General features: G+C 33.1%; 2 protein-coding genes across 2 annotated transcripts; one reads left to right on the top strand and one right to left on the bottom strand.

The window, feature by feature from the left end:
* Positions 1-43570: 43570 nt before the first annotated feature.
* On the bottom strand, positions 43571-76745 carry LOC129231684 (transmembrane protease serine 2-like). Its single transcript, XM_054866047.1, has 3 exons — positions 76703-76745; positions 60083-60289; positions 43571-45023 (listed from the first exon to the last, which is right to left on the bottom strand). The coding sequence occupies exons 1-3, from the start codon at positions 76743-76745 to the stop codon at positions 43630-43632; spliced, it is 1644 nt and encodes a 547-aa protein (XP_054722022.1). The 3' UTR covers positions 43571-43629.
* A 9164-nt stretch (positions 76746-85909) lies between these two features.
* LOC129231683 (MAM and LDL-receptor class A domain-containing protein 1-like) lies at positions 85910-138352 on the top strand. Its single transcript, XM_054866046.1, has 18 exons — positions 85910-86029; positions 88611-88644; positions 90619-90795; positions 93003-93385; positions 99301-99421; positions 104306-104449; positions 106576-106659; positions 108115-108302; positions 109482-109566; positions 110070-110099; positions 113200-113340; positions 116423-116742; positions 119748-119832; positions 119922-119951; positions 127177-127377; positions 135078-135370; positions 137445-137520; positions 138303-138352. The coding sequence occupies exons 1-18, from the start codon at positions 85910-85912 to the stop codon at positions 138350-138352; spliced, it is 2562 nt and encodes an 853-aa protein (XP_054722021.1).
* Positions 138353-144179: the final 5827 nt, after the last annotated feature.

The following is a 144179-nucleotide window of genomic DNA, read 5'->3' as shown; positions in this document are numbered from 1 at the left end:
TCTATCTTGTATAAACAAATTATACCCAGCAATACATAATCAATCTGTATTAAATTCGGTAGCCCATGTCTCTACAATGCTAATGACATCCAACTTCTCATCTATAATTATGCTTTTTAATTCTTCCATCTTGTTTTTAATACTGCGAGCATTGGTATAGAAAACTTTAAGCATATCCAAATTGCTTTTATTTAAGACCCTGAAATTTCTTAAATCTCAACTGTTAAAATTACTACTCTTATTAGAGACTCTATATCTATTTCTAGTAATATCCAAACAATTAACACCCTCTCCATACCTGATGCTTGATCCATGCCCCCCATTCAAACTTAGTTTTTTGACTCCAAAGACCCTAAAATTAAATTACATTTGAAATGGATTGTTTTTCCCTCATTCTGTAAGAACTAGTCACTAATGTATTTCTTTTTAGTTGTCCGGGCTTTGTGAACACTGGTCATATGAGATAAAAAGGCATGAATCAAACAAATTATGTTCCACTTTCTTTGAGGTTAAAAGCAGATATAAAAGCAAAGAAAAAAACTTACTGCTCCTGCAATGCTTCCAAAAATAAAATGATGAAATAATAAAATGTCCGGGCTTTGTGAACACTGGTCATATGAGATAAAAAGGCATGAATCAAACAAATTATGTTCCACTTTCTTTGAGGTTAAAAGCAGATATAAAAGCAAAGAAAAAAACTTACTGCTCCTGCAATGCTTCCAAAAATAAAATGATGATGAAATTTTGGATCTTCTCTAGTTTTCTTTAAGTGCTCATATAACATCCAGTATATAGCTATAATCATAGTTGAAATTAAAAATTAAAATAAAATGTAGTTAAGTTTCATTACTGGGAATACCAATACAAAAAAACAAACTTTCAGTTCTGTTTAAACTGCTATGATTGTTTGAATTTCATTACAACGAAATTCCCATTACTGCAAACAAAATTTGTGGTCACTTATAGTTTGTTGTAATGTCATTTTATTGTACTATAGTAAAGAAACAAATAGTGGCCAGGCAGATAGCTTATATTAGGTGAACAGCTAAAAACATGGAACAGCATAAGCAAGAAAAACTAAAGGAATTAGGCGGCTCATATGGGAGGGGGGCAATGGGAGCAGCTGCCCTCTCACTTTTAAAAGTAAAGGAACCTTACTCCTTCACTTGTTAAAAATTAATAATAGATTAAAAAATTATTTTTTTACAAGGTGGATTGATTTTTTCACCAAAATAACAACTTAAACAAATAATCTGTTTTACCATGAATCACTCTGCACCATAACAGGAAAGTGTTGCAAGTTTGCAAACGACCCCTTACAACTTGTTGCCTATCCAAGAATTATTGAAATTGGGCACAATAGATCGCTGATAATAAACAGGTGAATTCGCTCAATGAACAAACCATCTCTGGGACAAAAAGCCCCAGTGCTTTCATTCATTTTAGAACCACCAGAGAATGCAACTTTTATTATGATGGAAAAGAACATCTCTTCAGTCACTCCAAGAAGGAAAGTTACTTAATATGGCCTATCAAAAACATACTCGATAAGCAGGTAATGCTTGACAAGCCAGAAAGAGGATGTCCAAGTACATCCTCATTAAAGCTCTTCCAGGAAAGATAACCAGAGTAACAGGGTTTGCGTTTACATGCTATAGTGGGTTTTTTGCACAAATTTGTGGGAAAGGGACGCAACTTCTGCGAAAAATTAGGTCCCAGGGACCCAGAAAGCTCAAAAGATATGAAACAGAAAAAAAAAATGGAGAAAATGCTAAAGATCTATTTAGTAAATGTTTTTAATCTTCAATGACCAGGAGAATCAACAGAAAGGGATTAAAATGACCCTATCTCTTTATCAGCTATTCAAACACATCCCTATTGTTGACCAGTCAGTCATAAGACTGAAGCTTACAGTGACCTCCTAGACGGAGCTCAGGGAGCAAAATATTGCAACTTCATAAATAGCCCATTAAACTATATTCTAAGAATAAGCTCTCCCTCAACTTTTATCTTGAGGAAATTTCTGAAAACAGCAATGAAGACTAAAAGTAAGAGTGGTTTCAATGCAATCTTCAGGATTAATACAAGACAACTGTACAGTAAAAATATAGCTATTTTGCGTTCATGTAATCAGAATTACTTTTGAAAATCATTATCTTGCATTCCCAATAAAAGGAGGGGAGAAAAAAATTGCGAACATTTTCCGGATCGTGCTAAACACAAAGTTCTGAACTTCACATTTTTCTAGTTAAATTGCTTATATTTGAATTTTATACAAAAGCACTTTAACCTTGTTCTTTTTCTAGTAACTCATCTCTTTCTGATGGGCTATTTTTATTTGGACTTGCAAAAGTCAGGTATTAATTAGTGAGGTAATGATTTTAAAAATAGCACAAAAGCTAAAACAGATATTTTTAACGAGTCAAAAAAAGTCAAATATACTGATTTAAGATTGCAAATGAGCAATTTTCACACTCATATGAGAAAATGTTTCGTTTTTGTGATCGCGATTTTTGCGTTGGGTTCATTCGCTTGCGTTTTTTTAAATTATTATGTAACTGCTAATGATAATTAGGGGAAGGGGGCTGTTTGCTTTTTTTCACTAAGAAAAATTTCCAGGAAAACAAAGATTAAGGGAGTGCTTTTCGCTTGATCAATCAGAGGCACTTGTTTATTTTATGGTAAAATCCATTTTTAAAGTAAATTTTGAGTTAATCTCATTGTAACTGACCAAATAATTTCTCACATAACTAAGTCTTGCAAGTACATTATTTAAAAATAATTTTACAATGATAATCACAAAAAGTTAGAGCAAAATTAACCAATTTATTTTATTTCATGCCTTTTTTCCCCCCCAAGTATAAATATTTTTATATTATTCATATGTATGCTAAGATTTTCTGTTTAAAATTCATTTTTTCCACCAAAGGACCCAAATTTATTTCATTAATGGGTCCCTGGGACCCAGGTTACGGGCGCAAACACTGATAAGGTTTCCCTAGAATTAAACCCTTAAGCCACTCCATGCACAAAAAAGCCTCAGCTTCAATCTGCATAAAAGGGGACATAAACCTAAAAGTAATTCCAGCACAGCAGTAGGTGTGGTCCTAACACTACCAGTCATGGCTATGCAGACCATCCTCTGTAGTTTGTTGAGTTCAGTTCTAACAATATCTAGGTTGGTTCTTGACCACCAGACAATGAAACCATACGTAATGGTAAGACAAAAGACCGTCTTGTAGATCCAGTAGACACCTGGGACTATGTCCGCAGGTTTTGCCAATAGCTCTTTTGCAGGTCCAAAGGACTTTACTAGCCTTAACCAAACTATAAGTAAAGCGCTAAAACTTGAAAAAATTTTATCACGCATAAGTGAAAGGTGCATTTTAGGTTTCGCGTATAAATGAACAAGAGTTAACAATGTTTCCCTATATTGCTGGCCGGGCCCGTGAGAAAAACGCGCATAAGTAAAAAACGCGTATAACAGAGGTCGTGTATAAGCGAGGGATCACTGTATATAAATTAAATACAGTTTTGTTTTGTTTTTTTCACAGCATGCCAAATTTATCCCTTAAATTTCAATTGCAGGTATTTTGCTTTTAACATTCATGAAAGACAATCTAAAATAGCCTTTCAAGGTAAAACTTCACAGCTGAACTCTGAATTTTTATAAGTACATAAAATTATTATTCTAACTTTCTGTGCAAAGTTGCAAAGTGATTAGACTACTTAAATCTCAGCCACATTAGCTGTTTCAGTTATTTACTCTTTATCATCACACTTGTGGATACAGCACTGAGTCTGGGGACATTATGTCCACAGAATGTAGAAAAAAAAATTCTATGCCTAAAACACTAAGGCATTCAAAACGTTTTTCTGAAAATTGGAAAACAAACCATTATCACTCAAAACTATGAATATATTGATTTATTTAATAACCTCTGATCATATTATATAACTTCTATTAGCACCACAGAAATGATGTGTTGATCTCTGCACATGAAAAAAAAATTGCCAAACTTTTAAAAGTAAATATGGTAAAACAAAGTATGCACTGTAATTTTAGCTCCAAGCAAGATGGCTCATAGAGAAGAACTTCACATACTGTAACAATGTACTGCTTGTGAAAGAATTTATTGGTACTTAAATTTCTGTCCATATAGACACGACCTATCATTCTGGATACAGGCATTGATTTTGAAAATATGAGAACATCGGTTTTTTACTTTGAGTCTAATATTTTTAATACATTGGGCAATCAAAAATTTTATCTATTGAAGTTAATTAATGGCTTTTTTAAATAATTATTTGCCTGGAACTTTTGGAAACAAGAGTGAGTCTACAAATGTGACTAATCAATATGTGCAGAGAACTTTTTAACATTTTTTCTCAATTGTACATCGAGTAAGAAAAAATATTCAATTTTGATAATCAAACATTTTTTACATTACACATTAAAACTTTTGATTGATACTAATTGATAAGTAATGAAAACTGTGAGGATTTTCATAACTTACCAGAAAACAGTGTGTCTCGAAGAAGAGATGGAACATATCCATGCCACAAAGATAAATAACCTCTCTTATTTACAAGTTCTAATGTACTTTGGAAGACAGCTAAAAAAGATATAAATTATGAAGATCATAAGAGATATTTAGCAACAAATTAGAAAAAAGAAGATTAAACCTCAATGAATGTAATTACAGGACTTTATAAGAAACAGCAAAATAACTATAAGAATGAAGACATAACTTGTGCTAATCAGTAGATCTATTGTGAACATCAGTAGACCTATTGTGAGCAAGGAGTTCTTTCTGCCTTTACACAAAAGTTTAGTAAGATCTCGTTTGGACTGCACTCTTCGTCTCCTTAACTGAAAAAAGATATTTCTTTAATAGAAAGGGTTCAGAGAAAGACTACTAGTCTAGCAAGGGGACTTTTAAATTTAGATTACAGTATCAGAATTAAAAAGCCTGATATGTACAGTCTCAAACAAAGGCGAGCCTGACTTGTTCAGTTGTTTAAAAGTATCAAAACGAAGAATGTTAATGGACACATTTTTGCACGGCAGCTGGACCATACCTCATTGTTTTAAGCAATTCAAATTTTAGGCTAATCGGGAAATCGGGAAAAAATTACTTCTTCAGTAAGGTTTTAGGCAATTGGAACAGCTTAATGGTAAGAGCGCTAATGAGCAAAGAGTAGATAGCTTTAAGAGGATAATTGATCTTTGCTGGGGACTGATAAATTGACTAGGGCCAGACTGACTGGGCTCAGAGTCTATTGATGATGATCATTTTTGTGTTTCAGGATCACAGTCAAGACATTTGAAGCAGTTTTTGGAACAGTGAAAACCAAGTTTTGTAGTAGAAAAAAAAATAGCAAAAAGTTTTATGATGTTTTAAGAGCTTTCAAAAAAAGGGGAAGAAAAAAGGCATTACAAAATTGAAAGTCCCCCCCCCCCCCAAATATCTGGCCTGGGAAACAATGCTGGTTGACATAAAATCTCAAACTGACACTCAAATAAACTGAACTTTCTAATAATCATTTTCATATAAGTCCAGAAAAAAAAAAGTGTTCAAAGAGAATTATAAAGCAATTAAAACCTAGTGAGATTGAAAAAACTTAAAAAGGTGCAGAACAAACTTTCATTTGAAAGTTTGAAAAGCTACTATTTAGTTTTCCTCCATCTAATATAAAAAAATTACTTATTTTGCATGCAAAAAGCAAATTTTAACTCTTAAGAAAATAAAAGCATTATAGTAGAAAAAGATGGATAAGACAGAAATACAAGTATGCAAATTAATTCCATGATGATTAAACTCACAACTTTTTCCACAAGTTGAACATTGCCTCTAGCTAAAACGACTTTTTTCAAACAAAATACTCTAAGATATAAAAAATGACACGCCAAGAAGGAGTTATCCAAATGATATGAAATTTGGTAGGAGTAATATTCATGTGCAACAAAAGAAATGATCAAAATTTCAAACAAATTGCATGTTTTATTAATGAGCTATGGCTACATACAACAAACAATTCAGTATGGTGTTGGACCCCCTTTTGCTCTTATTCAAGTCAGTATGCGATGAGACACTGACCAGTAAAGTTCACAAATCTCCTCAACAAATTTTGCAAAATTCATCTTTTCATATGAAAGTGTGAAAGATAATTTGGCTCATAGTTTGATCTTCAAAATTTTCATTCTTCTATCTGTCTATAAGAGAACGTCCAAATATTTTCAATGAATCACAGGTGAGAGTCGTCATTCTCCAATTTTTACATATTTCATGGTAACGAATATATACATATAATATTTATTTATATGTGTTTTTGTTTGCTACACAGCTGCTACAGATAAATAGGGGCAAGGAGTTCCTTGGGGCTAGTTGTTCCTAGGAACAACTAGCCCCACAAGCACAAGTCCTTGAAAAATTAAATTATAGGTTAGATAACGAAACGTAAATCATTTAAGCGCAGTATTTTAGAATGCACAATAGGTATTTGCATAAAACACCAAAGAACTAAACTCTATCATTTAAATTTCGTGAAAAAGACCAAAAAGTTCAAAAACGAAAATATTTACAAAAATGGATCAGTAATGCACGTGCTCAGCTTTTAATATACCGGACTCCACTGGCCTGGCTAATATGGCTGCCATTTCTAAAGCAACAAAATTTTTTTCACTAACCTTAAAAAAAATTTTTAAGGAAATATATAAGCTATCACATGCACAACAAAATGTCTGTTTTCCCTGGAATGGCACTACCTTCTTTCTAAGAAAAACATTATTCAAACTAAATTCAAGTAGCATTGTGATCAGAGAAGGTTATCCAAAATATACCATTAAATATTTTAGAGTAAAATTACCATCATTTTACAGAACAAGTACGATTTTCTTCAAATAAATAATGCAAAAAGAAAAAGGAAAATAGTTTACCAGAGTAGGAAATTTTTTCTGATTGCACTTTAGTCCGCAGAAACTCTATGGGGCTTATTAGGGACACTGCTAAAACTGTAAATGAAAAACATCCCGAATGACAATGATATATGGTAAAGCAATGCAAAAATATTCTACAAACAGCAAAATTTCAAAATAATTTTACTACTTCAAAGAGATTTTTTTTTTTTTAAACATAATAGAGTTCTCTGAAAATTGTAGATCAGATGCATCTAATGTCAGCTACAATATTAGGACATTAAATAAAAAATGAGAATTTTGTAATAAAAAAAAAGATGAATTTTTAGAAAAATATTAAAGAGCTATATTCAAAGCAATGTCTATAGATATCTACTGATGTGAGAAACTTTAATTGATGCTATAAAATAATATATCACACTGCTAACATATGCATTAAATGAAAAACAATTAGCATAATTAATATCACATTAAGTAACAAACATTTGTCTTAAAAGTTACATACAGATGGGGGGACAAAATAATATGAACACCTGTGAAATAAGGAAAAATATTTATTAATAGGGGGTTGGACCACCCTTTGATTGAAGAACAGATTGAATGCGATGGGGTATAGATGCATAAAGGTCATGGACAACATTTAAAGGAATATTAAGCCATTCCTCCTGCAGAATGGTCTCTAATTCCGAAAGTCCGGATGGAGGTGGAAATCGGGAACGAAGTTTGGACTCTAAATATCCCCATAAATGTTCAATAATATTTAAGTCCGGAGACTGAGGGGGCCAGGGGAGATGTTCAACTTCACTGTCATGCTCTTCGAATCATTCTTGGACACATCTGGCAGTGTGTATGGGGGCGTTGTCGTCTTGAAAGAGCGGTCGCTCTCCAGGGAACACAGTCTGTACAAACCGATGGACATGATCCTCTAGAATGCTCAGATAGGGATTAGATTCGACACGCCCATGCAGAATAACAAGTGGCCCAAGACCACGCCAAGATATTGCACCCCATACCATAATTGAGTCACCCCCATGCTTCACAGTCAGCAAGAGGCATTCAGGATTAAAGGCTTCTGAGGGTGTTCGCCAGACATAAACGCGCATGGTAGTCTGAAATAGGGTAAACGATGATTCATCTGACCATATTACCTGTCGCCACATCTGAGGGGACCAAACTTTGTGGTCTCTGCACCATTGGCTTCTCTTGAGCAAAGAAAAGACTGAGGGGACATGATTCAGCTGTTTAAATTTATTAAAACGAAAGATGTTACGGGGCTAAAGTTTAGCACTGAAAACAGGACAAGGGGTCATTGTTTTAAGCTATTTAAATCTCAGGCTAACATGGATATTAGGAAAAATTATTTTAGCAGTGTAGTGGAACCTTGGAACAGCTTACCGGAAGAGGTGGTAATGAGCAAATTAGTAGACAGTTTTAAGAGGGCCATTGATCTTCACTGGGGGATTGTAAATTGACTAGGACCAGTCTAGCTGGGCCCAGAGCCTGTTGCTGGTCGTCACTTTTGTATTTGTATTTGAAAGCATTTGTTGCTGTCACCAAGGGTCCCCATTTGTCCGAGTCATTTTCGGCATCTAAAACTGGTAAACTGCAAACTTGGTAGGCACGGGGGGCTTCGGGATGCAATGCAATGTCACCAAGGGATTTCGAATTGCTACTCTGACATAAATGTTCGCAGCATGAAGTTCCCTTTTGACAGTTTTTGTTGAAACGGGGTCCTGGAGATGGCTGTTCATTTCAGATGTTATTTCGGATAAGGATTGCTTGCGCTTTCGTGCTACTATGCGCTTCAAAGCTCTTCTATCCATATCAGCAAGCTTTGACTTTCGTCCACTGTGGTTCTTTGAAGACGCTGTCTTACCTTCTTTCGTGTATGCTGTCATAACCTCTAACACCGTACCTCTTGCACACCCCAAAAGCTTTGCTGTTTCCGTAACTGATGCTCCACTTAAACGTGCCCCAACAATCATTCCTCTTTGGAACTCTGTAAGGTCTGACATCTCAACTTATTACAGAAATTTAGAACCAAGCACGCAACATTTGTGACTACTGTTGAGACACTGATAGGTTCCTCTTCACGCTCACCAGGTGGCAGACTTTTGTTGCAGGTGGCGTGGCTGTACTATAGTTGTGAAATACGGCATACTTTTCATAGGTGTTCATATTATTTTGTCCCCCATCTGTATTTCAAAGACAATTATACTCTGTCACAAAAAAAAAAAAAAAAAAATACATGCACCCAGAAGAAATTGAACTCCAACCAAGAAACTCAGCATGAATGTAGTCTGTTAAAAGACATGCAAATGATTTAAATTTCTTCGCCATTTGTTCCCAATATGGCACACAAGGTGTGGTAGCATGGGGAACAATTTGTTGGGTCACATAAAGAACTCGAGTCACACATTACTAAAGCATCTCAAACCTCTACAGAGGTTCAAATCATGGAAATAGATTAATAAGATGAATAAAATATAAATTAAAGGATTAGAATATTCTCATTATAGGCAGCACTCAATGTCACATGATTTTCTATGAAACAAAACTTATAACTGAAAGCAAGATGGGAAAGGCAAACCTGAGAAAGCAAAAGATAATTATATTATTGCTTATAATTCATTGTCTTAGTTGCAAACACATTTAATTGCATGTGGTTATTGATAACTGTATCAGTCAGAGATATGATTAACAACCTAAAAGCAAGTATATTTCATGCATTGAAATAGATTTACTTGTAAGAAGCTGAGAAATTGAAAATCATGAATGCGTTTAAAAAATTCAGACAAGCTTATTTTCATGCATTGTGTCTTTAATAAAAATGTAGCATTGGGGAAAATTTGTGGGGAAAAAAAGTACAATTGGAAGATTTAAAATATTACTTGAACATTTATTTTTTCCCCAAAGTATTGGGAGAAACCGTGGATGTTGTCAAACTCTCTATAATCATCTCTTGTTTGTCATTCTTCTATGACAGCCTTGCAATAAAATTAACCCGATGAAATTATCTAAGGATTGTCAGCCAGAAATAATTGAAGTTCAAGATTCTCAATTGGATCTTTTTAAAATTCCATTAACAGAGTCATCCTTAGCAATCATCCAGCAAAGTACATACAATATAAAAAATAGCAATAAAAACTCATTTAAATAACTTTTATTGGAATATATTTAGTTTTCTTTTTTTTTTTAATTTACTAAGCATTCTTAACCTGTGTGGATGTTAAAAATATTAACTAAACATAGAAACAGTAGCAGTACTTGACCTTTTATTTTTAACAAAAATAACTTGCAGTTCTTTTAAATTACTTTGTAAAGGCATTGTATTATTCATGACTTCTCAAAAAGGAAAAAAAGGCCAAGGTTTCTCTCCTTCAAAATTGAGAAAAAACAGCTTAATTAGTAATGAAGAAATTTATAAACCTCGAGCAGAAACTCCAGCAATGGCAGGGACGACTTTTTCACTTTCAGAAGACAGCTTTGTTGAAAGAAAATCTCGCAGTTGTTCATAAGTAGTAAAATAGATGGCAGTAGAAGGCACAGCGATGAGTCTACAAATGATAAACAAAGGCAATTTCAAAAAAAAAAATCAAAAATCAATTTTAAAGCATTGCTATAAGCTAGGTAAAACAAAGTTAACGAACTTGGAACAATTAACAAAACCACACTACAGCTTTTACATTGTTCTAAACAATTTTATAGGTTTGCTGGTTGCACAGAAATAAACACTCATTAAAAAAAAATAAATGCAATACGGCTACAGCACAAACTTTTATTCACATTAATTCAAAATAAAAGCAACAATTTAAAAAACCTGGATCTTAGAAATGAAAACGTTTTGTACAAGAGTATAAAAACGGGCGTTTTCGACCATAAGAAGGTTCATTACATTTTATTTTCCTTCTTTTCGATTTTCCCCGATTTTCCTCCTAAAAAATAGGATTTAAGCATCAGTATATACCGTTTTTACTTTTAAAACTTTCATTACAGTAAATTTGTTCAAAAGTTGGCTAATTTGTGTGGAGAACAACATTTGAACCTAAAGTTTTTTTTAAAAAATAAATTTCAAAAATAAAATGAGACAAATACAGAACTTTATTGTTAGTATTTTGAGTAAGCAATTTTTAAATAATGAAAATAAACACTTCCATGAAAGATATAGCACTAGGACACAAAAGTTACTGAATTGTGAAAACAACCTATTTATTAACTCTCTGTAATTTTCTATTTATTATCGATATTCATATGTAAAAGTGTTAGTAAGTTATTGATGATGCATAAAATAGATTTGGCTGAACACTTAATATTTACCAATGTACCTATATTTGTACACACAGTAGTGAGGAACTTCGGAAATTATCTTGCCAGCCAAGGATATTGCTAATGAGCCAACAAACTGTGATTCATAATTGATGATCTTTATGGAAAAATAAAATTGAAAGTGGCTATAGCCAGATAATTTCAAAATAATTTCGTAAAACAGTATTTCTATTTTCAATACATATAATTAGAGCCCAGATTTTGATAGTCTAAAAAATCCATATCTGTGCCCAAACCAAAGAATCTCAATAAGAGCTTCAATAAACAAATAAGTAAACAAAAGTAAAACAAAAACATTCCTTACAAAAAAACAAAAATTTTCATCTTGACACTATTTCATTTTTAAATTGACTTGATTGATAAAATTCCTTTAAAATATATTTGAATATGAAGAAAAATTGAGTAGAGTTAAAAGTATCTGGGTTATATTTAGAGTAGCAAATTATTAGACAAATTTTGCATAAAAAAGGACCTAATTCCGAAAATTCCTAGCTGTTGATCCCCAATTGCAGACAATACAAAATATCGAAAAACAAAAATATTAAGACACTGCAGGGTCATTCAATGTCAAATCAACCAAAAAATGGGATTTTAACACCCACCTTTGAAACTTCGATAGTTCTTTTTTTAACAGTCATAAGCAGGGTTCGCCAATATTTATCAGTCGATATATATCATGATATATATCAGATATTTATTTTAAAATATCATGATATTTTGATATTTTTGAAATTTATTTTTTCAAGTACAGTATTTTCAATATAAAAATTGTATTAATCATAGTAAAATTGTCTACTTATTATTTAAAATAATCTAAAAGTTACGTACTATATTTTTATAATGTATTAATACATCATTAATATAACAAAGTAATATAATATTCCTTTTTTATTCTATATTCATAAAAATAATTCGTAATGTAACAACTTCTATTCATATTAAAAGTGAAGAGTTAAATATTAAAAGTTGGTCGGAAAAAAAGAAAATGTCTTATGAATGTGCACTGACTAATGTATATTTTTTATTTCTGAATCACGTAACTGTGTAAAAGTAGCCAACAGAAGAAAAATAAGCAACACAGTTCATGCTAAATTAACTCTATTAAAGTTGATTAAAATATTCAATGAAATATTAGATATAAATAATGAAAGAAACTTTAATTTTAAGCCTAGATATTGTAAAAATAATATAATAAAATAAGGAGTGATTTGAGGATGCATTTACTATTTTGAAGACTTTAGTTTGTGCTGATTGAAAATATTAGATATATGTCAAAATATCCCATATATATCAAAATATCAGATATTTACGATATTTTCGAACCCTGGTGATAAGTAACCCCTTGATTTTTTTTCCTATTAATCACAACACATTTTAAATTTATAGCCTTTAGAAATTTTGCGATCTTGCAATTTTATCACTTTTGAGACACTCAAACTGAGTTGTTTGTGAAAAAATTGTTTTTAGGCGACTAATGTCTTATGAAAAATTTCACAGAAAATGTAGACTTTGAACATGTTCATAAAAATATTATAATAGTCTTAATTAAAAAAGTGAAAATTTTGAGTTTAATTTTTCAAAAGAAGGCATTGTAGAAACTCTAAATTTCAACATGAGGGTTAGCTTTTAAAAACATGTTTTTTTTTTTAATGATCATGAATATGTACTCTAACTTATCCAACGAAAACAATTCGGGGACTTTAAGAAATTCATCCCCCCCTCTCCACCTGTTCCCTCTCCTTTATTTTAGAAAAAAAAACATAAAACATCATAGACACAAGTTCCTCCATGTACAGTCAAACCTTGTCATTGCAACACACTAATGCCACGTCACTTTAAAGTCCTGTCCCTTTTATTTATTTATGGACTTTTTTTAATTTAAATTATTTGCTTTATTTTATTTTATTCTGTTTATATTTTATTATATTAATTTATTTAGTTTGTGTAGGTATGTGTATGTTATTGGCGTCAGAATTTTTCTAATAAAATAAAAATAATTAAAATAAATATATATATATATATATATAATAAAAGTGAAAAATATTGAAAAGCCCATAGATGCGCAACGCAGCAAAACTAAAAAGCCAAGTAAATATAAAATTAAGCAAACAGAATTTCAAATATTAAACAAATTATAAATAATTAATGATGATAAAAAGGAAAATTGCAAACAGCTATTAAATAGGAAAAGATAAAGTATGAATCCAGAGCTCATCAGCCGTGGAGGATTCATTAATTATGGTCATAAGACCAAAATTTTAACTATGAACTAAACGAGAATGTTTAAGCTCCAGTACATGCAATATAGAGTAACATTGGGCAAAAGCACCACTTGCTAAACTAAAAACAATAAACTAGAGCTCAAACCTAAAACTAAAAGCAGGGGGTTTCGCCTCGACTAATTAGGAAAACAAGTTCCGATAATTAGCCATCCACGGGACAGTACCTGCCTATAACAAAATTATCTTACCTTGAAATCCATATAAAAAGAGCCAATTCCATTGTTCAACCTGATAAAAATCCTTTCCAGTTGTCAACGTAAAAATAAAATAAAAATTAAACCATATCCAGAAGATCAATCCAGAGACATACCAGTCGCCTGTTTCCCCACGTGTAAAATTCATCCACCCCGGTGATTCATAAAAAATGGTTTGTCACGGTTGTATCATACATTTACACAGTTAACAGTTTCAAAAGAAGCAAAATGCTCATCGAAGGCTATACTTAAGCAAATGTTTTCAACCAGATTTTTAGGGAAGTTATTATTAAAAAGTATGTTTTTGAGTAATGAAATTTCTTGATTAAATGCAGAAATGGTGTTGCAAATTCTTTTTATTCTGATAGCTTGCGAAACAATGATGCCAATAAAAACCTTTTTACTTAAGCAGGAGGAAAAGTATGGGGAGGGGTGTTAACAAAATACATTGAACTGAAAAAACAATGCTACACATTATCATATACACTAGTAATATGCATATACATTGCAATAAAATATTTCCAAAAAAAAACAGCTTTGGAAATTAAATGTTTCTAAATTTGTGGCATTTTCTATACTACGGCTAATGTTAAATTAAGGGGTCATTGAGCACCCTCTTAAAATCTGAGTAAGAAGCTAAAACTTTTACAGCATAATACAATTAGTAAGTCTAAAAAAGATAGGAGGTGTCCTGGACTTCTAAAAAAAAGTTTTTTTGAACCACCCTACTAAACACACAACGAAAATATTTCTGAAAAAAGTTATGGCGCTTACAAAGATGGTGAAAATCCTCTCCATAAAGACAAAGCACCTTCATGTCTTGTTATTTTTAGAAATGCATCCTGAAGGATAATAAAAAAAGAACAAAATAATTAAAGCTTTTTTCACACAACATGAAAATTACAAATAAAAAATTAACTTTTTTAATCAATAGAAATAAATATACAAACAATTGTAGTATGCATGGATTTTGCATAAAAATAACATTTTTAATTAACCATTTAATGCCCTGCTTAATATGGAGTTGAAAAGTACAAAAATGAGGAAAATTCTTTCAAATTACATCTGAATCATCTAAGTTAAATAAATTATGAAGTGACATTCCAAGTCTGCTGTCAGAGTTAATCAGTCCTACAAGAGGGCACTGGATATTTGTAGAAGTTTTGGGCAAATATAGTGACACTTCAATAAGTTGAAAAGAATACGAGATATCGATAATTCAGCTTATTGAAAACCAAAACAAAATTATGGAATAAAATTAAGTAGGGGAGGGTGGGCCACAATGATACATTGCAAATTCAAAAATAAATACAATTCTGACAGCTACCACCACCTAGAAGGAGTAAACATAACCAAAACGCTTCCCAGAATTCCTAGTTCCATGCTTTTCTATGCTTTTGTTTTGTAGAAAAAAAATTAGTTAGTGCTTGGACACACTGAAAGTTATTCAGCAAGTTACCCCCCTATAGCCAGGGCTAACGCAGAAATACATGAAATACACCGCCAGCTCAGTCAATTCCAGCCGAGGACTGCAGTTTAGTGCTTATTAGCACTCATCAGCCTGGCCTACGAGTGACTGAGCTGGAGGTGGAAAACCTCTTAAGGAAGCCTAGAGTGCCAAACAAACTGTTAGCTAATACAGAATTAGCACTGACCAGACGAGTGACCGAAGCAATGGTTCGGTTCAACTCGAATTTTGAAGGCAAGGCAGGTATATTCAATAAGTTATCTCCCTATAGCCAGGGCTAAGGCAGAAATACATCGCCAGCTCAGTCAATTCCAGCCGAGGACTGCGGTTTTCGTGCTTATTAGCACTCATCAGCCCGGCATAGGAGTGACTGAGCTGTAGGTGGAAAACCTCTTAAGGAAGCCTAGAGTGCCAAACAAACTGGTAGCTAATACAGAATTAGCACTGACCAGAGGAGTGACCGAAGCAATGGTTCGGTTCAACTCGAATTTTGAAGGCAAGGCAGGTATATTCAGTAAGTTACCGCCCTATAGCCAGGGCTAAGACAGAAATACATGAAATACACCGCAAGCTCAGTCAATTTCAGCCGAGGACTGCAGTTTCATGCTTATTAGCACTCATCAGCCTGGCATAGGAGTGACTGAGCTGAAGGTGGAAAACCTCTTAAGGAAGCCTAGAGTGACAAACAAACTGGTAGCTAATACAGAATTAGCACTGACCAGATGAGTGACCGAAGCAATGCTTCAGTTCAACTCGAATTTTGAAGGCAAGGCAGGTATATTCAGTAAGTTACCGCCCTATAGCCAGGGTTAAGGCACAAATACATGAAATACACCGCCAGCCGAGGACTGCAGTTTCATGCTTATTAGCACTCATCAGCCCGGCATAGGAGTGACTGAGCTGGAGGTGGAAAACCTCTTAAGGAAGCCTAGAGTGACAAACAAACTGGTAGCTAATACAGAATTAGCACTGACCAGACGAGTGACCGAAGCAACGGTTCGGTTCAACTCGAACTTTGAAGGCAAAGCAGGTATATTCAGTAAGTTACCGCCCTATAGCCAGGGCTAAGGCAGAAATAGATGAAATACACCTCCAGCTCAGTCACTCTTATGCCGGGCTGATGAGTGCTAATAAGCACGAAACTGCAGTCCTCGGCTGGAATTGACTGAGCTGGCGGTGTATTTCATGTACACTGAAAGTTATTTGGATAATTTCTTGCATCTATCACATTCTTGAAAAACTTCAACAATTAAGCTTAGTGTTGTAGTTTATGTTGTTACTGACACTTTAATCTTCTATTATTCAGCTATAGTATTTTTAACTCATGGATTATTTTAATGATATGAAGCAAAAATCTTTACTTTGTTGTTTGGGCCACAATGAGACAAATTTTTTGGGCCACAATGAGACATGTCATTGTGGCCATAGCAGCAGTAAGCAAGTGTAAAGTACTTATCTACTTCTGGTTTTCGTTTACAAAAAGAAATTTAACAATAAAAAATAGGCTTGATTTTAAAAGATTTATATTTTAACTAAATATTACAAGTGAACTTTTTATTTTACTACACAGCTTTGTACAAAACAAAACTAGAAACTGGTTAGGTGGTAATCAATTAGCCAAACATGGTACCTATTTCAAAGTACTTTATAATTATAATATTTGTATTAAATAATTATATAAGTTAATCATCAATTAATATTTGGCAGTTATTATTTTATTCTTTTTCCATTTTTTTCTTTTTTTGCTTACTGTAATTAAAATTGTTTTGTATGTAAGAAAAAAATAGTTTTCAACATTTAAAATATGCTTTAAGCAAAAATAATATGTTCCTTTGCAACCCTGGACCTGAGTAAGAGGATAGACTTTTATTACTCTGGTTCCAGTTCAAAAATGTGTTATGGAAAAAGTATGAGAGATTTAAGAGAATTAGCAGATGAGATGGCAATATTTTAGGTACAAATACAGTAATTATTCAGCTGTCCCAGTATGGCCCTACTTAATGTCTCACAGTGGCCCATAACTGGGCCACAATGAGACACTTTTCATCAAATTTATAAAGCCTCATAACTTTTTTTCTAATATTAAATGGGCTAAATTTGGTGCAATATACTACAATTTGATACTTTTAATATAATCAAATATGTGTCTCTGCTTTAGAACTCACCAATATATGAAAAATATGTGTTTTTTGTCTCATTGTGGCCCACCCTCCCCTACAATGAAACTCATTAAATTCATACTCTGAGCAAAAATTGTATGTATCAAGAAAATTATACATATGTATATTACGGTGGTTCAAAAATACACGTAAGAAAAAGAAGTTTCTCCTACATAATGGGACACCCCTCAATATTTTTAGACTTGTGTATAGTAATTATTCATATAATGAATGGCAAATATCATTTATCCACATTTTGTTATCATAGAATTTTCTTGAAAGTTCTAAATATCAGGTTGTAACTTGGGGGAAAAGTGTACCTCAGGTCAGTTTTAATTATCCATTTGTTTTCTTGCTTTTGACATTATGACTTTATGCCTATTAATGCTCCAAGTAGAAATTTGCAGGGATATGCAGATAAAAACTGCACTAAAAGTAAAATAATTTCAGGCGACTTCAAAATTGAGTAAATTATAGTTAGTTTCACTTTGCACTTCATTTTTGGAATAAATGCAATGCACACACCCTTGAAATTCTTCTATGCCCCCTAAGGGGAAGCACCTCCCAGGTTGAGAACCCCTGCTTTATTACACAAAAAATTTTGTTTTCATGCTAGAAGTGATTCGTCTTTCTGGTTAAGTTTTCAATTTTCCAGGTATTTGAAAACAATTAATAAAAAAAAAGAAAAGAAAAATTAATTTGAATTTTGTCATCTTGAATTCAAATTATGTTTTTCGCAATCAGGAGTGTGTGTTTGTATGTGTGAGTGGGGGGGGGTATGTGTATGTGTGTAGGCATGTGTGTCTGTGTGCAGTCATGAGTGTGTGGGTAGTTGTGTGTATGAGTGTTTGTGTGCGTGGGGTATGTGTATGTGTGTGTAAGCATATGTGTTTGTCTGTGTGCAGGCATAAATGTGTGGGCAGTTGTGTGTATTTGTGTGTATGTGTAGGTGTGTGTATGCATGCGTGTGTGTATATGATTGTGTATGTGTGTAGGGGTATGTGTGTGTATGGTGGTGTTTGTGTCTGTGTGTTGATGCATGTATGTATGCGTGTGTGTGTAGGATATGGACGCAACCTGGAGACGGTTTTCGCTAGAAGAGCAGCATCATGAGGCCGGCTGACGCGACGGGTGGTGCCGGCAGAGGGTGGCGCCGCGCCGGTGGGAAAAATGATAGCACGCCAAAAACAGTCAAATGAAAGCAATAAGCAATCGTGATTGCTCAAAAACTTTCCCTGACATTTTTGATCAAAATAAAAGTCTCTGACAATTGGAAGTTTTTCGGGTATTCCCTGATACATGGTAACCTATATCAATGTAAACAAAGTGAATCCAAAAACAACATCAACCACTGAACAAGAAAATGAAAGTCTGCTAGAGCTACTCAATTTATGATCTGTTTCACAGATCATGAATGATGCGTAAGCTATAATTCTTAAAACTTCAATATGACTATCTAAGTAACTACTAGTGCTGGGCCGGTGTCTGTACATGGGAGCAGTATTGATGCATCGGTTTAGAGAAAAATTCTAAACCTGTTTCACAATGTAGGATGCACACCAGTTTTTGGCGATGCATCAATGCATCGTCCAGCCCTAGTAACCACAACTCATAAAATAATTCACGATTAACTTTAATTTGGCTATATAGTCAAGAAATAAATTGAATACTACAAACAACAAAAAAAAGTTAATTTGTCACAGATAAGAAAGGAAAAAATTAACTTCAAATTATTTACCCAAGTTCCATTAAAACAAATACGAGATTTGTGCCAAGCACACCGGGTGCATGATGATCCTGTACAGCAATGACACAAGTTATCCCATAACTGGCTATAATGACGAAAGCAAATACATTTGTGTCCTTTAGCAACCTTTTCCTGCACTTGAAGTCTTATTTTAACAACATCAAATGGCGTGACTAAAAGAGAAATACATAAACAAGATAACTTGAAGCTTTATTTCAACACTCAGATATTAATTAAATGTTCGAAGAAATTCATTTGCTAATAATTACATTACAAAGAAAATAAAAATGAAGTCTAGTAATCATTTTCATAAGGAGAAAAGGGGGTTAGTGTGGACAAATTTTACATTTTCGGAGAAAAAATCAACTGATACTTTTCTACAATAATTTGCACTTGTTTTAATTGATATATTAAAACATTTGGCATAGTATTTCTTTTATAATTTTTTTTAAAGGGTTGTTTTTGTCCACACTGGCCCTATATCATGGGGCTATGGACAAGCTAAGGGGCTAGTGTGGACAATGTAAACAGTGGAATTTAAAACACGAATAAAATTTAACCAAAATAGCAGATTCCTTAGCCAATGTTAATCTTATCAAAGCACATTTTAATTAAAAATAAAAGTTAAAGATATAAATTTGTAGCTATAGAAAGTCTAAAAATAAAGAAACTATTTCAAAGACAAATTAACATGTTTGAAAGCTATTCACTTTTGCTTATAAAAAAAAGGGGGGCTATTTTAATGCAGAAGAGAATTTCTTTTCTACTTAGGTACATTATTATTTAAGAAATCAACATTAAATGTTATGTGAGATGCAGAGTGGAACGTTCCACCAGCATGATCTGGTGAAGGTAGTTTCCCTACAATATCATTTCATTCGGGACAGATCTTGACCATCGGGGAAAAAGAATAATTTTCTGTGCCTCAAAGAACTATTTTATCTATCTTTTTCCCTCAAGACATGTATGATGAAATCAATAGATTTGTATATGGCTTCCACTCGTCCAACATAGTGCAAAACGCTATTTTTTCTCCCATAAACATATATAATAAATACAAATACAATGTGACATCCAGCAACAGGCTCAGGGCTTAGCTAGGCTGGTCCTAGTCAATTAATTAGTCCCTAATGAAGATTAATGGCCCTCTTAAAGCTATCCACCCTCTTCCTCATTACCACCTCCTCCTGTAAGTTGTTCCAAGTGCCCACGTGAGCGACACTACTAAAGTAGTAGTTTTTTTCTGATTTCCAAGCTAGCCTGAGATTTAAATAGCTTAAAACAATAACCCCTCGTCCTCCTTTCGCGCAAAAATTTAATCCATTAGCATCTTTCATTCTGATAAATTTAAATAATTGAATCATGTCCAGGGACGTAACTAGGTCATTTTCAAACAGGGGCAAGACCTCGCTTTGGCGCCCCCCCCCCCCCTTTGAAAAAAAAATTCTTTCATAAAGTCAGCATCAGACCTTTCAATATATATTACACAGAAAATCCGCTGAAAACACGCCAACATACATACATAATTATCAGTAGCGTCACTACGACGGAAGGGGGGGGAGTTCATCCCGAGTGATACCCATCTCAATGGTAAAACAAAAGGTGGATTTTTAAGTTTTATAAAAATATTAATATTTAAATTCTGAAAAATTCTCCAAAACCTCTCTATACATATTTTTAAAATCATAACGTCAAAGAAATTGGGTTTGTGGCTGTGCCACGCCAAGGAGACCCCATAACCACCTCACCTTTGAAATTTTGGACACAATTACTTCGGACCCCTATGGTTTGTACCTCAGGGTTTTTTTCCGAAATAAGGATATTTTTTCTTTTCTTTTTTGAAATTCATTTTTTAATCTAAAACTTCCCATGCATACTTTTAAGGGGATGAAAGATTTCTCACAGCCCTTTTATGTAATTCACAACCCCACAACCTCTTTTATGTCAGTCTAAAAAAAGTTTTTCTCTGTATCAGGTGAAGCTTGATCCAATTTTCTCATTTGATTAAAACAGTAAATGAATAAATATAGGAGTTTCTATTTCATCGGAAGTCATTGGCTAAACTCAATTCAAGCCCGGAGCTAAAGAGGGAAATGTTATTGGAGAAGATGAATTTGAAAACGTTTTTTCAAACGTACAAAACTGGTCAAGAGCCCTTTAGCCCCTATAGCTGGGAAAGTTTGTGCAATTTAGTTTCAACCCCGGGATAGGGTTATTCTTTGAAGCGTTTTTGTTTTAAAATTAATTTTATTATGCGTATTTTTATCAAGTTCTTTTTTTCGTTGTGTAGGAGCGGGATTTTATTATTGTTCCAATTATAATGAGCTATTAAGTTGTTAGTAATTATAATGAGCCCTTAACTTAAATTCTATTTTCTACAAGAGGGGGAGCGGAAATTTCACACACACACACATTTTGCTTTAACTGTAACACGTATTTTAATCTAATTCTTCCTAACAGACAATTTAAATCATCGAGAGCCAAATAAGATTTCAAAGCAATAATGGGGGATAGGTGAACGTTAGCGAGCAGATGGCGGCAGACCTCTAGCAGTTTAATCTATATTTTATCTATCAAATATAAATAGAGAACACTATTGTGCAGATGATGCAGTTACATATGAATCAAGCGTAAAATTTACATAAAATGCATTCAAAATTAATTTTCAATACTTATCTTGTAATGTACGAGTAACTTTCGTTACTCCACAAAAACAAATGCATGTTGTTCCTGAAATTGCATGAACTTCATGTTTCCATAGAACTGATAAAAGAGTAAAAGAAAAAAAAATGGGAGCGGGGTGGGGGAGAGGCACCAGAATTCCTGCATTTTATAGTAATAGGAAAACATTTTGTCTTCAGCATACCGCAAAACTTGTTTAAAAAAACATATTTTGGGGACTACAAGAGCAGGGTCATTTCTCAGTCTAAAGGAATCTGCATTTGAAAAAAGAGTTTCTTGTAACACGGAAACACGTATCTGTGCCTGCAGTTTTTCTTTTTTTTTCAGTAAAAAAAAACAACGCATCTTTAAAATATTATTATTACATGTTTTCAGTACCCAGGCTCGGACTGGCCCGCCTGCCAACCTGCCCGAGGGCAGGTGCGCCCTTCCTACTCTTTAAGATGAAATGCAATACAAACGCCTTCGCTGAAAAACAAAATTTAAAAAAAAACTTGGCTTGAAAATTTAGAACGAAGTTTTCTAATTGATTCGAAAGCTCCCATACCTTCCCCTCATTTTGAAGTTTCGAAAATTTCCCTAATGTTATCGTCTAAAATTTTCCGTCTTTTGAGTCTCAATTTCGAAAAAATTTCGGGAAAAGTTCCTTCTATCCCATCTCCCTTCCCTTTCCGTATTTTTTCCAAAGATGACCAACAAGAGAGTTTTTCAGACTCTTATTTTAAAAAAAAGTAAAGGGATCTTCGAATCTTCAATCAAAAAGACTGCCTATTCTGGAACTTCGATTTCGAAAATGTTCTGGAAGAAAGTTTCGAATCGCATTTTTTCCCTAATGTCATTAAAGATGGACGGCAATAGCGTTTTAAGATTGAAATTAAAAACAATTTCTGGAGATAAGGCCACTAGACCTTCTCTCTTTATCTTCTAACATCATGGAAGTTAGTCTAAAACTGCATTTTTGAATTACATGAACAAGTTTATTATTGTTTTTAGAGTTGGTTAGGGGTTGCCGTTTGAATGCAGTTGTCTAGGCGTTTGTCAGTGAGTTTTTCTACACTTAGTTTTAATGAATTTCATAGTGGAAAAGTTGAATTTCGTATAGATATGTAGCAGTGTATTTTATAACATAATGACCACTTGACATCAATGTCGCCTAGTGAAAAAAATCTCTTTCTATGAAGATGCGAAATCAAACCACTGGGCGACTTCAGAAATTCGGAATGTACGTGTTCATTATTTTTTCTAAATTACCGTTTTTGGCACTTGATTGAAAAAACTAGTGAAACGTTCTTTCCCCTAAAAGTTAACAAAGATGGCCTACAGTCAAGTTTTTACAATTTCAATGGGAAGTCCCCAAAATCTCTCCTCTCCCAAATAAACAAAACTCGTCTAAAATTGTTAAAAAAATTCCGGGAAAAGGTCACCAAACTCTCTCTCCTTTCAATTACGTTTTTAGAACTTCAGTTCTGAAAACATTCCAGGGGAGAGCCCTCAATCTCGAGTCCTTCTCCTAACGTCAATGAAGACCCACTAACTTATGTTTTTGAAGTTTCAATATTGAAATTTTGAGGGTTTACTCCGGACTCAATTCCTTCCCTTTACGCTACCAAAGATGGCTAACCATCGTATTTCAAAGCTCCAATTTCCAACAATTTCCGATGGAAAGTTCCAAACCCCGTTCCTTCCCCCTACGTCATAAAAATTGGCTTACAACTGCGTTTTTGAGACTTCAATTTCAAAAAAATTCCGGAGAGGAGCCCCCATGTCTTTCATTCCATCTTTCTTTCCTCATCTTTCAACATCATTCAAAGATTGTCTGAAACAGCGTTTTTGGAACTCCTAACATCGAAAAGTTTCTGTTGAAAAGTTCTGAACCCCATGTCTTCTGCTACGTCATCAAAGATGGTCTACAATTGCGTTTTTAAGAGTTCAATTACAAAAAAAATTTCCGGGGGTAAGCCCCCGAACCCCCCGGTTTTTAGCAACACTAAAATTGCATTTTTGAAGCTATCATAAAACAACTGGGGAGAACTCATGTCTCTCATCTTTACATTCAAGAACGCAAAGATAGCCAATAATTGTGTTTTCGAAAATATACCCTTAAATTAAAAAAAAATTCCTGAACGGGACCCCCAAACCTCCCTTTTACTTGGCCTCCAAATAGTCTAAAAATGCGTTCCCAACAAAATTTTTATTGAGAAAGCCTGCAAACACTCCTTCCTTTGCGCGAATATTAAACAAAACTCAATCAACAAACAAATCCAAAACTATCTTCAAATTTTATTTACAAATGCAATTTTAGTATTTCATTATGTTTGGTACGTAAACTGGTAAAAAGAGATGCCATTTTGTTGCTGCAACCTTTCTTTTATAAGGGAAAAAAACAATTGAGGACCTGAATAACAACTGAAAAAACTTCACGAATTTTCAAACGAATCAAAAGTTAAAGGATTTAATTTAGATAATAGATCCAGAATATTAGTAGAAACTCATTTTTCAGTTTTTTTTATTGTGTGTGATACTTGAAACACTTATAACTTTCATTCAAACTCTTTGAGCGAAGCACATTACACATTATTCGGGGGGAAAAAACATGCCACAAATTTTTAACTTTTTAAAAAATTTTATTTTCATTAGTTAACCCCCCCCCCCCCCCCTAATGAATTAAGCAATCGCCCCTCTCAACAGGATCGTCTGGATCCGCCACTGATTGCTCCTCCAAAATGATCGTCTATATCCTTTCCGCGATCCCCCCCCCCTCCCCCATTGGCATACGCCTTCAGAAAAATTGGGGTATGCGCCTTTTTGAGGACCCAGTCCGACCCTGTCAGTACCCTTTTTTCCAAGCTACTTCCATTTAATGTTTTAATGTTAAATATGCATCAAAAGTACCGAAACGAAATTCAAGTTTGAGAGCTGTGAAAACTGGCTGATTTCCCACCTATTGACATTGATGTTTGAAGAAATTTTAAACATTATGGGTGGCAAAACTATATGCATACTAAGCAGAAAATATCTCAATTTAGCCCAATTTTTCTCTAAAAAAAAAAACAATGTTTTCTAAAGAAAATATTGTCAGCCTTCAGAACTTTGAATTAAATCTCAATAATTATAGTGCGAAGTTTTTAAATTAGATAAACTATGTCTTACCAAACGTCTTAAACATTTAACCAAGATGATATTTAAGATGAGGAGTGATGATCTTCTTTTTCATGCTCGCTTTAGCTATCCTCCTAAATTCAGCACCAGATGCAGGGCACGATTAAGATATCGATGGGCCCTATGCCAAATACTTTTTTGGGTCCCCCTGTATTCAAACTTTAGATAAATTTAGCCGTTAGATGAAACAATTTTTGACATAGACTAAAATAATTTCAGCCATTTGGGAGCCCTAGGCCACGCCTAAATAGCCGATTCAGTAATCAGGCCCTGACCAGATTGCTTTTTCGACATATTATTAAATTGAATTAAAACTACACAAGATGAGCAAAACATACCGTGGAATAATAAAATGAAAAAGACAAAACTATATCAGAGAAATATGTAGTAAGAGAGCTCGTACCACAGAGAAACTCTTTAGAGAATTATTCTATAGGATCAAGATTGTGGGGGTGGAAACTCGCTCCAATTTTTAAAAAGGGGCTACGTCCGAGGGAACGCTGTAAAACGATTTTACCCGAGGCCAGTAGGGTCGACTAGCTCTCGTTCTTATGTAGTAAAGGGACATCACGTTGACAGTTTTATTATGGTTTTATTGTGGATGAAGCAGATTTAAGCATTTCCGCTGCTTTTGGGTGATTCTTAGATGAGATGTAACAAGAACTGGTCACTCTAAGAAAATACATTTATGCCATTTACTGCGCCCACCTGCTTTCCGTCTATCTTTTTCATTCTATCAGCCTGTGCCTGTCCTGAGGGTTTTTTTTTTATTTTTAATTTCTTCTAAGTTGTTTCTTTTTTTCACTTTTTCTCTCGGTAAAAATATATATTCATGCATTTACTTCGTCAGTTTTGCGCCCCTGAAATCTGGTGCCCGGGGCGCAAGCCCCGTCTGCCCCCCTCTAGTTACGTCCCTGATCATGTCCCCTCAGACTCTCTTTTGCTCCAGGCTATACATATTGAGCTTATTAAGTCTGGTATCATATTCTAAATCTGAAAGTCCCCTTACTAGTCTAGTTACCCTTCTTTGAACCCTTTCCAATGCAGAAATATCTTTCCTCAGATAAGGCAACCAAAACTGAACAGCATACTCCAAATGAGATGAAGAACTTTCTTAGATTTGTTTGAAATAGATCTATTGATAAACCCGAGCATTTTGTTGGCTTTGTTACTTGCAATGCTGCACTATTCACTAAACTTGAAGTCATGATCTACTAAGATACCCATATCTATAACATTTTCTGCCTGACTAATGACAGAACCCTGTAAACGATAACTCATACGCTTATTTCCATGACTTAAGTGTAGCACTTGACATTTCCCTACATTAACTGCCATACCCCATTTATCCGCCTACTTAGTAATATGATCTAAATCCTCTTGAAGCTAAATGACGAATAACGAATAAATACCTTTGTGCTGAAAATTAAAATAATCAATTATCTAATGTATTGAAGCACAAAACATGCAAATTATTGCAGACACATGTTTCGGTGTTACAAGGAACACCTTTTTCAATGCAAAGAAATGTGAGTTTCTGGATGAAAAATCATCCGAGAAAAGCAACATGGTGGAATAGGAGATAGTATAAATACCAAAAAAACAGAAATTAAACAAAACAAAAAAGATAAAATGGCAAATTTATTATATAATTAAACCAGGAAAAACCGTTAAGTAATAAATTTCCAAGAAAATGCATAAACAATACAAATAGTCCAAAAATGAAACCACTCTGAATAAATTAGCAATAAATTTACCAGCAGGAAAAACTATGTATGTAAGCAATGTATCAAATGGAGAAATGCAGAAAAAGACAGAGTGAAGGATAAAAAAATTGGAATTAGTTGATTACAAAACGAAATAAGAAAGCAAAAAATGAAAAAAAAATAAAAGTAAGAAATATAAGACGTTTACATAAAAATAATAGAAATACTAAATCTATTTTTAAAATGGGGTCCATACAGAAGAAAAATACGGAATTGCAGTAAGATCATTAACTAAATTAGACTGGTTCCTCAATATGTGGAAAGATTCCCAAAAATCAAGATCCAACAAATTGGGGCATTTTTGGAAAATTTGATAAGAGTTAAAATCAAAAGAGTGATTAGAATCCCAACAGTGTCGAGTAATACTGGATTTATTCAGCTGTTCTTTTTTAACATAGCTTTGTTGTTCTTTTAAGCGAAATTTCAAAGAACAGCGGGTCTGCCCAATGTATCCAAGTCCGCAATTACAAACTATTTTATAGATCCCACAACAATTAAGAGGGTCAATAGAATCTTTAAGAGAAGAGAACAAAAGTTTATTAATGGGAGAAAACACCACTTAGAATCGCTTCAGAATCTTAGCAACCTGAAAAATAATATCAGGAAAGAAAGGCAGAACAACCAAATTCTTAGTGTTGAAAGTTCTATTAAAAACAATATTTTGAGATTTTTTGCAAAGTTTTTTATAAATGGAATCAACTAAGGTGGGCGGATAGTCTCTATCAATAGACACAGCTGTTAAATAGTTAAGTTCTGCATTAACAAGTTCAGGTGTAGGACAAATATTCATTGCACAAACAAATGTGTTGAAAGCAGAATATTTTTGATTAGAAGGGTGAGACGATAATCTGTGTGGGGGTAAGGAAGCAGCAAAAGGTTTGCGATAAACCGTAGTTTCAGTTCTTCATTTTCAACAATCCCCATAACTATTACATCATCAGCAAAACAATTCATGCTTCCAGAAATATTATCTTTGATGTCATTCATAAAAATAATAAACAAAAGAGGCTCTAAAACTGATCCCTGAGAAACCTCTCTTAAAACACACTCCATTTAGAATGATTTCCTCTCACAACTGCTCTTTACTTCCTACCAGTAAGCCAATTTCCAACCCTAAGTAAGGTTTTTCCTCCTATTCCTATGTCAGCTAGTTTGTTGAGAAGAACAACATGCGGTACATTGTTAAAAGCATTTTGAAAATCAATATAAACAACATTCACACATCTTTTGTTATATAAAACTGAGGTAACCTTGTCCTAGAAATGCAATAAAGTAGTAGCACACGGTTTACCTTTCCTGAAACCATACTCCAAACTAGTCAAGAGACTATTAGTCTCTAAGAAATTCATAACCTTAATTTTGATCAAAGTTTCAAAAATCTTACAAACCACTGAAGTGAGACTTACAGGTCTATAATTCTCTGCTTCACCTTTAGACCCTTTCTTGAAGAGCAGTGTAATATTAGCCATCTTCCAGTCCTCTGGCACTGTCCCCGAGTTATAAGAAGCATTGAAAATATTTAAAATAGCATCCACTAATTCTCTGCACATTCAACTAAAATTTTTGGATAAATATTATCTGGTCCCGGAGCTTTAGTTGCTTTAATCTTTTTCAAATGAAATAGAACCTCCTCCCTGGAAAATACAAAATCCTCAAGCTGTATAATAGTTTGTGTCTTGTTAGTGTTAACTGTTGAGATACAGTTATCGTTAAACACATTGGAAAAAAAGTTATTTCGAACATTTGCAATGTCCCTATCATTTTCGATTAAATTTCCATACTCATCAACCAATGGCCCTATTTGACTGTTTCGAGCTTTCCCAGAATTAGCCTAAGCAAAAACCTTTTAGGGTTCCCAACAATGTCATCTGCTAACCTTTATTCCAATTCCCTTTTCTAAATCCATACCAAATATTTAAAATTTTGCTTTGCCTTACCATACTGGAGCCTCTCCACACTCTGACCAGTTTCTTTAAACTGACGAAAAGCGGCTTGCTTATAATTTAGAGCTTCTTTAGTCTCCCTGGAGAACCACATGGGCCAAATTTTTGTACTAACACCTTTTCTCCTAACTTGACCAACACAAAGTCATTAAGACTTATGTCGTTGGTTATTTGAAGTGAAATAATAATAATGTGTGAAAATGACAGAATTCCTTGTAAATTGATTTATCACTTTTCAATAAGCAAACTTATCAAGTTAAAAAAAAGAAAGAAAAATGCTTAAAAATGTGCAAAAATGCATATAATCCTTTTGTAAATGTATCCATCATTTTATGAAGCAATTGGTAAAGAATAAAATCCCAAAATTTAATATGATAAAAATAAATAAAAGTATTTCTAAAAGAACTCATCACTTTACAAGAATCAATTTTATTTTGTAAATGAAACCTATAATATGAAAAAATGGGACATAAAACCCTTTGTAATTGAATGCATACTCATCAAAATTAATCGAGGCAAATAGCATAAAATACATTAAAATTAGCTGTTTATTTTTTTCACTCAAATCTACAAAAACAGTCTGGGTATTTCAACACAAAAGCCTCATCACCATGTGTCCACTCTAACTGCATGGAGCAGTTTTTTCTTTTAAACCATTAAGAACTGAATATCAAAACATATATTTAATACATTTACTTATAATATATTATCTCCTTTTACTTAAAATAATAAATTAAAATAGTCTAATCTAATATTTAAAAGAAAATCCAAAATTTACTTTCATAATGAAAACCTTTTTTTGTAAGTTGCTCAAGTGTGTTGTAATGAAAGTGCATGTTGTTGTTCTCATTATGCATAAATTAACAGAGAAATTTTGAAGGAAAAAAAATAGAATAATTCCAAATGTCCACATTAGCTCCCTTCTCCCTCAATATTTAAAAAATGCTAAATGTCTATTAGGTAGACTATGAAATTTTATACTAAACTGGTTATATTTTCTGACCATTGCCATCTCTATGAAAGATGCTTGCAAATGTGACCATAACATGCATTATTTATCAAAGATACGTTTTTTGTGGGAGTGGATTGATTGAGCTAAAAGTTAACCCACTTATGCGGGCCAGATTTTAAATGCTCCAAGGGCACTCTTGGCATGCAGGCCATAGTTTGGAGGTCCTTGGGTTTGATCATTGTGCAAAAAACTTGAAGAATATGGGTTTGATCCTAAGAGTTCTATAATAAGGTAGAGACTAAATCTGGCAACAGTTCCATGTGCCAGTAAGGGGAAAAATTAGTGGCAGAATACAAAAAATGTATTGATTTCGAGTCAACTGAAATATTTACCACTCTAATCTTTATTATAAATACCACTCTAATCTCTCTCAAGCCGGTCTCCGTGCTTGGTCATAGCGGAAAATGAAAGCAGTATACAAGTCATTCCTCTACCCTATTATAGAACTCTTTGGTTTGATCCCCCATGAGCCATAGCATATTGCTTTTGAATGACTTATTGTCCTCCGTAGAGTTTCTGTTTCACATTTTTATGAGCATATCTAAAGTTTTTGCATAAACCACAGTTGGTGGTAGTGTATTAAAATTGGAAAAGAAAAACATTTATTTTAACATGGTAAATTTAAACAGAACTTAAAAAAATATTTTAAATTAAAATAAAAAAATATACAGTAGCCACTCGTTATATCACTCATTCAAATATATCACTCAATTTCCTTTTGTTTCCCGAAACATTAAAGCCTAGGAAAAAAACCTTGCTTCAAGTTTGAAACCATTCATGAAAATACAGGATGCTCTTGATATCTCAAAAACTTGGATATGACAAAAAATTATTTGTCCCCTTGATTTTAGGTTATTTATCTAATGTTATTTTTCTTTCTTGCGTCTAAGAGTTTTTAATCAAAATTTTTGTATGCCAAATATTTTTCAAAGTCTGATATAATTTTTCCGGAACATCAGCAGTTTATTGTCTCGAAGCAGCTCGAAAAATGTTTCCAAAAATTTCTCACACCCTTCATTATTTCTCTCAGGGGTTACGAATGATTCTGTGAAGCTTAACTACTGTCACTTTCATCCTAGAGCTTAGGGGTGTCAGAAAATATAACTATTGAGAAGTCCAAAAAACATTTTGACCCTATTTCCACCTCAGAAAGGGGAGTTTTTCGTTCATCTCCCCCCTTTTTGGGGAGACGAACATTGTGCAATCCTTTATGTCAGTGCAATCCTTTGTCTAACTTCTTTTGTTCTGGGGCGCTTGAAACTGTTCTGCAACTTTAGTAATCCAGATCTTTGATAAGTTAAGTGGTGGTTAATCACATTTTGCTACTTCACTAGAAAGTTCTTTTTTCTCGATTATTTTAGGCTCATTTTAAAAATTGAAATTTGTGTTATTGTATCAAGACTTTTTTCCAACTTTCATTGCATGTTTCCACTTATTTTTAACTGTCGTGACTTTAATCTATTGACTTTGTGATATCGAGAGTATATACTGTGTATGGAAAAACTCAGAAAAGGTCTCTTTCTCCTATATTTGGTCAATGAACAGAATGAAGATGCTTCTATTCTTCTGAATTCACTTGAAAAGCAGCGGCAATTCCTGTCATTCAAATGTACATACCTGCAGAAAACTTCTTATAGCTTGGAAACTACTAGACATTTTCTTTTATATTGATACAATGAGTTAAGAGACAGCAGGCAGGTGACATACTGGCCCAAGAAGAAATAAACATAAACCCTTCTATGGCTGCTTTTCAGTACAGAAAAGATTTGTGCTTATTTGAAGAAATCGGGATTTGCAACGAAGAAAGAAAGAATGAGGGCGAAAGAGTTTTCTCGAAACAATCTGGTTACTTTTACTTTTCACATCCTTTTAACTGCAAATCGAAGAAATTAGAAAGTCTATTGGGAATAAGAGGGTATTGGAATGCTCACTCTCTTATCTCGCAGTAGCTAAGAAAGATAATCTTCATTCACCATTTGATGTGTGTACTCTCTTTTCTGATGTCAAAAATTAACTTAAATATCAATCTTATTTAAAATTTAATATGTGTGATAGTACATTCATGAATTACATTGAAACGATTTGAAAATATCAAAAAGAACAAATGCTAATTTACTTGTATGTTGGATGGATAACTATTTTTAATGACCTCGGTTATATCGACCTTTCGGATATATCTCGCTTTTTCCTTGTCCCCAGAAAAGCGCGATATAATGAGGGCTACTAATATGATCTTAACTTATTTTGTTATTTTATCAAGTATTGCATTTTATAGCATCCCAAAATGGAAGTACCAAAGCTGACTTGGTAAGAGGTTGTGCTAACACATGAAGGTCATGGGTTCGATCTCACCACAAGTCAAAAAAAATCATCTTTGAATGACTTTTTTCCTCAGCTGAATTCAGATTCAAAATTTCCAGAAATATTACTCATTGCAGGATTCTAACCCTCCACTGTGATTTGGTATTAAAATCAGGTGAGAAAATGTCAATTTTAACATGGTAACTTATAGTATCACAAATATTTTTTTTTAAGTTTTTTTTTTTTTTTTTAAGGAGTTTCCTTAATAGGTATTTCAAACAATTACAAGGCCTCATTTTGAAGCTTTATTTGTGAACCTCTAGAGGCAAAAAGTTAACAAAAAATTCATGTAGTGGATGTTTTACAAAAACCTACCCTTAAAAAAATCAGATTTTTGAATTATCGCTGTTCACCTCGAATATTTCGGGCAGGTAAGCCAGTAAGTTTTATTGCAATTAAAAAGACTTTGGGCTCTTAAAGTGGGAACACTTGAGTTGGGAGAGAAAAAAAGGGAGCATTTTGCTTCTCCCCCCCTCCCCTCCCCCATTACATTACTGGCTTTAACCAGGGCTGCGGAGTCGGAAGAAAAATGACCGACTCTTGACTCCTGGATTTTGAAATGTCCGACTCCGACTACGGCTTTTTTATTTATTTATTTTTTCAACCCCCCCCCCTTTTGGGAAGGGGGGGGGACATCTAAACAGGTATTGAAATATTAATTCCTTTGTGTGAAGTTTTTGCGTTGTATTTTATTGTAAACCTAAGATGCATACAAGTTAGAAATTCAATTTGAAAATCAAATTATCCAACAGCTGCAATTTTAAAAGTGAGATTACTTAAAAATTCCATTTTTAAAAGAAATGAAAAGGATTAATTTGCTACCCTTAAATGTTTAACAAATAGATGTTTAATTAATCCTCTGCTTTTAATTTTTAAAACTTGAGGGAGAAAAAAAAACTTTTTTACTAAATCAAAAAACTTTTCTTGAGAGGGGGTGGTCTCCCCACTCCCCTCCTGGGTACAGCATTCTGGTGCAGTGACACCTCAACTTAGTTTCAGAGTTTATAAAAATATAAAGACTTCAATTCTAAAAAAAATCCTGAATAATAAATCTTCAATTTTATCTCAAAAATTTGAACAAAAACATTGCACTCTATGTTGCGGGTAAAGGTCGGGTACATGCACGTCTGGAGAAAATTTTCCACAAAATGCGGCAGTATACAGCTTTGTACGAAAGCTTTTACTACGTATACCTACATTTCTTGGCTCAATTTTTAATTTTATTTTTATTGGCATTTTTAGATATAATATTAAAATATTAGGATTTTAATTTTAATTGTAGTCATAGAGTGTCGTGACCATTTAATCATATACTGATTTTATTTTGCACTTTTAGTGAGCACCAAGCTTATAGATATAGTCTTTAGATTTAGAAAAAAATATTTATAGGGTCGGATCTTTTTGATTTGAATTTTCCAAGCACCCTCAGAAGTTTCCCCGATTAGCTCAAGCGATACATACGTTCCTTTTACTATTTTATAACTGAGATCGAGGTTAAAAATATGTTATTTTTTTATTTGAAAGTAACTACTTAGAAAATGTTACACAAAAAAACTGTTTGCCGACAGTTGTTATCCAGTTAAATAAAGTTAAAAAACAAGCAAACTTGGGGACGGCGAGCATAAGTAGCTGTTGCAGAAAGTTCGATAAACAATTAAGCCATCTGGTTGCCACAATGGCAGTTATTTTCGTATTAGCAGGTCTTTAATACATGTAATCAACTAATTGGTAGTCAGTTTTTTAAAAAATGCAAGAAGAGTCGGTGAAAATTAATGCAAAAAAAGAAGTCTGGAGTCAGAGATGGCATGCTTTCGAACGACTCTGACCCCACAGCCCTGGTTTCAACAAGCTTTTTCTTTCTTTCTTTTGGTAAGACATTTTTTCTTCATTATTTAGTTTCACTATTCTGAAACCATATTACTGAATTATATCCCAGGAATACACTTTATATCCCAGAAACATAGTACAAGTCAAGGTTAGCCCTCTCCTTACATAAAGCAGCAGTACTGAAGAATTTGCTCAATATATTGTCTCACTAATATATACAACAGTTGCAGTTTTCTAAAATATATCGATAACTTATGACGAGATTTAAAACATATTGTTGGTGTGTTTGTTATTGACTGAAACTGAAAAGTCTTTGCAATTTAGAATTATATAATCAAATGCAAATTAGCTTTATGAAACTAACAATTTAGGGGGCAGATTAAAATGTTATTATCTCGATCAAAACATTTTTTATTTACATACCAAAAGCAGCAGTTATCAGAGAACCAGTAATGGATGACAAAATTCGATCACCAACTGTCAAAGATATAGTTCTCTCTCTCACAGGTTCAATTTCCTTCATAATTATTAAAGAGGGAAGACTTTGTTTCGTAACATGTTTATATATATTTTTAAATACACCGGCAGTTTAGTTGCCAACTTCTTTAAAAAACGTCTGCCATCGCCGAGACGCGGCAGGACTATCCATAAGTCATGTGATCAAGTCTAAATGACATCATAGCAGGTATATTATATCAATGAGTTGTTGACAAACACGGAAAAGGCAGAGTTCCGATTCTTCGCCATCCTTTTAAACATGTATTTTTACAAGAGGCCGTGGTGGACTGATCGGTAAGACTTGGGGCCTGAGGGTCTCGGGTTCGATCCTCGCTGGTCGAAGATCCACCGTCGTCATTTATGGTGACTGGGCGACGCTAAATATGCTCGTGGTCATAATGTCCTCCAAGTGAAACGATACCTCTGGGGGTGCCAGATCAGAAAGTTATTCGGCTCCTGGCCTGGTTCTAAATTCTCGAACTGTCCATAGATGGCACCACCATCTATTGTGTTTTCTTCTGAAGCGTAGCCTCCGTCTGAAGGCAAGGTGCCTGGCACGCAGTCCTTCATATAGTTTGAGGACCAGAGGTTCCGTTGATAGATAGTTGATATTATTTTTACCGCGAATAAACTCAAAGAGCTCTCTTTATTTTTACGCCCCCGCCTTTTTACTCGAACCCAAGAAATTATTTCTGGATCTATTCTTATGATATAATGGATTGTTTATGAGACTATTTTCATGCATGCAAAAAATAAAAATATCTCAAGTTTTTTTGGGAGCTAACAAACTTTTAGATTGAGGTACTCCTAGCTCGTAGTCACCCTTAAACTTTAAATTAATCCTTTCAATTAAGTTTTTATATTTATTTCTGATTGATTACGCTGGGAGTGGATGGAAGATAAGAAACAAACCCTGTCAGGTTTCCAGGTTTGGGAACCTGAACTAACACAGAACTATATAAAACAGTTACATATTGCATTTTTGAATCCCATTCGAGTCCCTATGGTCGTGGGAGCCCAAAAATCCGCCACTGAAAACAAAAATAGAATTTCTCACTTGGAATTTAGAAGATAGAAAACTGGTAATAATAATTCGAGGGGGAAATCAGGGCCTGTGATTACTGAATAGGCTAACTAGGCCGTGGCCTAGAGCCTCTGCTTTATAGGGGCCCCCAAATGGCAAAAAATGTTTTATCAAATGCTTGAAATTGTTCCCCCGAATCCGAAAACGTATGGGTCAAAGAGTACGCAATGCAAAGGCTTGCCCCCCCCCCCTCCCTCTCTCTCGACGGCCCTGAGACTGTATATAGAATATCCAGTGATTATTAAAATGCATTTCTTAGTGCCTTTAGTGCAATCGTATTTTTTTTAATTTTTTTTTTGTTAAAAAATGCTGATTTAAAAAGTTATTTAGTACTGTTGCGACGGCTAATGGCAGTATCTACAATATTTGTTTCAGAATTATTTGTAGAAACAGTCTTTGATTTCCTTCATGCTTTATTTTCAGCGAAAACCAAATAAGCATGTTTGGATAGTGAAACTTAAGTAAAATAGATGACTAAAATGCAAAAAAAAAGACATTTTTTTTAAATTACCCTTTACCTGCCAAGGGGAAGGTATATTTTTAAATTTTAAGAGGACAGAAGTCAGTTTGTTTCCCCTTGAGAAACTTAATTTTTATTGATATTCTTATGTTCATCAGAGGGCGGCGTCGGGGTGTAAGCATGATATGCAAACCATATATCCTACCCATCATGATGGTTGATAATGATGAATTTTTGCCCAAAAGCAAACGTAATGGACGATGCGCTGTGCTTGGGGGGGGGGTCATAGACTATAATTAAAACGCTGCCAACTTCCTATACTGATGTTATAATTTTGGGTTTATTCTGAACCGCCCTGTATTGTTATGAATGGAAAAAAGGATTTTCTAATGATACATTTTTCATTTTTTACATTTTTCTCGTTGAAGGGGGTGATATTTTTTTGTATCATTCCTGTGATGATATTTTTATTTAAAAAATGGCTGGTACTGCCGACAATTCATTACTTAGGTTCATAAATTAAGTGTCTAAATCACAGAAGGCTTAACACTAGAAAGACTGAAATCGTCGTATACCTAGAGTGGAAGGGACCAGTGGGCCCGCATTCGATTTTTTGAGTGAACTCTTTAAACATTTCTTCCTGAGTAGATCAATGTGCCTAATGTACCTTCTCTTTAGGCAAAAAAAAAAAAAAAAAAACACTGAGTGCAAAATAATGCTCAGTGATATTATGGTAGCACGGCACGTAAAAGTGTAGAGTTAGTTCCTCTTTCAAAGAGCTATGGTGGGCGGTCGGTAGCGTTTATAACATTTGAAATCCTAATCGGATGGAAATCAGAGGAAGATAAAAAATAAACTATAGGACTGAACGAGAAGAGCATTTTTTCATGCAGGAGAAAAGGAGAGTTTCTATGTTTAAACTGTAAAATACTTCAGGGGCATCAAATTATTTGATAAGCACTTAAATATATTCATATTATAAAAATTCAGAAAGTTGCATTGATTCAGCTAGTTAGTATTCTATTTATTGAACATACAAATACAAATAGAAAAGAGACGACCAGCAACATGCTCATGTACCTACTAGGCTGATCCTACTCAATTTATCAATGTCCAGTCTTAATCTTATTTGCTCCAGACTATACATATTATGCATTCGAAGAGTGGAATTATAGTCAAAATTTGAATTTCCATGTCTATATATACTATCCTCGCTCTTTCCAATAAGTAAATATTCTTCAACAAGAAAAAAGGAGTCCAAAAGAACATACACAATCAAATGAGGACTTACTAAACCTCTGTATCAAGGTAGAAGAACTTTCATAGAATCACGTGAAATATCTATTGTAAAAACCAAATATTATGTTGGCTTTATTACTTGGTATACTGCACTTCTGACTAAACTAAAAAGTTTTGAATAATTCTGACACTCAGATCAACTACTGTTTCCTCTTTGCTAATGATTGATCCCTGTATATAATACGCATGCCTATATCGTTCACCTAGGTGAATCACTTGACATTTTACAACATTGAATATGATTGGCATATCCCATTGAACTTGCTGTCTTCGAAATCTGATCTAAATCCTCTTGATTTTTATTCACTTGCTCCTCACTGTGAACTATCTTTGACCTCAAACTAATTTTGACTTCAAACCTTAACTTTGACCTCATCTGTAAAAATATTAATGCTCCCAGAAAGCTTTTCATTAATATCATTAATAAAAATAGTAAACAACAATGGCTCTATAACTGAACCTTGTGGAACTCTACTCAAAGTATCAGTCCACTGAAAATGAGTTCTTTTAACAACTATTTTTTGTTTAATCTCAGTAAGCATATTTCTGACCCAAATTAAAGTTTTCCCTCCGATTCTCCCAATCCGAGCACTTGAACCTCATGACTTTTCCTTTCAAAGATGGCTTACAATCACATTTCTAAGACTTAAATTTTTATCCCCCCCTCCCATTAATCTTAAAAAATGGTCTAAAATGTGGTTCTTATGACTTTAATTTTGAAAATGTTTCTTGTGTCGTCGCCCGGCTCATCAAGAACGGTGCTGTATGTAAGTTCACGATTACTTCATGCTAGCTTCAATGAAAACTAAACTTTTTATGAGCGAATGCTCGTGGCTTTGACGACATCACTAATTATAGTTAAGCAGCAAAGAATGCTAACGGGCGGTAACTTGTAGCTCATTTAATTATTTTTGTTTGAATTCTTTTTGGTTATCTTTTGGTTCTATACTGTCATTTTTCCTGCTTGATGATAGTTGCCTACTTTTCACCTGATGACCTAGCACAAATCACAACAAGTCCTATCGACGAATCTACTATCTTTTGAATATCTCTCAATCTAAAGTAGGCTATGAAACGAACTAACTGAAGAAACTATCGAAGCGAGCAGGGGAACCAGACAAGATTAAAAAAGTGATTTATTAATTATATATATTTTTAGCTTGAATGAAAGAATGGCAATTTTCCAATCAAAACTTCTTTAAACGAGCAGTATTGAAGAGCAAGCAGGCAGCATTTTGAAAAGCATGTAATCAGAGTTCTGGAACACTGAGGCTGGTACTAGAAACATAAGGGTTTCGGAAAAATAATGAGTTGTAACTGCCACATATGCTTTGCCGTCCACACCAAATACACTCGGCAGAGTGTGAAGCTGTGAAGCCGTTCAAAAGAAAAGAGTGAATTTGGGAGGAAGCACAGTTAAGTTCGAAAAATATGATTTGAAGAAAGTGAAGATAGGGATGAAAGAGAGAGGAACTAGTTGAAGATTCATAGACAAGGTGTTCAGATTTTGAATTTCACATTTGACAGATGGTACAGCAGCAGATTTCTTATTGCTGATGAGGGAAACAATCTACGACTAATATCAATGAGCAGGGCCCGACTAACTGAAAGTGAGGCACAAGGCCCACAATGATATGGACGCCCCCTCTCTATTCTATCACTTCAAGTCAATGGAAAATAATATTCAATATTATTTAAAAGAGGATGTTTTCAATTAATAAATAATTAGTTTTAATATTTTTCCCAAAAAACTTGATTTTTTAATGATATGCAGTAGTTTTTAAAAGATTCGGGGCCCCTTAGGAACATGGGACCCCAGGCTCAGGCCTAGTTGGCCTGTGCGGTAATCAGGCCCTGTCAATGAAGCTATGAAAAAGATAAGAAAGTATTTTAAAATTGTTCAAAACATCACACTCTCGAAAAAAAAATGTTTTGCAAATAAATAAATGAAATTTGATGGATAACGATGAAAAGTTGTGTATTATTATTATTTTTTAAATTTTTATTTTTACGTGTATGATAAGTGTTGAAGTAAGTTTACCGGAATTATATTTATGGTTCATTCTCCAAAAAGTGTAACTTTTCTGTCACACGCCTTTTGTAGTAAAAACTTTAAGGAATACTTCATTTAACAATGATTTTTAATTCTATGAAAAATATGTCTATTTAAACCTGCCAACAATTTTTTAATAATAATTTTTATTTTAGTATATTTTTGGTTCACAACATGTGATTTCTCACCTCCGTGGCATGTCACACACCTTGTGTGACTGTTTATATGTGGCTTAATAACTTGTTTATTTAAAAGTATTATTTATCATTTATTTCCCAAGTGTCTTAAATACTAATTGTTTAAGTATGTTTAATTTTTTAATGTTGGGTTTTAGTTTGTTTTAGAAGGACTAGGAGTCATGTCACACAATAAATTCTCACCTCCGTTACCTAAACACAAAATGCCAATCCTCATTAACACGTGGCAGTAATGACATCAAATTTTATTTTCCATAATACAATAGAGAGCCCCCTTGTTTATTTTCAGCCATAGTTGAAGTTGTGAGGTTTTGTCGAATAACAAAAAGATAGATTTTACTTTAAAAACTTAGTGTGGCTATTCTGACTTCTCACCTCCGCGAACTTGAATTTCAGGGATGTACATTTTTGTAAAAAAATAAGTGTACATGTTTTCATATGCTTAACTTTTTCGCAGATTGCAACGAAGAAAAAAAAAATTCCATAAAAAATGTATCCTCACCTCCGTGACAGACCTTATCAATGTCACTTTTTCTAAGGCGAAAATAACTGATGGAGGGAAAATACATGAATAATAGGCATTCTATCAAAATTATAAATTGCCAGTATATCCCCAAATTTACTAAATACCATTTTTAACCTACATTTGAAACTACTAATTAAGCCTTACTTTAATTAAGAGAGCTTAATATTATATTCCCACTATTCATTAAAATAGCTGATTGTTTGCACAATTAACAAAATTACTACTTTGATATGAAATTGGCCTCGATTTTTAAATATTAAAATTTTTTTTTCTTTTTTTATTTCGGTGAACAAGGCGTTTTTTTTATATTATTTTGTTTTTTATTTATGAGTAAAATAATCGGAACTTAGCTGGACTATTATTTATGGGCACTTCTAGTAGGTTAACACTTTCATATAAGAGCGGAAAGAAAAAAAAAAGAAAACAAAAGGTTTCAAAATTGAAAAATACTTTCGTTAAAAACTACGTTTTCTAAAGAATAACCCTTATATGTTGTTATTCTTACCATGAAGAAATACAAGTCAACTATGTCGTATGACTATAGTTTTAACTGTTCAAAATATTTCACTGCCGTTCTTTTTAAATTTACCTATTTTATTACAAAATTTTCTCCTAATACCATAAATTGATCACAAGTTTGCTTTTTTTATATACACTGGTAGACAAAATTAAGAGATGGAAGGCATTTTCACACATTTTTCGGAAAATATCACATAAAACCAGGACAGTTGGTTGCCATATAACGGCACTATGGTGCTGGTGTCGCTGAGATGAGTTAACGTATTCTTGTGGGCGTTGCTAAGGCCAGAAGGAGGTTCAAAAGTCTGCAGTTAGCTGCTTAGATCATTCCACTCTGCAGCACAGTAGCTATTTGTATTGTGTTTCTTCAATAACTTTGTTGTTTTTTGTTGATTTTTAGGCGAAATGAGTGGCGTTTAGACGAAGGTATGAGGTTGAGAATTGTATTTAGAATTGAAGCAGAACAGGGCTAAGTTCAGGTTGCTAGGGAATTCAGTGTAACTCCAAGTGTTGGTTAGAATTTGTGGAGTCAGTTTAAAAACAGCGGGACAATGTCCAGAAGACACAGACAAGGTCGTCCGAGAGCAGCAACGTCCAAAAAAGACCAGTATTTGCTACTTACAGACAACCGCCAGAGGACGTCTACAGCGACTCGACTGTCTAGGGACCTCGCTGCTGCCAATGGAACATTCGTTGTCTAGGAAGACAGTTGCTAGGAGGCTCGGTGAAAGAGGGTTGTATGCCCAGAAACCTACCATTTGCATCCCACTCACTCCTTCCCACAAAAGAGAGCGTGTACTATGGTGCAGACAGCGCTAACACTGGACACAGCTCCAATGGGCTAATGTTCTTATCACAGATGAATCCAGATTCAGTCTACAACCTGATTCTCGGCGAATGTTCATATGAAGGCAACCTGGGACTCGATACCATCCCAGTAACATATGGAAAGGAGCCATTATGTTGGTGGAGGAGTGATGATTCGGTCAGGAATCATGTAAGATACCCGCATACCACTCCATGTGTTTGACACTGGTTCCAGGAAAGCCCAGAGGTACAGGCAAGAGATCCTACAACTCTATGTGCGTCTTTTCAGTAGTGCTGTTGGCTCTGAATTCGTTTTTATGGACAACATTGCCCGACCATTTAGAGCTGTCCTGGTTGAGGAGTATCTGGAATGCGAAGATATTCGTCGAATGAATTGGCCAGCCGAATAGCCTGACCTTAACCCCTTTGAACACGCTTGCGATGCTCGTGGTAGGGACATTGCGATACGTCAACTCCCATCCAGAATTATTCCGAGATTAAAAACTGCTGTGGTGTGAGATTGGGAGGGTTTTCTACAAGTACTCCTTAACTCTCTTATCAACAAAATAAATACTCGTTGTGCATGCTGTCTATCTGTCAGAGGTGACCATACACCATACTAGAGGTGACCACACACCATACAATCCTTACTTTCATTGCCATCTTCCATCATGAAATTCAGTCCACATTGGACTTTTGGCAACAACTCTTGCCAAAGAACGGCACTTTAGTTTTTGCTTTGCCCACATTATTGTCATACTATAAGTTATATCCATACCAAATTTCATTAATTTTTATCCAGTATTTCTCGAGATATTTGGGAAAAGGTCTTCTATCTCTTAATTTTGTCCACCAATGTATATATAAATCATTGATGACATAATAAAATCTAAACCGAGCTCAACTGAAGGGGTTTTTTTCTGAGAGAATTTTATAAAGAACTAGCCGTTTGGCCGGCGTTGCCCGGCCTACCTCGAAAATAAAAGTTGTGTCAAGTGAAGCATGTTCAACAATCAGGCTTAAATAAAAGGAAAAAAAGCGCAAAATTTCCCGTCAACGTGTATTTAAAAGCAATTTTATGACTCATAATATAAATTTTGATTTCTTTAGATTTTTTTTAAATTCCCGAAATTTAGGCACTGTTGTTACATGAGTAAACATTCCGTTTCATGAATTTTCTGACGAGGTGGCTTTCGCACCCCCCCCCCATGAGCAGACAAACCCTCCTAATCTCCCTATGGGAATTCTTGAGAATTATAAAGGGCCTCTGATGAATTTGGTAAAAATCCGACCTAAACTGTGGATTTGTATATGGAACAAACACACAAACATACATCAATTTTTCTGAAAAAAGATGTCAATTGTAAAACTATACAGAATATTTCTCATATCATGCTCCAAAATTATTCAGAATGTCTCCGGGGGGAACTGGGAAAGGGGGGTGTAGAGACATTTCTTGTTAGATTGGAGAGTATCTTAAGTCCAAACAAAAATAATCGCAAAAAATAATCCTAAATAACAAGAAAAGCTTGTAAAACAATTTATTTATACCTTACCGTTAAAACATTAAATACATAAAATCAATAAACACATTCCTTTTAATAAATAATTTTATTTGAAATCTGAAAAATCTTTAAAATAGTTCCCCTGACTTTGCTACTATTGCTGAAACAATATCTTGACAGAAAAACTAATAAAAGCACTCTCAATGATCCTTTTCTCATCATTACTTGACTTCTGGATAAAATCAGGTATTACACTGTTGTAAAATTTCTTCATACATATGATTATAAATTTTATGAACATTTTGAAAAGCATCGTAATGGAAAAAATGCCGATCGTGCAGACATGCCGAATGATTGCCAATGACGATGGGAATAATTGAACAAAGAGCAATCTTTATTATTTTGAGCAAGCAAATTACGTTGTTTCTGAAGTGCATACGCGAAAAAATGTTTTTAAATTAAAAAAAATAATAATATTTCATCCTAAAAAAAGATCAGCAATTTATAATTAAAATTTATTGGGAGGAAGATTAGCACATTGATCATAAATGCTACTTTCGTATTCACAATCATAAAAATTAATGTATTAAAGATAATCAAAATTTATTCTAAAGCTACTATGTATTAACTCATTAAGTTTTTCTTAAATTTTCACGCATTCAATTCCTTTTTAGTATAATTACTCAACAAAAAAAAAAAAAAAAAACGAAAAGAAAATATTCAGTAAGTTATTTTGATTTTGTTTATAAAACTCTTTTCTTTTTGCAGTATCTTGAGTACAATTTTGAAATATCATTATGTTCTGTTTTCTAATACACACTTTTAGTTTTTTCCTCCTAATCAACTAACAGTGATTTAATCCAAGACACATATTTTTCAACCTTAGTATAAATTCCAAACTTTCTTGGACTAGAACATCCTTCTCCCCAACTCACTACACCTGCTAGAAACCACCTACTGTCTTTTTGCAACACAAAAGGTCCACCACTATCCCCAAAGCATGTGTCTGGTCTGTAACTTTCCGCATAACCGGCACATAGCATATTATCTGTAATTAGATAATTTGTACTTTCTTGGCACAAGCTATTATGTACTAATGGCAAATATGCTTCCTGAAGAGTTAATGCCATTACAGAATCTCGCACGCTGACTCTTCCCCATCCAGTAACTACGCCAAGCATGCCAGAAGGAATTGTTTCAATAAAACTTGGAGGAGGTAAACAGATCGGAAGTATGTTAGGTTGAAAAGTTATAGGTTCATTTAGCATTAAAACAGCAATATCATGTTCGCTAGCTGTATTTCTTTGACTAGATATTGGCTTGAAATGTGGATGAGGTATAAAACTTTGCACGCCTCGGATGACTTCACCTTTCTCTTGTCGTCTTTGCTGCTTTCCAAACTTTACCCGAACTTTTTTTTGAATTTCTTCCTGCGTCATAAAATCGAAAGACTCTTTATTGGCTGATTTAAAACAATGTGCTGCTGTGACTACCCATTTATCGGATATGAGACTACATCCACAAAATGGAGGTTCACGGTCTAGTGACAGCATACACATCCAAGGAGCAGATAGAGGAGTAGCTCTGCTACCGTCTATTACTCTTCGAGATCTTCGGGTTGCAGCTATTACAGGCTTTCCGCAAGAATTTTTGAAAGACGACGAAGTCAAATTCTGTGCTATAACTTTGATAAATTTGGATATTTTGCAATGATCAAGATTTCGATGATGAACAATGCACGAATAATTTGCCTGATCACTGTAATTAAAGCTAGATATGTTGAAAGCTGTTGATGAGTATAAGCTATTTCCGTCCTTTATTGGCGTACCATTTTTAAACCAATATACATAAACTGTCGAAACATTAGCTTCGCAAGATATTGAAACGTGTGAGCCTAACGTTGGATATAAGATTGAACTACTGTCTTTGAAGGAAATACTACAGTTTCTAAATTCTGATTTCTTTCGAGATTTTTCAACGACAGATACATTCACCGCCCTCAAAATATTCAAGTAACCATTTTCATGTGACAAACAAGTGTATACACCTTGCTTTTGTATCGTTAGGGTCAAAGTTCCATCCGTATTATGTACTGTTTCAACTGATCCATCACTTGATGACCAAAATTTCTGTTTTTCTTCTGAAACAACATCTGCATAGCAAGAAACATTCTTCGTTTCTCCGGGTGCAAGTATTATGTTTTCCACAGCTACGGTAGAGCATTTTTGTCCTGAAAGAAAATTTACGAGAAAAGGGATCAATTTGTGCGAACTTTGTACTTTAAAATGCATTTGCAAAATTCAAGTGGATGTAAGAAAATGTAAGAGTCTTAAACATAATCGATTTCACAATATTTAGTGATACTCTTTATATTACAAATTAGTAATTAACTTTTTATAGGGTTTTAAATATGCAAAAGGATGAAAAGGTTTGTGTATAGCTGATTTGTGAGGTAATGAAATAAATAAAATAGCCTACTGAATACAATCGCTCGTGAATTAATGACCTCTGTGTATTTCATCTATACATATAATAAAAAAAGATGTTTGTGTGTACCTTGTGTGTGAAAACGGTAAGGCCTAGAGAGATAAAATTTGGTATACAGGTGCAATTTTTACCAACGATGTGCACCTCGGGCTTCGATTTTTGATATTTTAATTAGAAAAAAAGTTATTTAATGTTTTATGTGATTTTTAGCACTTTTAACTTCACAGACCCCGAACCAATCGCGCCAGACAAATTTTTTTGTGCTATAGTGTCGGAAATTTGATTGTAAATATGATGAACAAAAAAATTTTGAAAATAGAGCAATTTTCGTATTTTTTATGAATTTTTGAAAAAACCTTTAGTTTGCATTTCTTCATGGGTTTAATTTTTACTTCCTTTTACAAAAAAGGAAGTATTGTATTCGCCAAAACATTTTCACCCAAAAATCCCCCTTAATTTCCATTTTGCTCACCCCCAAATGAATGTTGAGGTTTTTTTTTTTTTTTTTCAACCCGACCACACATGGATATGTGCCTAGGAACATACAGACACCCAAAATATCCATTTTGGCGATCCCCGAGTTAATTACAACGAATTTTCTTGTGACGTCTGTACGTACGTATGTATGTGCGAGTGTGAGTATGTGCGTATGTATGTGTGTATGTGTTTATGTATGTCGGATAATTCAAGAACGAAATGTCCTAGAAAGTTGAAATTTGGTACGTAGACTCCTAGTGGGGTCTAGTTGTGCACCTTCCTTTTTGGTTGCATTAGAATGCTCCAAAGGGGGTCTTTTGCCCCTTTTTGGGGGGAAATCATTGTTAATTTCGATGTAAACTCAAGTGGTGTTATAATTTGGCGATATATCACCAGTCATTTAGTCGCCAAGTTTTGTTGCCAACTTGGCGACAAATTTGGCGGGTTTTTTTAAATTTTTTTTTCTTTTAAAAAATTTGGTTTTAATTTGGCCACTGTTGGTGATATTTAGAGAGTAAACTATTGAATCATATTAAAACTGCCAATAATGAGAAAATGACATTAAATTGGAGTAAAAGGAAGTCATGTGATGCACACATCAGCTCGGTTTCTAAACTCATCCCGTGAAAAGTATAATAGCATCTTTTCTAAAATTTTACTATGTAGTAGTGAAAACATTTCTTCCTCTCTAGAAAAAAAAGTTTCGAAAATATTCAAAAGTTTTTTTTTTTTTTTTTTTTACAATTCCTTAAAGACTTGCTTTTTTTTCTTGGTATTTCGTTTGCCCCCCCCCCCCCCCCCGAACGTTTTGCTAAACATTCGATTTCGGTTAATCGATCAGACCACATCAAGACGGGATCATTTTGGTCTCAGTCCCTTTTTTTTTTTTTTTTTAATTTTCAATGAAAGCGATTATTTTTATTCTTGGGGGAGTACGGGAACCACAGAGAAACCATTTTTTGTGCTATTTTAATAAATAAGTAAGCGCGCTTTTTTGCATGATTTTCTTTTTGTTAGGGAATAAGATTGGAGGTTAGACGAAAATAAATAGATAGACGAGAAAGTTTAGATATAGATCGAATGGGTAGATATACAGACATTTAGTGTACAAAAAATATTATATTATTTTTTTATTTAGAATAAATACTTTTTTCATTGAAAAAGATTGTTAATTGTCATCAGAGGTAAATTTGCATGGATCTAGAGAAAGATAAATTATAGGCGGATGGCGGATGGACAGGGCCCGTCATTTAAGAACAACAAGAGGTCCATAGCCCCCCCCCCCCTCGCCGCTACGATTTGGAAAACATAATGCTTTCACATAAAAATAGACGCGGTTTTTGTTATTTTCCGACAACTTGGCGCAAAATGGTGAATGACAAATAAGCAAAACAGCCGGCATAGGCGGCTGCTTGCATAGAAAGGCGAATAGCGTAAAAAGGCGAACCAGCTGGTCGCGCAGGCGGTTAGTACAAAATAAAGTTTTATCTGTTATCAAACTCCTTCTAAAGAAACAGTTTACACACTCGTCTAAAAGTAAATCGCATTTGTGCAATTCCACGAAAAAGTCAAACCTTTGTCCCGCACGTGACGGTTCATACATTTCATTAAAAAGCAATAATTTTAAAGGGTAATGACGAAATTCTTTGCTTAAGAAATTACACATAAGTCTGTAATTTGTTAAGCAGAAAAAAATTGTTCATTAATAGTTTAAAGTGTTATTTTTAATGAAATATGTGAGGCGTCACGTGCGGTTCAAAATGCTTTCCGTGGAGTGGGTCCACTTGCAGTTTATGTGAAATTTCATTAAACATACCTCATTATAAAAAGAAAAACAAAATACGGACAAGAAATTACACTAGAGAGAAAATGCAAATCAGGGATTATCAAAACAACGTGTCTGTTTCATCGACGAATATTTATTTATTTATTTAATTTATTTTGTTTAATGTGTTTATGGAGTTATTTACCTTTGTCTCACGATTCTCCAAAATTAACTGTAAACTATTAATGTACACACACTTTGAGCTTTCTAATGTCATGAACTGCACTTAATCTTTTGACACTAGTAGAACTCGCTTAATTCATAAAACATCACCTTATCCGGATGTGAGTACAGTTATTTGATAAAAAACTTGAGAAAGTGAAGTTCGAAACGTAAGATGAGTATTTTATCTCTATTACACTCTTGTCAGCTTCCTGAGAAAGCACCGTTACAAAGTCTGAAAGATGAAAAATTGTTTCCATAATCAGAGAATGAATGGTACTCAGATCAGAAAACTCAATCTGAATTGTATCAATTATGTGAAAGTTTACATAAAACTCAAAAGAAGTACTGGAGCTGAGCTTACACACTTATTATATTCACAACGCGCACCCACACTAATTGTATTCAAGGGCGCCCCGAATTCAAACTTTTGAGAGGGTGGAAATTATGTATTTGCCGAATGGAACTCCAAATTTCGCCGAATGGAGCTTTCGGAAGGTCACGGTGACCTCCCGTGACCTTCCATCGTGGCACCCTTGATTGCATAAGAGTATCGGATAGCCATCAGAGAAAAGATAAGTGTGAATGAAATAATATGAGTCAAACATCCTCAACCTAGCGAGATAGGATTATTTTAAGTAATAGAAAAAAAAAAGAAAGGGGGGGGGGAAGCACCTACAATTATATTGCAAACAACATATGAGGCAGTGAGAAGCAAAGGGATGTAAGTGGCAAAATTAAAAATTTGGAGATAACCAATACACAAATGGTAGGTGAGACTCTCGTATAATCCACTTAGATCCCTTTGCTTCTCACTGCTTCATATGATGAATTCAGTAGGTATCAAACCCATCTCAATCCATTTCTTGTTTTACAGGCGGGACAACAAACATTTCACTGTGCCCATTTTTTTTTTGTTTGGTATCCTTTTGGTGTATGACTTATAGTGTGTGATCTCTGGTGTAGATTTCTTTTTAGTGTTGTTTTTTAAAATAGCTGCATAATCAAATAATTTAGATAAAAATAATCTGGATTGAGCTGGTTCTTAGATGAGTCGGCTACCTTTTATTTTCTTCTTTTCAAGCAATAAAACATGTTCTGAATTAACATGTCACAATTAAAAAAAAAAAGAGAAAAGAGATTTGAAACAATGTTACTAGAATAATTTCAATTAGGAGGAGCTTTTTCCTGTTGGTGTTCAAAAGTTCAAATTTAAAAAAAAATATATATTCAACATCTTTTTTCTTTTTTTTTCTCTTTTAATCCTTCCTTTATATTCATTTATTATTTTATTTATTTATTTTTTTTTTTTAGCTATGCTGAAAGATAAGTTTTGTTGCCGCTTTAGGAGTATATTTTACCATTACGAAAAGGTATAAAATCCTACCTTTTTTTGGTAAAAGTACAAAAACTTTATTTAAAAAAAAACGGATTTTTTTTCGTTAGAAGTTTCTGAAAACTAAAAACCCTTAGTGTTAGCTTCAATTTCCATACAAACTTCGACTGGTAAACAATTACTTAAAATAACTGTTTTCCCTTTGTGAATATGCTCTGATATAACTGAAATTACGCAATAAAATTTGGTATTTAGATTAATCTGAGCACTCTGAGCTTATCTTTGTTGCCAAACAATTCTAATCAGAATTTTGAAATTAGTGCTCATAATTTTTATTTCACTAATTTAAAAGGGTTTAATAGATGTCGGTTGTACGTGTTTTCCAGTGCGCACGCATGATAGAAGTGTTTCTTTCAAATTTTCCCCTTGAGAAATCAAGATTGTCTACTGATATCCCTTTTGCCGTAACTTGGCGTTAGCTCCTTTTATTCGATTTGTGATTGGTCCATAGTCAGCCACATGATATATTTCTTTATGTGGCGAGTAAAGGTAAGGTGATGCCGTATTGCCTTGTCTCGTCGGTGTGATTTGATACCATTTATATTCTCTGTAATCAAACCGCACCGAATTATACTAATGGAAGCTAAGTTTTTGGAGATAAAAATTAACTTGCAATAAAAAAAAATATTACCGTCTGCCTTTCTTGCATGTAAAACTACTGTTTTTATTTTTGGTTACTAATTTCTCATTTTTTTTAATATATATATATTTCAATTTTTTGGCGTTATCTTATGTTCTTACACTTGCACACATTTTTTACCACACGGATCATTTATTTCTGATGTTTGTTTTATGCATTATGGTATAAATTGTAACACATTACGAGTTAGAGTTATTTTTGAATGACATTTAGTTTGAACAAAAAATATGAAAAGAGTTATAATTTTTAGAAACCTGGAGTAACCAAAGCCAAGAACAGGAAGTAGAAATTGGGAAAGGGGTAAAAAAGAACGTTTCAAAATAAATAAATAAATAAATAAATAAACATAAATAAAAATAATAAACTCTGTGTTAAAATCTGGCTGCAAATCCATGACTGTGAAAACTTTTTTTTTTTTTTTTTTGCTAGTGGGGCTGCGCTTTAGCTCCTCGGCATTAAAAGAGAAAACTATGATATGTAAAAAAACAAATTATTTTTATTATTTTCAGGTCGTAGACAGGGGTTGGACAAAATATGAACACTTTACAACAGAAAAAGTGAAATAACCTAAAACTCAGCGAATAATTTTGAAACTTTAAACATAAAAAACAATAATATGAAAAAAAAAAAGATGCTCTTATTTAAAAACATGTGCGAAATTAGGAGTCAGCCTGCAACGGGGTTTTATAGTGGTCATTCCTAGGGTTCCCCTGTATCTCAGAATGCAGATTTGAATATGAAATTATTTAAAAAATTTTGCTGTGTTTAACTTAAGAGTGTATTTTTTATAGAATTATCACTTATATTCATAAAGGTAATATTTCTTTGACGCATTCCATTTTTTCCTTACGTTTCTTACTTTTAATTCCAAACGCTTTTAGTTAAAATGTCGAAGCTAAAATGTCAAACTCGTAGTCTGTCCAATTTGCCGTCCCAAACGATCCCAGATATGTTCATCAAATCAGGGGATCGAGTAGGCCAGAGAAGGTAACAATGTGGAAGAGAAATTTCACTGACACCCTTGCTGTGTGACCGAACATTATCCTGTTAAAAAAAATAGCTCCTTAAAACCTTGCCATGTATACTAACACATGTGACTGAAGCATGGCACAAACGTACTATTAAGCTGTCATGGTGCTGTGGATTAATGTTAGGGGCGACCATGTATTATATGTTCTGGGACATGATAGTATCACAACAGTTGCAGATGCGGTGTGCCTCTGGAAACAAAAGTCGGATTTGGGTCTTCACATTGTCGTCTCCATTTGGAGAAGTGTCGTGCTCGACGGGATTGAACTGCAATCGAAAAAATCCAAATCGTCTTTAACGACGAATCCAGATTCAATTTGTGCAAAGATGACAACCGTGTATGCTTGTGAAGAACCGTAATGAACGTTCTCATTGTGTTTTTGCTTTTTAGCTGTACACCGCACCCACAGCTGAAATGATATCATGGGGGGCTATCGTATACGACTCATGGCCACCTCTAATGTTGCTCCACAACATCATGACAGTCTAGCGGTGCGTTTGTGGCCTGCTTCAGACATATGAGTTGGCATTCATGGCGGGGTTAACAGGAGCCATTTTTTAACAGGACAATGCTCAGTCACACATAGTAAGGGTGCCTGGGGATTTCCTCGTCTTCATTATCACCTTCTCTTGCCAATCCCCCGATTTGTCGCAAATTGGGCATATCTGGGATGGCTTCTGACACAGGGATCGCTAATTGGACAGCCTACGAGTTAGATTAAATTAGTGGCTTGCTTACAGTGAACAAGGAATGAGATGACGTAGAAAATCGTACAATATAAGTCTCAATGCTTGTCAGTATTGCCTCGTGCATTCATGCTAGAGGGGGGTCTAATAGGGTATTGACACCTCCATAAATTTGAAATTATTTCTATAATAAATGAACATTTTGTAATCACTTTCTTATGCCAATGTTTTCCTTATGTATGTAAGAATTTCGTTTCATTTTCACAATTTCTTTTTGGTGCTTAATTTGTTTTATATATTGTACTACCTACAAACTTGAACATATCAATAAATTAAAAAGGAAAATAAAAGCTCCTAATTCACAAATAGCGAAAAAATTGGTGACGCATTTCTGGCTTAACCCCAGAGGTTAGCCAATTGTATATCTGCCACAAACACCAAAAGCTTATGTCTTTCATCTAGAGAGTTTTGAAGGATGATTTCGACGATTGTACAGTTTTTCAACTTTTCAGTTGGCACATATTGCTCAACTTCTCTTTAATAGATGGATATACTGAGGTGGTTTCGAAAATTAAAGTTCAGTGTATCGCCATAAGGTTGCACGCCTTTATTGTTCAAATTTTAAAATGTTATAAAGATTAGAGACATTCAAAAATATCTTTCTTAAGAATGTAAAATTTAACTTTTTGTGCCAAGATATTTTTGTTGTAGAAAATTTAGAGCATTTATCTAAATTTTGTAGCTTCATGCTTGTTGAATTAATACAACAACTGACAGTTTTTTCCCCTTGACATGAAGCTCTGAGAATATTTATCTAACTAGCAACAGATGTAGAAAATTTAGAATATCTATCTAAAGTTTGTAGTTTTATGTTTGTTGTATTGATACAATAAATGACAGTATTTTTCGTGAAATGAAGCTCTGAAAATATTTATCTAACTAGCAACAGATGTCGAATTCGTACGTTTTGCCATTCTTTAGACATAACAATGACAAATGCTTGGCTATTATAAAATCATGTGCGGAACATGTGCATCAAACGGGAAAGAAAACTGAAAAGTTGAATTTTACTGATTTTGCTTTGAAAATGGAGAAATCTTTTGCAAGATGAACACTAAGTCCATAGGTTAAAAACAAAAAGAGAGCGGAATAGAGAAAGGAATAACAGGAAAAAAAACACTATAGGCTAACTCAGCTTATTCTTCCAAAACCAGTGTTCCAGTATGAAATTTAGCATTGGCCTAAATCGGTCGACAAAAGAATCCGATGTAAATAAATGCAAAGAATTCCTCCTAGCTGTTTGTGAGAAATGTGATGTAGGAACTTAATACGACAAAAGTAACAACTGTTTTAAAAATTTAACCATAATTTAAATTTTTGAATATTAGAAAGTTTCTGCAACTTTTCATCTTGTTGCAGAAATGCAACAATCAATTACGTTTCAATAGATTATCTAATTAACAATGTAATTTTAAAAAACTTTTATTTACTTTAGATCGATTTATTCTAATTTCTAATGTATCAGTATTTTTTCAAATCGGAGTTGTTGATACATAAAGGGTTAGTGATTAAAATATTTCTCAATTCAAAAAGTGATGAGCTTTGAAATAAAAAAGCATAAAAATGGTAGAACAAAAAAACATTTTATGCTCAAAACATTGAAGCAAAGAAAAGCCAATCACGGTTGAAGAAACATACTGCACCAATTCGGCTTGCTCACATCATAGGAAAGAGCCCTATGATACAATCAAGAATAAGAAGGGATTCTGAAGAAAACAGTAGGGGAAAATAATCAGTACAAAAGGAAATGTTCAAAATGTTCAATAGGAAGTGAAAGAAATGATGAACTTGAAAATTTAATAAAAACTGAAAACATTTTCATAACAAAGGAAGGAAATATTACTCTTTATAAACGAATTATTTGCCAAAAAGAACTTTTAAATGTTGGAAGTTTTTTCGTTAATACCAATGCAATAATAAATTATGTCATGCATTATAATGCATTTCTAAAAAAGAAAAGTTTTAAATAATAATAATATTTATTATTATTTTTTTATTGTTGATGTATTTATTTTGAAAGAAACATAAAAGGTTAATGTGACTTTTATGTTTTCAAGAGTAACAGAAATTTTTCTTACGTGCCGATTATAGTTTTGTTTAAAAAGAAATTTACTTCCGGGTCTCTTTGAATCGAAGAGAAAATTTAATGAGCAATTTATGCAAATAATACATTTAAAATTACGAATATTAAAAGGAAGAAATAAAATTATCGTAGTAATTGATTGATGGTCTTACTAATTGAACTAATTATCCATAACCGGAATTCTTTTCAATTTTTTTTTTAATCCTCTTGAATATTTATAATGATGTCGACATAAAATTGTTCTCTTTTTTTTTTTTTTGAAAATATCGGATGATCAGAAAATGAGAACACATTTGAAAAATTAACAACATCCGGAGTATTAGGGGAGGGTGGCCCAAAGCGTGTAGGTTTTCAAAGAATGCTCAAAAATTGTAGTTTTTGGATATTTATCGCAACAATTCCGGTTTTATTTCCTAGCAGGATTCTTGAACGTCAAAATAAAAAGGGATTTTTGTATTGTTTTTCAATTCCAATATTTATATACTATCAAACTTTTCAAGCATTTTAAAAACCTGCTTTGCCCTACCAGGGAGTCCAAAGAGCGGGTAAGCTTAACTAATTGTGATTTGGTACAATTGCCAATCAAATATGAAGTTATAAATAATTAAAATAATTGACTAGCTACCTGCCATTATAAAAAAAATATAAACAAATTGTACTTATCCAATTCAAAGTCAGCACATTTGTTTATAAAACATAAAGAAATAACTGATTAAATTAATAGACTAATTAGTTGCCATCCTAAAAATTAACTTTTTAAAATTATACTTATACTATTGAATTAGAGAATGTAAGTCAGCACACGAGTCAAGAAATTTTAAATAAATATATGATTAAATCCTATACTCGCTTTGTCCGACCCCCTTTGCCCGAAGGCACGTTTTTTATTTCAATAATTATAACCTTAAATTTAAAAAAGAAACAAACGAAATGACTATCGTAGTTTGTAGGTGGATGGTGTCAGAATAACTTAATATTATTGACAATCAAAAACAAAAAATGAGCTGGTCTTCCACTAATCACAAGTTACAAACCTCATTTCGTTTTTTTTTTTTTAGAAATGTATCATTTTTTTTTATTTTAGGCCTGGTTGCGCCATGCCGCTTCACTGCTGCTTCGCTGGGACTGATTAAAACTCGGGGGTGTTAATGTAAGCACGACATACGTATGCATCGCCGCTTACACACCATGGGGGGGGGGAGGCATACGAAGGCCTACCCGCTTTGGGAGACCTACCCGCTTAGGGCCACCTTCCCCTATGTAGATATGTAAAAATTGACACACATTTTTGAAATGACACGGGGTTTTATTATAAGCGCGGAAAAAAAAATGTTGAGACATTTACGTTGGATGTTATTTTTTAGCATCCCAATTGATGCCGGTCGATCGCGATGGACTGTTGACTTCAGGTATGTACTACATATTCGGTATATTTCATTTTGGTGACCTTGTTGACCGTTAAGTTGAAGTTATAACTTACCATCTGTAAGTATATGCGCAAAACAACTGCGAGAACATGGCGCCGAGTTCACCTGTATTACATCATGGATGGTGTTCAAACCTTAAGACTTCAAGGCAATTTTTTATAACAAACAATCAACCATAAGTAACATAATCTTGAAGAAAAGGACGAGGGGTATAGAGGTGCGCCTTTACTTCCGGACCACCCTGTTGCATAGTCGAAATGTTTTTCTCCCTCTGACCTAGGTTTTTCCTTCTTCTTTTCAAAAATATTTTTACTAGAGAGAGCTTCAAGCGTTATTTGCTTAATAATTCATTTGTCTCTGCTTATTTTAAAAATTATTTACATTTTTATGGAAATAAAAAATAAATTATGCGCTTAAACTGTTAGCGAAATGTTAAAACTCGAAACATTTAATTAGAAAAGTAAAGAATACTTCTTTAATAGTGTAGGTTTAAGGAAAGTCTAATTACGAAAGCGAGGCAGCTAACTTGACCTACCTTGAGACTTGCATTTTGAAAAATGCAGATATATGATGAACTGTACCAGTTAAAGAAAAACATAAACAAGATACGATTTGTTTTCCTTTAATTAATAAAAAGTTTAATTGCATTTACTTATTGGTTCAAGGTGAAATAATTGTCCAACGAATAATAAACATATTAATCCTTTAATGCTTACTTATTTGGAATTAAATTCTGCGAAAACAAAAACCGTTCCAATTATAAGGTACTAATTTTAACATTTACGAAAGTAAAAATAAAATAATGTAGCTATGTACGTGAAAAGATTATAGTTTTTCAGCAAAGCGAAGCAAAAAAAAGGCACACTTTTGACAAATCATTCATTTTTAAAAACTGAAAATGCTAGCTAATAATTTACGAAACTGGTTAATGTTAGTTTTCTGTAGTCTACTGTATAGAAACATTGAAAATAAAATATCAAAATATTCTTACAACAAATTCAAACAAATATTTTATAAAATGTATTTATAACTAAAAATCTATTGATGATCTTGAAATACCTTAAAGTTTAACGCTTATTAACTTGGATTCTACATTACAAGTAATAATAAATACCAAAAAATAAAGGCAGATGTGGCTTGGGAGACTGGCCTACAGAAGCTATAATTTCATTGAATAACATGAGCTTATAATGTTGAACTTATATTGAAACAACAAATCGAATTAATAGGCGTCAGTTAATGCAATTAAATTTATCAATCCAACAACATCAACTTCAACATTCTAAGCTTATGTTATCAATACAAACATGACTTGTTTTTACTTCCTTTTACAAAAAAGGAAGCATTGTTTTCACTCAAAAATCGGCCTTAATTTCCATTTTGCTCGCTCCCGAATGAATATTGAGTTTTTTTTCAACATGACCACACATGGCTATATGCCTAAGAACGTATAGACACCCGAAGTATCCATTTTGACAATCCCCGAGTTGCTTACAACGAGTTTTCGCGTGACGTCCATATGTATGTATCTGGGTATGTGTGTATGTGCGTATGTGTGTATGTATTTCGCATAACTCAAAAACGGTATGTCTTAGAAAGTTGAAATTTGGTACGTAGACTCCTAGTGGGGTATAGTTGTGCACCTCCCTTCTTGGTTGCATTCGGATGTTTAAAAAGGAGTCTTTTACACCTTTTTGAGGTAAAATCATTGTTAATTTCAATGCAAACTCATGTGTTTTTTTTTTTAAATATGGTTTCAATTTGGTCATATTTAGAGAGTTAACCATTGAATCACATTAAAACTGCTAATATTGGGAAAATTCATTTGTATAAAACATTTTCTTTTGCTTCAGTTTGCTAACTTGGGATGAAAATATTTAAAGTGTTTATTTGCTTACTCCGAGGCACTATTATCATTAAATTGGAGTAAAAGGAAGTCATGTGATGCACACATCAGCTCGTTTAGTGTTAAGAAATTTATCAGTCTCCTGGGTGGGACCGAACTACTAATCATTCAGTTAGGAGCCGAATGCGCTGGCCGATTGCGCCCAAGGAGCGTTTGCTACAAATGAATAGTTAAACGATTTTCTGTAAACAAAGTTCTGCGAATGCGCGTCGAAAGTATTAGAGGGGGGGGGGGGAATGCTTTTTTTATGCCATTTGTTTCAGTTCACTCCTGCCGCCAACCTCCCAAAAAAAGCAGTTCCCAATAATAATAATATATATTCTTTGCTTTTCAACTTTGCCATCATTTAGTATATCCAACCGTGCGCGTAAGCGGCATGTTCATTTTCTTCTTTTACCTTCCGACTTGCTATGAAGTCTGAAACGTAGATCCTTCGTGCAATATTTTGTACTTACTTAAGTATCGAATAAAAAACCGAGTGATAAAGGAGAAACGGCAGCTTAATCTGAAGATCTCATTCTTTGAGCTTAAGCTCCAAGTACAAATATAGATTGAAATCGCTTCAACGTATGAGTAGTTCCAGTTGAAACTACATGAAAATAAAAAATAAATTCAGTTGCAGAAATCATAATAAGTTAAAACAACGGATTCACTTCAGTAACTGGTTTAAATGGGTAAGTGTGAGGGAGGAATGGATAAATGTGGAAAGCAGTTTAAATTTACAAAATAGGTTAGTTGGTGTTGCGATAAAAAAAAGATGTTTCTTTCAGTTTTTTGTTGGGTAAATCTTTCCTCATCTATATTAAAATAATTGAATTGAACATATTTTAGAAAGCATTTGATCGTCATGAATGGTTTGATATTTTTGCGAGCACATTTGAACTTAATATGACTAATAAATTCAAGTCATATCTCGATAACTTGAATTTAAAAACATTTCCAATCATCAAATAAATAATTTTTAATAAACAGCAGGGACAAGTTGAAGAACTAGATGCAAAGAAGAGGACAGCCGGTTTGGTGTTTTACATTAAATTATGTGAAGAAAAATATTATCTTTCTTTTCCTGTAAAAGAACGAGACGTTTGCAACCAATTTTTTTAAAAGACATTAAAGGAAAGGAGCTGTAACAGGCTACTTTTCAGGAGAAGAACGGTGCAATCCTCCATATCACAACGAATCATTTTGAAACTAAAGTTTTTTTTATTACAAAACCAGTATCGTTTTCTTATCGGAACCAAATATTACTTGAATATTATTGAAAATCCAAGTTGCAATTGGACTATTACGTTTAGGTGTGCTGAGCAAAAATTGTACTTCGGTTACATTATACAACTTTTCAGGAAAAGAACAACGATTTAGTAACGAAGTACGAACTGTATTTTATTAAAACGTCATTTCGGTTGGCTACGTAGAGGTGAATTGCAACGTAATATTAAATACGAAGAAAAAATATTTTTTCTTTGTATTTAATATAAGGGCCATTCTTCAAAAAGTAACTTTTCTGTCACACGCCTTTTACAGTAAAAATTTTAAGGAACAATTCATTTATCAATGATTTTTAATTTCATCAAAAATATATTTATTTAAACTAACCAAAAATTTTTTAATAATAATTTTTATTTTAGGATATTTTTGGTTCACAACTTGTGAATTTTCACCTCCGGGGCATGTCACACACCTTGTGTAACTGTTTATGTTGCTTAAAAACTTGTTTATTTAAAAGTATTTACTTATTCATTTATTATTCCTTTCACCAGTGTCTCAAACACTAATTATTTAAGTATATTTAATTTTTTAATATTGTGTTTTAGTTCGTTTTTGTAGGACAATTAGCCATGTCACACAATAAATTCTCACCTCCGTTACCTAAGCAAAAAAGCCATTCCTCATTAACATGTGGCAGTAATGACATCAAATTTTATTCTCCATGATACAAGGGAGCCCCCTTGTTTATTTTCAGCCATAGTTGAAGTTGTGATATTTTTGTCGAAAAAACAGAAAGATATATTTTGCTTTAAAAACTTAGTGTGGTTATTCTGACTTCTTACCTCCGTGAACTTGAACTTCAGGGATATAAATTAATGTAAAAAAGATGTGAATATGTTCTCATATGCTTAATATGGGCAGATTGTAGCAACGGAGAAAAAAAGTTCCCTGAAAAATGTATCAATTAGGCCTATATTAATGGAAAATTCCTCGCCTCCGTGAATCTCACTTCCGTGACAACTTATCAATGTCATTATTTCTGAGGTGAAAATAAATGATGGAGGGGAAATACATCAATAATAGGCATTCTACTAAAATTATAAATTGCCAGTATATCTTCAAATTTAATAAATACTATTTTTAAACATACATTTGAAACTACTAATTAAGCCGTACTTTAATTAAGAGAGCTTAATATTTTATTCCCACTAATCATTAAAATAGCCAATTGTTTGCACAGTTAACAAAATTACAACTTTGATATTCAATTGGCCTCGATTTTTAAACATTAAAAGTTTTTTTCTTTTTTTATTTCCTTGAACAAGGCATTTTTTATTTCTTTTTTAAATTTATGAGAAAAATAATTGGAACTTAGTTGGGCTATTGTTTATGGTTACTTCTAGTAGGTAATAGTTTCATGTAAGAATGAAAAAAAAAGAAAACAAAGGGTTTCGAAATTGAAAAATATTTGCGTTCAAAAGTTACGTTTTCGGGAGAATGACCCATAAGCGTTTTAATAAATCTTCAAAACTATTTTTTTGTGTGTGAGTGTGACTCCTGCAAAAAGCGGAGTTGTCCCGGTCTTGCACCGTGGTCTTCAGCTTAATATCCCTGCTGTTTATTAAATCTGCTTTATTTGGTGTTTGGAAATGTTTTAAAATTCAATTTATCAAGATGCAAGTGGAATTTAGTAGCCATATCACGTTCAAATGTGCTCAAAAATACAAATTGAGTACGACGATCATGACGATTGAACATGATGAACAAATATTCTGTAAAATATGTTCAATTCAAGTTTTAAAAAGGTGGAGCTGATTCCATCTTGCACTGAGGTCTTTAACTTTGTAATCGAAAAACAAATATATGCATAAATAGATAAAAAGTTATGGAATGATAATTACCGATTGGAATGCAAGTTGGAGCAAGAGCTGACCAATGTCCATCTGTTTGGCAATGAGATACGTTGGTTCCTCGTAGTACAAAACCACCATCGCACGTGAAAATTGCTGTAGTTCCTCCTCTGGACTGGAATCTTACAGCACCATTTTTCAAGTTAAACGTCTTTGGGCATCTTTCTTGGCTGTCCGCATGAGTTGAATGACAAACATCTAAAGAACCAATAATGAATGTAAATTTGCGCGAATAATACTTTCTCTCTCTCTCTCGTCTTGCAAGCTGTTCAAAACAAAACAAAATTCAAATAAGACCGGACTAAGGGAAAAAAGAAGTTCAGTGCAGGAGAATTCCTTGAAATTGGGCTTCGAAGGCATGCTATATGTGTGTTCAAAATGGAAGCTTTTGAGCAGAATTCACTGGTGAAGTTTTCATGTTAGCATAAATGAATAATAATATTGGGAAAAAAAACAGGTATTCACTTTTTATGGTTTTTCGACGTGACTGAATGCATCTGTGAATCAGTTACTCTTCATTGGGCTCTAATTAATAAGTTAGTGATTGATTTTGGTAAAACGATTGCGGAAAATAATTTTTTGCTAACTTCTTAACTGCTAAGGAAAAACGATTATTTCTGAAAGTAGCACAGATTTCATTTCATGCACTTAGGAAAGATCTTAATTGGGTTACTTACAGAATAAGATGAGAAACAGGTTTACTTTCAAACAGTGGAAGAGACTCATCTCACTTTAGTAGGTGACCTTGTCGGAAGACAAGAGTTTACTGCGCGCAACAAAGCCACCGTCGAGAAACAACGGAATGGTAAAGAATATTTCTTTTGGGACAAAATCCCAGTGTGGCGCTACTGCTAGGAAAGGGTGGAACCTTTATTTCTGGGGGAATAGCAAGAAAAATGTAGGTGAACTAAGATGCGCTCGATTTTCGTGCGCATACTTATTTACAAACTGAAAAAAAAAAAAAAGTGCCCTGCTATGCCCTTAAATGAAGTAGATGGACATTTTAAGGACAAGAGCTGGATTTATGTCGTTATGAAAATAGAAATGCTAGTATTGAAAAATTATTCAAACTTATTGAAAGTGATTTAACATTATTACATACTGCAGTAGTACGTTTAGATATGGCACTGCCCAATTTAAGTGTCTCTGATTTTAAATGCTGTATTACTAGTATTTTCCTTCAAAAAAGTTAAAACAATTAGAATTATTCAGATTTGGTTGGAGGGATTGAACAACAAACTGAAAAATAAATCACATTTCGGGCAGGGAGGGTAAGTTTGCATGTCTAAAACTTGGGGAGTGGGGATTATGAATTATAATTTACTGGTTCAAGCCATATATTGCTCTTATATCTGCTACTGATGTTTTTCAGAATCAATAATATGCAAAAAAAAAAAATGCACAGACAGTAATTTTGAACAATGTATAGCACATAAACTGGTGACTGTGTTGTTAACTCCATGACATAGCAAAAATTACCAACTTTCTTTATTTAATAGGTTCAAAGACTTCGCGATCTGCAGCTCACAAATTTTGGCATGTTCATTTTGTAAAGATCGCTTGCATAAGACATTTTGTTGAGTGCAGGTTAACATAAAGTACTCCTTCACCAATCATAAGGATGTTCTTGAGTAGCCTAGCTGCAACAAAATCTTATAAGCTATTGTTCACCGATTAGATCCTTAAAATCAGAGAGTAAACAAACAAATCAAGGTCAGAAAAAGCTAAATTCTCTTTGAAATTTCGCTGAAGTAAAATGTTTCAATAATTTGTTCCTTGTTAACAATTACCCGATGTCACTGGTCGTGTAGTACTTGTTCTGCAGTAAATATAGATACAACTCTTTTCAGAGTAACTCTACACACAACTAATTTTAAAACACTCAAGTGGCACTATAAAGAAACTCTGTCTAGTATTAGATAAAGATAAGAAGTTAGAGACAAAAAGTTATACAGATGCCGAATTTTTTCTGCAGATCTTTTGCACTATGTTATATTCTATATATGTTTAGTTTTTGCAATTAACCTAAAATATATATACATACAAAATTATCGTTTATTGCGATAAAAATAATGTTTTGTAGCCCTGTGACAAATAATAGAGTTTCTCAACCTTTTTTGATCCGCGGACCGGCAAGTGCTTTCGAAAAAAATTCGTGGACCGGTGATGGTTTTTCCTCTTTTTTTTTGCTTTTTTTCAAGGGAAAAAAACTTACATTTACGGACTGTCAAAAATACGTGATTTTTTACGGACTGGTGAGTTTTTCCCATTTTTTCATTGCAAATAAACAAACAAAAAGAAAAAAAACTTCGGACTGTGCGTCCGTCAAACATTTTTGCGAACTGCTGAGGGTTACTTCCGTTTTCTTCAAAAAAATAAAAATAAACGAGCTGTTTTGTGCATCACACGACTTCCTACATAATTAAATGAAAATAGTGCCTTGAAGTATAAGCAAGGAAATGCTTTAAATATTTTCACCCCTAGTTCGTTACGAACCAATGCAAAAAGCGTTTTACAGAGATTAATTTTCCCAACACCGAGAATTTTAACGTGATACAATGGATAACTCTCTAAATATTGCCAATAGCACCAAATTGAAACCAAATTCGAAAAAAAAATCATCAAGTTTATTACCAACTTGCTGACCAAAACAAAAACTAGGCGATATAAGACAAATGTTCGCCAAATTATAACATCACTTGAGTTTACATTAATTTTCACACTGATTTCCCCCCAAAAAGGTGTAAAAGACTCCTCTTTTAACACCCGAATACAGCTAAAATGGGAGGTGCACAACTAAACCCCCACTAGGAGTCTACATACGAAATTTCAACTTTCTTCGACATACCTTTTTTATCTGTGCGAGATATGTACATACATACATACATACACAGACGTCACGAGAGTCATAGTTTTAATTAACTCGGGGATGGTTAAAGTGGATATTTCGGGCGTCCATCTGTTCTTAGGCATATATGTACGTGCGGTAGGGTCGAAAAAAAAACACTCAACATTCTTTCGAAGATGAGTAAAATGGAAAATTATGCCAAAATTTGAGCGATTTTTTTTCGCTAATACAATACTTCCTTTACTGTGTAAAGGAAGTAAAAATGAATTAATAAATTACATAAACGAATCCTTACTTAGTGCTAAACAACTGTTACAAAAACTATATAAATATTAAAAATAAGATAAGTAATTATTGTAATAGCCATACATAAGTAATGATATTGCTGACTAATCATGAAAAAGTACGAAAATTAATCACAAAATTCTCGTAAATCAGGAAAAGCATATTTTTATTATTATTAAAGGATATTATACTTATATTGCTTTTTTTTTTTGGAGCAATGATATTTTTTTAACATGGACAAGCTAAAATCTCTGAGGACCGGTCAAATTGTTTTGTGGACCGGTGCCGGTCCGTCTGACCACCGGTTAGAAGTCGCTGACATGGAACTGCGAGAAAGTAGAACTACAAGTTCAGTAAGAGCTGTTTCGGTATTTGCTTGCAACTCGGCTTTCCGGCTATGGCGCGTTATTTGTAGCTTTGTACATAGAATACTGCCGTGTTCAGGTAAACGGCAGTATCTACAAAAAATGAGTTTTTGAGATACTTGAAGGAACGCGTGTTTGATTTCCCACTAACATTAATAAAATATTAAAGTTTAATTTTAGGTGATTCTATATGTTTATATCGAAATATTTTTGGGGTAATCTGTTTCAGTTTGATTTTTTAATCAAAATTTTGATTAATGCAGATACTGCCGTTTTCCTGCTCTTCGCACTAGTAATTTTCATCCACTTTTGACTGGTAGTTAGCAGTAACTGCACAATATGCTATTGAATGACCAATAATTACAGATTCGACATAATACGTTATTACGAAGTATATTCATTGCAAAGTGAATAATATATTTTGTTTTAAAACATAAATAAATACCATGTATACACTTGACATAAATTTAAAATAAATGAATTAAATGTAACTTGAAAATAAAAAGAAAATTTTATTTTCTTACATACAAAAATGAAAATAAATGCCTTTATGTATATATGTTGGTTTATTATTAAAAAAGATATAACTTAAATATGTATCAAACAAAATGACCTACATACATTTGATAGAAATTTAATGCAATAACATATACGTACCTACCCAAATACCAGACATACTTGCTTATTTAAACAGTCCTTGCTAAATCAACTCAGATTTCTAGTTTATATTTTTTGACTTTAATAAAACGTTGAATATTAAAAAACTTCCCCCAGTAGATTTTCTTCTCTCTCCCTCTCTCTAATGAAAAATCACTTAATGTTCCAATAAATCTCAATGAAAATTTAGGCAAAAGAAATGCTTCGTATGTTAACAATGGCTCTCATACAACAACTAAAATTGCAGCCGCTTAATATTAAAAATTGTGGAAAATATCGTATGCAACAAAACAAAACAAATGGAACAAAATCGTTCTGTTGCTATACGTTTATTTATCGTCTGCCAAGTATTGCTTGTGTTTGCTCGTATGTTAGCTTTTATAACTGTATGTTAGCAAGAACTGATTTTGTTTTATTATTTTTAGAACACGAATATGACGAATCAAAGAACATTTTTATTTTAATGTCTGAGGCATGTGAAATTACAAAACGTTTTCTTCGACTTTATTTGAAATAAAGTATGGTTATTTTCCTCAAGTAATGGTTTTAAGTCTCTCTTGCGCTGAAGGACGCCCGAAGATAAATTTTTGAGATGCGATAATTCCCAATTTTGCCGATTGATAAAATACGACCTGGCACGCATATCTACATCTGATGAGAAGCGACTAGGAATTATTTTTAAAAATGCAATATAGTCTCTAAATTTGGAGGGAATAATAAAGGATTTTTTTGAGAGGCCACACCTCCAATCGGGGCGCAATTGCTTGCGCTTAGTTGAGTTTTAAAAAAATCGTGAAAACGGTTTTTGCGTCTTGATGCCAATTTTGGCAGCGATTCATTTTGGTTCCATTATTCGAGCAATGGTTATGGACCGGTATAGATGCACAATGCAGCGATAATACCAATTACAGCTAATCACCACTGATTAAAAAAATCCTCTTATTTAGCAAATAAACATGTTTGCACCATAAAGCTTAAGTAATATAGATTTCAGCAATGCAAAAAAAGATGAAAATGGAAAATTTTGCAGTCACTGCCGTATACGTTGCTACGGCAGAACGGTTATGGGCAAAAAATTTCAAAGATGCAAATAAATGAAAATCAAAAAATTTGCAGTTACTGCCGTTTGCCTGCCCACGGGAGAAAGTTTCCGTTCTTCCGTGTGCAGGTAAAGAGCAGTAAGTGCCTTCTGCCGATTACCTGCAAAATGTACCGATAAAAGCAGTTACTGCTGTTTGCCTGCCCACGGGAGAAAGTTTTCGTTCTGCCATGGGCAGGTAAAGAGCAGTAAGTACATACTGCCGACTTCCCGCAAAATGTTGCGAAAAAAGCAGTTACTGCTTATTACCGTTGGTTGAAAAAAATGCTTTTTTTTTTTCTGCAGCAACCTCTACCATAAAACTATAGCAATATAGATATCAAAAATGCAAAAAAAAATGAAAATCGAAAAATCTGCAGTTACTGCCGTTTACCTGCACACGGCAGAGTAGTTAACAAGACACTGAAAATATAAAAATACATCCTTACTTCATTTTCAACAAATAATTGGTCTCCGGTCATCTGTTTCAAACACGTTTTACGTTTGAGTGCTTTTTTCTTAGCTGTTCACAGCTGAAGTGGTTTCAGGCTGACGATTCAATGCTCCACAAGTACACCATATTTGTTAGATACCATAATTTATTGTATAATCTATACAGGAGCTGTGCATTTAATCAAAATAAAAAACGAATGTTTGGAGTACTTATAGTTACGTACTGACATAATTTTAAATTATTTATGCGAACATAATTATTTAAAAAGTCTACAATTTTTTTTTTTTTTTGGATAATCTGGAGACTCGGATAAACTAGGTTAAACAGTATTTATATATATTGCGGGCAATGCTGTGCAATATAAGCAAGTCTGATATATAATTACGTTAAAAAAAATTTCTCGGTTGTGTTTGGAAATCGATTAAGAACGCTCATTATTATTAATTCATTACATAATTAAACTTTTAAATCACTAAATCACTTCATCAGAGAGTGCACCAAGAGAAAATTTATTTCTGAAATTATTGAAAATCTCTTATTTAGAAAACCTTTCATGGTCTTTCACAGTGATGTTTATTGAAAAAATGTTTTAATAGAAAGGGAAAAAATGCTTAATCTCGCGGAGAATAAAGAGGGCACGTGAATTGAGCAATAAAACCTCTTCGTAGTCTGATCACGTACGTAAGCTTTTAGTAGCAATTGTCGTAAAACAAGTCCTCTAACTTGCTTCAATGGAATGTATTTTATTCACTTCATTGGCCATCAAACGATTGGCAAGAGAACTTTTGATGGGATATGAATAAAATTAAAAAATAAAGATAAGTTTAGTCCTGTAATTAGAAATTCAAATTACCTTTTCTTGATGATTGATTTTGATTGATTGGTGACACGATTCAAAAATGATATGTAAATGGAGATGTGCATTAAATGACAAAAACAATCAAAGTTTATGAAGAATGGGAATAGTAGTTAGTAGTATAGATGATAATCGGGAAGTTCTTGCAAAATTAGTCTTAAACGAGCTGATGTCATCACATGACTTCCTTTTACTAAAATTTAACGTCATTTTCTCATTATTGGCAGTTTTAATGTGATTCAATAGTTTACTCTCTAAATATCACCAACAGTGGCTAAATTAAAACCAGATTTTAAAAAAAAAATAAAATTTAAAAAAAAAAATCGCCAAATTTGTCGCCGTTGGCGACAAAACTTGGCGAGCAAAAGACTTACGATATATCACCAAGTGTCCGCCAAATTATAACACCACTTGAGTTTACATCGAAATTAACAATGATTTCCCTCCAAAAAGGGACAAAAGACCCCCTTAGGAGGATCCGAATGCAACCAAAAAGGGAGGTGCACAACTAGACCCCACTAGGAGGCTAAGTACAAAATTTCAACTTTCTAGGACATTCCGTTCATGAGTTATGCGACATACATACACACATACACAGACACGCACAGACATACGTACATACAGACGTCACGAGAAAATTCGTCGTAATTAACTCGGGGATCGTCAAAATGGATATTTCGGGTGTCTGTACGTTCTTAGGCATATATCCACGTGTGACCGGGTTGAAAAATAAACTCAACATTCATTCGGGAGTGAGTAAAATGGAAATTAAAGTCGAATTTTTGGTGAAATTTTTTTCGCGAATACAATACTTCCTTTTTTGTAAAAGGAAGTAAAATATTTAAATTGTGTACATGGAATTTTAGATCAATTTTCCAGCAACACACGAATCACAAAATATTGTAAAGCAGATTTGCACAAACTGAAATTTTTATAGTTCAAAAAACTCATAACAATTACCGACAGAATGTGTTTAATGCTAAACATGTAGCTTCTGTTTTTGAAGTTACAATTCTTTCAGCGCAATGAGAGTGAAACTTCAACGTTAAAAGAGAGTATCATTAGCAGTGACGTCATAATTTTGAGATGTCAACATAGCTTTTTAACCCATCCAGTAAAAACTACAAGAACTTGCTTTTCAGCTTCTTCATTTTATTACTTCCACACCTGTTTATTCCTTCTGAAAATGTTTCCCCTCCAATAAAATTGCTATTCAGAAGGGAAAAAATCTGCGGGATTTGAAAGAGGTTTTTTTATACAAAGAAAAATGGTTGTGACCAAAAATATTTTTAACACGAGAGTATTTCAAACATTACAAATCGGAATTATGCCTCAAGAATGTAGTCAAGCATATTGTATTCTAAATAAAAATCTCTCATGGAAAGTGAAAAAAAAAAGCAATAGGAATTTTTAATTACATTTGAATGTATTTTTCATCCATTCATCATTTGTCAACCATTCTAAAAGTTAAAAACCGAAATGGTCCGGGGAAAGAAAATATCTCTTCTTTCCCAGCCATCGTTCCGATCTCCCTTAAAAATGTAGTTTTTTTTTTATCTTCGCATGGAATTGATCATTATTATGATCTTAAATATATTCGTTATTTCGTTTAATCCAAACTAAACTTTATTGCTCTAAAGATATCAAGAAGTATTTTCACGTCGTGAAAAAAGTACTAGCTATACCTCTATTGTGAAAATGTGAAATCATTCATTTCCAGAAACATCCAGGGGTCCCGATACAGGTCACGAGAGGTCACTCTGACCTCCAAAAAAATTTCCTTACTCGGCAATTTTGTCTGACGATTCTTCAAAATTATCATCATTCGGCAAAATTATCATTGTTCGACAAAATTTGGAGTTCCATGCGCGAAATTGAGAATTTTCGCCCTTCCAAAACTCAAGTTCGGAGCGCCCCGGGAAGCACCTAAAGCAATATGCACAATATACAGTTTTTAAAGCAAAAGGCAAAGCATTAATCTTGGTCTAAGAGGAGTAAAGGAGCACACATAAATATAAAATTATAAGTTATAAGCAATAAAGCAATAAGTTATAAAGCAATATCTATATTTTCTATAGATTTTTTTTTTGCATAGGAGGAAGTGCATCAATATATGTATTAGGCATAATTTCAAATTTATTTAACACTTTTTAAACAAGCAGGGAGAGTAATGGCTGAGTTTTCTTTTTATGAGAAAATACTGATATTGAAAAAACCGTAGCAACAACTAAGGAATTTCTGTTTCCGTTAAAAAGGTTGGATTTTTTAATGGTAGCGGATCCGCAATCTTAAGGGTAGGTAGTAAAGGAACAATCATCTTTTTTTAAAAAATTATTTATATAAAGAATGGCCTTGTGAACTCTAAATGATGAAAATGCTGTCTCAAAATGCTTTTCTGATTTTTTGGTTTCATCGTCAGACAAATACTTTGAGGCAACATTTCAAAAATATTTTACCTTGGAACTTGGGGTTATGCGTAATCATGATCTTTAACTCAAAATACAAGGTTTCTACATTATGTTCTGAAACGAAATCAGCATGATAATTTTCATATTCTTTATGAAAGGGCTATCATATACATTCAGAACTGGAAGGGAAGTGTTAAACTACTCAAACTGTTTTTAAATTCAAGGTTTAAAAAAATGAAAGAAAATTTCAACGGACGACTTTTGACTACAGCAGGCGATAACGTGAAAAGTTTTTAATTTTGGACTAACACCAAAAAGAAGCTTTTCGATAAGTTTAAACGCATGTTACATCAGAAAACGTTTATGAACTAGAAAAACTGTTTTGAAAATGTAAAATTATAGCAGGCAGTTGTATTAGAAAGTGAAATTTTGAATTAAACCAATTTAAACACTTAATTTTCTATTGTTAAATGCATTGCCTCCACTGTCAAAAAAAAGAATAAAATAAGAAATTTTTTATCGCTTTAATACAGTTCGAGTTAGTTTGGCACAACATTTTCGATTAAAACTTTAACAGTTTGAATTTAACATAAAACGTATTTATTATGCTACACTTGTTGGAGCAAATATTTTATCCTAAGTTGGTCATAAGAAAATTGAACTCTGAAATTTTAAATGATATCCACTTGGTTTTATGTGTTAAATAAAAAATGTCTTAAAATTTGAAACTCGTACCACCTTCTCAGAAAATTTAAACTTTTCTTTATAATATTTCTTACTCAATTAATAACTATCATAATTTGAAAATAGTTTCATTCCGGTGTTTTCTTAAATATGTTGGCCGTAACTTAAAAAAAAAAAGTAGCAAGCACTACTTATCTCTAATTAGCTACGCAAGCAGGAAGCGAAAGATTAAACGAACTGTCTTAAAACTGATGATCTAGTAACCTAATCGTGTCACTCACAATTTTTCAAAAGAAATCAACTGAAGTCACACTTTCTTCAAAAGACGATTATGGAAAACCAAAATAAAAAAGTCTACTCAGAAAGTAATCTGTAAACCATCCATCAGATGGAAATTACTAAGCGTCAACCCCAAATCTGAATCACACAATCTGTTTCTCTGATTAACTGTCCTCAATTGCGCTTATGGTAAACACTCAAACATGATTTAATTAAGAACTATTTACGTGTCTGGAAATGATGGATATTAAGTGTTCATCAATTTGGCATACTTATAGTTTAGTTTAGCATTTTTTTTTTATGGCAAAATTGTTGATATGCTGGCAAACTGTCAAATGCAAATTATCAGTAATATCTATGGAGCGTATTTTTTCATTAAATCAAATGCGACACTGAGGAATGTTAAATCCTAGTGAAAGAGGAAGTAAGGAAGAAGACCAAAACTGCTTAGAGTGATAGGTTAAACAACTTTAACACCCCAGGGAAAATGTTTTGCTGTCATGTAGACATTGATGAACTGTTTAGAGAAGCTCACCTAACTGGAAATTTTTCGGGTGGGCTAATACATTGCGTCACGATGCGTATTATTATTATCATATGGGATGTGTTAAATTTTTCGAGGGAAAAGTTTTTGATATTACGTAGACATCGATGAACTGTTTAGAGTAGCTCACCTAGTTGGAATTTTTTTAGAGGGACATTGTGTTACGATGCATATTATTATTCTTACTATGGGAGATATTAATTTTTTTGAGGGAAAATGTTTTGCTATCATGTAAAGCATTGAAGAAATGTTTAGAGAAGCTGACACAGCGGGAATTTTACGGGTGGACTAATACATTGCATTACGATGCATATTTTTATTATGTTTAGGGAGCCATCCATTATTTTGAAATTTTACCCTAAAAAATACATAGCTATGCAGAACTATCTGAAGGAAAAATTTCCATGTATATGAAACTCCCATGTATATGAAGAAAAAAAATCCATGTATATTATTGGCTATCCGTTTAACCAATCGAGTAAAAGTTTCAGACATGGCTGTTTACAGGCATGTGCTGGAGATTGCAATGATTTCAAAGAACGCAGAGCTCGTGATTACGGTTACAGTGAGATAGTTTAAAAATTTTCGGATAGAAGCATAAACTTTTTTACTGCTCGAATTGGTCGGTGTATAGAAAAAGCACTAATGGCTAATAAAATTGGTCTCATGATTGAAGAGTCCTCAAAAGTGATCTTTCTGATTCTGAGAGTTTTTCATCTCAGTTGGAGCTAACGCTTGAAAGGAAGATGCAATATTTTTGGCATAGTGCATTTTAATTCTGGCAAAAAAAAAAAAAAAAAAAGAAGAAGAAGAAATCTTACGTTCATAGCTTTGGAAGTTTTTGGATTTAACGTATGTTACAATATAGAATGAGTAAGTTAAAAGCATAATTTTTATTTCCCCAAAAAAATTCCTGGCCTGAGCTACAGCCTGCCAAAAATGGCAGCGTATGTGCCATTTCTCACTTGCGACTTCCGACAAAAATTTCAAACTGCTTTATCCCCGGAACGGTGCACAATATTCTGTTGCGTTTTTTTTTTTTTTTTTGATAGGTAATAATTTTTTCTAAAGGTGATATGCAGCATTTGGAAATATGAGTTTAATTGTTTTACTACAGCCAGCGTTTTGAAAAAAGTTTTCAAATCAATTTTCCATTTTTCTTTTACGAAAACCCTAATTTCAAAAAATTTTGCCTTTTTTACTGTTGATCGGTACTATTAAATATTACATTCCCTGAAAAGAAGAGCTTCCACTTTTGAGTCGAATAGGTTTTAAAGGCTTTGAAAAACTGAGGATTTTTCGGAAACTGTTTAAGATTGTCTTGAAAATTTAAAATTTTATGTAATGACAAGTAGCCAGTAGATGTTTTTAATTTAGTAATATAGCCCCATTTCCAGTTTTAGTCTATTTGTGACACCCATTCTCATTTATTTACAATTTAGCTTTTTGTTATTTAGGAAATGAAATATTTAATCAATACTTCCGACAGCGCAGAAACTACAACCATAACTTATAAACATAAACCTGCTTTGAACAGTAGAAAGTATTCATAACCGAGACGACCTAGTTTTTCTCAATTCCTCTTATTTAATTACACTAGAACCAATGGTTTCTCTGATCTAGCTAATGCTTATTTTTCGCATTACAATATTTGTAGATACTACCGGAAGCAACTTCAGCCTCTAGGGAGTCATCTAGTGACTAACCATCCACTTCATTGGCAATGGTGATATTTCAGACGCAATCAAGGGAGTCACAAATGGATTCAAACCGTTTCGTTTATTAAGTTTCGTTTCAGTCATATCAGTATTGCCGACCGAACATTTCCCATGAGTCTTAAATATGTCCAGAAATATCTGCCTAATCTTTTCCATGTGCTGAATATTACGAGAAGAGTGGTAAAAAATTACGGCCAAAAGCTTCTGTTGAGAAGAAATAACACATTAGCATTTCTCTGTGCATTAAAAGTTATATTATATAAATATAGACTAAAGTGAATTTTGATATTTGTTTCATTTATTAATTTTTTTCTGTTTAAGGAACGATATATAAATAGGCTCATGTTTTTCAAAAGATAAAATTCGGATTTGTTTTTTTTCAGAAACCTATTACTTTATTAAAAGTTATTTTACTTTGTCTGAAAGCTCCAGATTGGCAACGCCCCAATGCCCATTGATTTAAAAAAAAAGAAAAGAAAAAACACAATAAGTTTTGCTAACGAATAAGTTATTTATTTTCAATTTTTATTTTCAATTATTTTGTATGTTCATGAAAGTTTATGTCAGCTGTTAGCTTACATTTCAGGAAAAAAAAATAAGGAAATAATTTTTATGTAAAAAAAGAAAAAGCGTGACATTACTTCAACTAAAAATATCCCTTAAACGTCAAAAATAAATCATTTTAGCCTATAACCCTGCTTATAACCCTTTGTCCGAATAACTTTTAAGGGAAAAATTAGACTGGAACAAAGCACCTTTATTCAAAATAACTTCATGTGCACACCGCAGTCCCGCGTAACATTTCTTGATGCGAGCATTTTTTTCTCAAACTGGAATATCTCAAAAAAAAAAAATAAATAAATAAATAAATAAATAAATAAAATTTTCAAACGTAGGATAAAATATTGGTATTTTTAAAGCTATACTTGGAACAGTTCAAGATCATTTAACATTGGCGTCTACAAGCGAAGTTCAAAGTTTAAAGTTTAGAAATCATTAACATTGTATTTTTGCACCAAAAAGGCAAAAGAAATGCCTGAAAAGGGGGTGGAAGGAATATTCATTCTATATCACCTACCTATTTGGCGCAAAGTGCCGAGAAGAAGAAATGCCTGAAAAATGAAAAAAAAAAAAAGTGAGTAGAAGAAGAAAACCAAAACCGTATGCATAACGTTGAACGGTAAAAATTAGAATTGGTTGACTGATTGAATGGTCACATTAAACCTACAAATCCTGAAAATTAAAATTTAAAAAAGTGTATTTTTGCTCATTAAAGAAGCCGTAAACTGTTATTTTTACTTGCGCAAGTCATAGCAAAAAAGTAAATATTTTGTTTCGCTGTCACTTCAATCTTTTTGTTCCCAATTGATAGAGTAATTATTACTTTTTGTTTTGTTTAGCAACGGTTAAACTCATAGACATGGGAAGCGGTTCGATAGCGAACCGGTTCTCATGTCTATGGTTAAACTGCAACAACTTTTTCTTGTCGAATAAATAAGTACAATTTTATTACTTATTGCTTCAAATTAAGTGTCTGTAAAAAGTTACGTACAAAAGTTGGTCCTATTTTATTGGGTTTTTTTAACAGTTCAGATAAAAAATTTCAGATTAGGAACATGTTCCCCCAAATAATTCTGAGATACATATTTTTCATACCAGGGGTGTCGACTCAGGAGGCACTGCGGATCTCGAAATGGTTGTGGTATTGAGTAGATTCACCACAAGTAAACCAATAAATGGAGAAGAAGAAATAAAAGATAAAAGTCAAGTTTTTCTTCCTATTTGTTTAAACAATAGAATAGACCCTTCTTTTCATCAATTTTGATCCAAGCAAAGATTTCACAAAGAATTAAAATACATAAAATCAAAATTAGCAAAATTTCTTGAGTAAGATTTCAAATACTATTACAATTAACATATTTCTCTGCTATTACAATTAACATCATAACTTTAAAACACTTAATACAATAACTTCTACAGAGAAGATGAAATAGGGGAGAGCAAGGCACAGTGGGACAGTTTTTTTTTTTTTTTTCTTTAATTCTAGTTTTATATAAATGATAGTTGCAGGGAATGATTGCTATGATTTTTTTCTATAATGTATCCTCATTCATTTCTATTTGAAAAAATTAAATGTGCCCAATGTGGGAGCACAGTGGGACAGGGTTAGGAGCATAATGGGGCATCGAGAAATGCACAATTAGAATCAGCTTTTTTCTGACAAATGTATTATTACAAAATTCAGATTGAAATTACAGTACACAGAAAATATTAAAGCAGTTTTTAAGAAACAGTATCATTAAACAAGTTAAAATTATAAACCACATTTGAAATTTGAAGCATTTTTCCGAAATAATGCTTGAGGCAATGAAAATACCGAAGGAACATTAACCAAAATATTAAAATTAAAACAAAACTGGAAGGGTAGTATATAAAAGATAATAAATACATTTTAGACTGAAAAAATATCAATCAGACGTATTCAGGAATCTCTATAGGGAGTTTTTAATCGTCGTATTTTGGAGAACTAATTTTCCATGAATTCCTAGTTCCAATTTTTATTTTTATTTTTTTTTTTCTGTTCAATTAAAGATAACAATATTATTATATTTTCGATTACGGAAAAAATTTAGAAAATGAATAAAGATTTCAATTTATTTGAAGAATGTTTAAATGTCATTAAAGTTACTGTTTGTATGATACCTCATTAAAACTAATGACCATAATTTATTTAACGTTAAATCTAGGTGTTGAAAAATGTATTTACTTTGCATTATCTTAAAACATGCTTATTTTACAATGAATTATGTTGACGAGGAAGCAGTGGAACGCTGTCCCACTGTACCCTCAAAGCAGTATTTTTAAAACAAAACTCAGAAACTGAACAAATTTTATTTCTAGGGGGGAAAACATAATGTAATTGAGAAATTTGTAGCTTTAAGTTAATGCATTGATATTCAGCATTGAAAAATAATTTGCAACTGAAATTCAAAAATTAAAATCTACCTTATCTACATGACACTGACAGTAGAGGTAAAGATGACTGCAACTTTCTTGAAAAGTGAAATGTTGAAGTAGCCAGTTTCCACAGTGTTGTCATACAAGTTAATTAAACTGTGGATTTTTTTTCAGGTTTGTAAGGATTTGAATTGTAGGAAAATATTTTTTCCTACTGCACCCTGGTCTCCCCTACAGTTATTTAAAAAAATAAAGCAGGGATCACAAATTATCTAAAGTTTTTCATTGCTCAGGAACTTTTTTTAAATAATAAGCGTCAGAGCAAATATTTTTTTTTCTAAATAAGACTATAAATATACCTCTATTATTTATGAATGTAACAAAAACAATACAAAGTAACGAACAATATGTAAAAGATTACCTTTGCGGTAACTGCACAAATTTACAAAACCAACACTAAGAGACTCAAATTGGTAATGAAAATTGCATACACGTGTTCCGGAATTACAAGGAGTCTTCTTCAGGGCAGGATGTCCTGCCAAACGAGAAAAATGCCGAAAAATTAAGATAATTTTTGACAAATGTTTTAACTAACAATAAAAATCGATTGGAAAAACTGGTAGTTAAAAACTTAAAAAGATCTACAAAAATGAGACAATATTTTTTAAAATTTAGTTTTACACACATTTGTAGCTTCAATCTGTGAATCCAATCAATAAACCACAGTTTAAGGAGTAAAACCAATTTAACGTTAAAAAGGAACCATTCAATCAAAACTGGCCGTAGAAGAACTTTTCATTAATGCAAAATGACGTCACTTCCTAAGTGAATTCTTACCAAATAAATAGGGAGTAAGGCAACTGTTTTCAATTAGCTGATTCCTATTTTGAGACTAGTTTCATGTCTTTATCTTCCGCGGAGTATAAGAACAGCTCTTCAACAACAACAAAAAAAAAAAAAAAGCCTCATTGCTCCCTAGCAAGCTACATGAATAACGCAAGCTAAATAACGAAGTAATTTCATGACCTGCTAAAAAAACTCAAAGCAATTCATGAGAAATTAGTGAAACAGTTTCGAAATTTCTAGTTGAGCTTATCAAGAATCCAAATTCATACGAAAAGTTCCGTACTCAACGATTTTGACCTTTACTTGCACTTCAAACGTCACCAGGATTTTTTTTTTTTTTTTTTTATTAGTAAATGGATAATGTATTTCTAAATATATCAATTTACTATGTCACTGATTTGAACTTATATTTCAATGACGAAGCAAAGAGATGTTTATCTAATCTACATGTTCAATTTTGCTAAGCTTTTCAGGATCAGTGTAGTATCTGAGTTTCCATTTTCCGTGCAACCTGTAACAATGTTTAAGTCTTTTGTAAGCAATAAAAGAACTCCCAATAGCCACAAAAAGTTCCCAAATATTCCCATCACAACTCGCTCACACACACACGCACTACCATTCGCGGACACACCTCCTCGGACATCTGACCAACGGTCCATGACTTTCGTTGTCATGGCAATTGATGCTAGCCCGGCCACTTTAGCAAGATCCTACATGGGCCGACAAACACATTTCAAAAACTTTGAATGAGTAAGGAACAATCTCTGATGGTGAGTTTAAAATGTAGGTCTACTATATATTTAGTCTTTGAATGGAATATTTATTTGTTAATGAATATTATTTGGATGACATTTTGAAAAGTTGGGATTGTATTCGCGGAAACCATGCATTATGATATTATTGACTGTAAAATTGTTTTGCAGTTAATTTGATGAATAATCTTTTACAAGTTTTGCCAGCACATTTTATAATCATTTTATAAATGCGATTTCTGGATAATGCTACTAAAAATGGATTAAGGTTATTGTCGTACTATGCTAAAAATTTCGTTTCTTCTGAAAAATTTCAATTATAAAATTATCATAAAAATGTGATTATAAACTTCATTATTGCAGAATCTGAATGATAGATCTAATAAATTTGAATGTTTTGTGAAACGCGCACAATAAATTTTCAAATAATTGTTACAAATAAGGGTTTTTAATCGACTTGTAGGCATTCTTGTCTGAAGAGCACTATTAAACTCTCACCCACTAAGAACAAAATACTAGTAGATTGCATGTAGATTTTCCTTTCATTTTGGTGCACGTTATTTAACTATGAAATAAATTTAACGGATTGAAAATTCTTTGAAATATGATTTTTCTTTTTTGTTTGCTGAGCAAAAGAAAGCCGAGCAATATTTCTAAATGCAAAGCTAAATGTTTTTCAGTTACGTGAGACCAAAAACAAAGCGCCACTCTGAACTAGTGAAAATATTGCTTAAATTGAAGGAAAATATTATTTGCAAATGTTTGCAAGCATCGCCTAATGTTTGTACCTTAATGTATCAAAATATGACTAGTAGAAGACATGGTTCTTTGTTAGCATTATTTAAAATCTTGCATCTTAGAAATAACACGTATCGGATTTAATTTTTATTTTTCAATTGTAATATATGAAATGCAACTGGGCTTTTTTTTTTTATCGTTAAATACGTGTATGCGATAATTATAACTGAACTGTAATTCTACCTGTATTCCATAAGCGAAACTAAACTGGGTCACTTTTGATCAATAAACATAGAAAAATTATGCTTCGGGTTTATATGCCACCCTATGAAAATTTTGCCTGAAATAATTGTTGACGAAGCAGATTTTATTTTACAAATAAGGATATAAATTTTCATTTGGGATTTAAAAATACAGTGAAGCACCGTTTATACGTTTCTCTTTTATACGTTTTTATCAATTATACGTTTTTAAAATTATTCCCTGCAAAGTCTAATACACATTAACCTATATCTATTATACGTTTTTTCGTTTCTACGCTTTTTTCATACAGTCCCCTCAAAAACGTATGAACGGTGCTTCACTGTACATGCAATATTTCTATTCATATTTTATTTGGACTTCGTTTTCAACGTTAGCCCCCCACTCAGCGTTTCCGACAGGCAAAATGATTTTCAGGTTTTATTCCGCCTACATTTTAAGTCTCAGATTCAGCATTAGAGATTTCGTTTTTCAGCTCTAGATTTTGTTTATGACGCATTTCATGACCAAGATATAATTTTACTATTTTCAGATGTGATTTTTGATTCTATCGCGCGAGCCCGCGAAGTTTACTTTTATAATCCTCTACATGTTTCTCTTCTATGTATTTTGAATTGGTATTTATGAATTTATTCGTAATTTCGTTACCATTTTCAGAAGTGATCTAGTTTCATTCGGATTTTTTCTTTTCTTTTTTTTTTCATGTGCTTTCCATATGTTTTTACTTAAAAAAATTCAGTGAATATCTTCTCAATTTTATCTTAAGAAAACTTGGGGCAAAAAAGTGACCGGACAGTTTTTAAAATTGAAAGAGTAATTACGAATGATTGTATTGAATATTTAGTAGTAAATGTTTGTTGCGCAAATATATTTTTCAGAACTTTTTTTTGGGGCTAAAATAAGGAAAATTTTGAACTGTAAGAACTTGTCATAAGTTACTGAAATCAAAGCTAAATATCAGTTAAAATTAGTAAAATGTTATAATTACATATGCATACCTGCTATTTTATTTGTTATACATACATTGATAAAAAAAGAACAATTATTACTTTTAAAAGATTTTCCCCCACAGAACCAATCGGTATGATAAGTAAATTTAATAAAACATTTTATGGTTATTTTTACATTTCTGAAATTTAACTACAAAAATATTTTGGGAAAGCTTCAGTGATTTTTACCTTTTTTTCTGGAATTAGTATAATACTATACAGTGCAAATGAATAGCGTATTATATGTACAACGTAAAACGGAGAGCTTCTTGAATATATAATTCTATAAATTTCATTGTAATGTATTTCTTCATTTCATTATGGTTGGATCTTACATTTAACCTACAAATAAGAACTTTATCAATTTAATATCTTATTCTTTGGGCAACCACCAGTGATTTAATCAAAAGTTTCTCTTTTTGTGATGTTTCAATAATGTTGGAAAGTTGCTTAATGATTTTGTTAAAAAAAAAAAAAGACTGATATGGTGTTGCAAAATCACAAGTACAAGCACTATTTTTAAAAAAAGGAAGAAAAGGAAAATACATAAAAAGGAATCCAGAACAGTTAAAGCTTTTCAGGGGGATATTTAGTACCAAAATAACTTTATGATGAATCCTTTTCAACAGTTAGCAATTTTATTAGCATGTGTTTTTAAGATTTTGAATTTCATGAATTTTCGTAATATTTAAAGTGTCCGTCGAAGAACCACTAAATAGACACTAAAACATGCTACATATTTCCACAGTTTTACTGCATGAAAAATGGAGTAGAATGCAAAAAATGATATGAATTGTATTCTTTTGTATTGTACTATTTCCTATTCTTTTCTGAGCCTAGTTAAAAATGAAGTTAATAAACAAGGAGTAGTTAGTAAACAATTCAACCTCTAGCCTCACTAATATTGTTCTTATTTTTACATCAGACAATGTGTACTTGAATTAATTATCAGCAAAAAACATATTGCCAGTCTTACACTCAAAATGCTTGTGAAATATAGTTATTCTTACCTGATTTGCAATTAGGTTTAAATTCGTGAACTTATTTTTAAACATTTTTCTTGTGAAACAATAATTGAAGTACAAATTGACAGCAACATTATAAAAGTTATAGACCAAGAAATATGAATAGCAGCTTTTGAAAAAATAGACGGGATTCAGAGTTTTTCAAAAAAAAAGGGAAAAAAACTAAGAGCTGTAATTACGAAATAATAGTTAGGCCTAACACATTAAAACCTGTTTAATTTCTATAGTATGGTTATTTGGATCTTTTGAATGCATAGTATCACAGTTTGTAAACATAAAAAAATTCATTAGCTAGTAATCTCTTGCAAGATAACTCGGGATACCGCAACTAAACTTAATAAGGTCTTGCACTGAATTTCAAAAATGAAATTATTTTTAGACGTTAAAAAATATTTCCGAAATTAAATCCTACTGAGAAAACTCTTTCATTTCCGTTATATTCATGTTCATCAGCACCATTTATAACTTTTATTGACATTTCTTATATCTATGATAGTAATTAAACAAAAATTGGGGACACATACACAATGTTGTATAAAGTAAAAGATGCAAAATATTTGTAAAATATTGATCCTGATAACCACTAAAGTGTCATAATAAATTATAATTTGAATAAATTTATCTTGGTTGCACTTTCATGATGATGTAAATCAGTTCTGGAACTGAGAAATATCTGTCGGGAACAGAAGGAACTAATCAAATTTCACCTAAATTTTTAGTTTTTTTTAATGTAACTCAACTCTAATGTAACATTTATTTACAATTTATTTACCCCTTGTAAGCGTCTTCAGACAAAAAAATATCATTATCGAATCAAAATATCTTCTTTCATAAAGGCTAACACACTAAGACTTCAAATTAAAAAGAAAAAAAATCTTTAAAAAACGCCTGAAACATATCCAATAGAGTGCACTAGATGAAGAATCTTATGTATGAAGCAATCAATTCTAAACACGTTCAGAGAACGAAAAACAAAACATCCAATGTCTACCTTTTTGAAAAAGAAATCACCAATGCGGTATGCGGCTGCCGTGGCAATAGGGCAATGAGAAAAATGCAGCAATTATTCATTATGAATAATCTAGATGAAATATGCCCCATAAAGAGAGCTAAATGGAGCATTGGCTCATCAACTCTAACATTTCTCTAGCGTTGGATTTACATTTTTCTTGTAAATTATTAATGCAAATCCCTGAGGTTAAAACGATTTCTATTTGTACTAAACGCTATAAAGATTTGTTTGGAGATATCAATTCATGTTCGGACGCCTTTTTGCTTTACAACTTATCAACTTCAAACCATGTTCTACTTTGATAACGTTATTCATGAGGGTTATTTACATTTAAGTGTTTTTAGCAGAAACGCAGTTATTTACTCAATGTCTGATGTCAACAATCTCAGCGTAAACCAGTTGGACAGAGTAGATCATCTTAGGTTTTGCGAATTGAGAGCCACCACCCTCATTGAAAAATAGTTTAAGATATGCCCAAAATTGAATAAAGGAAAAAGGGGAAAAGGCATCCAATCTGTTGTTAAACCGAAACTGTTTGAGGCAGGGACTCCCCGATGGGAGATCACAAGAGGTCACTGTGACCTCCCAAAAATTTCCTTATTCTTCAAATTTTGCGTGACGATTTGGCAAAATCATCATCCTTCGGCAGAATTTGGAGTTCTATTCGGCAAAATTATCATCATTCGGCGAAATGTGGAGTTATATTCGGCAAAATTTGGAGTTCCATTCGGCAAATTGAGAATTTCGGTCCTCCCAGAAATGTAAGTTCGGGGAGCCCCTGTGTTGTGATGTTTTTTCTTTTTTCGTAACATAAGCGATAAAATGGGGTACATGTACCCCAGAATTATATTTCTTCTACCCTCCGTCAAATTTAGCAAATTAATGTAGGAAAATTTCCAATGATCTGTGCATTTATATAAATACAACTGAAACAGTACCATAAATAAGATAAATATGCGTATAAAATAATGTATATAAACAATACAAAACGTTGAATGCATAAGTCCAACTCTTTTGGGGTGTAAGGTTACCCATTTTACCAGTTAAGGGCGAAGTAGATTTAAATAACAATATTTAAAGTGAAAGCTCTTTCATTTGTCTTTAAAAGCAAACAGCTAGGAGAAAAATAATTTTTTTAACGAATAAAAATACACGACCTTGAACCACCACACCTTAAACCCCGGCACCACACACTCTTGACATATAAATGTACAAAATATGTATATTATTGCCTTGCACTCCCCCCCCCCCTCTTTTTTTAAATCACGTAACTTGTGAAAAATTTGTTTTAATTGACTTTTGACAAAAATTTGAAAGACTGCTTGTGACATGCAAGATCTGCATGTTACTGACAATCCAAAAAGACTACTTTTGCGTTTTCTTTTCAGTATTAATAGTTTTCAATTTTGGAATTTTATTTAAGGAATTAAATTAACTCCTCCTCCTTCTCCCCCCCCCCTCCCCCAAGAAAAAAATCTTTCATTTCTAGCTACATACACGTTGCAGCCGGGGAGAAATATATTCACATAGTGAATATTTTTAAAATATCGTGTAACCCCAAAAATCTCGAGAAACTTTTTTAAATATTTTTTTTCCTTTTCAATGAAGTATTAATTCATTTCTTTTGTATTCTTGCAAATTAAGATGAGATTAAAATATTCATGCAGGTTTAGAATTGAATTCATCTCCCTAGCTGTCGTAATTAACAAGCAAAACATTGAAAACTTAAAAACAATGTATTTTTATGATTAGTTGTGAGTTTTGCTATAATTCAATAACAAATGTCGCTTAGACATCATATTTCAGTTGACTAGAAGTTTTAGGCAAAATGAAAAGCACTGAACCTTGAAATCAAAGTATCAAACTCTAGCTACAATATTATGACGTATTTATAAAACTTCAAATAATTCCCAAAGCTTTTAAATACAATCTGTTTGTAATAACCCTCTTAGAACTCGCAGCGTGAGCAAAATACTCACACCAAGAAGAAAAAAACTTTTTGTTTCATTTGGTTTCGTCAAATATTTTATTGTGCTTCCTTAGGAATTATTATTTTGCATAACATGTGAGGTATACGTAATAAATAGTAAATGAAATATTTTCAACTAATAAACATTTTAAGCAGTTTTTGAGGAAATTAGCTAGTATCAGAAAAATTCTCACCCAGCTAGTTCTCAGGTAGCTCATTTTGACCCGAGTTCTAGAGGGCTAAGAGTCATGATTCACTTAGAAGTATCTTAAAATTTTTTACTGATTACTTACAGATTAACGCTTAACTCTTGATATGACTCTATAGGGCATTAATAACAGTTAAAGCAAGATATTGGCCTTTCAAGTTCAAATCAGTCTCCTTTTGCATGTCATAATTCAGTTACTTTAAAGTATTTGGAAATTAAAAAAGGGTTTTTGTTGAAGTTAAAGTACTAAAATCTTATTTTAGTTGTGTGAAAAAGGTAACATAAATTCAAACGAATTAGACAACTTTTGAACTGAATCAATTTCTGAGCCACATCATGGTGAAGTCTACTGGCAATAAGTGTCTTAAAAATAGTTACTATAGTTTTAGCTTTTTATGATGAAATATTATGCTTACATTCTGTTTCAAAACGTTACGAGTTTAAATAAGTTGTAGAGCTTTTATAAGTAAACGTAAATGATTTTTTGCGCAATTATTCAGACCACATGAACATCGTGCTAAAATACTTTTTTTTTTTGTTGGAGGACTGATCTAATTTTTCGAACTAAGAGAATGAAAAGTATCAACTCTTGGGTGATTCCACGAAAAGTGGTCCTAGGCTAATGATTTTTTTCGCATGAAGTGAAACAAAACTTATTTTTAGACTGAAAAAATGCCTGTAATTTTACAATTTAAGCATCAAATTTGAAATAAAAACTTTTTTCTCCCTGATTTTGGCTATATTTGACTGCACATAGACAACGACAAGATAAAAAAAGAAGAAAAAGAAAATGTATTGTTCGTGAGATAAATTCAAAAGTCACTTTTTACTCGATCACTTTTTTCGAAAAAAACTACGAAATGCCGTTAAAACTAATGCTCCACCATAACTCTGAGTCAAAAAGTTATAGTAAAATTTTAAAAGTTTTCAACCCTAGAAAATCATCAGACCACTTTGGTCTTGCACGTAACGCCTAATGTGGTAAGGTTCTTCTCCAAAGTTTAGTTAGAGGATTTTAAAAAAATATCTCATGTTGTAAACTAACCTCATACATAAGTCATATACCTTAACTTTTATCTAACGCTAGATTACAACTTGATTTAAGAAAAGCTTTAAATATTCAGACGAAAAACAAAATGATTGTTTCGCAGCCTAAGAAAGTTCAAAACCATCCAATGATTATTTACATGTTTGATCTTTACATTTGATTGTAAGGGGAGGGGGCTGTTTTAAATGGTTCATCTGAAAAGATCATGTGCTGGCCATAAAACTATGCTGCAGTGAAAAAAAAAAGGAAAGATTGTTTAATGTATTTATACATACTTAAAGTACAACAGTTATAACGTTAATAAAAGTTTTTGAGCACCAATTGAGTATTGTATGATTATCAAGCCTTAATTTTGAGACGAATATCAATTGTTAACTACATCAATTGATAATCATTGTCAACATCAGCTGATAATCATTGTCAACATCAATTTTTAGCTATAATTTCCATTTGTCAACATACATAGATGGCAATAATTTCAATTTTGCAGAAAATAAATCTTAGAAAGTGCAATTGAAACTGCTTAAAATTCCTTGCCATTCATAACTAGGGGTCTAATAGAAACTTAATAATAATTTTTATAATGAATCGCGTGCAAAAAAACCCATTATACCATTTACTTTTAAACATGATATAAACCAAGTCATGTAATTAAAAATACATTTTATAGATGTAGGTAGGCAGTAATAAATATCATTTTGAGCCATATTAAACAATCTTAGCCTTGGATTATTATATTTGTTTTTGAGGGTTCCTTTTGAAGTATGAATGTTAATATTCCTATGAGAATTCCTTCCATATTTATGTGACACTAAACAAAAAACTTAAAATCTTTTTTTTCCCTTGTAATATCTTCATTTTTCGCAGCTACAATGTTATAAAAAAAGGCTCAGTACTAAAAACTTTCAACATTTTTATCACAGTTTAAGAATTTCATTGCCCGTTATTCAAAATCAGTGAATTATGTGAAATTCTTGTAATATAGTGTAATAAAAGTTATACGGGTAAAAATAGGCACGGAAGACGACTAAGGACAGCAAAACGGAGCATTGCCCTATATTTTAGAAGCAGTTTGAATTATATATGAGAGCAGGCACAATTTGGGTATTGTGGTAACCACGGTGTCGTTAATATTATAGCAGGTTGCATCCAATCGTAGGTTTCCTACGTCTGCGATTTCATGCTCTAGCTATTGAGAGAAAAATCGTTTTATTTGCCATTATAATAATGTTTCCGGTATTAACTGCAAAAGCGTGCTACTCAACAGAAATTTGTTGCAGAAATATTTTCATTTTGAGTTTAGGATAAGAAATAAAACTCGTGTGTTACCATGTCTAAATATAATGCGGAGTTTTTTTTTTTTTTTTTTTACTTGCTTGCTTACAAACGACTACAATTAAGCTTTAAAAAATGTTTTGCTTGACTTAGATAGTTCAATTAAAAGAAAAAAAGTTTCACTGGCGTCTCGTTTTACATTATATTAGTGATTAGAGATAGCTTTTGAAGATTATCAAGCAGTATGACAAATGTCTCATCCTGCTTGGCACTTAGGTTGACAAATAAAGTTGTACCGTATCTTTCATATAATCTTATATTGTTTGACTTTGATAAACACCTCTGTCCACAGTCACCAGGATAAGCTTATTTTCGAACTCATCCTCGTATTTAGAACTATCATTTACTAGCAAAAAAAGTGGTCTCTGAGTAAATGAAATTCATTATATTTTTCAATTCATTTTTTTTTTCAGGTCTTTGAACCGTTACTTTCTGGAAACATAAAAAATGGCAATGGCGGAGATTTTATTTTACACTATCCTAATATGCTTTATCTCCTTGATGTACGTTGGACAAATTGTTGAAGGGACAATTTTTCACAATTTGACTTTAGTTCCATCAAATTACCAGAAATTTGCTCCCAGAGAATTAGCTCCTATAACTCCATATCAACATCTACTAGTAAGTAGAGAAGAACTGATTTATTTTTAGTCATTTATAGTACTCAGGCATGCTTAACATAATCAAAATATATGTGTTTGTTTAGTTTGTTACTATGTCCAAAATTTAATCTCAACATGGTAATTTGTATAAAGCTGTATGCGTCACAGGAGAAACTTTGATAACTTTTTTTTTTAGTCAGTCAATAAAAGACACCAAGGGTCAACAAATTAAGTTTGGAAATAAAATGTAAAAATTTAACATATTAAACTGATTGCACAGATAGAAATGTATTTAAGATATATACAGGGTGTTTCGGTTTAACGTGCAAGACCTCTATTTTCGCAACCGATAGTCCTAGATGTATACTTCCAACTGCAAAAATGTTCAAAATCAGATGCAAAGTTTAAATATTGAAAGTTTGAAGCAAAAATAGCAACGAGTCAAAAAATACAAAAATTTACTTTTTATACGGGCCCTAGGTCCCCAAACTTATATTTAGGGAAATAATCTCCATTGAAAAACAATTCCAACACGAAACGTTTCACATTAGTACGACCAATATTCAAATATTCACCATGTTGTATGAAACGCGACGTTTTCTGACTTACAGCACTTTACACTCGCCGTCAATAACACTTTTTGGGGGAAAATATTGCGGTTAAAAAGGTTTAAAACTATATGTGAGCATAGAGGAATTTTTCAAAGTTTTCAATGAGGTTTGGTTGTGTGCTTTTGCGTATCATGACATAACATTTGCATTTATTTTTGAATAGCAATGAGAAATATAAATACTTTGTTTTTTTACTTCGACAACCTGTCATTCTATTGAAAGAGCGATAAGTTCCAATCTCAACATATCTATGGTTCCTGAAAAATTTAAACTCTAATATCTCCTTGAGTTTTGGTCGCACGAGTGTCAACATTTTTGTGTTAGTAATATTTTTCAATAGAGAATATTTCCCTGAATATAAGTTAGGGGACTTAGGGTCCTTACAAAGAGTTAAGTTTCGAATTTTTTGACTCATTTTTGTTTTCGCTTCAAACTTTCAATGTCTTAACTCTGCATCAGATTTTGAACATAGTTGCAGTTGGAAGTATGCTTCTAGGACTAACAGTTGCGAAAAAAAAGGTCCCGCAGGTTAAACTGGAACACCCTGTAGATACTGCGTCGGGCAATAAAAATTGCATCATTTGCAAAAAATCACATTTTAAACGATTTCACGTGAAATAAGAGAACAATTTCTATGTGACTATTATCACATAAAAAGTATGCTTCAGCTGTCCTTTTTCAACAAAAAGTAAAGCTTCCATGCATGTAAGGGACCAGCAACAAATTCAAGAAACAAAACTTTTTTTCGATCATCCTTCATCGAAATAGCTGGAAATATGCTGCACATTTCAGATACAAATGTACTTAATGTACGCACGCACGTAAGATAGCAGTTTATTGCTTTAAAAATTTCGTAGCCAGATTGATTTAGCAACTTATAAAAATATTTCAGTTGAATATCATAAAAAGTTTACAAGATATCGGCGACCAAGTGAGCCGAATTTCAATTATTCTTGCATAAGCGATGACGAAGCATAAGAAATCTTTCGTAAATTGGCAACACTTGCCTTCAATCGTTGAGTGTAATTCGTGATAAAAACAGATTATTTGAACAATCCCTTGTGATTTATTGTTTTTTTCGAGAATAATTAACACAGAGCCCATTAGTTCACCGATGTCTTTCTAAATTTTTAAGATTGTTCATTCCAATGTTTTTACAAGTTGCTAAATCTATTTTCCTGCGAAATTCCTATCTTTCGCGCATGTGCAGTGAGAAATTAATTACTTTAAATATTCATATTTAAAAAAAAATCAATATTTTATTTCATATTTTAGTATAATAGTTCTCTTGTATGCTGTCAAGTTTTCTGAAAATTTGGTAACATATGACGGAAAATTCTGGTGAAGTATTTCAATGAAGTATTTTCTTTTCCAAAGAGGCATTTTCATTATTATCTACTCTACTCTTGCTAACATGTAGCAAGGGATGTGTGGCACGTGGCTAGTATGACAATCATATATCCCTCAAAACTCAAATAAGGAAATTTATGAAATTTCGTCGAATGAAATTTTGTAACCCTCGTTACCAATTTCTCTTTCTGCATTTCATTGAGTTTAACATTGAAGAAACCAGTTTTACTTATGCTAAATGAAAAATCGACTCTCAGCAGCTAATTAATGACTTTTTCATGATGTTTGTTTTGCATTTCCAATAAGTTCAATGCGATATTTTTTGTATCAAAGTATAGAAACACATTCCTTTTAAGAAAGAAAAGAAGCATAATCAAGTGCATAAAATTCGTTAGTTATGTTATTATTCTCTCAATAAATGCATGTTTTTTGTCATTTTACGATACTCACTAAAAATGAAAAATTATTCCCTTTATGCAAGTTAATACTTGCATTATTATACTTTCTGATTGCTCAGTTGCTAAATTTGAAATTTTTGCTTTAGTTTCATGTTAAGAAAACCTTAAAGTGCATTTTTTTCTGCTGTTGAATTTCTTTTTAATCTTCAAAGATGCCTAATGTAACATAACTTTTTTACAGTCAAGAATTAGGAGACAAGAATTTGACGCTGATGGTAAATAAATTAAAATGTGTTAAGCACATGCATGTACGCATATAAAACTTCATTTCATTCTAGCACAGCATTTTTCTTTTTTCCACGTTACAAACATTTTCATTGCACTCAATCTAGCTATTGTTTTAAGTTTCAGAAATCAGTTTAAAATGTTCGCACTCAAGTTTGAAATCTTTTTGCATGGACACCATATTCGTATTTGTTAGCAAACTTTTTCTGGTGATATTCTTTTAGTGGCACTTAAAAAGCTCACTATGGTAGAATTGATTTTTTCAGGGTTTCAATAAATTCAAAAACTTAATTTTTTTAAGGGAAAGGAACATATTACTGAGCTTTAACTGTACTTCATTTTTAATTTTGATCGCAGATAACTTCAATAAATAGTTATTTATTTTCTCTACTATAGCAATTATTATATTATTTTAGCACATCCTGTGATTATTAATGTCCTGATTCTGGACATGCTTCTTTAATTTCATATGATCACAACAAATATAAAATTATCATCATAGCAGGAGTAAATAGTAGTATTTAAACTCAGTACATACAATGGTTGGGTTAACTAATATTTTGTTCCAAAAAAAGGAAGCAAGTTTTCCAAGCATCAACGCTACAACGTCTCTTCTAAAAAATAATTGTATTGCTACCTCATTATCTGTGACTAAATTGAGTTCTTATAAAAATTCCAATTGTCGTAGCTATGTAGCAGGGCTGCTCAAGGAAAAAAACCGAGAGTGTGTTTATTTATTGGGGAGTACGTAAAAGTAAGTTCAGCTTGACAGTTTTTTTTTTGTTACAAAAATAAAATTAAAAAAAAAAAGCCACTCATATCTCTTACGTTGAGATCACATGCCCCCCTAGAACTTATTTTAAGACAAGGTCTTTGAAGCCGTCTCCTCTAGAACCAAACCAATAGATTTGCTTTAATACAACGTAAGACGACTTATAAAAAAATATTTAATATAATACATACAAAATATATTAAAAGAAATGTGTCTGGATATGTTTCAGTACTATGTGTCACAAAAAAACATTTCCAATACCTTATTTATTGATATATCCTGCAGACATTCTTGAAAAGTTTTGGTGCTAGCAAAATATGGGAACAAGGTTATGGTCAGATTAAAATAATCAGAACATGTTTTTCGGGAATGGTTTTCATGTAAGCTAAACTTTAAAATATGACTTAAGGGTTTCATTTTAGTAAACTTTCACAAATAAAATCAGCTATCTTATATTATGAAACGATTCTTAATCTCGTACTATTCAAGAATAAAAGCTGGTATGTTTTTGTTATACGGATACATACGAGGAGTTTTTAAATGTTGCGAAGAATGTTTAGCAACCTGGCTAGAAAAAAAATCTTTTTTTAAAAAAAGAGGGAAGAAAATAGAAAGGAAGAAAGGGAAGAAAAAAAAAGGTTCAAACAAAACTTCTTAGGGCGAAAGGCATTGATTTACCCATGCTTTATTTTTAAAGTTTGAGCTCAGTTGAACAAAAAGAGTTCTGGAAATAGTTCGTTAGTTTTTAGAGCTAAAGTATTAGAATGTCGAATAAAAGCACAACGTTTTTTAAACTGAAATGAAAAAAAGCAGTAATAATCATTGATTCGAAGCTAATTGTTCTCGAGGCTAAATAGCTTGTAGTTTTCGACAGCAATTGATCATCCTGTTCCTGAAAACTTCTATTCTGGAAAGTAAATGAGAACATCCTTTTCTATCTTTTCTGGATTTTTCCTACGTATGGGTTAAACTGTCCTAATCTGACTGAGCACTCTTTGGTGGTGGGTTCAGTTCAAAAGCTCATGAGATTCAAAATTCGCCGCTTTCTCAGGATGTGTTAGCTGGGAGTGCTGCAATACACGCTACACCTCCAAAATGTTGGGATCGATGTCCACCCTTCATTGGGTGGGAAAGGTAATGTGTTCAGCGCTTGTTCAAAACATCCCAGCAAACTCTTCTGAACGTCTTACAGTTCCTGAAGAGCCACCTGCACCTTGTGATTTTGGAACCGGCGCACCGAACTTGGACATGTGCACATGGCTGATTCCTGTTAATGCAACACCACGAAGTAAATGGAGGCTTGGAATGGGAGAACTTTCAGCTTGGGTTGGAGGCCCACGTACAGATCATACTACTTCTGATAGGCAGGGTAAGTAATGCATTGTTAAAAAATAAATAAATAAATAAACATTATTTTTCTAGTAAGAAATAATATGCTTCAAAATGTTAATCATTAAAATGTTTCGTAAGGTATCACCAATAATCAATATATCAGTTGGTAACTCCCATCTTTTATGTTAGTGGTATTTATAAATTAAAATACATTTCTAGAACTCCTTAAAAGAATAGTATTGTCAATAAGTTTAAAATCTATTGAATGTTTATTCTAAGGATCTTGTCATTTTCAGAGGATTAACAATTTTTCAATATAATTATTGACCATGTCTTTTAAATTGCAAATGCTATCTACTATAAATGGTAACAAATAAAGAAAAACAAAAATTTGCATTGTGATGCCTCACTGAGTGAATAACAAAACGGGGTGGGGGACGTTTTTTTACTTAACAGGTAAACCTTTTTATATTGAGTGGGTGTAGGGTATAAAATAGCTATCCGATTTTGGATCGAGATTTATTTTTAAGGTGTTTTGATTTAAGTATGTTTGCAACGAGAGTGCTGAAAACTGAAGCGCCCCTCTATGAGCCTAAAATCTTCATGTTTGGGTTATACTTTGTGTTAAAGGGTTTTATTCAGTAGCTTAAAAATTAAAACCAGGGAAAAGGTACCAAATTTTTGCTGCAAAGAAGTTTTCAGTTTTTAAATTTTAATTTAATTTTATATATTAACGTATATAAACATCATTTGTAAAAATACTGAACTGAGTCATGACGCTGTAATGGCGCAATAACTTGGCGACACTAACCAAGGATACACACAAATAGTGTAATAATAATAATAATAATAAAAACTTCAACAGGTAGCAATCGAAAGAACAGATTGAGACATTTTTTACCGCAAAAATTATTTTCCCCTGTGCATCCGTTATCGAAATACAAAAGTCCGCCAAAATTTTAAGAAACGCACCAAATTTGAAGATTTGGCGGGAAGTTGAAGATGCCACGTGATTTCACGGTCTGCACGTGGCAGGACATCCATCTGCAAAGCGTGTGAAAGATGTATTCCATTACTCACCGAAACTCGATACATTTGGCTAATTTTCTTAAAGTGTACGCCGACTTTACAATTTTATATTTCGATAACGGGGACACGAGGGCAAATAATTAATGAATCTAGAAACATGTTTTCCTATACTCTTTTATTTCTACTTATTTTTACTTTTTCATTATCACGCTATCGTAAGGTTTCCTCATAAGTAGCTAGTCAGAGATAAGTGGTTTTTCTTTGTTTATGTGATATATAATACAGTAAACCCCTGATTATCCGCGGAATAGGATGGCACGGTAACCTCGGATAAGCGAAAACCATGGATAATCCGAATAGCAGGTAAAAATTGATACTTAGTGTATATAATAGCTAAAATATATTAATAAAAGACATACATGCATTTAAATTATAACTAAAAAACATTGCTACATTGTAACTACTAAAATTGAATATAAAAAATATGTGTACTATCTAAAAGAAAACAATAACACAATCATTAAAAAAAATGTGAAAAGACCCGCGGATAATACGAACCGCGGATAATCCAACCACCGATAATCCAACCGCCGATAATCCGACCGCCGGTAATCGGGAGTTTACTGTACTTCATAAAAAATTAAAACTCATCTTAAAGACAAAACATTCCTTATTTTTGGAACACTAAATCTCTCGTCTTCTCTGATACAATCAAATGAAATCATTTTTGTCAAGTTATTTGATTGACCTTTTACACATCGAGTCTCCATAACGAAGAAATATTTTCAAAGAAATAATGAACTATTGCTGGGATGAAAATCAATTACTACTTAAGATTTAAGAACAATGTACAGCTTGCATTTGAACATGCGGGGAGGTGTCAGAAGCTACAGCTGTAAGCCATGCCCAGTTTTTCATGAACGGGGCCTTTTGAACTAAATTCATAGTCAACTACTAGTTTGTTGATTTTAGCATTGTTAAATTTTAGAGTTTTACTTAATAACAGGCCATTTTTAAAGTAGGAAGATTTAACTGGTCGAAACATACTCAATCTCTCTTTAGCAGTCACGTGGTTTTCGCAGTTTCGACTGCTCACCACATTTATTTTTCTACTATGTCCCCTTAAATTTAATACATGCATCCCCTATCCAGTTACTCCCTTTTAGATAAATCATGCTCTTTTATATTTTATAATATTCATATCATCTCTCGTAGGAGGGTATGTCTTTTATGAAACATCTTACCAAGAAGACATGCACCAACCTGTAGTACCAACAAATCCTAAACCAGAACATCACGTGGTTGGCGGGGCTCGACCTTTACCTCATGGTGCTGGTGGATCCTCAGTAGATCCATCGGAACAACCTGGCGTTATAGACAGTGCTTGGTTCATCAGCCGAAACCTTAGTCGAACTGGACCTATGGGATATTGTTTGAGTTTTTTCTACATTATGGAAGGTTTGAGCGCTGACAGACTAATAATTCATTTAAAAGACATGGAAACTGCAGAAAATGCATCACTATGGGAAATAAGAGAAGGCATGGAAGGCAGTTGGACCAAAGGAGAAGTGGCTTACACGTATGATGGATTTCATTTAGTAAGTACATTTGTACTTTTGCTCATGTGATAGAAGAAATGCAACAAGATAAAATCCAATTATTAATTTTGTTTCAATTTACTGCATTTTTTTCGTTACACTTCGCATGTTTATCAAGTGAAATTAATATCATGCTCATACAAGGTTTGAATACAGCATTTATGCTGGTTTTAGACTAAGAGCAAGCAATGAGATCTTGGGACTCATTCTAAAAGTCTCAGTTTAGATTCCGTAGCTCATTTTCTGCACTTGCATAGCACGGGAAAACATAAAATGTTGGACGTTGTACGCAAGTGTGAAACCTTAGAAAAAAGGCTTTTATTTCTGATCCCTTTTGACTGAAGCCAGATTTTTTTTCGAGCCATTACGTTAAAAACAATATCGAATTGAAGTAGTATAGGTAGAAAGGAACGGGTTCCCTCTTTTAACGTCTGAAATAAAATGAATTACTTTTAATGATTGAATAATACTTAATTACAAAATTCAGTTTATACTAATGATAACCGTTTCATAAACGTGAGATAAAACTTGCAGTTTTTGAGCTTGAGGTTTCATTGTAATATGAAGATGAAATTAGACTAATGGCGGATTATTCATGCTTACAGGAGTGATTGGCTTAATAATTATAACTCACCATCTGATGGCTAAACATGAAAGAAAATTCAGCCGTCATCAAGTGATATAAGCACTATAACATAAATACACTCTATAACAAAACAATTAAACGCACCAAGAAGGAATTGTCAGAATGAAAGGAAATTTTACATACGTAGGACAACATATATAAGAAAGTGATTACAAAATGAATACAAAACGATCATTTTTAAAGAAAAATTCCTGAATGAATGGAGGTTTTAGTTCTTTGTTCAACAACCTCTATTGATGATACACAAGATAATACAGGCAAGCTATATATGGCACGGAGCCAGGGAGTCCTTTTTAACTGGACAGTGATCGGTCACCCACAGCAAGGATATCACAGGTCCTCCTCCGCCAGATTATCACTTTCTTTGGCCTGCTCTATTCCCTGGTTTGTCACAGATCTAGCGTATCTGGGATCACTTGGGATTGTTAGTTGAACAATCTACTAGTTTGGTTAAGTCAGTGGCGTGTTTACAGTAATTGTGTAACGAGTAATCAGTAGGACATCGTACGAGACTTTCATGCCTCACAGCTTGCCTGAATCACCTCGAATATCCACGCAAGAAGTGGCTCAACAACCTCCATTCATTTGGGATTTTTACTATCATAAATGATCATTTCGCTTTCCTTTTGTAATCACTTTGTTATATCAATGTTGTTCTTACTTGTATAAAATTTCGTTTCATTCTGCCAACCCCTTCTAGGTGCGTCACTTTTTTGTAAAAGAGGAGTTCCCAAATTTTTCGAGTCATAGTTCTCCTTGAAGAATTAGTTTTTCCGCGGTCCCCTACTCTGTCTCTATTATAAATATATATATTAATGATATACAGGGTCTGTGTATAAAAAGTAATGAGACTGAGCTCTGTTCTAAGAATTTATTGCAGATATTAATGCTCACACCTAAAATTCTTAAAAATAGGACCCTTGACCTAGCACGTACTTATCCCAGCGAGTCTTCTAAGATTCTAAGGCTGTTTTTTAGTCTGCTTCCAGAATGTCCTTTAAAATTTTTGTCCTAGCGCTTTCACGGCATCCAGAGTTCCATGGTGATGCCCTTTTAGTTTTGTTTTCATTTTTGGGAATAAAAAGAAGTCTGCTGGAGCTAAATAGTATCTGCAGGCGGGCTGGGGAAGCGTAAAGATACCATTATTGACCAGGAAGTCTTGGAGGATGAAGCAGGTGTTTCCAGCATTTCAGCGATGATGTTGTGAACTGTCATTTTATCAAATCCAACTTCATCTGCAATTATTCTCACACTTAACCGGCAGTCCGAATTTAGCACCACACGCACACGTTCCACATTTGCATACGTTCTGCTGGTTGACAGACACCCTATTTAAAATTCATTCTTCACACTCTCCCAGTCATCTTTGAAACACTTCTACCACCGAAACACATGCGCTTTTGACAGACAATTATCTTCGAACAATTTCTTACACATCTCTAAAGTCTTTAAAAGAAGCAAACTTCATGAAGAAAAAAAACGTATTTTAGTAACAATGACCCTACAGACATAGATAGGAAACAATTGATGAGAAAAACTAGGGGTTTGGGGTTTTAAAATTTCAAAATATTTGGAAAACGTTTTCCGTACGTAATTAAAAGCTACAAATTAAAAAAATAAACGACAACATATTTAATCGACAATGAAGATACGGTAATAGATGAGATGACAAATATGAAAAACTACATTTGGGGGTTTTAAAGTTCATTTTCAATTGCACTTCATTGAAATGGAAACCCAATGTATGCCATGATAGACTCGTTTTCAAGAAAAAAACACCATAACTGAACTTCAAAGAAAGTAAACATTTAGCGCATGACTTTGACTTAGAATGCAGTGAAATAATTTTAAATATAAAGAACTTCACAGCAAAAATATCATTTATCAGGCATTTTATCTTAAAATGGTAGCTTTTATTTTACGTCATCGTGCGTAAAATCACTTCCTGTTCTCTGTCATTTATCTAACACAAACATGATGCTTTATGATTCAGTAAACAACACTTCAGCTATGATAACGAAAACATACTTGAATTACAAGTAACTTTAAAGCATCATCCACTATTCCGTTGGCAAAGCGTCTATTTATCTATCTGATTAAGGAAAGTAGTAAATAAACTGCCCACAACAAATGTATCTTAAAAATTGACTGGGAACTATGAATTAATACATTAAAAGAAAATTGATTAGTCACTTAAGGTATTACCAAACTGAAAATTATTTCTTACTCAAGCTTTTTTCATTTTTAACCTTATAAAACAGCCTTCAAAAATCAGGGAGTAACTAATACATTACCTTATTCATTGGGTTCCTTCAGTGGGTCGATAAAATGGGTACCAAGCGAGCTTGAGAACTACAGCATGGGGGCTCCGCATTCGGCTGACCACCTAACCGGAACATTTGCCTAGCACCCCAGAGCCCTTGGTCAGGAATACTGTGATTGGCACACTAGGCCTTGGCCCCCATGGGCTGTCTTGCCACTGGGTTTGGTTTGGTATAATAATTTCTATGGGGCTCGTATCATTTAAAAAGTATCATTCAAACACTTAGAATGAATTCTTTTTCAAGCGAAAGTACAGATTCAGTCACCCAATCTGCAAGGCTACTTGTCGATGTGAACTGATTGTGTACATATCCCCCTCCCCCACCAGAAGCTCTTTGAGTATCACTGAAATATGCTTTCTCCACTTTACAAAACGCTCATGAAAGGCGTTTTCAACTCGACTCATTTTATTGGTTTTTATCTGTAAATAAATTCTATGACACCAGATTCTGCGGTTGCGAATTACTCTCAATGCTGAAAATTATTCCAAACGTCGAAATTTTAACAGAGGAAATTGAATTTTCTACTACCACAATACTAACAATGAAATTGGAGCTTGGAGCAGTCCCACGAAAATAAAAATCACTGCAGGAAACCTTTCAAACGCCAGCAGAAAATAAAATTGGAGCTTGGAGCAATCCCACAAAAATAAAAATCACTACAGGAAACCTTTCGAACGCCAGCAGAAAACAAAATTACTTCACAAATCATCTCCAGTAAACTAAACACGAAGATTTTTAAACACTCCCATTGACTTTTAGAAACTTTACAAAATAAATGCTAATTAAATCAAACTTCAATCGCAAAAAAAAAAAAAAAAAAAAAAAAATCGATTCTAACGTCTAGTCTAAATTTAACCTTTGATACACTTTGCTGCTGCTTCTGATGGCGGAACATCGTAGAATTGAACTTAGACAGGGGCGCCCCGGATTTAAATTTTTGGAAGGTCAAAAATTCTAAATTTGACGAATGGAACTCCAAAGTTTGACGAATGATGATAATTTTGCCGAAAGGACCTCCAATCCAATGACTGAAACTAAGCTAGTTAAGAATTGTACCTAAATAGGTCATTCTTTCAGTTTAATGTATCAAGACTCGATTTAGGACAAGTTAAAAAGGGCTATGACTGCCGAACTACACCATATTCGAAGAATACAGTCGCTCACGACAACTTTGTTCCATAATTCACTCCACGCATATAAAGGGTGTTCCAAAATTAGCACAAGATTTGACTTTGCCTCCATTTTCGCAGTAATTTGTTGGCAACACTGGAAAAAGAACAATTTCACAGCTGAGAGTTTAGGGTTAGTAAAAATGAAGCATTATACTCTTATAATGATGTTAAATCTCGCGATCTAGGGGGCCAATTCTATAACCGAAACGAGAAAGTACGCAACCAGGAAATGTCTCATGCATCAAATGAATTGTTTCATTGGCTGTATGGCATGTGGCACTGTCTTGTTGAAACCACATATTGGCCACATTAATTATTGTGCGATGAGGTTTTGTCAATGAAGTTATCGCACCGATGACTAATTTAATTAGTACATTTGTAGTTGCAGAGTGTAACTGGAGTCCTTTTCAGAAATCAATACCTGTATTTGAAATTATGTCTTTATTTCCTCTTTGGTGATATGATACAGTGGTATCCTAGGCGAGATATTTACATATGAAATATGATATTGCAAAAATAAGTTCTCTCGAAGCATAGATAAATTTGTAAAACAGGCAAAACCATTATTTGTAAATTTGCATTATGACAGATGAAGAATCATTTATGCAATCGAAGTTACAGTTATTTAAGCTTAAGGTTTGCAGATAATGTTTACAGTTATAAAATGCCTAATCGAGAGCATGACGGCTGGCAGCCGACTTGGCTGACTATGAAACTAAAATACGGCGCCTTAATAGAGAGAGAGCAACTGAGCTACAGAAGCAACATATATAGTCAGCCAGAGTCATTTCTGGATGTTAGAACGGCGGCCAATCAAATGGATAAGGAATTTCGTCATTTCATGACGTAAGGCACGCACGTGTCTAAGATCGGGAAATCCGTTATATACATTGAAATTAGCATTTGTGACTTTGCAAGATAAAAGAAAATGGGGATTTAATTAATGCCAAATATATCAAAATAAACGTGAATTAGTGATAATATTATTTGGAACTCCCAACATTAATAGCATCCAAAATCAGCAGAAAGAACTTATCATGTCGCGATATGGAGCAGTTACTGCTTGACCGGCCTCATTTTTCTTCATTTTTGAAATAATTATTCAATAATGAAAACACGTTATTTTATCGTATAACGCTCTATTTTTCCTAACCTTAAGCTCTCAGCTGTCAAATTGTTCTTTTTCCAGGGTTGCCAACAATTTACTGCGAAAATGGCGGCAAATTCAACTCTTGCGTTTATTTTGGGACACCATTTACAATATAGTACAAGGTAGAAATGAAAGTGTTCAACTACAGATCAGCATTCAAGAGTAGTTTCCAAATTCTAAGTTCAGAATTATTTGATACAGTTAAATGTTACAGTGCTGTGTTGCAAACTTAATCGTAAAACAAAAAGCAGAACATTAATATTATAATCTTGTCAGCAGATTGCAGAGCTGGGTCTATGACAACAAATAAACAAATACTAAAAAATATTAATAGGAGCAAAGTGAGCAAACATGGCTCAAAGCTACCCTAAATGACTATAATTCATACAACAATTATGAGTAATACTTTTTGTTTTAGTTTTCTTTTCACAGAGAAGCAATTTTATTGCTTTGCTTTAATTTGAATGAATAAATAGTTTTCGAAACTATCTCAAAAAATGAAGGAATAAATAAATAAAGGAAGCTTTAAACATTTTCAAATAGTTGGAATATAACTTAATAACAACATGAAAGTTAATTTGTCTTGAATTGAAAAAAAAAATTAACTAACTTTAATTTTTTAGATTATTTTCGAAGCTGTAACTAAACCGTCAAACGATCCTGCACGCCCGTTTAGAGGACATATTGCTTTAGATGACATGGTTTTTCAGAAGATGGGAAGCCCAGATTTAGATAATTGCTTCGGTAAGTATGCATTTCTCTACATCAAAAAACGTAGCTACCTTGTAAAGCAAATAAAAATTCTCGAAAATTGGTTTTACAAAATAAACTGTTTTACTCGGTGCATTGAAATATACAACACATGTAGCTGAGTAATATTCAGTAGCATTTTTACAGAACTAGAAAAAAAATGCTTTTTTGCAGTACATTTTTTCACATTAAATATGAGAAGACTTTTAAATGCTTATCCTTCATCTTGTATTTAAAAATACATAAAAGGTGATAAAGAAATATTCATTTTCGTAATGAATAAGCTGGAAGGAATTGAAGTAAGATCACAAGTATAATGAGATTTTTTTTTTTTGGTTGTACAATTTTGTTAAAAGATCTATCAATTGTAACAGAAAGTTTTATTTTTATTTAATAAGTTAGTTCATTTTTTTATACTCTTATAGCTTTGAAAGGTGACTTAATAGAAGACCTAAGTCACGTGAATCAACTTGATGTAAACTAAATTTGTAGATAATTTTTCCTTTAGTGAATAACTCAGGCTGAAAACAACTAAAACGGTGTTGAAGTGATATTCTGTTTAAACACGTATTACTTTTGTTAAAAATTTTAATTATGAACTTAAGAGAATCGTGCAAATGTTTTGAAATACATTTATGTTCGATTGCTACAAGTAACATGAGCCAATGGTTTATGTAAACTGAGCTTTTTTCATCATTTAAGGAAACATTTGAATCAATGACTTTATATGGAAGACTTCAACATATAATTTAATAGAAGTACTGAAAGTTAGATCTTCAGCAAATTTCAGACAAGAGCAACAGCAACAAACTTCTCGTTTCTTATGTTTCGGTCTTGCGTGATACTTTGAACTGTTGTCACTTGCTACGGAGTGCAGAACAAAAGCAAGACACTTTTTTCACTGCCGCACTCCACCTGAAGTTGGTATTCCTCAACTGAAAAAAAAAAAAAGAACAACGTCTGTCTCAGGTCTCAACCGGTTTGGTTTTTAGTCTTTTATTTTTTTTTTATTGCAAAGAACCTGCTAAATATGAACGGCCATGATTAGTCTAAGTAATACATATGCTATATGTACAGGGTGTGGTAACTTTTCTTTTTTCCAATTCTGCAAAAATAATAAGAAAGAGGAATTTGGGGCAAAGGGAAATAGTAGTTACGATGACTCAGCGATTTCGAAATGAACAAACTGAATTTTTTTTAAAAAAATTACAGTACAGGAAGAAGAAACAACGTATTTTACAATAAAACGCATTGAACCATTTTTTTGGGGGGGGGGAGACAGTAAATTTGCTTCCAAAAGAAAGTGGAAATTTTTCACTTTTTTTTTTTTAATATAGCAAAGTGAAAATTGAAATATTTTTCTAATGAAATATTTTCTATTCAATTGTAAAAAATATTTTTGATCGAATGAATGAGTAAAAAAAAAGAATAAATGAATAAATGAAATCTAATCTATTTAAGTAAAACAAAGAATATGTGTGTATGTTCCCGATACAAATACACAGTTTGCGTCGGATCTGGACCAAATTTAGTAGGGAGGTACTTGGGCACCCGAAAAGGAACGAAGGGGGGTTTTCAAACGCCAAAAAAGAACTGAACCGCTCTAATTTTAATTTTAGGGCCCGAAAATGGCATTAAATGGCTTTTTCTACCCGAAATAGTTTTCCGATCAGATGTAATTCAGGGTCATTCAAAAGCCCGAGGAAAATACCGCTGAAATTGTTTAACTTCCTTCGAATTTAAAAAAAAAAACCAAGGCTGTAAAATCACTGGGGAAAAAATTTAAAGCATTTTTAAGCCTAATGTAACAGAATTTCATGTCGGAAAATCATCATTTGCGCGATCGCATTTTAAATTAGCGTGAACAAAACCATTCAGAAGGTTGCCACTTTTCTTTTCTCGAATAAAATTTTGTTTTTGTTTTCAGGTAAAAATTTTCTCCTTTTGAGTATCATTTCGAGATTTATCTTCTTCTTTTTTTTTTCTTTTTTTTTGTACTGCCAGCAGAAGACAATCAGGAAAGTTGCGTTTAATTTGTTCGGAAATTTTTGATTTTTTGATTTCCCGTTTTCTTTCTTTAAGAATGATTATTTTGACGGGAAATTTTACAGTATTTTTTTTCTCTAATTGTAGCCTGATCGTTGAACATGCGTCACTTGACATAACTTTTATTTTCGAGGTGGACCGTGCAAAGCCAGGCTATGCAGCTAATGAAACAATAAAACAATAAACTAATTAATTAATTATTTAGTCTATGAGGGAAATTAAATCAGTGAATAATATTGCGAATGAATAAGAAAATAACTAAATGAATGAGTTAATAAACAAGTGAATTATTGAATGAAGGAATGAAAATAAATAAATTAATAAATGATTACGTTACATAATGAGGATATAAATGACTGAATGAGTAAAATGAGTAAAAAGGAAATGAACTATTTCACTTTGAATCATCCACTTTGCCCCGGATGTAGGGGAGACCGGCGATAGTTGGCGAACTTTTTAAACTTTATTTTTTTAAACGTTGTAAATAAAGTAGAACATTTTTCTTTTATTGCTTGGATAATCTGTATGGTATCAACAGTAAAGTCGTATTTTTGTTTTGACAGTGCTATGCTTTGTCTGTTTTTTTACATAATTTTTTTGAAACTTCGCAGAGTTCGCACACTTGCCCCATCACGGGGTAAGTTGGCGAGCCGTATGGAGTAAGTTAGCGAATTGAGAAAAACTCAAAATAGACGCAGAAAATTTCACATAAAGCCTCAATGATGCTTTAAATAAGCAAGTAAAACTTACCAATGAATGAAAAAAAAAAGTAAAATTAGTATTGTAATTGCTTAAATTAGGTATGTTAGACCATATAAAAGGTTTAACTGATTTTAGAAGTAAATGCTGAAAAATGCAAACATTATTTGAAATGAACTATTTTATTTGCCACCGTTCTTCTTTTTTATGTTTATTTTGGGTTTACATTCCTTTTTTCGTGGATTCAGATTTGTTGCATGTTTTGGGAACTTTTTGTGATGATTTGCGTTTTTCTGCTAAGATTCTTTCTTCCAGAAGAGCCTTTTTCACTGAAGTATTAAAGAATATTGCTGTAAACCTCTTTCGTTTCCATCCTTTTTTGATCTGACCATCTCCACTTTAGGATGAGGTCGTATATGATCTGGAGTATTGATCAGAGGCATATGTGGTTTTAGCTGAGATTATAGTGCTATCTTCAGTAAGAAACTCTAGATCTGAATTGTTAAATGAAGTAGCAACTGAATTTGCTCTAGGACAGGTACATCCAGTTTTATTACTTTCTTCCAACATGGTTGATGCTGGGACAAACAGATTCACTCATAGATCCTGGAGACTGGGAGTCTGATCGACGAGTGATATAACTTGGCATGAAGTCACAGTCCTGAAAAATGTTTCAATTGCAGGGAAACACTATTTTTTTTTTTTTTAAACCATTCATAATATTTATAGGGCTTGCTTCTTGTGGAAAAGCAACTGTTACCACCGTTGATACGTCGTAAATAGCCATTGGCTTTCCTGGATTATTCACCATCCAAGAATCACAGGCTGAATTGACATAATTTTTCAATGGGCCATGTATAGACTCTTTATCAAGAGGCAGCAACTTATGGCTACAATGTGGTGGGAAAGAGAGTTGTCTTATTATTATTTGTAGTAGTGTAGTAGTTCCTTACAAAAATCATCCCTTCTATTGACGTGGGAGTCGTAAATGTCTAGTAAGAGAATCGGAGGTTTTTCTTTGAACATCTAGTGTTCTTAGTAAAATACTTTAAGAAATCTGGAAATATTGCAGCTGTTATCTACCCACTAGAGAATGCACCATACATGCAGCATTACATCTGGTGCGGTTTTCCCGTTGTTGTTTTTTCTCTTGTATTTTCTCATTTCCGGAAAGAAAAGCACGTATGTTGGCAATTGTATAAGAATGTCTATAAGAAATGATAAGCTCAAGAATAGTGTAACTAATGCAATATTTCATTAATTTGACAATTTACAGAATTAAAATTTCAATTGTTTAATGTTTTGATTCTAAAAACTCAACTTGGGGGGCAAATATGCGAATTCGCACACTTACCCCGAAAAAAGTTTGCCTATTAGCCCCAACTCGCCGTATGGAAATTAAGTTACACTGGTTTAAAAATGGTTTTATAAAATAATCCGAATAAAAAGTCATTTGTTGCGTAGAAGTATGGGCTGTTCAATATTAATAAGTTTTGGTAAATTACTCTTCTATTATATGTTTTATAAGAAAATTACTAAGGATGAAAAAATTACTTAACACTGCAAAAAAACAAGTTTCTCTTGTGCAACACGTTTGATTTGGCAGATTTCACTGAAAATACACTGACAGTAGCAAGGACTCTACGTGGTTACGTGACAGCTCACTCAGAGCTATCAAACGAAAAACGAGAAAATTATTTAACATTCGCACTCTTACCCCTTCGTATACTAGCCCCGGTGTCCCCTACTTGACTAATTGTACAAAATATTTAAAATACAAATAAGCTTAACATTAACTAAATAAATACTGCACCGAGTATTAGTAGGTCCCAATTAATATTTAAAATGTTAATCGAAAAAACTTTGTAATTTGATAATAACAAAAATAATTTTTGACTTACAACAAAATATTAAAATTTGAGCATTAATTTCTAAAGATTGCTTGTATTGCTTTGATCTTCAGAGTAATTCTTTCCTGACTGGAATAAACTAAATGTGTTACTACAAAGGTAAAATACTACCAGATAGGTGGCGGTAAAAGCAAACTAATTATTTCACAATTTTCACTTTGCCCCACATTCCCCTACATCTTTGAAAAACATTTTTCAGCCATACGATTTTGTACAATTTCAGGTCACTGCACATTTGAAGGAGGATTTTGTGGTTGGACGAATGATGTAGAGGACGACTTTGATTGGGAACTTGGTAGATCGAGTAAAAGTTTTCTTACAGGACCATCAAGAGATTTCAGCAGCTACAACAGAGATGAGCAAACGGGTACCTTTACATTTTTTTATTACATTTAACACTGTAAGATTCGCACCCATTCGACTCAGATTACAATGACCCTGTCTTTGCAATTATTTCTGTATACGACGTAAGAGATGCATCATCTCAGGGGTTTTCAAACTTTTTCAACTTACGGCACTCTTTAAAGATTTAGAATTTTCTCACTGCACCCTAGTCTATCTCTATTATGTAAACAACTAATAAGTCGTTATTTTTAGAGTGGTTTTCCCACACCTACGCACAGTTCGTGCACATATGTGCAGCATATGCAGCACAGGATCATAGTCTCCTTTTAAATGTTCCAGTGTTGTATTATTAGGACACCGGAGAGTTAATAAGAGGAACCATGGTTTTATCGTACTGCTATCTACTTTTCTAGGTTATCAAATCTCGGGTAACAATGACGGCACACGATTTTTTTTTTTTTTTTTTTTTTTTTTTTTGAATTCGTCAACTACATGATTTAGGTTTTCCAGAACAGTATGCAACTTTTTTTTACATTCTAGTTAAACTTCAGAGAACCATGCAGAAACAAATTTACTCTAAAATAAGATCAGTTGGTTTTGATATCACTCCTCTGTAACAACTTTTGCTACAATGTTGCACTGTTGCCTGGTTGTTAAAAATGGTTGTTGATAACGCTTTATCATCAGTTAGTTTTGATGACGATGAAAGAGGATCTAGCGAATTTTTGTTATACTGTATCAAACGAGCTGATGTGTGCATCACATGACTTCCTTTCACTCCAATTTAATGTCATTTCCCCATTATTGGCAATTTTAATGTGATTCAACTGCTTGCTCTCTAAATACCACCAACAGTGGCCAAATTGAAACCAAATTTAAAATTTAAAGAAAAAATTTGCCAAATTTGTCGCCAAGTAGGCGACAAAACTTGGCGACCAAAAGACTAGCGATACATCGCCAAGTTTCCGACAAATTATAACAACACTTGAGTTTACATCGAGATCAACAATGATTTCCCCCCAAAAAGGGGCAAAATTGCCCCTAGGAACATCCGAATGCAACCAAAAGATAAGGTGCACAACTAGACCCTAATAGGAGTCTGCGTACCAAATTTCAACTTTCAAGGACATACCGTTTTTGAGTTATGTGAGATACATACACACATACATACGTACATACGGACGTCACCAGAAAATTCGTTGTAATTAACTCGGGAGTCGTCAAAATGGATATTTCGGGTGTCTGTAGGTTCCTAGTTATATATCCACGTGTGGTCGGGTCGAAAAAAAACTCAACATTCATTCGGGGGTGAGAAAAAAGGAAATTAAGGCCGATTTTTGAGTGAAAATTTTTTCGCGAATACAATATTTCCTTTTTTGTAAAAGGAAGTAAAAATGGAGGATTTCCTTGCTGGTCAACCGGGCATTACTTGGCGCACTCAACTTACATATATATTGATACCGCGGACACTTCACGGCACCCCTAACTTCTTCCTACGGCACCACAGGGTGCCACGTCACCCATTTCGAGAACCCCTTATGTAGAACGATTTTATCGCTAAGTTCTTCCGGAATCCATACTTTCCATTATTTAGGGGTACAAGGAAAAAAATACATTATATCGAACAGTTTTATCGAGAGTTTCTCCCAATATCATGTTATCATACGAAGTCAATGCAACGAAGGATGATCCTATCAACTATTCCCAACCTTAACTTCAGGTACATTAATTTATTGTTGAATTCACAGTACGCCCCCAAATTACATATAGAGATTCTAGCGATATTATAATTTTTGGACGTAGCCTTAAATGATTTTTAAATCAAGGACTGTCCCTGTTCATTGGGGATTCGCTCTTGTTACACTATATCGCATAACATTATTGAAATGAGGGATGGATAAGTAAAAATTGTATTAATTACATGGGATTGTTGTATGACATCATTTAATTTAAAAGTGGATATGCGATATGCATTATTGGTTTATTTTGACAACTCTATCGGCACTGAACATTTGAGCAGAAAGCTATACAAAACTAATTAATTTTGGCAATTAATTTTATAGTTTTCTCCGGAATCATTACAGCCCTGTGTCGTAAAAATGGGGGCTTGTTCTGTTTCATTACAAACTGATATGCATTTATTTGTAGGTGGATATTCATACATAGATGCTTCGTTTCCTAGAAGACCTGGAGATAAAGCCAGACTTTTGAGTCCAAATTTCTTAGCAACTGGTGAGTATATAACATGTTAAATATAAGACGGTGTTTTAAATAAGAAAAATATATTAAAATAGTTCAAATTTTAATCATTTAATCATTAAGGAAATGAGTTTTCGATTATCTGAGGTTGAATCAAACTCTGAGGTCAAATTTCATGCATCCTTAAAATGGAGAGGAAAACAACAGTTTTGTACAAAGAGGACCCAACCACTTCTAATAAAAAATCATCAAATAAACTTTGTGTTACAATATGATTAAAGTGAAAAATCAACGTAAATAGAGCAACAAATTCTGAAGAAAATACATATAACTTCTGCATATAACTTTTTCACTTCAATCACTTCTCATGAAGGATGTAACGTGAAACATTGAGAGCTGAGAAATTCTAAATGATAACTAAAAGTTTATTTGGAATACTTGAAGCAAAAACTTTTCTCGAGTGCATATGCTCACCTCTTTTGCATAGAAAAAAGGGTTCCTTGCAGCCCGAAACATGTGTCTGAAGTTCCCTGCAAATTTGTGCAATTATATATTGTAAAATTACCTTTTACTTTTTGGCACAAAGATATTTCGCTCATTTGAAAGAAGAATGCCACAATACGAAGAAATTAAATTTTACAGGAGAAGCGTTCGAAGTTGAACTCTTCAGGCAATTTGCATTAAGAAAGCAATTATTGCAATTTGCATTTATTATGCAATGTTTAATGCAATTTGCATTAAGTGGAGTAAGTTTGCTGTGCTCTGGTTAATATTAGAACAAAAAAAATCTGCCATTATTTTCCAAAGAAGATAACGTCCTTTGAAGGCCTTTAAGCGAAAAAAAAAGAAAAATTAAAAATTTCGTATTGTGGCACTCTTCTTCCAAACGAACGATTTCTTTACTTCTATCTTAAATTTATTTTAAATCACATTTAAGTGCTGAAATGCTTTATCTACACATTGTTTAAAATTTGGAACCTACAAACGCATCCTTAAAACTGATTTTTGCTTCTAATATCGTATAGTCCCTGAAATTGTTATTTTGGACATTCGGTTTGATTACTTTCCAAAGTCTGGTGCTTTTAGCAATAAAATAACAGAACTCAAGGGGTGAAAAAATTCACTCATCCTTCATACGTTCATCAGTAAGACTTACTTCTCAAAGTTCCTCTCAAAAAAGTGGTATTAAGCAATGTTTTTAATGTCAAATTAATGTCTTCACCCTTTGTCACATTGTGTCACAATTCACCTAACCCTTGTCACATGTCACGCTATTTTTAACATTTGTATGTTCATTGAAAAATGTTTAATGTCACACTTTTTATTACCTCTCGATCCTCTTTGTCACTAACTGTCCAATTTTCATGAGCCCCCTCCGCCACTTAAAGCGTGACATCATTTGTGGACGGCCCCTTATATGACTAAGTCGACGATTAATGTTACACTTTAAGCTCTGAATTTTATATAAAGAGACCATTTTCTCATCAGGGGACAACAATCCTGTTTGCATGAAATTCGCTACTCACATGTTTGGAAACGGTGTTGGTAGTTTACGAGTGTTGAAAAGAGTGCCTGGAGACGAAGCCCCGGACAGAGTAATTTGGGAAATTAGTGGTGAATCAGGAAACAAGTGGTACCGAGCTCAAGTTTCTGTGTCATCGGCAACCTCTTATCAGGTGAGTTAAATAGATCATAAAAGTTTATTCCTTTAAAAAAATAATAATTCTTCAAACAATTTCAAGCATTGATTTGTTTTATTCGAAATGATGGTTCACTTCATACAATATACCAGACAGCTCGGTTATCACATCCTGAGACTGCAGTTTTGTTCTTATTAGAACTCCTCAGTCAAGAATGGTGAGTAACCACGCTAGAGATTGATGTCATCTCATTGAAGCTGAGTGCGCCAACAAACTGGTAGATAAAGAGGATTTATTTCACAAGCGAGTGTCTGCAGCATGGTGCGGTTCGACTCGTGAATTGATTGAACATCGTAGAAAAGTTTTCTTTAATTGAACTCTTCCATTAAAGAGACTCACTTGTATAGAAGTAAAAGTAGTTTGCCGATGCATTTTTTTTTCGCATTTTAATAGTGATTTCAACCCCACCAAATACACCTAACCAGAAAATTACGAAAAATCATCAATGCTTAAACGTGGTTACCTTTGGCTCACCTACCTTACGTGAATGAAGTTTTCATTTTTTATGGTACATAATAAAATACCTTAAATCGTAAAATTGAATTGCAAGGGAAAAATTCCAATGTGAATTCATCATTAGCTTCTTCTATTGTATGATTAGTAATATATATATATATATATATATATATATATATATATATATATATATATATATATATATATATATATATATATATATATATATATATATTTAATAAGTTACCGCCATATAGCCAGGGCTAAGGGCAAAAATACATGAAATACACCGCCAGCTCAGTCAATTCCAGCCGAGGACTGCAGTTTCGTGCTTATTAGCACTCATCAGTCCGGCATAGGAATGACTGAGCTGGAGGTGGAAAACCTCTTAACTTATCTTCTTAGTCTTTTGTAACTTATTGAATATACCTGCCTTGCCTTCAATATTCGAGTTGAACCGAACCATTGTTTCGGTCACTCGTCTGGTCAGTGCTAATTCTGTATTAGCTACCAGTTTGTTTGGCACTCTAGGCTTCCTTAAGAGGTTTTCCACCTCCAGCTCAGTCATTCCTATGCCGGGCTGATGAGTGCTAATAAGCACGAAACTGCAGTCCTCGGCTGGAATTGACTGAGCTGGCGGTGTATTTCATATATATATATATATATATATATATTAATTTATTTATTTTTATTTTTCAGTTAGTATTTGAAGGAGTTGTTGGAACTAATTCCTTAGGTAACATTGCCATTGATAGTGTATCTTTTGTACCAGGGACTTGCACGAGTAAGTAACTACTACTCATGATTCTAATTAGCAACACTTCAAAAGAACAATTAATGTATAACTTGCATATAAATCGAATTAATTTTAGGAATATTATTGCCATTTAAACTAACGCCAGCAATATCCTTTTTTAACTAAGTTACAGAATACAAAACAAATTTGAAGAATTTTCAAAATATTTTACAAAAAATGCAAAATAAGAGAAAAAAATCAACAATTAAAATACTGAAACTCTCACATTAAAAAGAATAAATTACATGTTATTACATGCTTCAGTTTTTGTTACCAATTAGTACTGAGACGTACACTTTATTACATATACCTAAGTATTTCTAACGAAGGAAAATGCTAAAAAAAACTCGAAAATTACTAAGAGAACATATATATATATATATATATTACATTAGATTAGATTAGATCATAGATGTGGCGATTCTTAGATTTAGTTTTTATTACATTTTAGTACATATGAAAACCTTATTCATATGCATTAATTGTTTCAGTTACTCCTCAGACAGCGGCGAAGAATTCTGGTAAGTATACTTTTTAGTTATAAAATATTAAAAAGGCTGTTGATAAAAATTTTCTCTTTCGACGGTTTGAAATTCCATTATTTATACGCCCATACTTTTAGAACAATGATAGCATTTTTTATCTAAGGATGTAATTTTCTTGGCGATATTTACATCGATGCGTGAATTTTTTTTTCATCAACTTGATTTTATTTCTGTGCAGGTTGATATTTATATAAACATCTTCACTTCTGTACTAGTTTGACTCAAGATTGTACGGCACCATTGCTTAAAACTTTATAGTAATTCAAGAAATTACCGTAAAACCGTACAACTTTAGATCAGTGTTGCAACTTTAGGCCATTGAAGGAATCTGGTAATAGGTGCCATGTAGCGGTTTTTGGAGCAAAGCTAGTCTTTAAAAATTTTTTGTAAGTTTGGAAGTGTTGTCCAGCGAAGTTCATGTCGTTATTTACCCCAAGCTCCAGTGTTATCATTCTCATGTCAACATTCATCTGTGTTGGAATGTTTTTTTGAAATTTTTGCTTCAGCTCTCAAACTTTCCTTAGAAACCTATATTTGCCGATTGAATTCTCCGAAGTTGATTTTATTATTTGATTACTTAGGTATCTAAGATGATTTAGCCTTATCGGCGAATCCTGATGTTGCTGTGTTTACTTGTCGTTTCGAAGTAAACAAAATACGGGAATTTGAGCTGCAAATTTATACCACCCATTTTTACTATCGTTTGTCAATATTTCGTGAAAAATTTTGTATTGTCTTCAGCATTATTTTAGTTTTCGGTTTTTCTTTGGTTTTAGACATGAATCCAGGGAAAAGAAAAAAGATAGGCGTCCTTCCTTACTGCAACTATTAGCCTTAACTATGGAAAAGGTGATCCAAGAAATCAGGAGCAACCAAATTTCAACAAGGAAGGCAAAAAAGGGTAAACTTTGGTGCTGGCATCATTCCCCCGATGTCATTTGGTACAAAAAAAATTATTGTGACAGCGAAGAAACCTACCCAATTGGGACAAAATTTGTATCAAGCCCCTGTAAAAAAATGATAAACAGAAATGCCCTTTTAAAAATAAAATAAAATAAAATAAAATCCAGGAGAAGGTACCTACTAATTGCTTTTTTCATACTACGTAACGTCCATATTTATACAGGGTTGTTCCATTTTAACCTGCAAGATCTTTATTTTCGCAACCGTTTGTACTTCCAATAGCAAAAATGTTCAAAATCAGATGCAGCGTTAAGATATCCAAAGTTTGAAGCAAAAATAAAAATGAGTCAAAAATACATAATTTAATTTTTCATACGGACCCAGGTCCCCTAACTTATGTTTAAGGAAATAATCTCCATTGAAAGATATTACTAAGACAAAAAAACTTGACATTTGTGCGACCAAACTCAGGGATATATTCCAGTTTAAAGTTAAAACTTTACCATAAAAAAGATCAGAGTGGAACTTACCGCCCTTTCAGAAGAATGACAGGTGGTCAAAGTAAGAAAAACAAGGTATTTATATTTTTCATTGCTATTCGAAAATAAATGGTGACTTCCAGGAAAAAGGAGACATGACACTTGAATTTTAAAAATTAATACTCTGTCACTTGCTATATACCATTCTCTTCAGAAATAAATGAGTTTCTTGAATCTTAACTTGTTTTTCCCAAATTGTTTGATGACTTTTAAAAAATCAAGTGCAAAATCAAGTTTTCTCTTTGTGTTTTTACAGAGCAAAAAATCTCTTTTTGTGACGCACTGTAACTTCAATAAGCTTGTTATCAGCATATAATATTTAGGTTAACTTTTATCTTGTGAATGTCTAGTTATGGTTAAATTCTGAACCTTTTTTGGCAAAGAATAATGAAAATATGAAGACAAATACACATAAAGTGGTCTAAAGTTGTACGGTTTTACGGTACCTCTTTTTTTCCAGAAAACAAAGTAAAGAAATTTGTCAGTACTTTATATATTTTTCTCTGCCAGTTCTCATTTCCATTCAGATTGCGAAGCCCGTAGATGCATCTGAGCTCTGAGAGCATATAATTATTTTTAAATACTGGAATCGGCATTATCCTAAAGAATTAAAAGAACCTGATTGGACAATGGGCAATTTAATCCACTTTCCATTTAAATTTTTGTGTTTATCTTACCTCTCCTACTTTTCTTACATTTTTGTTTAAGGACAGTACAGAAAACGTCTTTTAAAGCTTTGGAACGGCTATTCGCCTACATGCCAAATATTTACGCGTACTAATAATGTTTATTTTGCTTTTCATTCAATTTTGCGCAAATAGTTTTTTCTTTATTCGACTGAGCGAGGTCAATTCAAATTGAAAAATCTGATATTGTTTTGATTAGTCTATTTCTCAGATAGTTTAGTTATTCCCTTATTACTTGTTTTAATAGCTGTCTATGAAGTACGAGTACATTCATTCATTCATAAGTATAAATAGACAACTATTTGAAGACTTTCTTTTTACCTTGCTAATAAGTCATAAATGTAGTCAGTCGTAGTGTTTATTATTTCACCTATTAAGGTAAAAGCACCAGTGTTTGACACCCTTCATAAGTGTCATCTTATAGTGCAGTGTCAAATACTAATGTATGTATCAACTACTGGTAGTTTTACCTTCTTTAATAAAGAGCCAAACATCATTCGATTTCTAAGATAGAGATTCATTCTCTTAACTTTTCAAAGCATGCTTTTTTCAGAATTACTGTCAGTTTTTTTAATTGCAGTTTCATAACTTCAAAAATTAAAAAGCTAACACTAGTAAGTTGTTAGTTAGTTGGCTAGTCAAGTAACTCATTAGTCAGATTCCGTCATATTGATCCACATCTTCTTGCCTTGTTTGCCACTTTATGGTCTAAACTCAATGCCACTCCGCGTACCCAGTTTACATTTTAAGGACAAAAAGAAATAGCAAGAGTCTACATTTAGTCAAAGAAAAGAGATCAAGCTATTTTATTATCGAAGTAAAAAAGACAAAGTGAATGCTTATAGATCCTGCTCACAATAATCAGTAGATGTCAAAAATTGAAATCAAGCCAAGTTTCTATAATATTGTTTATATAATCACAAACTTCTTCACTTCTTTCTTGTAAAGGTGACTGTACTTTTGAAGAAGACTCCTGCGGATGGACAAATGCACTTCCTGTAGATGCTTTAGATGATTTTGATTGGGCTCGTCAGTATAGCTACAGCGTTTCAGGACCATCAACTGACCATACGAAAGGTACAAAGGAAGGTAAGATGGTAGATGGCACGAAAAGCGTAAGAAAGCTTTACTGGAATGTGTTTTGTTATGCACTTAAACTCAAAAACTAATTGCATGTAATAGATTTAGAAATTAATAGCTTTGAGTAAAAATATCAGTAGCAGCATTTCTTACAAAACGCCAGCATGTATATCTTCAAACAGACATTGCCTGAATAAGTATTTCTAAAATTTAACACTTTCGCAGAAAAATAGACAAATTCTGCCAAGGGCAGGTAAAAGGCAGTAACTACAATTTTTTTTTCTGTTTTTTTTTTTTTTTTTTTTGTATGTTAGCTTTGTTAAAAAAACTTGCTCATTTGGTTTGCGCTGAAAAAAACGCTCCAAAAAACATCTAACTGCAACATTTCCCTGTTAGTATTGAATCCAAAACGCGTCTCTTCAAATATCTCGAAAACTCATTTCTGCAGATGCTGCCGTTTACCTGCCCAAAGTAAAATTCATTATTGAACTAATTGGGATATCTAAATTTATGTGTCATATTTTAGTCGAGTGCCCAAGACATCAATTAACGCTATATAGATATGAATACATGGTGAGAGGATTTTAAATGGGAATATTTAGCATTCATATCATTTCGCATCTTAATTAAAATGAATGTTTCGCCATTCACGTGCACGAACGTGTTAAGAATATTGCTGAATCTTCTCATCTTAGCAAAAATAAAAATAAGTCAAATTGGACACTGATAAATACCTTTAAGTAGCATAACACTTGAAATTTATCACAAAATAGTATAACTTTGATTCTCTTATCAAATGAAGGGGAACGTTGCTGTCAAAAACTAAAGGAAGCGGCAAAGGATATGCTTGTGATATGTTTCTAAATGAATGTTTTTTTTTTAACACTTTCCAAAAAGTTTTAAAAAATAAAATTTTTCATAGAAATTTATTGTAATCGAAACCAATTTCTAATGTGTTTGTATCAGTTTGCTATATTTCTTGCTCTACTCTCAGTATTGATATCTGTGTAACTGTTAAGCATTTTTAAAACGTTTTTGGAAATAAAATTACTGACTGTGTTTGCACAAAATATATCTTCATTGCACAATTCGAGATACTATTTTCCTTAACATTAGCTAAAAGGAAGCTTTACTAGAATGTGTTTTGTGTAGAAAAGTTTTTATGCACTTAATCTAGAAGAAAGTTTGCATGTAATATACTTAAAATTAGTAGCTTTGAATTTAGTAGCAGCTTTGAGTTACTAAAAGGAATATGTCTCATAAATCATATTTTTACTAATAATCTTACTTTGTCATCTTTGAAGTAACTATCTACAAAAAATTGCTTAAATATGTAATTCTTAACAGAAAGAAAACGATTTCTTAAATACAATCGGACCCCGGTTTAACGAACCCCTATTTAACGAGTTTCGCGATTTAGCGAATTTTTCTTTTTCCCCGACTAAAATGAAGGCAAAAACCCCTATTTACCGAATAATAAACCCCGAATTAACGATTCATTTTAACAGTCGATTTTTTTTTCTGTTAATTTGAGTTCGGAAATATTTGATTGTTTTCCAAATGATACATCCATCTTGTGTGAAGCAGAAAAAGATTTTTCTTGGAATCAGCTATTTTTGACGGGCGAGGGGACAACCAATGAATAACGATCCAGATGCAGAAAGCGATAATGAAACTTCCGTTAAAACTGTTACTTTTTCTAATGCTTTACATGGCCTGGAAACTGTAAAAACATATCTCATACAGCAAACTGTAAATGACATAGTATTTTCTTTTCTCCATGAAGTCGAAAGAGAACTATTTGGAGTCAAGTATCAAGGAAGTTGTCAAATATCTATTACTCAGTACTTCAAAATTTCAAATTAACTATAACTAGCGTGTAATAAGTCGCGGAATGCTGAATAAAAAGTGTACACTCTCTAATTATGGATATTTTTGTGCAGTTACTTATTTGGGCCTTTAGATAAAGGAAGTGATTTGTTTCCTCACCCCGATATTACGAAAAACTCCGATTTAACGTATAAAAGTTTTGGCCCCGATGAATTCGTTATATCTGAGTCCGACTGTAATAAAATTAATTCTATTCTAGATACATTAAGTAGAAATAAAAAACATTTTTTTATACTGTGTAATTACTAAATCCTGCTCTAATATGAATAAGTTTAATAGAAATTGTACCCCATGCTCTCACTTAACACGAATTTGATCAGTACAATAAACATTTTCATTTCCCTTCTAATCCTTAAAAGGGTTCAGCTATGTCATTGAATTAGAAAAAAAAAAAAAAAGATGCAAAGGTGGATCTATGGAATTGGACGAACTTAATGATGAGCATCCCCATTCAGTCTTAAATTTCTGTACAAGTTTCAAATCTTTATTACGAGGCGTGTTTTTAAAGTAAGTTCCGTTTTTATATAAAAAAAGAACGAGTACAGATAGAGCTAAGTAATTCAGTGCACAAAAATCTACCACCCTTACGCTATTTTTCGACATTGCTCCCGTGATTTTCCAAGCATTTGTCATAGCGTGGTGCAGGTTTTTGTATACCTATTCGTACAAAGTTACCGCCCGTTTAGTCAACCATGAGGACTCTTACAGGGCTTTGGCTGGGGCGTTTTTGAACATCCTCTGGTCTGCCCTCACCTCGCTCGCAACATCTTTCATTTGTTTCGGCATCTAAAGTCTTTCGTAGGTGGTCTGTGGCACAACAGCAATAATGAGCTCAGAGAACATGTTATCCCATGGCTGACTACACAGGCGGCAATTTTCTATGAATAGGTATACAAAAACCTGTACCACGCTATGACAAATGCTTGGAAAATCACGGGAGCAATGTCAAAAAATAGCGTAAGGATGGTAGATTTTTGTGCAATTAATTTCTTTGCTCTATCTGTACTCGTTCTTTTTTTTATATCAAAACGGTACTTACTTTAAAAACATGCCTCGTATAAGTTACTGCCTCTAAATATGCTGTTATTGATTTAAAAAAAATTAATTGTATGTTACAATGTTATTTTCAGAATGCAATTATGAAGTAGTTTTGCAAATTGATAGATTAATTTTTACTAAAGATATTCAAATATGTTTTTAGGATATTATATGAATTTGTTGAGCAATCCACAAGCGCCTCAAAGAGGAGGAACAAGAGCTTGGCTTATCAGTCCTCTATTTTCTGCTACGGGAAGAACTAGATGTTTATCTTTTTATTATTTTATGTATGAAAGATCCATTGATCCTGCAGGCCCCAGTTTAGGGAGCTTACGGGTTCATGTAAAATCAGCAGCTGGGGAGGCTGGTGGCAAGGTCACTACTCTTTGGAGACTGCATAATCATCAAGGTCAGAGATGGCAAACAGCAAGAACGCCAGTAGTTATGGGAATGGAGCGATCAGCCCCAAGTAGTCCTTATCAGGTAAAATAACATGACAGCATTTTTTGAAAACTTTGTTTAACTTTTTGACAATCTTTTAAATCTTGAGATAGAGTAACGGCACCAGTAACAGACATGCTTAAGACATCGCTCACAGGTTAACTCAATTTTCTGAGACTTTTAATGTATTTAGACTATTTGAACTAATTTTCTTTCATGCAACTACATCTCATCTAACGTTTGAAGGCTTTTGGATCCTCTGAATTAATTAATTCTATTTTTATTTGCTCAATTTCGAAAAAAGGTCCAACCCCCAGCAACAGACACCGATAAATATGATGATACTCAGTAACAGATACGATAAGGAAAGGGTGAGTAATGGAAAAAATTCCTTTTTCTTTTCAAAATGTGCAAAAGTTCTTTATTTTTAGAACTAATACTTTATTAAATTTAAATGAACATGAAACACCAACTGACCTCGTGGTGGCGGTTCATAACCTTCCAACACGGCCTTGTAAATACCAACTGGCTCATAAAATTCACTCTGATAACACTAGATGGTTGCACCGTATTCATGGGCCACAGCAACATCAGTTTTTCCAGTCTAAAATTCTTATTATTAAAATCCAAACTTACGACTGTCTGTTATTGGACCCTTGTCTGTCACTGGTACCGTTACCCTACTCCTTGGAAATGCCTCTAAAATAGCAGAAAGCGTGTCCTTTCGAAAAGAATATTACGATCAAGCTGTAAAATTACGCGTTTCATGTTGTTTTAAACATATCCTCAAACCGAACGCTTTACGGCATCAGCTAAAAAGAAATTGAAAAAAAAGGAAAATTGAAGCGGCTAGAAAATAAAAGCATTTAAAATGACTAAATAAACTTTTATCAATGAAACGTGCACTGTTAAAATTTTTCCGGAAAATTTACGGTAATTGTTACTGGCATCCATGTTGCCAGTAACTATTACCGTAAAAATCAAATGTTACTGTAAAATTTTATGGTTTCCTCGGTAGGCCACAGCAACCAATTGGCGCTGGGATCGCTTATTTCTGCGGTATAAATTACCGTAAAAATAAGCGATGCTTATGTCCGCCATTTTACAGTAACAATTACCAGAAAATCTTCCTGATTTTTTAACAGTGTGGCAAAAACGTTTTAGAGCAGTATAAGTAAGCAACCATCTGATCAATTTAATATTCATTAAAACATAGCACAAATTGGACAAATCAGAAAAGCAGTAGTTATCTTGAAATTTTATGGAAACCTAAGCCGTAAGAATGCTTGGTTTCTTACATGGAGAGAAGGTTTCGTACGGATCAAAAAAAATTACTAAGCAAATTATAATTTCAAAATCTTCCTTCGTTAGGGCTACCTAAGGCTACCATAACTATAGGGGCTCTAGGGCTTCCCATCCTAACTCCGTGCGTTAGATTTGACGTTATACATGCGTCAATTTTCTTTCTTTGTTTCTTTGTTTGTTTCTTTTTTTTAGTTTTGCTGCAATTTCAACTCTTTGTTTTTTTTTTTTTTTTAATATTTCTATAGACGACTTATCCTTTCCCTCCTTCTATATAAAATTGAAACATTCGAATTATTAATAATGTGAGATTCCGGGCTGACCACGCAATAACACTCAGACCACGGCACAACAGCCTGGAATCTCACAACATTATTGACACCGGTCGTGAAAGCCTTCATTCTTGCATTCGAATTACTGATTGTTACTCAATCATTTTTTTTAATGTATTAAACAATATAATATTTACTATATATATATATATTCGCTTCGATAGACGAACTTTGGTTGCGCATACAAACAATATGGAATACTCTTCCGCAGGCAGATATTCAAACTTTGTTTCACTCCATGCCGAGTCGTTTAGCAGCTCTTATTGCGGCGCGTGGTAGCTACACAAAATACTAATTTCTATCTCTTTTTATTGTTTGTTTGGTTTGAAAAAGGTAATCATTTATTTGTACCATTATCACTCAACTGTGTATTAAATTTCTGTAAAAAATGCTTCCTTCATGGTGTTGCAATTTTCACAAACAATTTACTCCCTTTGCTTCTCCCTACCTCAATTCTCATTTTCACGTAAAACAGTTTATGTACTCCATGCTCTTGGTATCAAATATATTATTTTTCAAAGGTGTTTTTTGTTGGAACGCTATAACTTCCTCAATACTTTATCAAAATTCATAAGCACGGCGTCATTTTAAAGATTTTTTTCACCGTTTTTCGGCGAAAGATAAAGAAGCCATTCCCAATTTGGTTGTTTTGTCGAGAAAAAAAACGATTTATTTTATTAAGAATTGCTGTTTTTTTATTTTAAGTACTGCTTCAAGCTTTCCGACACGGAGACCCATTGGCCCAGTTGGTTAGAGCGTCGTACTAATAATGCGAAGATTGTAAGAAAATCCCCCACGGCCGAAATATATCGTTTTAAAATATATGTAAATAGGTTTAAAAATAGGTCACCTATTTTATTCAGTGAAATTATGATCCAAATTTTCATAAATATATATATAATTTCAACTTATTCATTGGGGAGCGAGAATCAAAACCACAGTTGTGTTGTTGCTTGGAATCATGAAAAACATTTTATTCTAACAGGGTAAATACTCGTAGCATATAATTTCTCAAAGGTGTTTTTGCGGGATATGATATATCTTCTTTAGTAAATCATTAAAGTTTAAAAGTAAAGCATCATTTGTAAGATTTTTGCACCGCTATCAGTAGAAAATAAACAAACGAGTCAACTTGTTATTCAAGAAAAGAAAAAAAACTTTAAAAACCGGGTTTTTAAATTCCTTCTGTTGTGTGCGAATGCTTCGCACGAATCACCTAGTACCTTTTGAATCATTAGTAAATACAAGCAAAATCTAAAAAAGCTTTTCTCTCTCTCCCACAAGCCACAAGCATATCTGTTAGCATATACAAAAATCTGGTGTCAAGATGTTAAATAAGATATTATTTGCACATTTTGAACAATTTATTTTTTATTTCCTCTAGTTTATTTTATTTTATTCTTTAATTTGCAGATCATTATTGAAGGCATATGGGGAGACGGAAGAGTAGGTGTCATTGCGTTAGACGACATAAGTTTTTTTGATGGTGATTGCTCATGTAAGATTATTTTGCTAACAAAAAAAAAAGCTTCATTTCACGACCATTTATATTTCTATTGATTTTTTTTTCCATTAATTTTCTTTTAGCACATCCTTTAAAAGCTACTGCTGTTATTGGTAAGTTTATTTTCATGCTATATCTACTGTAAGTTTATTTTCTATTTATTTTCTTTCCAATAAATATGTCTCGATTAATTTTTTTAAAAGGTATCCTCCCTCCTCCCAATGTTTTATCTTTTGCTTAAGCTTCGCCCATTTTCAGAAATGTACTGCTTAAAGTTTTTGAGAAATATTTTTAATTTCTATCGCTACACCTGCAAAATTTTACAAATGAATTTAGTTACACATTTTTCTAGTTAGTTTCTTTAAATGAATCCATATGACGGGAGGTAAATATGTGGAAGTCTTTAATTTTTTGTTGGATGATAAATTCAAATAATTTGTCTTCGTTCGTCGAATCCACAATATTTTATCAATTTATTCATTTATTTGTAAATAAGTTATCTAATATCAGTCTAGTTTAGCCAGATGCTGACTCCAAAGAATGAATAGTGTTAAGATTGAATGAAATTTTTATCTTACGCTCATTTTAAGTTGCTACAATCAGTAACAACTGAAAACAGACATTTATGCAGATAGTCAATACTGCCGTGGGCAGGTAAACGGTAGTATCAGCAAAAATGAGTTTTCAAAATATTTGAAGAAATGTGTGTTGGATTCAATACTAACAATAGGAAAATGTTGGAATTAGACGCGCGCCTTTTTTTTTCAGCAGAAACCAAATAAGCAAGCTTGTACAATAAAGCTAACATACAACGGATAACAAAAATGCAAAAAAATGAAAAATGAAAAATTTGCAGTTATTGCCCTTTACCTGCCCAAGACAGAATACTGAAGTAAATTTGATATATTTTTTTTAAAGTAAGAATTTTACTGAAACAGAAAAGAGTCGATTTTTTTGCGACAACATTTTACCCAATATTTAATTATTTTAAATTACAAAAGTAACATTATTAAATGAAAAGTTTTTTCAATTTAAATACTATGCAACTAATATTTTTCCGTAATTTTTGTATCGGATTTGAGTAATGAATAACAAGATTAATGTGCTCGTTTTAATACTTAACTGAAGAAGCAGAAAAATTTTTGTTTAATCACTTTGCTCTCAAATTTTAGTTGCCTCAACTGCAGAATTTATCATGTACAATAATGGTTAAAAAATTGAGTTTTGTTGATGCATAGGGTCTGGTGGGGGAAAGTGGTCAATGGGGTAAAGTGGTCATTCGTCAAATGAATGGCTATAGCTTGGAAATAAATGTTCGAATGAATGTGAAAATTTTATTATAGAGTAGGGCAGTTAGAAACTACATTTTGAATACAAAATTTTACAACTGTCAAAATTTTATTTGGTAAAAAAAAATATTTTGTGTGAATATGAAAAGTTTTTAAATCCAAACACCTCTTTTAACTTCCTTGGGAAATTTTGTTTGTTAGAATTATGAACAGATTGACTGCACAGGAAGCTTCCCACATGTCTGAAGAACTCTTACTCATTAGCAGTTAGCTGAATCTCTTTTAGATAATTTTTTAGAACAATTTAAGTAAGATGGGGTAAAGTGGTCATAACATTAGGCTTAAACGAATATTGTTCTTCTAATGTCACTTAATCGTTAAGTATAAGGCAGATATAAATTAAATATTAATTTCACTTAATATGTATTGTTTTTACAGTAAACGGGGTTAAATATACGAGTATATGCATACGCATATACTCGTGTAGGCCCGTATATAGACGTATTCACATAAATGCACCAATAAATACGTATATGGGTATCTGCAAGTATTTTTAATCTATACAGATATGCATTCGACTATACACGTATATACTCACTTATACTCGTATATTTATATATATATATATATATATATATATATATATATATATTAGGGTGTCCCAAGATATAATGGCGAAAAAAAAATCTGTGAAATCGAATACGCATACCCTCCAAATTTTTTCCATTTCACCTCAGAAACATGAGAAAAAAGTTTCATTGCAATTAAATAACAGGAACCCGTGCCGACTTGAGGTCAAAGTTGGACCTGAAATCCTGTACGGCGACTACAGTGGAAAGATTGCTAACTGCATAATTCCTTACTACACGCGACATCAATTTATTTAATGCAGATATTTACAACAATATTAGACTAAAAGAAATATTGCTGTACGTATTTTTAATTCAATGTTTGCTTTTTGCAGTCAGGATAGAGCTTCCGCTGCTCTTGAACGCAACGTAACACAGATTGTTTTTGTTCCTCATCAGCTGTTAGCAAATCATGAAAGTCCTGCATCATTTTTACAGCTCTTTCAGCTGCATCGTTTACTGCTCTAAGCATTGATACAGTCTTTTTCACATCAAGGAATGAAATATTATTGACCATACCATAAAAGCTGGATGAATTTTTGTAGAGCAGCAGCAGGGTCCACATTTTCGTACACTTTTATCAAAAAGCACAAATCTTTGTTGGATGCTTTGACTGCCAAATGCATTGAAGCCATGGTTTCACGTATATTGTCACTACAAACAAGTAGACATCAAACAATGTTTCATTTTCCTTCGTATCTAATTTTAGTTGTGAACTAAATAAAATAGTAATAGTTTTAGGGAGTAAATCGCTCGAGCCATCCATCGAGTTTTGTACATGGCTCCCGGTGGTCTTATTTTAAATTCATTTTCTGTATCTCCACCTAAAAATATGATAGGCAATTTTATCAACTCTTGATAGTCATATTAATAAGTTTAGCACGGTAAAAGTCAAGTAAATTTTCCAAGTTAGGGTACAGTTCGGAACAACTCCGCAGCTCCTCCATAGCACTGTATTTTAGTGGGATAGATCAGTTCATATATATGACGGCGGCAAGCAAAGGAAAGCATTTCTCTATCAAATTTTTGCTCAAGAATAGCGCAAGAACCACTTAAAGGACCTATTCTGGAAGCTGTAGTATCACAACAGATAGTTTTAACTTTGTCTTCGAGATTCCAATCTAAAACTGCCTTTGAAACAGCCTTTGTTTGTTCTTTTCCTGTGGAGTTATATAGTTTAGACTCAGCAATGAGTTGTTCCGTCACATCCATATAAAATAACTATAGATAAGCGATCTTCTTTTGATTTTTGAGCACTCAAAGCAGGCAACAGTTTCATATCCCAAGGTAAATTCACAACAAATGGTACCTCGTACTGAAAACCAATTTTTCCTCTTTCCTCGTGCTCCTTCCGCTTTTCGGTTCGAATTCTTTCAATTGAAGATTTACCTATGGGACATTCATCAATGTTACACCCAAGTGCGTCAATAGCAGCTTCAAGAAAAAACTCATAATCTCGTATACTTGGACACCTGTCCAATGCAGCAACTGATTTTGGAGTAATAAAATCGCTCCTCATTACATATTTACTTGTTCCAGGTTCTGATAATACTTGTTCCAGGTTCTGGAATACTTGTTCCAGGTTCTGATATATTTGTTCCAGGTGCTGATTTATATGTTTTAGGGAAATTTTCAGAATTAATATTTTCACTAGAGCTCGAAAAGGAATCTTCTTGTACATGCTCATACAATTCCGCCGATGCTGAAATGGAATCGTATTTAATGCGCCTGTTTTCATCTTTGACAGCTCAAAGTCGAGCCCTTTCCTCTTTGTCGGCAAGATTTTTTATCCACTCCACCTAAAGTGACCACGTCGGCTGGGCTCTGTTTGGAGTTGCAAGAAAATCCCATGTTCCTCTATTTTGATTAACTGAAATGCATCAGCATGTGCAATATTAAATAAATTGTTTAAATTACTCTAAAATTCTTGTTGGCGCTGCTTGAATACTACTTGCAGTGTCTTTGCATTTTTTTTAAGTCTCTGCAAATTTGATTTAGGTTTTTAAGTTTATTCACACAATTTGGCAACGATTTGGTGGGAATGCGTGCCTTTTCCCAAAAGATGATGCATTCCCGAATAGCGAGATTTGCACTTTCACTGATGGTTAAATTTTACTTCTCGAATGTTATAAAACAAAACAGACAGAACTTGTCCGTTAGAGGGAAGTTTGCAAACCCATAGTTTGCCTCCTATTAAAAATATCTCTTTTTTCAAACTTTACAATTCCACTGCCATGTTTCGTTCCCTATGGAAGGATTATACTGCGCTCGCTGACCGGAATGTTTGACGGTTTGTAAATTGCTACAGATAGGTCCCCCCCCTCCCCAAACATATGTTTTTCTGTTTTCATTTGTTTTCTGTGCACTATTTACAGTTGTTTTGAGCTTCGCAAAGTATCACGTCGCCAGTGTTCGCTTGCTTATGAATACACGTGCTATTTACACGTTTAGGTCTTTAGGCGCAAGTCGGCACGGGTTACCCTGCTTCAAATTGCATGAAACTTTTTTTACAACGGTTTTGATATAAAAGGAAAAAAATAAGAGGGTATGCGTTTAAAAAAAACGACTTTCATTTTTTTGGGACACCCTAATATATATATATATATATATAAACACTTATATACTCAGGTAGACACGAATATACGCGTACGTACTCGAGTAGGCACTTGCATACAAGCATATGATATACAAGTAAACAGGGTGAGTTTAAACTTTTGGGCTAATTATTAAAACGTGTTAGAGGAGAGGATAAGAAGCAAGAATCATAATGAACATATGGTCACAAACACAATGCTGACGCACTACATGCACGCAAAGCCAGAAACTGATGGATGCAAAACAGGTCACAAATTTATATCACACACAGAAAATTTTACACAACATTTTAGGTTTAAAGAAATTTTTAATGCGATTGATGAAATTTGTGACCTGCAACTATAATACATGTGCTTCGCAATCACAAAGCACTCTCTGTTGTAATAACGAGACTTTTAAAAAAGTTCCATCTGTCGCTGCGCCTTTGTTGCGACTACAGGCCGTAACTTTTAACAATTACTCTAAATATTTCTTAAAAACTAAAATGTTGGGTAAAATTATCTTTGTGTAACAAAATTGCGATTTGTTTGCATTCATCAATTTCTGGCTTTGTGTGCATGTAGCACGTCTGCTAACTTAAGTTCCTTATAATTCTTTGCTTCTTATTCTCCCCTCTCACACTCCTTAGATTTTTACCAAGTAGGCACGTGCACGCATGCATTTGATGCATACATGTATCTACTCATATATGAACGTGTTTACTAATGTTTACACACGACACGTATATACTCGTGTATACACACATGTGCTTGTGCATATACTTGTAATTATAAAAATAACAGAAATATACAAATATTAGGGTTGTTCATAATGGTTTTGCATCTATTTTTAACTATGACCACTTTACCCCATGCTATGACCACTTTCCCCCACCCCATGGGGTAAAGTGATCATAAATACTTAGGGAAAAGAAAGTGTTATAAAACTACTTAAATCAATATTTATTTTCCTAAAATCAGTGTACTGTGTTCTCTAATAATGCAATGTAAAATAAAAACAAAAAAAGTTTAAATATTTAAAGAATTTATTGTATGTATTATTCACATAAGTTGAAAACCTACGATTTTATGACCACTTTACCCCACCAGACCCTATCAGTTTTCCACATGGAAAACATTTTCCCCCGTTCATGATCTGTTTTTCTAAATACCAGGCAGTACTTTTCAAGTTCGAGTTATTTTTCCTGATGCTGATCTTTTATCATTACAGACACGAAAGAGTTAGCAAACCCTGGTTTGGCTTCTGAACTGTTTCTGAATCGGAAACAGTGAAAAGCAAATGCTTTACGTAGCGCACATTAGAGAAAAGAATGAATTGATATATAAACGTCAAGGACTTTGATCTATGCGCTACAATCCTAATTTATGCCAATGCGAGCAGGTAATGCAAGTGACAAAACTTGCAATTGGTTAATTGCTGTCAAATCATAAAAATTTAACATTAAGAAGAAATACTCAAAATGCGAAAATAAAAGACGGACGTTAAAAATTCATAATATTTTTACTTTCCTTTTGAACGCCAGCTGAGGAAATGGACTCTGTTTAATGCGAAAAGATTATGGTTCATGCGAGAATGTCCTTACGGGGAAAAAAAGAACTTATGAAACGAGAGATAACTTTCCACAAATCAAATATGTTCCACCATTTATTGAGTTCTTAATATTTAAAAAGAACGAGAGAGACTAAGAGAAAAATAATCTGCTGCCGTTTATTCATTCATGGCCCCACTAGATAGCGTTGGCACTTAACGGGCCTTGACAATGTATGACTTTTCTCTACTAAACCGATGCAGCTCATTCATCCAGCAATCTATGTAACATTTCAAAGTTTGTTTATTTTTGATTGGACGTCGCCCATTTTGACCGCAAGAGGTGCTGAACAGAACCCCTGCATCCATCAATCTATGGCAACGTAATGGAAACAGGGGTTCCCTGCAGTGCCTTCTTTGTTGCCATGAGTTTCAGCGATTCTCACGGCCTATAAGAATTAAGTGGGGCCATGATTCATTTTGATGCAAGGCTAAACTCTAGCAGCGAAACTCTCGTAAATGCTCATCCTTTGATAATCTATTGAAGCGATTCATTTTATTATTATTAAATGCTTTGAGTCCCGTATCGTAGAGTGCTGCGCGACTACCCCGTTTCATTTGATTTAAACATAGATGGTGGTGAATAAATCGAGTCGTTTCATTCTCATAAATGTAATTATTAAATGAGCTCCCAAACTGGATTTTGAACAATTTATAAATTATTTTTTAAAACCTTTACCTGGGATTGCTTCCTACACTGTTAAAAATTCAGAAAACTTTTATGGTAAATATTACTGTAAAGTGCAGTATGTACAGTACAGAAAAAATTTACAGTAATTTGTACTGAAAAAAATATGTGATTACAGTGCCAATTGATACAACTCGTGACTTACAGTGCGAAACAGAAAAAATTGTATTTCCCCTCGCTGGATGTAATACAACTGGTATGGTGGGGAGCGAAGCTGGCTGCCAATACGAAGGTCCCGAGATTGAACCTGTTGTTCGCATTTTGTGATACTTAATTCTCGTTTATTCTATCGTAAAATTATACAGTAAAATAGGATTTTACGGTAAAAGTTACTGGCAACATGGATGCCAGTAACTTTTACCGTAGAATTTTTAGATTTTTTTTAACATTGTATGTTAAATTGAATCCTTTAACAAAAAATCTGTTTTATCATAAACAACATTTTAAGAATTTCGGGTGCGATTTCATCTGTGTACAACATAAGTAAATATCCAGTAAAAGTGGGGTGCAGCTACTTTGATAATAATTGCTTACATTGTATTTTACATAGGCGAATGTTCCTTCGATAGAAATATGTGTAATTGGAGGAATAATACTGAAGCTCCTCCTCCACTACAAGAACTTGGATCTCACAGGACAAGTACCAAGTTTTCCAAGCAGGATCAAACTGCTCAAGAAGGATTGACATGGAGACTCGCATCGATTATCAGCAGACCAGCCAATCTTCAGGATCATACATTCCGCGCACCAAGTAATAATTCTATATCCAGAGATTTTTTTTTTTTTTTTTTTGGAACTTTCTTCTCGTTTTTACTATTCAATTGCTATTGTGAACCAGCGAGGTACCAAAGCATTAAATAACGGCTTACAAATAACAAAACAATTTTTCGAACAGTGTATTAATGAATATAACCTAATATAAATCTTTTTCATATGCTGCCTGTAACTCAAAGTACACGGCTCTTAAAACAGGGGTGCCCATCCACTCCAAGAGCACGCAATCCCTTACGCAAAAGTTTTAACTCAAAAAAAAAAAAGCAACCTCAAACTGCTATTCAGAGATTACAATACACTTAACAGTGTCTCTTTCACACGCAATTGAAATTGCTACTTATTGATTTAATAAGAAGAAGCGCTTCTATCATCAACCAGGAATTTTACATTTAAAATGTAGGTACACGAAATGTTTGCATTTCAATTATTAAAAGGGAAGTTGTTTTACACCCCTAAGATGGTTGTCTAATAAGAAGTAGATTAAAAGTGAACCACACTTAGGAAAGTAGATAGTTTCACCCATTAAGATCCAACTAGTTCTAGTAGTTTGTAGAAATTTGACACGATAGGCGTTGACTTTTGGAATTCCAAGAGAGCACCTAGCTGTAGATGTTATTGTTTTTTCTGAGAGCATGACTACTCTGCAGAAAAATTCCGAAACGTTACTGATTATTTCCGTTGAACGTTTATTGATTTAGCAAGTTTTTACCAATTTCCCTTTGAAAATTACGTATCTTTGTAAAAAGTTTCCTGAATTACAACAAGGTGCACGAATGCAGACTTCTCAATGTTGTGAAAAAAAATTTTAACTACCAGTTTAACGATTAACTGAGAGTATATATTAAGTGTATTCGGCTTCAACGCGATAACGGCCGTCCAGATCGACTAAATTTCCAATGGGAGTGAATAAGTCTCTGGATTCCTTAGCTATGCAAGGATTGCAGGCAAGTGAGATGCTTGGTACTTACTTGCGATTCTGTCTTAGCTTGGGACATGGTTGCAATAATGCTTTTGGAGCTTTCTTGGTACTTCTGGAAAGCGCCAAGCTATTATTTAAAACCTACTTAAATATTCTCTGAAAGTTAAAGAAATATGACTGACTTTGGGAAGTTTCTGCCTTATTTAGAAAGAGTAATTTCAGGAAGGTTACTGATTTTTATCGGAAAACGTTCCTGTTTTTTTTGCAAGATATGTTACTGGCAGAAATTGGGCACATCAGCTCCCCATTATTTTCCAGGAACGTTCCTGAATTGTTTTTACTGGGTAATGCACACAAAAGTAAATATTCGTCAAAATTAAATGCTCCATATATTGTCATCTAAATTTATAGCACAGACTACATTTAAATTAAAAAAAATACACTGTATTTTCTCAATATTACTTTAAATAAATAAAATTGCTTATTATTACACAAAAGTGAGAAATGCAATCAAAATGTTTTTCAATTCAAGTTTCTTATGGATAGGGCTATGCCATCTTTAAAAATTTCGATTAAGGTCACATGATATATTTTCAATCTCAGTCGGCACCTGTGATTGAAATATAAGGCCCTCCAATCAATTCATATAACATTTTTAACCACATATTTTAAATAGCAGATATTTTCTTTCATATGAATATTTTATTTTATTTTTTATTCATTTATTTATTTTTTTTTTTTTAAAGGTGAACTTAAAAAATCTTTTTTAATTTCTTCCCTTTAAGAATAGCTTTTAATTCATTTCAAAAAGCAGTGCATTAGATTATATGTAAATCAAAGTTTTTTTATTATTCGAACCCTTTTTGCCGAATTGAACTACTTCTGTCAAGTATAACTTTTGAAATGTGCTATCGAATGCCTCCAGCATTTTTTTTTCTTCTTAACCTATAGTCTAATGCGATTTTTTTATAGATATTTCTTTATTTTTAGCAACATACTGCAGTGGAATAAATCAGAAAAGCAAAGATAACTGAAAGCTCACTTTCGTTCTGCGTTGAAAAAACAGACTAATTTTTAGCACTGAATGGACAGAAAAATTTGTCATGGTAAAATAACCAAAGCAACCTTTCGCCACAATGAGGAACCTGCATGGTTCTGGTAATCGCGGAACGTTGATTGATTTGAATAGTCTTCTACTTAAAACTCCCAAAAATCAACTCAGTTTTTAAAAAATCGACTTGGATTCTTCAAAATTACAGCTTAAAATTAGCTAAAAACGGAACGCAGCTCACGTGGCAAAAAGAGGAGGAGCATGCACAACGTCAAGATTCAGTTCCTGGGTTACAATAGAACTAGAGCCCCTTGAAAAGGACAGGCTGACTTATCCGACATTTTGGTTCCAAGGCAAAATTGGATCCAACCTCGTTTCTAGTATTTATAAATAGGTTATACAGTGGTGGACAAAATTATAGACTCAATTTTTTTTTCTTTTGTTTCAATTATAACATGACTCAGTTTAAATTATTTTCATTGAAGTTAAGATGAATAGTTGAAAAAATAGTTCTAAAATTAGTACATCTTATCACCTACATTAAAAAATTCATGAAATTAGAAAATTTGCAAATTTAATATTTTATCATTACGTGAAACCTGGACAAAAGTATAAACTCAAAAGTAAAAAATCCAGGATTACGAGAAAGTTTCGTTCGAAAATGTTAATTTAACGCCATAGAATGAATGAATGTTGCCATCAGTGATTGCTAAAAGTTTTATTTCTGGAAATTAATGAGAAACATATAAATGCACCGCTGGACAAAATTATAAACTCATTTTTTTTAAAAAATTCTCTGTAATGGTTTCGGCTGGTTTCTCTCAGCATGGTAAAACAGGATTGGCTTTTCTCAATGGAAGACAGAACGCTGAAGATTACCAATTAATACTGGAAGATCATCTCTTACCTTTTGCTCATCTGATTCCTAGAAGTAACTGGTTATTTCAGCAAGATAACGCGAGTGTACACACAGCGAAAAGTACAAAAGAATGGTTCAAGCTCTGGGATATCAAAGTTATCAAATGGCCAGCTCGTAGTTCGGATCTCAATCCGATTGAAAATCTTTGTTGGACCATGGTTCGCAAAGTTTATCATGATGGGCACCAGTACCAAACCGCAGAGGAATTAAAAGGGCAATACTTTCAGTATAGAACCATATGCCACTGCAGCTGTTGGAAACTCTTGTGAAATCTATTCCCAGCCGCATATTCGAAGTAATTTAGAAAAATGATGGCCCAACTCGTTTATAAGAGTGTAGTTTACACTGATGGCTAGATTTAAAGCAGTGTTAATTTTTAAAACTTTTCAAATATTGATTTTTTTTTTCAATTTATTCATGTTAATAGCAAAATTACATTTTCATAAATCTTTGCTTTTGATTTACTAAAGTAATTGCAAATGTAAATTAATTAAACTCAAAACAAAAATAATTAAAATTTTATCAGCTTATAATTTTGTCTATGCAGTATCGTAAGTTTGTAATTTTGTAATTCAGCATTGGTTATTTTTTGGATATTAACTGATTAAGTATTTGAATACAATTCTACCAAACTTCAGAGTTTCTTAGTTTTGAGTTGATACTTTTGTCCAGGTTTCATGTGCTATTAAGATATAAAAGTTGAGAATTTTTTTAATGAAAATATTTATTTTATAAAGTTTTTGAGTTATACTGAATTTAGGATTATTTTAGTGATTATTATCTTTACTGGAACATTTTTTTTAACTGAGTCAAGTTATGATTGATAAAATGAAAAAAAAAAAGAATGAGTTTATAACTTTGTCCAGCGGTGCATTTATATGTTTCTCATTAATTTCCAGAAACAAAACTTTTAGCAATCACTGATGGCAACATTCATTCATTCTATGGCGTTAAATTAAAATTTTCGAACGAAACTTTCTCGTAACCCTGGATTTTTTACTTTTGAGTTTATACTTTTGTCCAGGTTTCACGTAATGATAAAATATTAAATTTGCAAATTTTCTACTTCCATGAATTTTTTAATTTAGGTGATAAGATGTACTAATTTTAGAGCTATTTCTTCAACTATTCATCTTAACTTCAATGAAAATAATTTAAACTGAGTCATGTTATAATTGAAACAAAAGAAAAAAAAATTGAGTCTATAATTTTGTCCACCACTGTATTATTCACTGGTTGCTATGTCGTAAAACAATTGATGATAAGTTGAGCAAAATGTCACTTAAGGTGAATCTAAAAAGATAACTTAGTTCACTAATTCAACAGAAAGTCATCGGGAAATGTTTACTGTAATAAACCTCATTTTTACACATTATTTGTTGTTAATTTGTATGAATTAAATCGTCTTTATCTACAAAATAAAATAACCAAACATCAATCAGGCAACACATCTAAAGCTTATATACCAGTTTTCTGCAATAAGACTTTTGTAAAAATACTGTTTTTTTTGCCTGACAATTTTGGAACCAAAATGTCAGATAAGTCAGCTCCCCATATATAGGAGCCTTAAATAGAACCGGTTCCAAAGAAGTCGAAACGAAGGGGATAGGAGCCGAGCGCAGTGTGATTTGCCGTTGTTTGTTGAAAACAAATGTGCTATTATTTTGATCTTCAGAAGAGGAAGAGGTGTCAGGTGTATATCTTAGCTGAATCACCCACCCTCAACCCCCGAAATTCCGACAACAAGAAAACTTACTTTGAATTGAACATCAATATTTTATTCACAAGTACATTACTTCAAATTGTTTACACAATAAATTAAATACAGAGCATTTATTGACCCTCTATATGTCATGGGCTTACGGTTTATTCACAACCCCCCCCCCCCCTTTGAAAAAATCATTTTGAGCTGTACATCATTGACTAATTCAAAATAAAATCACTTTAAAGTAAAATTTAAAAAACAATAAAGAAAACAAAAATGAAAGATTTATTTCCATATTTATGGATACCACTCAGAATTTTACAAACTAGACCAGTGCCAGTGACTGCAGGGCCTAATTAACTAAAATTGAGGCCAAGGCCTACAATGCTTTGGAAGCACCCCCCCCCCCCTCTATTCTATCACTTTAAGTCAACGCAAAATAATGTTTAACATTTACTTAAAACATTATTGATGATTTTTTTTTCTTTTTTCATTTTCACAAAAATACATGATTTTTTAATGTTGTCATTGGTTTTTTAAAAATTCGAAGCCCCATAGGAAGATTGACCCCAGGCCCAGGGCCTAGTAGACGTGTGCATTAATCAGGCCTGAGTGACTGTCACAGCTTGCAAAAGATGCTGACATTCATAAAACAGTATTTGTGTTCATTAATGAGGCAGAGCAAATTAACACTACTTGCCATTTTAGCCATGAAAAATAATGACACTCAAAAAATAAATTAAGAAGATATCAAACAAATTTCTAGTGTCAAGCTAGGCAGATACCTCTCCCCGCATGGAATATGGGGGAATAAACCTTCTTAATTTAATACTTTATAACATTAAGCAGATATCAACTTTACTGTTCTCCATCTTTGTTTGTCAAATTTACGCGCTTTTTTTTTCCTAATGGGGTTGTTTCCATCAGTCAAAAGTATTACTTTTAATAACTGAAGTTTATAGAACGAAAAAGAAATAACACAGAGCCGGGAAAATCTTTTATTTTCAGAATGTTAAATTTTTAATTAATATTTCAAAACGTCCGATTTTTAAATCAAGGCGTAGTCTTTATGACATCAAAAGTGATGAACTTTGGCGCGTACTCCACTCGCGCGCTGAATGTTTACGCTCGCTGTCTAGCACGTTTCCAGTTTATAATTCAGAAGCGAATTAAATATTGTGCTCTGTGGTAATGGCATCAGTGAATGATATTTCATCACTTGTGATGTCATGTGCAGAAGCGTAAAAAAAGGAAATTGAATCTACGCACCGATTAAAATATTTTTTAAGAATATTAAACTTTGTCAAATTATTTAAAAAATGGTCAAATCCTATGTTTTTAAGCATGCTCTTTCAGGAAAAAATATTTCTTATAAACTTCGGAAACAACTCCATTCTCTTTATATCTTTTTTTTTTATTTTGGCCAGGTCAAATTAATATTATTGATCTGAAAAATAACACGTAATGTGTTAGGTTAATTAATATTCATTATTTTTGCGCTTTTAAATGCTTATACATGTTTTCAGATTGATTTAAATGCGTAGTGAATTAATTTTTGATTGCTTCTTTTATATCTGATGTAGTGACATTTTATAGATAAATATAATTTAGTTTTTTAGCAGTATTCCTTTTTTTCGAAAATTGTTTTTGAAAAGCTAACACTTAATAAACATAAATAAAAGTTTCATTTGCTGCTTTTTTAATATTAACTACCCATATAATTCAGATTTTTATTCATTAACAATTAAATTACGAAGACGTTCGTCTATTGTGCATTGATGTTACAGCGAACCAGTTTAATTTTTCTGGTCGCATGGAGGGGCAGGGGGGGGGGTAACGTCACGTCTTCGTACGACCCGGGTTTTGGACGCAGAAGTTAGAGCAGAGGAAAGTAATACAAATTAATAAATGAAAACTATATTAATCTTTATTGTAACTCCTTTCGAATTTTCTACTTCTTTCAATATGTTTTTAAGTAAAAAGGAAATATGATTTTAAATTTAAAATTTTTGAGAATTTATCATTTTTTCAATACGTTTCTTCCTCATTTTTATTGTTTGCTCCTAAAGTATTTTATTTATTCATTATTATTTTTATTCATGAATTTTGCAGACTAAAGATGCAAATAATTCAAAAAGCCTCTTCATTTTTTTTTTAATCTTAAAAATTACTCAAAATTCAAATCGAGACTTTTGATTTCAATAATTGTTTTGAATGCAATAGTTGAAGCAGAGCAAAATGAAATAAATCAATACATGAAAAATAACATTCTATCCTCAAAGAAAATAAACTCGTTTCAATTCGAAGAATTAAAAAAAAAAAAGGAGAAGTGATCAGGGATAGCTTTTGTAAAAAGTAGAACAATTTTATATAATTAATATACATCTCTGTTATTTTCTGTTAAGTAACTTTTGCAACAGAAGAGTGAATAACACAGTTTAGTTTTCTCCCTCTCTCTCTCTCTTTTTAATAGTGTTGATGGCATTGCACTATTTTTATCTCTTGATACTCTAAAAATATTCAACTTGTTATGTAAGACGCTGAATATTTGCAATGAGATACAATCTAGTACTTGCAGTTCGGCAGTTTGTGCGTGGAGCCATCTTGAGAATGCTAGCGATGTTCTATACACGCACGTGCGTCCAGTGCCAGAAGGAGCGGGGAGCGGGAATGAATCTTGACGTCATCACCGGAGATGGGAAAACGAAGGGGGCGGGGCTAATCGGGAGACTTTAAAAATTAATTTAGAAAGTAACATTGTCCCTAAAAGATTGCCCTCACAAAATCAGTGTAAGCATTGCTTAGACTGATTCTCATGAATAATACCTGCCCAATTTAGAGAGGAGAGTGTTTAATAAACGAACCTGGCTGGTGAAGGCCGCGCTGCTCTTCAGCTTTCTTCCCCTTAAAATTCGCACTCGTATGAAAAGTGTACAATTACATTGATATTACTCTAGTTTTACCTCTCATGTTACCTTTCCATGATTTAACATCTTACTCTATTTAATGTCTCATACAATTGTTTCAAATGCTAAATATACTAATAGCAAGAAAAAAATAACTTTATTTTGTTTATTTTCCAGCCGGCTACGTTTTCTTCGACATATTTAATCAGGCCTCTGCCCAAAACCCAATTCTTCGTAGCCCTGATTTTGTAGCTACTCAGAACGATGCATTTTGTTTGAGTTTTTGGTTTGCACCTTTTGGTCGAGGAGAAGCTACCGCGTTGAGCGTCATTCGAGTTGAGCTGAATCCTCCTGAAGGAGAAAAGGAGCAACGACTCCTGATTTGGAAGATGGCAACCAAAAAATTTGATACATCAAGACCAGATTGGATGTATGGACAAGTCACAGTGGCCACTTTAACAGCATATAGAGTAAGTTATATGCAATGTATTTTCAACAACATTCCTTATCAATTGCTACAAAAAATTCATTTCCAGCAAAAAGCTGTCTGCATGTCACTGAATTTGTAATTGAGTGAAATAATTTAGTGTTGTTCAGCAATGAAGGAAAAAAAAATCCAAAGAAATGACATAACTTTTATATGACTAAAAAACTTGCAAAAAAAATTTCAGCTAATATTTTAATGAGGAGCAGAGCCTCGTTTTGCCCTATTGTTTGCCTCTAAACGATTAATTCAGATGTACGAAGGGCAAAACGATTATATTAACTGAAAAAGGTGGAGATAAACCAGGACCATGGAGTCCGACTGATTTTGGAGTGAAAGAGTGAGTTGGGAATCGAAGGCTTTTAATTTCTATGAGTCGTTACCTCCGAGTTCGCAACTCTGCTAGAGCTACAAAGTCAGAGACGCAGGGACTAAACTTACAGGAGTTGAAGTCTTAGAGCATGAATAAGTAAATAGTGGGAGCAGATCCAATCATTTGCTTAGCAAAAGCTGAGGTAAAGACCCAAGTCATGTGACTCAACAGCGACTAATGGTTGAGACGTTTTGCATGAAACTAGCGAAAGAAACCTAATTTCTTCCAACGCTTTGCTTTAAAATCTCTCATGTGACTTGGGGTATTTGCTTCACGAATGAAAGTCTTCACTCCCTCCATTTTATCTCTTCTCAATGGTTGGGATCGGTCATTTTTTATCCGATTCCTCAGCTGTGGGGAAAACACTCTTGAGGAAGATCATGCATGTTTACACAATAATTTTCCTTCATTGCAAATATGGCGATCAGTATAGTTCTAAACGCCATTGACTCAGCTTGACTGGAGTCGAAGGGGGGGGGGAGTTAAAACCCCTCCCCGAACTCCAGACATTAACGCTGCACAAATCCTTTTTAGGGGAAACCTAGGGAGAGAATGCATACCACTTTTATAATTTAAAATCCAAGTAGATGTGTCAACTCCATTAAAAATTCCAGTTAAATATCTTTGAAATTTAGGAAGATATCGGCACCTAATGAGCCGAATTTCAATTAGTCTCGCGTTTATGCATGAAAACATACGAACACAGATATTTTTGAAAGAATCACGTGAATATCAGTGATACTTTTACGAAAATTATTGCACATAGTAAATAACTTATGTCTGAAATTTACAGCTTATTCTCGGCTGTGTACAATGAAAAAATTCGAAATAACGTTTTCCTTTACATAAATTTGTACCTGGTGCCCCTAAATGAATGGGTTACGTTTATTTTTGATAGAAAATAACAGCTTTAGCATACTTTTTATGTGGAAAAAGTTTCAGAGCAATTCATCTCTTATTTCTCGAGAAATCCGTAAGAATGTTATTTTTTTGAAAGTGTCCCAATATGTTTGGTTACATCGTCGCCTGCAGAGCAACTAAGACTTACTTCTAATCCCAGAAATAGCACTAAGATGTCCAACTGTTGTTTTGAGGTGACAGTGACGCAGCGAAGGGGGGGGGGGTGAACCCCCCCCGCCCCCCCCCCAAGGTCATTGGTTTTAACATAAATGCAAATTCTAAATACAGAAGTTTAAGCACGTTAAAGGGCTGTTTTTGATCAAAAAAAACCTTCCGAAGGTACATTTGCTCAAATGATCCTTTTCAGAAGGTAATTTTTGATGAAAAAAAACCCTCCAGAAAGTATTTTTTGATCAAAAAAAACCCTCCAGAAGGTTTTTTATCAGAAAAACCCCTTCCAGAAAGTATTTTGGCCAAAAAACCTCTCCAGAAGGTATTTCTGACTGCGCTAGTGTGAGGTGATGATATAATGTGCATAACTTGGTCGACTCCCACAGATATAGCCGTAAAGTAAACTCTATATAACGATTTATGTTAAAAACTTGTATAATGTTTTTTACGAGTAATATATGGTTTTTCAACTTCGTCAATAAATAAATTTTATCGTAAAATATTGTTCATTTTTTATTTGTGTTAATCCCTTGAATAGCTAAAGCGTAAGCCTCTCAGAAAAAATTACATTGTCCCTACTTCACTTTAATCTTTTTAATGTGTTTTATCATCAAAGGTGGAATTCGAAGGTGAAGCTACCGATGGTGGATTCGCTTTGGATGATGTAACATTTTATGATGGCAACTGCCAAAGTAAGAACTTGCCTTACGTCCTGTTATATTTCCAAGAAATATTTTGTTACAGTTTAAGAATCAATGTAATGCTTTTGAAGAAAAATATCACTGAGCGAAAGATATTCAGTAGATAATGGCTGACCGCATTTTTTATCTAATCTAAAAAAAATGTCAATTAACTTTTTAGTTAAGTTTCCAACTAATGCTCGGCAAGAGTTTAAGAATTCAAAATTCAGACAAAAAATAATTCTTCCCATCGGAAATGTATTGACCGTTCATAGTTCTACATCATATAAATAACTAAATACTGTACAAATAATTATTTCAATGCATGGCGCTGTCGTTAATATTGCTCATTATTTATCTTTTGTATTAAAAGTATAAATGAACATTAACAAATAATACTGACGCATTAATGTTTTTATTTATAAGTGTAAAACAATATTTTTCCTTTAACAATACTCTGTTGCATGTCTTTTATTTGTCTCGAATAGTTTTGCGTACTATTTGTGATACACGTATTATAGCTTCAAAATCAATCGCTTAAATTATTTCCATAAGATATAATTGAAAGCAACGACCATTAATGGCTATGATTTTTCTCTATCTATCCTTGCGTAAATACTGTAAAGCAATTGTAAAAAGAATTGCTAAGCTGAAGAATTCGGAATAATTTCAGAACTATCTTGTTGTGTTGAGGCTCAGTTAAAATGGCATGGATCATTTTAATTAACACAGGAAGCTTTCCTGTGACAATCTGCTAATAATCCTTTCTCTCTCTTTTTTTTTTTTTTTTTTAGCTCGCCCTGAGAGAGCACATGTTGAACCTCCGCCCTCAGAGAAATTCTAATAAGAAAATTCCTGGAACATATAGCTGCCTCTACGTTGCCATTTACTGCCAGAAAAAACTATTTTTCTTATTTCTGAACGAAAGAAAGAAAATTAGTGATAAATGTTTTAATCATTTTCTTTCCTATATAAAGTTTGCATTTTTAAAGTTGTATTAAATTGTTTCAGTCTATATTTTATGCATAATATCTCAAATTTCGCTTCAAAACTTCCAAAATATACTTGTAAATCAGTTAAACTTTTGCAGCATAAAAGGGAAAGAAATGTTTATATCAATGTCAAATACTTGTTGTTCAACATTAGATGAGAACTAAGCAGTTGCTACAGATGAAAATGTTTATTATTATTATCATTATTATTATTATTACGCAGAATGTAGACATTCAACGCTGATGTTTCATCAATTTAAACTTTTTTTTTTTAATTTTATTTATTTTATTTTTTGAATGCTACATTATCCTTTTGAAAAACAACGCATATTCTAGATCCTTGGAACGTTAATTAGCTGAAATTTTATGACTTTAAGGCATTTGTTGAAATAGAAAAGATCTACTGAATGCTAAATCCAATGCATTCATTATTCAACATTATGGTCTTCACTAAATGTATTCTATATGTTTTTAAAAGGCAAAAGATTCGACCTCTTAAGACTTGCTAAACAGCTATTTGCATCCTTGGAAATAAATGTAGTTATTTAAATAATATTTCAATTATGCCACAATAAATGCTCGAAATATCTCTATACTCCACATTTAAAATTTACTTACTTTTTATTGCATTAATTGTTATTTATTTTGATATCCTTGAATTGTTTACTTGCACTTATCTTGCCAATAGGAAATAATCTTCAGCTTTGGTTTGTTGTGAAAATAACGTACTGTTTTTGACCTAACTTCTTTTAATCGTCCGCAAACAAACATTTTTTTTTTAATAGAGAAAGAGAGAGAGTAAGATAAAAAGAGATCTTGATCTCGTTTTCTGTTGTGATAAAGGCATTTTGCTTTAAAACAGATCTGATATTTTTCTCAAACTTGCATTGCTTGGGGTGTTTCGTACAAAAAATTATATCCTGCAAAGATGTCCTGAAACATTTTGTAGTAAAAGTGTATCTTTGCTCAGGATAAATTTTTTAGTTGAAATTTTTAGTCTTATAGAGTAAAACATGTATTAAATTCAAATCTCCGCTTCAGATTATAAAAAATGAAAGATATAGCAGATTCTCGTTGCAACGACTCCTTAGTTTGAGACTGCCGATTTATGAGATTATAAAGAAAGACGACTATACCAAATAGCCGAAAAAGATCATTTTGAGGCTAAAATCATACATTTCTCAGGTAGTTATGCAAAAGAACTTTTTAGTAGTCACAGACAACGTAAGAGGATCTCTGTATTATGTGTCAATTCAACACAATTAGAGGATCCAAATCAAAATTGAAATAAGTGCGAGACAAATATATTCTGCTTAGATATGAATGAGTGCCAAAATTTGGAAGACAAGAAACACGGAGAGAAAAAATAAAATTGAATTGTAAAATAGCTAAGAGTAATTATGTATTACTTCATGGTATGACTTGTTTATTTCAAAATTCGACCGTTTGAACCTCACATGAGGCTCTAATTTCATGTATTATAACAATAATAAAATATTATATAGCATGGTTTTCTTTTTCTTGATAATATAAATGCATTTAAAACATACAGAGGAACTTCAGATTTTTATGGAATAGTACAGTTTTTATTTGAAGACTTTTCTCAATATTTAATTGATTTTATAGACTTTATTTAAACTAAAAACTGATACACTAATTTTAACTGGTTCGAACTATTTATGCAACGAAAAAAATCTTTTTTTCTAAAACTTTTCTCTACTCACTGAATAAAAAAAGAGTAATGCTGAAAAAATAGACAATTAAAAGGAATATGAAGTGGGAGAGCGAAAATAAGTAAAAATGAGTTGAACTTGCTGAAAAACAATTGTTAAATTATATAATTATTATTAAATTTACAACTACAATCAAACTTTGTTTACTTCTGGTGGGATAGCTTAGGTTTTGTTAGATTTTTTTTTTTTTTTTCTTTTAGAGAATTTTCCCTTAGACTTCATGTTGTATTTTGGCTGTTTCTTAGCACTAAAACTTGTTTTAAAACTTATTTTTATATGAAGAATAAGTATTGAGGATACACTAGTTTACATCTTCTTTTGAATGCCTTTTCCGGTGGTGGCACTTTAATCTCGAGCGTTCCAATTCCATTGCAACATTCCACGCACCAATTTGAAACAAATAAGCTCACAACCAGACACATTTTTAACACCTCTACATTTGCAAGCTTATTTTACTCCACCGAAAATCAAAAATACGACTCTCAAGTCTCAAAAATTTAGTCACGTGTGTTTTCAGGCATTGTATTTTAAACAAAAAAAAAATAGCATCCTGGAAAAGAAGGGGGAGGGGGAACAATTGAAAATTTTAAAATATTGCAGCATTTCAATGTTTTTCTTTTTTTTTTGTAAAAATGTCAAACTGTCCAATGTTAAAAATCAAAATAGTAGGCATCTCTTATTCTATCCCCACCATCTTCCAATTCATCGTCAGTTGGTTTTATGGAAATTATCTCTATTATGTATATTTTACACCTCTAAAACGAATTTCACTTCTAAAAATTGTCAAGGAGTATTTTCAAGTTTAGTAAAAATAACCCTATCGACAGGGTCTACAGTTAAACGTTACAGAACTCTTAAGAGGGGTAGGGTGCATCCTGAAGACTAGAAATCATATAGTATAGCAATGCGGGATCGGAAATGCTTTCCTAAAAAGGTGATGTACACAGGAGCATCGGCGGCTCGTACGGAGGGGCAAGGGACGCAATTGCCCCCTTACTTTTAAAAGTAAAGGGGCTTTTATATGTTCAAAATTAACGATCGATCGAAAAATGATAAAATTGATCGATTCACGTGTTTAAAGAAAGAAGAACAGACTTAATAAATGTGGTATTTATATTGTTTTCAACTAATTATTTCATAAAAAATAAAATAAAGCTTTAAATTGGAACAAAAAGTCTAACATGGCAATCTGTCCCGATTTTTTTTTTTTTTTTTTTTTTTTTTTTTTTTTTGAGGTTATTTGATCAATAATAACGTTAAACTTCAATTCATAAAAAACGTCAGCTGTAAGTGCACCCCCTACCAAACCTGCCCTCCTCTCCCCCAACCGGCATGTTCTTTGAGCGCCCCCCCCCCCCCTCTTTTTTTGTGCACCAGCCGCCTATCCACCGAAATACCATAAAGAAATGAGACCATAAGCGAAAAATCTTTTTAATAATACTTGTAAAAAAACAAAGGGTGCATGAGTCAAAGTAAGTGTTTGTAGTTTCTTCCACAGGCTACTATGCACACATCACATCTTCACCGTATGGAGCTTCGAACAGTCTGGAATGCACCCGGCATATCTCAAATTTTTCGGGTCGGGAAAGCATTTCCGACTCCGCACTGCTATATGATTTCGAGTCGTCAGGATGCGTACCACTCCTCTTAGGAGTTCTAAAACATTTAATTGAGACACCCTACATATTTCTGCTTACAACTATACAAAAACAGACATCAGCTGAACAATGACCATTGAATGAAAAACGACAGCTCTCTTAGTATAGCTTTGTTTCTCCAGAAGCTGGAGTCAAATCTGCCATTCCAGTGCTACAAAGCTGCTTTGACGAAATTTGAAAAAAACGAAATAATAGGAAAAAAATTTATCTTTCATTTTCAAAACTTATTTGTTCATATTTGTTCATTTATTTGCTTTGGCAAAGGTACTGAAGCGTTGCGAAAAATTGTCAGGCTGCTAGGATAATATTTAGTAGCGAATTGTGCTAGAAACTGGAAGTAGCAAATATAATAGTGCTTGATCGTCCTCTAACTTGAACCTCCGACAAATAATGACGCAATGTTTCAATAATTATCAATTTCTTATTTACAACATTACTTTTTCTCTAGATTGTTAAGTCCAGTTTTGAGGCTCGTTAGAACCATGAGCAGTGGACTGCACGTTCAGTGCAACTTTGAAAGTTTGTAACAATACGAAACACGTTAATATAATAATTATAAGCTTATTTCTTTTTTCAATCTTTCGTACATGACGGAACGCTAATTAAAGTGTTCCAGTCTTCTCTTACATTTGAATTAAATCAAAAAGATATGACTCGCAAGCCGCCACTAGATGTACTCCAAATCAGATGCCAATGCTTTTATTTATAAAAAATTATTTCAGCTCATTTTTATTTATTTTTCTTTTAGAAAGTTAATATTCAATTTCAATCACTTTGACACACATTTTAGTGATTCAAAACGCTCATTCTTTACGCATATATGCAGAAGTACTGAAATTAGAAGCAAAACATGAGATAATGTTTCACATATCGTATCAGGGTGCAAACAAGGAATGTTTAAAAACAAAAAACATTAACTGAAAAAGCAAATGGCGACAGCTTCTTTTCCTGTAGGCAACGGCGTATCCAGCCATTGCCGTGATCAAGCTCAACATGGAAGGGGAGCAGTGCAGCTAGGTCCGTCATTTGACAGTAAGGTGCCGGGTTAATCCTTTCTCTTTCAGATTTTGGAAACAATAATTATTTTATGCACATATTTTGTTCCTTTCTATAAAATGCATTGGTCATATACTCCCTCCTCCTCCCCCGGAATATTTTGAATTGGCGGATCTGGCGAAGAAACTTTTTTTAATTTAAACTTTTCACGGTGTATGTAAGTGGTGTATGTAAGATTCCTTCAATAGAATATTAAGGCTTCTTTTATTTATTTACTCTTTACACCTAGCAATATGATAAACAAGTGACAGTTGAAAGGAAATCTAAAAACAGTTAGTGCAACTAACCAGGGGAATGCACAGGGGGGAAGAAGGGACCCCTGTTGGCCCGAGCCTGAAGGGGACACAATATTTTTAAAACTAGGGGTGAGACATTGGGGTAAACAATATGGAGGGGTGCTCGAAAAAGTCATTTGTGATGGGCCCCAAAATTTCTGTGCACGCCCCTGCAACTAACTCAGTGTGCTGATAAGCGTCACGTTTAAAATAATGACGACTGTAAGGGGGAAAAAAAAACAAATAATTCAAATCGATGAGTAACAATTTTGAATGAATTAATTATTATGGAATAAGGAATAAATAAAACACATTAAGATAAGATGTTCTTTTCCGATATCAAAAGAAATGAACGAATCGACACAAAAATGTCCGAGAATTTCGCCGAATGTCTAGGGTGTAGGGTGTCTAAGGCCTAGGGTAACACCGCGAGCGCTCGGAAACGCTTGCGGGGTTACCCTAGGAACGCTTGTGATACCAGTGACGTCACCTAACCGCGTTAGGAAACGCTGCGGCGGTCAACTTGGTAGCAACCTGTCACATCGCTGTCCGGACGTGGTTAGCGAGATCACAAACGTCACGAAGTCTGTATTGGCCAATCCGGTCGTGTTTCATGTTTTGATGGTAATGCACGTGACTTTCCCATCACAAACGTTACGCTTTGATTGGAGCGTCGTTTGCTGCTGAACAAGAACTACCGCGGTGTAACCACGAGCGTTCGGAAACACATCTGTTCTACCAGACTCCCTAGAGAAATTCCAGATACGTCATAACCACACCGCACTAACCACGCGGTGTAACCGGTGGAATATTTCCGAACGCAGCCTAGATGTTTTGTAGTAAGTTACCGCCCCTAAAGCCAGGGCTAAGACAAAAATACTTAAAATACACCGCCAGCAAAGTTATTCCATCCGAGGACTGCAGTTTCGTGCTTTTTAGCTGCATAATTACTGTTAA

This window comes from Uloborus diversus, chromosome 10, assembly GCF_026930045.1.
Source record: "Uloborus diversus isolate 005 chromosome 10, Udiv.v.3.1, whole genome shotgun sequence".
NCBI lineage: Eukaryota > Metazoa > Arthropoda > Arachnida > Araneae > Uloboridae > Uloborus > Uloborus diversus.
This window is presented reverse-complemented; position numbering and strand designations above follow the sequence as displayed.

What these genes read in the sequence shown, in the direction of transcription:
- LOC129231683 (XM_054866046.1), top strand. Translation starts at nt 85,910, where the DNA reads ATGTACGTTGGACAAATTGTTGAAGGGACAATTTTTCACAATTTGACT. An exon ending in ACAAGAATTTGACGCTGATG is followed by an intron (nt 88,645 to 90,618) that starts GTAAATAAATTA and finishes AACGTCTTACAG; the next exon opens with TTCCTGAAGAGCCACCTGCA. An exon ending in TCCAAATTTCTTAGCAACTG is followed by an intron (nt 106,660 to 108,114) that starts GTGAGTATATAA and finishes TTTTCTCATCAG; the next exon opens with GGGACAACAATCCTGTTTGC.
- LOC129231684 (XM_054866047.1), bottom strand. Translation starts at nt 76,745, where the DNA reads ATGACAACGAAAGTCATGGACCGTTGGTCAGATGTCCGAGGAG. An exon ending in TTGGTCAGATGTCCGAGGAG is followed by an intron (nt 60,290 to 76,702) that starts GTGTGTCCGCGA and finishes TTGGTTCTTTAG; the next exon opens with ATGTTTGTCATTCAACTCAT. An exon ending in TCCAACTTGCATTCCAATCG is followed by an intron (nt 45,024 to 60,082) that starts GTAATTATCATT and finishes ATTTTCTTTCAG; the next exon opens with GACAAAAATGCTCTACCGTA.